General features: G+C 43.7%; 3 protein-coding genes and 1 pseudogene across 8 annotated transcripts in view; 2 read left to right on the forward strand and 2 right to left on the reverse strand.

Annotated features, from left to right (window-relative positions):
- Window positions 1–4,455: 4,455 nt before the first annotated feature.
- On the reverse strand, window positions 4,456–22,071 carry TMEM39B (transmembrane protein 39B). 4 transcript variants are annotated; one of them, XM_037061585.1, is made up of 9 exons: window positions 21,952–22,071; window positions 20,259–20,385; window positions 19,539–19,758; window positions 18,880–18,963; window positions 18,431–18,585; window positions 10,296–10,632; window positions 9,178–9,365; window positions 6,171–6,291; window positions 4,456–4,769 (listed from the first exon to the last, which is right to left on the reverse strand). In XM_037061585.1, exons 1-9 carry the CDS (start codon window positions 21,953–21,955, stop codon window positions 4,527–4,529), a joined length of 1,479 nt encoding a protein of 492 aa, XP_036917480.1. In that variant the 5' UTR covers window positions 21,956–22,071; the 3' UTR covers window positions 4,456–4,526. The 4 variants fall into 4 exon arrangements, with proteins under 4 accessions (XP_036917480.1, XP_036917482.1, XP_036917481.1 ...); XM_037061587.1 differs by lacking the exons at window positions 20,259–20,385; window positions 21,952–22,071 and adding an exon at window positions 19,116–19,160 and having other exon boundaries at window positions 19,539–19,613; XM_037061586.1 differs by lacking the exons at window positions 20,259–20,385; window positions 21,952–22,071 and adding an exon at window positions 19,078–19,160 and having other exon boundaries at window positions 19,539–19,613.
- Window positions 22,072–28,645: 6,574 nt separating this feature from the next.
- LOC118997666 (60S ribosomal protein L36-like) lies at window positions 28,646–29,174 on the forward strand (annotated as a pseudogene).
- Window positions 29,175–32,754: 3,580 nt separating this feature from the next.
- KHDRBS1 (KH RNA binding domain containing, signal transduction associated 1) lies at window positions 32,755–69,731 on the reverse strand. Of its 2 annotated transcripts, XR_005068713.1 has the most exons (11): window positions 69,098–69,731; window positions 56,518–56,642; window positions 55,084–55,200; window positions 52,359–52,505; window positions 48,943–49,076; window positions 48,170–48,371; window positions 47,547–47,614; window positions 46,728–46,786; window positions 43,276–43,468; window positions 40,631–40,688; window positions 32,755–33,062 (listed from the first exon to the last, which is right to left on the reverse strand). XR_005068713.1 is itself a non-coding variant. In XM_037061589.1 (9 exons), exons 1-9 carry the CDS (start codon window positions 69,477–69,479, stop codon window positions 43,371–43,373), a joined length of 1,332 nt encoding a protein of 443 aa, XP_036917484.1. In that variant the 5' UTR covers window positions 69,480–69,731; the 3' UTR covers window positions 42,130–43,370. The 2 variants fall into 2 exon arrangements, 1 of the variants encoding a protein (XP_036917484.1); XM_037061589.1 differs by lacking the exons at window positions 32,755–33,062; window positions 40,631–40,688 and having other exon boundaries at window positions 42,130–43,468.
- A 49,373-nt stretch (window positions 69,732–119,104) lies between these two features.
- The window catches only part of PTP4A2 (protein tyrosine phosphatase 4A2), a 31,286-nt gene continuing 15,329 nt past the window's right edge, over window positions 119,105–135,061 (forward strand). The window contains exon 1 of one of the 2 annotated variants that reach the window (XM_037061590.1): window positions 119,105–119,469. The gene's annotated coding sequence lies outside the window, so the exon portion shown is untranslated. Of the gene's footprint in view, window positions 119,470–126,052; window positions 126,095–135,061 lie in introns of those variants that run through there. The other variant, XM_037061591.1, reaches the window with a different exon arrangement.

Consider the following 135,061-nt stretch of genomic DNA (forward strand, 5'->3'; position numbering starts at 1 on the left):
TGAAGGAATAGTGAAGGCCAAGGCCTTGCTGTCAGGAACCTCTGCTCAGAAAGCTGAACTGATCGCATCAATGAGGGTACTGGAATTGTCACAGGAAAAGAGAGTGAATGTGTATACCCACTCAAGGTACACTTTCCTAATTTCACAGGCACATGGTTCAATCTGGAATGAGAGATGACTATTAACTTCCAAACGAAAAGGAGATTAAGCATGCAGCAGAAATTTAAAAATGATTAGAGGAAGTTCAGGTACCTTTCCAGGTGGGAGTCATGTACTGCCGGGGCATCAGAAAGAGGACACTGGCCCTGGCTGGTGTAGCTCAGTGGATTGAGCTGTGGGCCTTCAAACCAGAGGACTGCGGTTCCGTTCCCAGTCAGGGCACATGCCTGGGTTGCACGCCAGTTCCCAGCGGGGGACTCATGAGAGGCAACCATACATTGATATTTCTCTCCCTCTCTCCTTCCCTTTCCCTCTAAAGATAGAGAAATAAATAAATAAATAAATAAATAAATAAATAAAGGACACTGAAGTGGCTAGAGGAGGCAATCTGGCTGGTCAAGCAGTGAAAGAAGCTTCTGAAGGAATGTTTATAATGCCTTTGGTACTTGTTCTAGACTTGTCACAATTTTGACCCTGCTTATTTGACTACAGACTTAGGGAAAGCTGAGGGATGGAGTTTTGATGAATAAGGTGCTGCTAGTGGATGGAGAAAGAATAAGAAAGGAGTTATATTGCTTCCTGAACATTTAGAAGAGCCAGTCATGAAGCATTTGCATGAGGCCACTCACCATGTAAGTGACTCATTAACCACGTGTTTTAAAACCTTGGCTCACAGGTGCTGGAATTGCTAAAGCCATACGAAAAGTAATTGCTCTTTTGTGCCAGAAGAGCAACCCCAAGACAGATCCCCATCAAAAGAAAGAAGGGAGACAATACCAAGGACAGAGCCCATTTGAGGATTGGCAAATAGATTATACCCAGATGGCGAGGGTCTGATGGTGACACCTTTTGCTAGTCTTTGTTGACACCTTTTCAGGATGGGTAGAAGCCTCTCCACTAGAATGGAGAAATCCTTGAAAGTAGTGAAAGACATACAGAAGGAAATAATCCCTCGCTTTGGCCTACCCAGTAGCATCCAGAGCGAGAGTGGACCTGCTTTTGTGTCAGAAATTACACAGAGGCCTGGCTGGTGTAGCTCAGTGGATTGAGTGCGGGCCTGAGAACCACACCATCGCGGTTCCATTCCCAGTCAGGGCACATGCCTGGGTTGCAGGCCAGTTCCCGGCAGGGGACTCAGAAGAAGCAACCATACATTGATATTTCTTTCCTCCTCTCCTTCCCTTCCTCTCTAAAGACAAATAAATAAAATCTTAAAAAAAAAAAGAAATTACACAGAAAGTTAGTGAATTTTTGGGAATCAAGCGGAGCCTCCACACAGCATGGAGACCTCAGGCCTCTGGGAAGGCAGAGAAGATGAATCACACTTTGAAGAAAAACATAGCCAAGCTGTGTCCAGAAACTCATCTCCATTGGGATTAAGCTTTACCTAGTGCCCTGCTCAGGATGAGGGTGGCTCCTTCAAGTGGGACCTGATTGAGTCCTTGTGAAATTGTGTACGGGCGACCACTTCAGGCTATGAGTGGGGTGGGAGGTATGTATACAGATCAAGAAGTGGAGGAAAAGAAACATGTCTAACATTTAAGTCAGACCTTAGCTGTAATGAGTGACCTTGCTTGTATTAGAGACCCCTCCCCCACCGGTTCACTGCATTCCTGTGAACCTGGCGACAAAGTGCTACTGAAGATCTGGAAGACAGGATCTCCAGAGAGTCAACAAGAAAAAGAGTGGTCTGAACCTTGGGACGTGCTCCTCACTACCCCAGCAGTGACACTGGCAGAAAGAACAGTCACTGGATTCGTCACACCTGAGCAAGGAAAGCACCAGAGAATAATGAACCGCCGAACCTCAAGAAGACCTGAAAGTCATCTTTTGAAAACAACGACATATTCTTTTCATTACTTTTTGTTTAACCCCATGTTATGGAGCACTTCCTTTCAAATGAGATGAAAATATTTGGGTATTTTTAGCAAAAATGTTGTCAACATCTCTGAATTTTGTCTCGCAGGAAGAACCTAGGTTGAACACACTTTCACTTCATGTTTTATAGGTGCTTGTACCCCCCTGGAAAGCCTTCAAAACTATGCTTAGTTTAGCGTATCAATAAGAAAATAACCTACTCCGCCGATGTTTGTAATTGGGGACCTGTGGTAACTCTAAAGGACAGGGCAATGTTTTCCTTAAAAGCCACTAATGTAGCCACAGCTGGAGAGTGTGCAACTTTGGTCAGCTGTGCTAAAAACTGTTTCATGCTTCATCGCAGCTTGTTGTTGCATACAATGTGCCCCCTTATGTGGGTCTGCAATTAAATGTATTCCTAAGCCTCCTACCAGACGGTCTAATGGGTCTAATGCTAAGATATGTTCTTAACCACAAAATGAGCACTTCCATAGGAAACTGATTTCACAAAAATAAGACGGCTTAAACTAACAGTGGGGGAATGCCACCAAGGCCTGCTGGGGGACTCAAGAGTTGGAACATTTTAGTTTGGGTGATGGCTAAGAAGCTTGGTCATCAATGCATGTAAAAGCTATTGCTCCTGGAACTGAAGAGGAACTGAAGGTTTGGCCCACCCTGACCCCAGGAGACCAAAGCAGTTCTACCTTTTTGCCCCAGGACAGCAAGCCATTCAGATGGTATCTGAGCCATTCTGCTCCACTGCCCAGGACACAGATAGAAGAATGCCACACCTTTTATCGGATTAGATTTTTCTCTGAATTCCAAACCACTTACCTACACTTCTCTTTTCCTTATAAAAAGGGTCAGTTTAAAATGGAATTTAAGATAATCTGTTAGCCCTGGCTGGTGTGATTCAGTGGATTGAGCACCAGCCTGCTAACTAACTTGAGCGCCAGCCTGCTAAGTAACCTAAAGGTGGCTGGTTTGATTCCCCATCAAGGCACCTGCCTGGGTTGTGGCCAGGCCCCCGTTTGCGGGTGTGTGAGGCAACAGATCCACACTTCTCCCTCATACAAAGATGCTTCTCTCCCTGTCTCCCTCCCTTCCTCTCTAAAAATAAATAAAATCTTTAAAAAATCCTCGACCTTTACATAAACGAAATAAGCAAAGCAAATGCCACATATCTGAGGGTGTATGTGAGTCAAACTAACAACATATGTTGGGAAGCAAAATCTCAAATGCTCCGGCAAATGCTATGTATCTAAAAACAATTCTCTGTAAGAGTGGACATTCTTATGTTGTCAGAATCTTCCTCATCTTCGTATCTGCCCCAGTGCCTGCCATGACAGAGGCAAGAGAAGCGTTTGTTGCAGTGTCTGTCTCCCACACACCTCTGTGGGCTCATCTGCAGATCCTGTGGCCAAAAAGGGTTCGGGGAACACAGGCAGACCCGATGCGCAGGGGTGACTGTTTCCTCTCCTCCTGGCTGTGCCCCATAGGAACCTGCTGGCCCTCCAAGCAGCTTTCGTTTCACTCTGGCACTTGGCCTTGCTCACAAACCCTCTAGTCTAGAGCCATCCATCCTCCCCCATCCAGGCCCTGCAGACCATTCCAGCTCCATTCCACCCCACCCCTCCCACTCGCCTTATGAACCACACCCGGCTTACCCTCCCCAAATACACCAGGATCTGCCGTATCTGTGCTGTTGCCCACGCTCTTTTCTCTGCTTGAAGTGCCTTTCCCTTCTTGTCCGCCTAGGAAGTGGCTGATACAACTCATGCTATCCCCTCTTCCAAGAAGTCCAGAGAACATTTCATGTTCTTCCCCTGTGCTACTGTGTACCGTGTGACTCTCACACCCACCCGTGTAGTATGGCATGTTCGAGACTCGGCATCCTCACCATCTACCACACCTGGGACAGAGCGTGGTCGAGGTGACTCTGCACTGAATTGGAACATCACGTTCTGCTAGGATAGTCCAGTCGTCACCTTTGCTGGCCCGGCTGCATCCTAGCTGCGCCATCCTGGGCAAGTCACTGAACCTGTTTCCATCTAATGACTGGGAGTGACAGTACCCACCTCCTAGGGTTGTCATAAAAGCCGGAGGATGTCAAGGCCTGTGATACATACACATGAAGCACCATCTGGTAAACAGCACACATTTGGCTAGCAGCAGTTTTCACCGAGACCATGACTTCCTCCCCTCCACTGGAGAAGGCAGAGCCCCCAGCCCCAGAAGACACATGTTGGGCTTCGGGCCCAGAATCCCAAACCTCTGTACTCTGCCTGACAGGCAGGAAGTGAAAGAAAGAGGACACGGGCTCATTAGGAGTATAAAAATAGGACTTTTTTCCTCATAATCATATCAATTATCAAAAAAAGAAACAGCATGTAACAAAAATACAAAGCTCTGTGGACTTTTTTTGTATGTCAGTTTTTGTCCCCCCCCCCTCCCTCGCCAACAGCCCCTTCCCAGGTGTCCCCCAGCTGAAGCCTGGGTCGCCTTGGGGCTCAGGAGAACCGGTGGTCCAGGTCCCTCTGGGGGCTGGCGGGGTAGGAGTAGGCCTTGCCCAACACTAGGCGGTCCCGCAGCAGCTTGAAGAAGGCGTGGTAGTTGCTGAAGAGGATGAGGGCCAGTGAGACGGTCTGGTGCCACTTTTCTGAAGACATTAAGGAGTACAGCTGGTAGGCAATGACGGCACCCTCCAGCAGTAGAAGGATGTTGAGGATCCGCAGGGGTTTGCTGAAAAAGAACTGACCAGAAACAGTAGGCATGGACTGGGAAGGACGCTCCAGAAACCTGACTCTTTGATGGACTTGGTGGGCCAGTGAAAGGGACGAGCTCCTGGGGCCCCACGCAGCCTGGGGTGGGGAGACTTCGGAGGGTTGGGCACAGACTTTGCCACCTCTCTGCCTTCGCTTGTGGTATTCCTTCTGCCAAGACTACTTCCCACATAAGTTGTTTAAAATCCTGTTCAACTTCTGCCTCCCCCAGGAACCTTGTCCTGTTTGCTCTCTCAAACTTTTTCAGGTCTAAAATCAACACTTTTTTACATGTGATCCTCCTGGGTACTATAAGACCTGAATAAATTAGAATCTCAAGACACAAGTTATTAGAGACTCTACAGCCTGCACTACCCACTACTTCACATGTAGCCTCGCCAGCTAGGCCAGAAGTTCCCAGGGGATACGGCGACACCTCATGCTTGGCTGTTCAGCAGGCAGGCACTCAAGAGAAAGTTTCTGATCAGTTCAAAAGAGTGATCGATGTCCAGGGATCCAGATTCCACAGGAGCCGAGGTACCTAAACTTCAAGAGCTGCTTACAGGATGGGAGAAGTAGCAGGAAACTGGAGCCTAAGACACCAGCATGGCAGGCTCAGCTCTGCAACTGACAGGCTCTGGGACCTTGGACGAGACCCTTTCCTGTCTGCGCTTTAGGGTTCTCTACTGGGAAAGAAGAGATCACCCAGATCAAAGATTTATCAAACTGTGTTTCTTAGAGCACCAGGTTTCAAGGTTGTTATTTTAGGGACAATAGCAGTGGTGAGTGGGAAGGGAAAAGAGGTCCAAGCCTCCCAAACAGAGCAGTGCCACGAGGTCCCGTACCCCGGACGTGAGTCTATGACTGAATTGGGCAAAGGATTTGAGTGCAAAACAAGTAAACACAATGGAGACCACTAGCCTAGATGATTTTGAGCAGACTTCTTTCCGTAGCGTCACTGCCGTCAGTCCCCGAGTTTCCGGGGAAAGCACCCTTGGACAAGGTGGGCGCTCTATGATGGCTGCGGCATCTGAAAATGGGGGGAGCCCTGGCATTTCCCCCCTATACAAGCTTCCAGTACTGATGGATGGAAGGGCGCATGGCGAGTGCTTACCACGCTGCCCCGCACACAATAGGAATGATGACTGTTATTCACAATGGACCCCTCCTCTTACTGTATCATCTCTCCCGCCTCCACCCAGTGTTTCCAACGACCTGCAGTTACAAAGCGGCTGTGGGTGTGGCGGTCCTTGTTCTGCACTGTGCACTGTCTTCCTTTGGATTTGGGAAATACTGAAAATAGCTTTCTTGAATCACATCACCTTCCTGCCCCCTGATCCTCCTGCCCTCGAGGTCAGGCCCCACCTCTCCTTCCCAGGGGAGGAAACTCACGTGGAACCGGAAGTGGGAGACATCGGAGGGAATGGCCACATTGTAGTGACCCACTGCTTTGTAGACGTTCTTGCTGTGCTTCACCAGCACGCCCTGCGGCCACATGCACTCTTCAGTCCACCTGGAGGTACAGCCCAACAATGCCCTTTACTCCCAGCTCACCCACAAAAGCAGGTGCCAGAAGACTGGGCATGAGGAGAGACCACCAGGGCTCGACTCCCATTTCTATTAGACACAGTGACATTCCTCTTCTGGGTGTCAGCTGCCTCCTTTGTAAAATGGGGTAATAATTGGAGAAATTCACTGTACTGGGAGTCACAGGGTCCAGGGCTGACAGTAATGACTCAGGGACTGTCAGGAAAATGCTCTTCCCTTTCCAGGGGCATCTTCTTCATCTGATCTCACCTGTAGCCTCCAATTAGTCCATCATGCGGCTGCCTAAAAGGCCTTAGTATTTAAATACCAAACTGAGTCTGACCATTTTCTGCTCAAAACCTCCTGAAGGTCCTTGGAGTCAAGTCCCCAGTGTGGCCTGGCCTTCGGTGGCTCCCAGCATACAGTCCACATTCACGCCATTCAGAACTGTTTCTAGGCCTCCAGTATGTATGCCTTACTGCTTCGTGTTTCTGCACAACTTGCTCCCTCCAACTGGGCTGCCCTTCCTGATGCCTCATCCTTTTTGGCAAGCTCTTTGTCATCTTTTATAACTCAGAATCCTTCAGAAAGCCTTCCTCTAACTCCTCACAGAGTTCAGTAGCCTTTAATTCCCCCTTAATCACATTATTTATTTCCCTGTATCCATCACTAGGCTGGGAGCCCTTAGGAACAGGGATGGTGTCCAATTCATCTCTGTGTTCTTGAAACACGCCACAGGCCCAGCACACAGGGTCCCAGTGAGAGTGTGAGCGAAGTGGTGGAGCCAGTGAGCTTTCTTTCAGTGTTTCTGCGAGACCTTTCCAGGGGCTCTGAGAGCGCTAGGCCAGAGGACTGAGAGCCACTGTCTCCAAGAAGCTCAATCTCATGCTCCTGCCTTGTTGATTCGTTCATTTAAAAAACAGTTATGCTGCTCTATGCAATAACATGAGTGAACCTCGCACATAATATGCTGAATTAAAGAAGCTGGGCCCAAGATTTCATTTCTATGAAGCGGCAGAACAAAGAACTACGGTGAAAGAAAGTGGGAAGGTGGTTGGGGAGGTCACTGGGAAGGGCCATGAGGCCACTGTCTGAGGGGCTGGAAGATGTTCTGTATCTTGATGGGGGTGGTTACATGGATATATATACCTTTATCAAAACTCAAAGAATTATACACTTTAAGATTTATACACTTCGTTGTATACAAATTTTACCTTAAAAAAAGACTATACACAAAAATATAACAGATTTGCTGGGGACTTATAGTTTATGAGCCAGGTGCTCTGACAAGGGTGAGGACACGGCTGAGTGCTTGACAGGTAAGGGGCCTAATGTCCAGGACCTTTCGTCCTGGAGTGCCGGGCAAGTCACTAAGCAAACAGAGTAGAAAGCGTTAGTGTGAGGATCCTGGCAGTGTGGGACTGTAGGGGCATCGGGGAGGGGCACTTGGATGGTCAGCAAAATATTCCTGGAGGAAGTCAAGTGCTAAAGAATGAATAGGGATTAATCAGAAAAAGAAAGTTGGGAAGGGCACGGCAGGCAAAACACGCATCATGTGCAAAAGCCTGGATACAAAAATGCACACAGAATTTAGGGATCCGGAGAGGTCTGGCCTGGCTAGAGCAGAGTATGACTTGGGCATGGTGACGGATAAGGCAGAAAAGGCTGGCAGGCCCCAGGTCACCAGGGGGGAAGCCATGTGAAAGAGCCTGGACCTTACGTGCAGACCGTGGTGAGCTATGGACAGGTTTCCCCTCGTATTCATGTATATTCTATCTTTCTATTCCTTCCTCTCTTCAAAGCCCAGAGCTAAGCTGAGCCCCTTTTTGACCCATTTGGCAGTGCCCATCCCCTTTCCTGGACAACCTGGACAGAGGCTGAGAAGGACCCCGACTGGCACAGAGGAGGCTTGGCCTCTGTGGCCTCTCCTTGCATCTCTGCTTCCAGGTGGGCCTACCTCTCAAACCTGTCCCAGCAGCTGGCCTCTTCTTTGCCAGGCACTGTGCTGGGCCGAAGATTCAGATGTGATACAGAAGTGACCCCAGCCTTGAGAAGCTTCCAGGGTAATGGGGCAATACAGGCAGGAAAATTAGCATAACCTGGGTGAAGAGCACTGTGGTGAAGGGCTGCAGCAATGCTTCGCACCGTGAAAAATGAGCCACGCTGTGGGAATCCCAAGCAGGGTGACTGGTGCCTCTGCTCTGGGTGCAATACCATTTTGCAGCCGGGCCTCTTTCATGCCACTCATCCTAACTATTTGTGAACATAGCTGTCACCCCACCAGACTGTGAACTCAAGAGTCTCATCTCAGTCATTTCCTCCCTGTGTCTTTTCTTCCCTGGCTCATCATGTTACCAGACTGATGTTTCTTAGATACACCTTGGAACTGGTCCCTCTACTACTCAAAACCTTCATAACTTGCCTCAGCCTGTAGCTCAAAGCCAAACTTCTTTGTCCAATACAAAGGTATGGAATGGATTAGGGAGAAGTAAATGTCTACTGAAAATGCAGATGATCTAATGATTTGAACGGATGAGTAAGCAGTTGATAGTGGGGGTGAAGCAATAAATAAATGCATGAGCAAATCAGTCAATGAGTGAATGAGTAACAGTTAGTAAGTGAGAAAGTCAATGAGCCTATGAATTTACCGCTTGCCCCCGACTGCCCCCAGTACACTACAAGTTACCTAAGGACAGGGAGCATGCGCATCTTGGGCCCTGCCGTACCTGACTATGGCCACAAGGTGTGGCATACAAGATATGCTCATAACTGTTTGCTGACTGAAGGAAAGGGCTGCCGAATGAGGAGGTGAGTGACTCCAGACACTGACAAGGAGGGGTGGGGTTGGGCAGAGAAGGGGAGGGCAACTCACGGGTGCTGCAGCACATTGGAGCACAGCGCTGGGTCCACCTTCTGCCAGCAGCCCAGGTGGGCAGCAGCCTTGTGGAGGAGGTCGCAGTAGCTGGCAGGAAGCAGGTGCTGCATGAGGATCACTGAGGTGCTGATGGATACCAGAAGGAAGAGCTCACAGGACCAGCGCTTGTCATAGTAATGTGTGTTCTGGAGGCAGGAAGAGGTGGCTAAGGCCTGGGACGCCCATAATGGCCTCACTCCATCCCCCTTCTGTGATCCCATCTGGCTCGAAGACCAGGATCACCAAGGATCTAACACCTAACAAAAAAGGCTTCATCATGGGCCTTGACCCTTGTCCACTACTTAGTTTTCTACAAAGAGAAACTGCTCCCGCCGCCCTCCAATGAGCCAGGGCACAAGCTCCGGGGGACGAGCACAGACTCTGGAGTCCGACAGACAGGAGTTCAAATATTGGTTCTGCTACGTATCAACCATGTAACTGTGGGCAAGTCATTCCACTGCTCCATGGTCTAGTTTCCTCCTCTGTTAAATGAGGATCAGAGTGACCACCTGCCACTTCTGAGAGGCATCTGCAGGATCATGATACTCATGAAAGCTCTAGTGCCCTGTGGGTGCTCAAAAGACTAAGTCTTCTCAACTCAAATTATTCAGTGTTGTCCATCCTCGTAGAAATGTTTCAGGCCTACGGTCAGCTGGGCAGACTCCTTCCCAGAAGGCCTTATGAGCCAGAGAGACAACACTGGCCTTTGCAGTCACTCACATGTGGGTGAGTCCTGGCTTTTCTACTTAAGGACACTGTGGCATACCTGTGCCAAAACAGCCCCACTGAAGTACAAGTCACTGCTCTTTGTTATCAACTATTATGAATAACAATAATAGAACCAGCCACGCCCTCCTCACTGGCTGGGGACCCTGTGCAGGTCACTTCACTTCCTTTCAGTGAGCTCTGTTCTCCCCAATCTAAAATAGAGGCAGCAGGTCATTCCAGCCCTCAAAAGGACATACAGAATCTCATAAAAAATAGCCAAGTTATTTATGCAGCCAGGTCTCCTCAGAGGCAGACAGCAGGGTAAGGCCCCGGGCAGGACCCTTCCCACCTTAGGTTGAGCTACTCACTTTCACGAACCAGACAGGCACAAAGGCCACGTAATAGGCACTCAGCATGGAGCTGACCAGCACCTCCTTCATGCGCCAGTTAAAGTCCATCTTGAGGAACTCCACCTCGCTGCGGATGAGGCTGGGTGACAGGCAGCAGGCGTGCGTGGGCATGGTGTCGGGGCCACACAGCGGCCGCGTGTGCTGCTTCCACGTCTCCCTCAGAGTCAGCAGGTAGTCCCGGCTCCTTGCCAGGCCGCTGACAGCCTCCCGGGGACCCATGGCAGCTATGTGGCTGAAGAGATTTGTCTTGCGGATGTCACAGTTCAGCTGCAGGAACGGAATGTACATCCCAAACCTGCTGGGGAAGACAACAGTGAGGGCGGGCTGCCCGGAGGCCGGGGTCCCAACCGACCCTCAGCCACTGAGGCGATCCTCTTTCCTTCCGTGGGCCTGGGCTCTCCTGGCTGTTCTGAGGGAGCATTTACCTATCCTTCTATCTATCCACCCTCCCACCTGACAGTCAGCCGTTGGACACACGTACTAGCACTGTGTGTGTGCCGAGCATCAGGGACAGAGCCGGAAGCAGCAGACAAGTCCGGGCCCCCACAGTCTGCTGCTGACCAACAGCGACCACAGCGGCCCACAGTAATTGAGCACCACCTCAGCTCCAGACCTGGTACTAAGTCCTTTATGTGAGTTCTCTTTTTCTTCCTCCTAGGAACACTGAGCATTAGGTACTGTTATTTTGTGCCCTTTTCAGACGCAGAAGTTGTAGCTCAGAGGGGTGAAATGGATTCCCAAAGGTTACACAATTAGTAAGGAAGAAATAGAGCAGGGATTCAAACCCAGAATGGTCTGATACCAAAGATCAGGACAGAGGCTCAACAAATACTACAAGTAATTAATTAATTTAAAAGGCACCAGGCACCATGGAAGAGAGGTGTAAGTTGTTGAGAGTACATATGTCAGAGGCAGCTTAGTGTGCAGAGGAGGGCAATTCGGGAACAGTATCTGTGTGCCTGTTACGTGCCACGCACTGAAACGGCCCCTTGGACAGTACAAACCCCTTCCTCTGAGCGGTACCCTAAGGTTAGGGCTGGCACTAATTAGTCAAGGGATGTTTTGAGTGGCTGGCTGGTACTGTTTGGGAAGAAGGCTAGATGAACCCGTAGCCCAGAAGGGTAGGTAATGATAAAAAGTGGGTGAGTGCTGAGCATGGCACATGGGACAGTAGGTGGTCTTTACAAGCATCCCTTTATTTAGCTCGGGCCCCCTCCATTTTCCCAAACCCCCAGACCCAGACCCAGAAGGATCCCTGGGCCGCCTCCTAGAAGCTAGGGTCAGTGAGAATGCTACATTTTCTCATCAACGGTAATTTCCTCTTTTCCTGTTTCTGAGGTCCCAAAGAGGGAAATGCGAGTGTCCTTGGGCAATCTGCCTCTTTGGGTTTTTCCTTTCTGTTCTGTAAAACTGGACGTTGCCATTCTCCCTGGGGCAAGGTCAGTTAGACAATTGAGAGACTCTGGTTGAGAGAGTAACCTTAGGGGTCAATAGGCCAGGACTAAAATCCCAGCTCTGCGACTTACCGACTGCTGTGGTTCAGGGCAAGTTACTTAACTTGTGAAACTCAGTTTCCTTAACTTGCTTTAAGTTACATAGTGTGTATTAATTTCTATGCTCAGCCAGGCATATGTTAGTGTTTTCATAAACACTCTCTTAATCTTTGCAACAACCCCAAGCATGGTGCTATTTCTTTTTAAAAATTTTATTTATATATTTTTAGAGACAGGGGAAGGGAGGGAGAAGAGAGGGAGAGAAACATCGATAAGTGAGAGATACATTGATTGGCTACCTCTTGAATGTCCCCAACTGGTGACCTGGCCTGCAACCCAGGCATGTGACTTGAGTGGGAATCGAACTAGCAACCTTTTGGTTCACAGGCTGGCACTCAATCCACTAAGCCATACCAGCCACGGCTCCATACAATTTTGTTTAGAAAAGAAATAGGCCAGTGATTCTAAGGGACAGGAAAGAGGACAGAAATGGGATTCCCAAAACACTCTTCGGGATACCCTGTGGGAATGAGGGAGTGGGGCACCTACGTGAACACACAAGGGATTCAGAGGCAACTGAAGGGCACGGACTCAAAATCTCCCTGGCTCCGCCTCTAAGAACTGCAGATTCAGTTAAATTATGTGGTAACAACAACCGACTGCTCTGATAGGTCATGCGTTAGAAGCAGCTCCACATGCAAGATGGCAGATTCCCTCCCATCCTCTCCACCTAAGACGTGACAGTAGGAAATAAATCTTGTCAGCAAAAAGAATGGGGCGGGTTTGTCAGTGCACAAGTGACTGTGACAAATTTAGAGAGCAGACAGACGAGGCAGGCGAGGAGGGAAGCCTCGTGTGGAGCACCGCTGTCCGACAGAACTGCGAGAGTCACACATGTGATTTCAAGTCTTCTGACGGCCACATTAAGAGACAGATACAATTAATTTTAAAATATTCTATTTTACTTAACTCACTATATGTAAAACACTATCATTGCAACATATAATCATTGTTTATGAATAACATGTTGTACTTTCTTTTTTTTTGGTACTAAGTCTTCAGAATCTGGTGTGTACTTTATACTCACAGCACATCCCAACTCAGATTAGCCTGTTCCAAATGTTCAATAACAAGGTGGCTAGGAACTGCTAAACTGGATGGCACAGGTCTAGAACGTGCCACGAAGGGCTGTACTGGAGGTAGGAGCTTATCTGCTCAGAGTGACCCAAGAGAGACTGGCTTGAAGTGGGCACATGTGATAGACGGCAGAGTGAGAAGCAGGGCTGAACAAGTGGGATTAGACAAAGACCTGTATTTACATACAAGAATCGGTCCCTTTCTTCTCTTCTGTACCTCACACAATGCACCCTGAAGGACTAAAGAAACTGAACAAAGTGTCTAAGAACTGAGGTCTCTAGTCTGGGCACCCTAGAGTAACACTCACCCCCCTTTTTCTGGCCCACAGGGTCCACAGCCTGGCAACTAGTACCTTACTCAATCACCCTAAAGCAAGGTCTGCCAGTCAGTGTGCCCTGCCCATGCGCTCAGAGCCCCCGATCAAATCCCCCGTTCTCGTGTACAATGGCAGAGGGAGAGAAAAGGCACTGCAAGCTACTAGGTCCTTCATTCTTGAATGTAAGTAGACAACCAAAGAAACCAACTATATTTAGAAAACTAGCAGCGTGAAACAGAACAACTGAATCAGGCAGAAAGAAGAAATTGAGGGAACATCAGAGATTTTAAAAGCAAGAACAGAATGCTAGGAAAAAGAATAATCAGAAAACAAGAAAGAGGCCTTAGAGATGAAAAATATGATTGCTGAAAAAAAAATCTCAATAAAAAAGCTAGAAGATAAAGTTGAGGAAATCTCCCTAAGGCAAAGGAGAAAGAGAGAGAAAGAAAGAGTGAAGGGAGTGAGAGGGAGAAAGATGGGAATATGAGAGAAAATATAAATAAAACAGATGACCAATCTATGAGGTCTACCAAAGAAATGACAGAAGAACGCCCTGGATGGCGTAGCTCAGTGGATTGAGCACAGGCTGCCAACCAGAGTATCGCTGGTTAGATTCCCAGTGAGGGCACATGCCTGGGTTGCAGGCCAAGTCCCCACTTGGGGGCACACAAGAGGCAACCACACATTGATGTTTCTCTCCTTCCCTTCCTCTCTAAATATAAATAAAAATAAAATCTTTTAAAAAAAGAAATGACAGAAGAAAATTTCCTTGAGGTGAATACCGAAATCTCTCTTAAAAAAAAAAAGATGTTATTTATTTATTTTTAGAGAGAGGGGAAGGGCGAAAGAGAGGGAGAGAAACATTAATCTGTGGTTGCCTCTTAAACACCTCCAACTGGGGTCTGGCCCACAACCCAGGCATGTGCCTTGACTGGGAATCGAACCTGTGACCTCCTGGTTTGCAGGCTGGCACTCAACCCACTGCGCCACACCAGCCAGAGAGAATACCTCAATCTCTTGGTTCACAAAGTTCTAGAGTACTGGTAAGATGAATGAGAAAAACTCCATATCAAACAAATCCTTGTGAAATTTCAAATAATCAAAAGATAAATAGAACATCCTAAAAAGATTTCAGAAAGAAAAAATAAGTCATTTACAAAGTAACTGGAATCAAACTGGCATCAGTCTTTGGAAACTGGGGATGCTACAGATAATGGACCAATATCTTCAAAATTCTGAGAATATGAATTTGAATTTAGAAATCTACATTCAGCTGACTCATCAACTGAGCATGAGGGCAGAATAAAGACATTTTTACATATGCAAGGACTCAAAATGTATATGATTTCCACATAACCGCTGTTAAGAAAATTACCTGGTAATGCACTCCAGCAAAATAAAGGCGAAAATCAAGAAAGAGGAAGACATGGGATCCAGGAAACAGTGGATCCAACCCAGGAGGGCAGCGAAGGGGAGTCCCAAGCTGAGAGCTGTACAGCAGGCCTAGAGAGCAACCACTCCAGACTGGAGCAGGAGGACGGAGGGCTCCAGGAGGGATGACACGATTTTAAGCAATTGATGGAATATAAGAAAAGAGAAACCACTAAACCTTGACACTAGAACCTTCCTTTTTAAAGAGGCCCAAGATTATAACTCAGTAACTATAGAGAAGGTATGTCACGTATGCATACTACTTGGCCCTACACTGAATGGTATTTGCACATTCATAGCATCAAGGTAACATTTGTTTTTAATTTTTAGAATTAGCCTTAGACAAAGAATGAAGGACCTAAATGTGCTTATGTACAAGAGTGTGACTGTCAAGCTTGACCATGTAAAAGAAAGAATATCGTTGCCAGGAAGTGAGAGGAAGAAGAGGGGAGAAAAAGTGGATGGGCAGGGTTCCTAACATCTCCTCTTCCATAAAGGTGATGAAGATACTGGCTATTATTGACAGAATAAAATACATAGGTATACACACGACTCTAAAAAGATAACCAGTACATACTCTCGTATGTACGTGTGTACAAACGAGAGTGCATGGGCATGCTTGTATGCACAAAGAACATTTGCGCAAAGAACATTTATTTCAGGATATGTAAGAAACCAGAAACATTGGTGGCTACCTCTGGGAAGGAAAACTGGGTGGCTGGGAAACAGGAGTCATGGGGAGACTTTTGCATTCATATTTTTATACCTGTTGCATTTCAACTGCGTAAGCCTATTATCCCAACTATAAAATCAGTACACTTTTGGTCCACAGTCTGGCACTCAATCCACTGAGCCACACCACCTAGGATTTAGAACCTTTTTAAAAGGAACAGATAAAGGTATAAGGACACTAGAATTATGGAGGTAACCCCCAAAACACTTAAACCAGAAAGAGTGACAGAGACTGCTTTTGAGAAGCCAGACTAAAACTCTGGTGGGTTGGGTTGGAGGCTATTTTTAATTTAAACTTTAGTCTATGGGATTTGACTATTTATTTAAATATATATATATATATTTTAGATTTTATTTATTTACTTTTTGGAGAGGGGGAAGGGAGGGTGAAAGAGAGGGAGAGAAACATCAGTGTGTGAGAGAAGGTTGCTTCTTACACGCTCTCAATGCGGGGCCTGGCCTGCAACCCAGGCATGTGCCCTAACTGAAAATCAAACAGGTGACGTTTGGTTTGAAGGAGGGTACTCAATACACTGAGCCACACCAGCTGGGGCTGGTTTTGATTATTTAACAAGGTATGTGTATTATATTCATAAAATTAGAAAATTAAAAAATAAAGCAAGATAGGAACACTCCTTGGATGATGTCTGTATCCAAGGAGAATGGACTTATCAGAGAGTAACCAGAAAGGGTCAAATACAGGGGACTGTTTACAATTTTAATCAGTACAAACATTCTGGAGGGCCATTTGTTAATATCTATCAGAAATATATATGGAGCCCTGGCAGGTGTGGTTCAGTGAATTGAGCGCCAGCCTGCAAACAGGTTCGATTCCCAGCCAGGGCACATTCCTGGTTTGTGGGCCAGGTACCCAGAGGGGGCGCGATGTACATTTTGTACGTCAATGTTTCTCTCCTTCTTTCTCCCTCCCTTTCCCTCTCTAAAAATAAATAAAGTCTTTTAAAAAATGTAAATGGACATAACTTTTGGTGCAGAGATCCTACTTCTGGGAATCTGCTGCACAGAAACACTGGACCAGTGTGCAAAGGTGTATGCAGAAGAATGCTCCCTGCCCTCATTGTTTTACATAGGGAGAAGCTAGGAACAACTCAAAAACCTGCCAAGAGAAGACAAACAAATTGTGAAAAGTCTATACAATGGGATACTATGAGGCCATTAAAAAAAAGTGAGGCAGACCCTCATCGATTACCATGGAAACATAGCAAAGTTATCTGATATTGAAAAAAATGTAATAAACTGTACCATATTATGCACAGTATAATCCCACTTTTGTTTTTAGAATAATGTATCAGTATATTCTTTTTTTTTAAAATTTTTAATATTTTGCATTTATTTATCTTTAGAGGGGAAGAGAAGGAGAGAAGGAGAGAAATATCAATGTATGGTTGCCTCTCGTGAGTCCCCTGCTGAGAAGTGGCCTGCAACCCAGGCATGTGCCCCGACTGGGAATTGAACTGCAATCGTGTGGTTCGAAGGCCCGCGCTCAATCCACTGAGCTACACCAGCCAGGGCTGTATCAGTATATTCTTGCACAAAAAATACATGAAAGGGCCCTGGCAAGTGTGACTCGGTTGGAGCACCACCCCATATGCCAGAGGGCTGCGGGCGTGATCTCTGGTCAGGGCACATGCCTGGGTTGTGGGTTTTGTTCCCTGGTCAGGGCTTGTACAAGAGGCAACCAACTGAGCAACCAACTGACGTTTTTCTCCCTCTCTCCCTCCCTTCCTATCCCTCTCTCTCTCTTTTTTTTAAGATTTTATTTATCTTTAGAGAGGAAGGGAAGGAGAGAAAGAGAAATATCAATGTATGGTTGCCTCTAGTGAGTCCCCTGCTGGGAACTGGCCTGCAACCCAGGCATGTGCCCTGACTGGGAATTGAACCGCAATCGTGTGGTTCGCAGGCCTGTGCTCAATCCACTGAGCTACACCAGCCAGCCTATCCTTGTCTTTAAAATCAATAAGCATGTCCTCTGGTAAGGATTGAAGAAAAAATGATCCATTAAAAAAGAAAACATAGAAGATTATGGTGCAAGTTGTGGTTTTCTGGGGGACTGAGACTATGAGGACTTTTATTTTCCATGTTAGAAGCACCTATGAAGTTCAATGTTTATATATATATACATGTCATTCTTCTAATTAAAAACAAGATGTAACTGGAGCAACAGTGGTGGTGCTCCTTCCATGGCTGCCCTGTTGGCCAAGTGGGGTAGAGAGGGAGGAGTGTCCAGCTCTGAAGTTCCCAGGGAACAGGGCGGGTCCAACCTGGGGAAGCTCATAAACCAGAAAGCTCAGTGGTTGGAAAAGAACTGTTGATGCCCAAGCAGCCAGGAGGCCGCCTCAGGAACAGCTACAGTGGACACCTTGTCATCAAAGTCCTCCCCAGTTCCAGGTCAGAAAGGGACAGTTTTGGGCTCCCCTCAGACACGACCTCTCCATCCTCAACAACCTGGGTTCTGGCAAGATAGGGAGTGACGAAAACAGACACGAAGACAGACACAGACACATGCACGTGCAAATACACACGTGTGCTTCATGCAGAGACACCCACAGAAAACATGCACACAGGTGCCTGCATGCACACAGACCCATGGGAGGCACCAGGAGCTTCCATAAACACTGGCACACATGGAGACAGAGAGAGAACCAGAGAGAAGGGAGGGACGAGAGATGAAGCACGTGCACTCTCCCTCAGAGACCTTCCTTTGGGACGTATGCTCAGATCTGCACCCCATTCCAACCTCCCCATTGGTGGCACCTCAGGTAAGTTATGCCGTCTGTTTCTGCTCCTACAAAAGGCGACTAATCACTTGGATCTCAGGGGGATACTGTCGGACAATGTGAGGGGCATTGTGGTTGCCCTGCCTGTGAGTCTCCTAGGTGTAGGGGCCTGGTGACCCAGCTACACGCAGGACAAAGGTCAGAGCCAGGTACCAGGTGGTGAGGGGTGAAATGAGGGGTACTCACGGATAGCAGAGGAACAGGAGGTTCAGGAAGGAGTAGGTCCTGAAGAGGTGGATGAGGGAGCGGCACAGACTCCAGCCTGTTGCCGTGAGAACGGTGAAGCGGGTGAGGAACAGCAGGATGGAACGAAAGAGGGAGACCTTCCCCCTCTGAGAAGCCTGGGTCAGGGTGAGATAGGACGGGATGGAGCCTTGGATGAAGGCCATGGAGGCTCCCAGCATGACCTGTGACCCCACCCGGGGAAACACGGGGCAGCAGGCTAGGCAGAACCTGGCGAGGTGAGTCCTCGACACCCAGTGAGCTCCAACACCTGAAGGGATGAGTAGTGTTCTTCAACCAAGTTCGAAGGGAGCCCCAGGGGAATGCCTCAGGGTTGAAGGGCTCCATGTGTCCCCTTGGTACCCCCAGGGGAACGGGAGTCCCAAAGCCCCCAGCCTCTAGGACCCAATCACCTCCTTCACGATGGACCCAATGAAGCGGCGGCCCAGAACGATGGTGGTCACCATCAGCAAGTTGAAGTCGATCAGGTGGAAATTCTGTCGGGGGCAGAGGCTGGGGGTCACATGGGCCCTCTGCCCATATACAAGCTATTCTTATACCCACCTCCCCCTGCCCAGTCCTTTCCATAGGGACTGTCCCCACTCTCTGACCTTCACAGGCCTCCAGCTGAGTCAGGACAGGAAATTACCTAGAGGAGTAGAACAGGACCCAGAGGAGGGAAGTGGGAACGTCCCTGGAGATAAGAGAGCGTTGTGTGAGCCCTCTTGCTCTGATCACCCATGCCCCTGCCCCTGAGCCTCTCTTTCTGCACGGAGATCTTTCTACTCCTTGAAACACTCGTGTGTACCTGTGGTTCATCTCCCCCACAGAACTTTAAAAAAGGTACTCCTTTAGGCAAAATATGAGATTCATCTCTGTTACTCTTACAATGCCTAGTGTGCCGAGCACATCAGAGTTGAGTATTCAGGAGTCACCAGTTTCCTGTTCCTTCTATATCTCCCTTGCCCCGCATGAGGCATCATGTGTGTACAGGGTGCTAGGTGAGCTATGTTAAACTGAAACCACTCACTCACACACTCACACACACAGCTCGTCCTCGCTGGGCACCTACCAGGGAGGTGTGGGAGGGTGGGTGGGAGGGTGGGTACCACCACACTGTCTTGTAGATGTTGATGTAGTGAACGAAGAGGGCTACGAGCTGGCAGAAGAAGAGCTGCAACTCAAACAGAATGCTGGCTTGGACGGGCAGCTCGGGGATCTTGCAGTGTTGCAGGGGCACGACCGTCTGGGTGGCCAATGGGGGGCTGGAGAGACCGGGCCCAGAACTGCTCCTGGGGACAGAAAGGAAAAACATCAGGAGCTGACCTGACAACCCTACCAAGAAGGGCTCTGGGGCACAGGATTATGGAGTAGGATCAGAAAAGCAGTTCATGGCAAGAATGGAGTCCCTAACTGCCTGTCCCACAAAGGAGTCAACAGCCTTTTTCTATTCCTAATCTCTTTCAGGCTTCCCAACGTTCCCCAGGAAGGAAAGAATTTTTAGGTCCATTTTACAGATGAGGAAAAGGAGGTCCAAAGAGGGGAGACACCCAACCAGGGCACCAGCAAATCAGCAGCAAAACTATAACCAGAATCCAGGCCTTTGGGATTCACTGTGTCCTGCTGAAGCTGTCCAAATGACCACCCTCTGGGTTTTCTCTGCTGCTCACTGCCTTCTGAGCCCCTACCTGGAATCTGAGGTATCGCATCTTAGAGCCCAGTCAGGGACAGCTTAGTCCATACTGCCCCCGTGAGCCTGCGGTGAGAGACAAGAGACAGAAAGCTGATTTACCTGGTACGGGAACGGACACTAGTGACTGATGTGCTGGAAGTGTGGCCCCCACCAGAGCCCCCAGAGGATCCTGGCTCACAGAGTGGATTTCGACAGTAGGATGTCCTGTTGGGACCTCTTCGTCCTCCTGTGGGGCTCAACATAAGATACATGGTCAAGCGAGAGGGCATATGTCAAGGGTAACACCAATGATTCTGGCTACGTTACCTGGTGTCTCACTCTACCATTTAATCACAAAGACCAATGGTCTCTTCCCTGCCTACTTCTTCAATCTCATACACTATTTTCTGTCTCACCCCACGCTTCAGCCATGCTAGCCTCTCTCTCCTTAAGTAAACCAAGCTTGTTGCTACCTCTTGTACTTGCTGTACCCTCTGTCTGGAGAGCCCCTCCCTGATGGCCATGTTTGAAGTATCTGTTTCTCCCCGCAAAAAATCACTCTTAGAATTTACCTTATTTATTTGTTAACATCTTTATTGTCTGTCTTACCCACTAGTATGGATGGTCAGTGAGGTCACCACATTTATGTCTTTTTCTGTTGTATAGCCTACTCCTACCACAGTGCCCAGCATTAAGTCAAAGCCCAATAAGAATGTGTTGATGAGTGAATAAAACTGGCAGGGTAGGTTTTCCACAGAGAAGGAAACTGAGTTTATACTGTGTCTGGGTCCTGTGCTCTTAGGTGTGGTGTACGTTGCCCCATTCAGATACTACACAGTTTCTGCATGCTTACAATTCTGGGCACTCTTGAAGCTTTTTTCCCCGAGGACTGGAGATCCAGTCCAAGGGGCATCCTGGTGTCTTTTACAGTCAGGACTCAGGGCCCCAGCACAGAGTCAGGGATATGGACTTTGGGAGAACTGTGTGGTTGTGGACCCCAAATTTGGAACTACTATCTGTTTCTCTAGCTTTAGCAGTCTAGCCCAAGCTCCCAGGCACCATCCTGCTTATAAGCCCTAAGCCAGTTCTAGTAAAGGTTATAGCCTCCTCGTTCATACTCCTTCAGGGCAATACAGCAGCCTACACAACACATTCCCTTTGCCCTAGTTCCTCAGTTTGGAAGCTTTTCCCACAAGTTTCTACAAAGCAGTTGTCCACAAATTCTGCCCCCAACCAGCCCCCAGCCCAGATCTGTTCACACATACTATTATACTTGATTTAGAAAATCCCACCCAAGCACCCACAGCCCAAAAGCTCTGCCCGCATTTACTCTCCCCTCTTTAGAAGCTCTGCACCCTCAGCCCAGAAGTCCCGCCTACACACAATTGTCAGCCCCGAAAACCCGCCTACAAGCCAATAAAACCTCTGTCTGTCCAGAAGCCCCCACTCAGAACGGGATCCCTTAATCTGTAAGGTCCCTTTTCTGCCCCACCACTGACAGTTTAAAGCCCCTACAGCTAAGATCGCCCCCGCCCCTAGCGTTAAGGCCCCGCCCCCTCTAGGCCCCGCCCCCAAGCCTAGCCCAGTCCTCACCAAAGCCCAATCCCCCACAAGCCCCCTCAATTCAGAACTCCCGCCCATCACTTAAGTGTCCCGCCCCCAAAAAACGATAGGAGGGGGCGGGGTCCCTTTGCGCCAGCGTCCCCTCCCCCTCCCCTCCCCGGAGTCCCATCCGCGTGTGGGAGCAATTAGCAGTTTAGCCATCCCAATCCTCGCGCCCGCCCGTCCCGGGGCCAGAACCCGCTCTGCTCACCCATCTCCTCCCCCCAGCGCTCTCCGCTTCGCCGCCGCAGCTCCTGCGGGCAATATGTCGGAGGCGACGGCGGCCGGGAGAGGACCAACCGCCGCAACCCAGTCTCGGTGTATCTGCCGCGCGCTCCCGCCCTGCCGCTAAATTTGCATACAAGGCGGGCTAGAGCTCGGGAGCGCGCTTCTTAAAGAGGCCGTATGGACAAAGGCGGGGCCAGCGCGGTCTTTGTCTCACAGTCCCCACGCCCTTCCTGAAGCTGCTGCTGAAGAAACCCGAGAGGCTGGGAAACCCACGTCCTGCTCTTCCGCGCGTCCCTTCTCCCAGCATCTCCTCGGGTCCGAGGGAGAAGGCTGGAAGACGCCTCTCATCTCAGTTCCTACCTGAGATGGACTGTATCCTTGAGTGGCCCACAGGCTCTTCAAACTCAATACCTTCCAAATTGGCCTGTCACCTTTCTCTTTGGCTTTATTGCACTTTGGTCCATCCCAGTCAAAACCTGGGAGTTATCTCCCCATTTCCCTCGGGCCCCATCTCATCTTTTCCCTAGTCGTAACGACCCTAAGATCCAAATATTTCTCACATCTGACCCTACTCTACCACCACCTGTTCAAATCCTAACCCGGCCAGTTCCCAGCCTTGAAATACTGTTTCTTGCCCTTTACAGTGAGGCTGGTAATATTCACGGTATGTCTTGGGGAGGACTAAATGAGATCATGCATGTAGAACAGAGTCTATTTTATATATGTTAGCCATCATTATTATGAGGATATATGGCAAGCATTAACACAGAGAAAGAGCTCAATAAATGAGGTACTACTAATTGTTATGGTTTCTTCCTTCATAAGAATTATAAGCTGTGTTAATCACCTTAAATTAGTAAATTCTGTAGTATGATAGAACGAAATGATTGCTGTGGAGGAAATAGGAGAGGGGGGTTGGGTGGCAGGTCGTCGTTATATACAGAGAAATTAGAGTAGGCTTCACTGAGGTGACTTTTGAGCAAACAGTTGAAGGAAACAAGTGAGTCAGTCATGCAGATATTTGGAGAAAGGGGGACTTCCAGGCAGAGGAAATAAGTGGAAAGGCCCTAAGGCACAAGCTTGCATTCCAGGTGTATTGGAGAAACACCAAGGATCCCTGCCTGGTGTTTCTGGGCATGACCCTGCATGATCCCTGCCCAGTGGACTGGGCATGACCTGTGAACCTAAAGACCATGGGATCGATTCCTGGTCAGGGCACATGCCTGGGCTGCAGGACCTGGTCCCCGCTGCTGGCATGCAAGAGGCAACCACATATTGATGTTTCTTTCCTTCCCTTCCTTTTTCTCTTATTAAAAAAATAAATTAATTAAATCTTTAAAAAATTGAAAAACAAGTAATTTACTTAAAAAATAACTAAAATCAGCCCTGGCTGGAGTGGCTCAGGGGATTGAGCACTGGCCTTCGAACCAAAAGGTTGCTGGTTTGATTCCTGGTCAGGGCACATGCCTGGGTTGCAGGCCAGGGGCCATGAAAGGCAACCACACGTTGATGTTTCTCTCTCTCTCTTTCTCATTTCCTTCCCTCCTCTCTAAAAATAAATTAAAAGCTTTTAAAAAAGTAAATAAAATCTAAAAAATAAAAATAAAAAAGATGTTATTTAGTTAAACAAAGAACTCCCCAATCTAGCATAACGTCATGTCTTAAAAAAAAAGAAATAAAAGAAACAGCAAGAAGACCCATGTGGCTTGGGTGGAATGAGAAAGGATGGCCCATATAGGATTGTGCGGCTTTATTCTAAGTAAAATGGGAAGCAGTTGGAAGGCTTGAACTTCTATTTTTGAAGACTCACTGTGCTGTGGCTGGTGCGGCCCAGTGGATTGATTGAGTTTCAGCCTGTGAACTAAGAGATCGCTGGTTCAGTTCTCGGCAGGGGCACATGCCTGGGTTGCCTGGCTGGGTCCCCAGCTGAGGTGCACAAGAAGCAATCAATCAATCTATGTTTCTCTCACACATGACCATGATTCTCATCTCATCCTTTCTTTCTCCCTCCATTCCCCTCTCTATAAATAAATAAATAAAATATTTAAAAAACAAATAAAAAATAAAGACTCACTGTGGCCTGCTCTGTGAGATAAGAATGTAGGGGCACAAGGTTGGAAACAAAACCAGATGTGAGGCCCTGGCTTGTGTAGCTCAGTGGATTGAGCGTGGGCCTGTGAACCAAAGGATCGAGGTTTGATTCCCAATCAGGGCACATGCCTGGGTTGTAGGCCAGTTCCCAGCAGGGGACGCACAAGAGGCAACCATACATTGATACTTCTCTCTCTCTCTCCTTCCCTTTTCCCCTAAAGATAAATAAAATCTTAAACAAACAAACAAACAAACAAAAAAACAGACTTGACCCTATGGCAATGACCTTAGGAAGAGATGTTAATGAGTGGTACCAGATTGAGTGAGGTGATAAGACATGATTGGATTTTGGATTTGACGAGAAAGTTAACAGAATTTGTTGACAGATATGTGGAAGAGAAGATCAAGGATTACTCCAAGGTTTTTAGTTTAGGCAAACGGAAATACAGAGTTTAATTCCACACATACACGTCTGTTATAGATTTTACACCAGGTCAGGGCTCCCCTTCTAGAAGAAAAAAAAAGGCCTGGAAGTGGTGGGGGCTGGGGAGAGGGAGGAGAATGACCAGGTAACAAAGCAGAGTAGAAACCAGGGCAGAGATTTTTGTTCTCAGCCAAAGAAATTCTGGTAGAAGAACTGGTTCTGGCCCCTTTAGAGTTTGAAATGTAGCTCATTAATTTCTGAATCCGCAAAGCATAATATTACCTGGCATATGATAGGCATTCAAAGTAAGTTTTAATTCAGTTGAATTGAGATAATGGCAAACTGACTCTTGAATGGAAGGCCAATTGGGGAGGGAAGCTAAATGGTTTTAGGAATATTCTGTAGAAGCCTGAGGACAAGCCATACCTGGGAACTCATTTTAACTCAGGCCAATGAACTTTATTGAACATCTAATATATCATGGACACTAGGGATGCAGAGATGCCCCTTATTACTGGAGGAGACAAAGAGAAGAATCAATTTATGGTACGGTGTGATATTGTATGTATCAAATTCAGGGGTTGATGGAAGGTGACTAACTCTGACAGCAGTGGTAGGCAAGAGGTGACTTTGTGGGAGATGAAATCAGAGCTGGTTTCTAAGAGATGAAGAGGAGTCTGCCTGTTACACCCCTATGGGAGGAAGCAATAGCTGTCTGGTAACTGTCTTACTGGAGGTGGTGTCAGAGGAATGCCTTGCTCTGCATTTATTATATGGAAGGTGCTGGACGTTGTACATAGAGAATACTCAGGAAATATTTGCCAAATTGATTTTAGGGCATTTATACCACCCAGGGTAAGAGTTCCCTCAAATGAACTGTTATGCATGTGACCCATTACCTGTTGCTTTTGCCCACCTTGTACAGGTTGACTATTGGTTTTGCCTGCCCAGCATCTGTTCATTCCTTCTTCTTCTGGTAAGAACGCTGATTTTCCCTTGGGGACTACTCCTCCTTCCACTCAGTTCCTGTGGTTTTGTGCAGATGCCTCACTGTGCAGTTCCAGTGTGGGTAGATGGCCCCGGCCTGGTGAATTAAAATGTTTTCCATCTCTGCTGCCTACCTGTGACAGTGACTGGTTGCAGGAGGTGGGGAGGGCGTGGCAGTGACCTGCTGTAGGCCAAATGAGATGCAATTCTAGGATCTTTGCTAGAATTATTGGGAAATAATTTTAACTTCTGGAATGGCTAAGCAATTAGGATGTAGGTGTGGAACTCTTGGTGGGTAAATTGCTACTTTTAGGGAGAACTTAACAGACAACGAAGGAAACACAACCATATCTGAAGCCTTTGTGGACTTTTCTATTACAAAAAGCCAGTCTGTTTGATGTCTGACAACTGCATCTGAAACAATCCAGAATATACACTTCTATCAGTCTCTAGCAGAAATATCAGGGTCTAGTCTTTTCGTACAGGCCCTCTGGGGAAAATAATTGTAAGATAGCAGGATGTTGGTTAGGTTCTGTTCTCCAGATCTGAGGCCACTCACCTCAGCTGTTTCGTGACCTCGAAGCCCTCATTTCCCTTCTCTGTGTCTTTGTTTCCTGATAACTTGCTCTCTATTGGCTCTTCCAGGAGACTGAAATTTTGAGGAAATGCTGTTGGCTCTAGGGCAGTTCTGTGTCATTGGGTGTCAAGAGTTAGAATCTCTTCCTTGGTCATGTTATTCTGGGGCCAAGGCTGGCATGTCTGTCCTCTAGATCAGTAGTTTTCAACCTGGAATATGCAGGCCTTTGGTGGTACACAGTGGGAGTGCTGAAACCACAGGGCAAAACACAATACTGCTTTCTGGGGTGCAGTTTAATTCATGGAAATGTAAGGCAATATTTTCAATATCAAAGTGTGGTTATCCAGAGCACCTTCTCTGAGCCAGACTTAGATGAATTCAAATCCTGGCTCTACCACTTCCTAGTTGCATGACCTTAGGATTACTTAACCTCTCTGTGCCTCAGTTTCCTCAAACTATGAAGGTAGTACCAGTACCTATCTTATGAGATTGCGGTAAAAATTAAGTTAGTCTGTGTAAAGGACTTAGAACAGTGTCTGATGCATAATAAGTACCATTTAAGCATTAACTATTACTGTGAAAACATGGATATATTATGAAGTGCAAAGAAAACTAGTGTAATTTTAAGGTCCAAGACTTTGAAGAAATGTCACCTGCAGCTCTGACCCAGCTGTGCAGAGATTTGCTCTCACTTTCTTCTGTCAGCAGGAGTAGTTACATCCATGGGGAAAAGGGAACCCTGTGCACTGCTGGTGGGAATGTAAATTAGAGCAACCACTGTGCGAAACAGTTTGGAGGCTCTTCAAAAAAATTAAAAATAGAATGATCCTACAATTCATCCTTGTGTATTTATTCAAACGTGAAAACAGTCATTTGAAAAGATATAGGCACCCTTATGTTCACTGCAGCATTGTTTACAATAGCCAAGGTATGGAACAACCTTGAGTTGTCTATTGATACAGGAATGGTCAGAGATGGTGTGATATACAGTGGCATATTACTCTGCCATTAAAAAGAACAAAATCTTGCCATTTGCAACATGGATGGGCCTAGAGGGTAATGTACTAAATGAAATCAGAGAAAAAGACAAATACTGTAGGATTTCATTTATAAGTGGAATCTAAATAGCAAGAGAAATTAACAAAATAGAAGCAGACTTGCCCTGGCTGGTGTGGCTCAGTGGATTGAGCACTGGTCTGCGAACCAAAGGGTCACTTGTTCGACCCCCAGTCAGGGGACATGCCTGGGTTGTGGCCACGTCCCCAGTGGGGGAGGGTGGCATGAGGCAACCACACATTGTTTCTTTCCCTTCCCTTCCCTAAATAAATAAATAAATAAATAAAAATAGAAGCAGACTCCTAGAGAACAAAATGATGGTTGCCAGAGGGGGGTGGGGGGAATGGTGAAGGGGAATGACATACAAATTCCAATTACAAATTAAGTCACAGGGATGTGATGTGCAGCATAAACACTATAGTCAATAACAATAAGTGTATCGTGATACATTATAACAACTGTATCATGATAGATGGTTACTAAGCTCAATGTAATCATTTTGAGGTATTTAAATGTTGACTCACTCACTATGCTGTACACCTGAAGCTAATATTGTATGTCAACTATATTCTTTTTTAATCCCCACCTGAGGACATGCTTATTGATTCCAGAGACAAGAGAAGGGAGAGGGAAACATCAATGGGAGGAAGAAACATCGACTGGCTGCCTCCAGTTCACGTGCTCTGACCAGGGATCGTACCTGCAACCTTCGGGTGCACAGCACGATGCTCCCATCGACTGAGCCACCTAGCCAGGGCTATCAACTACATTCTTTAAAGAATACTTACATCGGAGTTTTACTATGAGAGCCTGCAAGAGACAATCAAGGTGAATTCGTGTTCTCCTAATTTCCGGGACCATGCTCACTTCATGTATACTTCAGTCTCCCCTCCCAAATCCTAGGCCCCACCCACCCCTTGTCATCCAGACATTTGTCTTCCATGTCTTATACTTGCTTATTACAAAGATAATATATGCAAGCTTTAAAAAATAATAATTTTGCCCTGGCTGGTGTAGCTCAGTGGATTGGGTGTGGGCCTGCGAGCCACGAGATCGCGGTTCGGTTCCCTGTTGGGGCCGTGGGGGCGTATGCCTGGGTTGCGGGCGGGTTCCCGGCAGGGAACTCACAGGAGGCAGCCATGCATTGTTGTTTCTCTCCTTCTCTCCTTCCCTTCCTTTTTAAAGATAAATAAATAAATAAAATCTTAAAAAAATTTTAAAATAACAATTTCTTCAGTGTTTCAAATAGGGGGTTTTGTTAGGTAATGTACTTGGTGGGCAGAAGCAGTGAAGACGGAAGGAACAGCATGAGAAAGGTCCCGAGGTTGTGTTCTAGAAGAGCAAGTCTATTTTGGCTTGAGAGTAACTGAAGACGAAGCTGGAGAAATAGGTTAAGTTTATATCACTTGAGGATCTTGACTGTTATGTACATTAAAGAGTTTGAAGTTGGTTTCAACCACCTAAGCTTGTTTCATCTGTAAAATGAGGGTAATTCCTATCTCACTGAATTGTTGTGAGGATTAATGACAGAGAAGCAAAGAGATGGTTGGAACATCCTATATAAGAAATGGGAGAGTTCTGAGTGATGTCAACCCTTCCCCCACAGCAGTCAGGGCTCTCTGCTACCCCATGGCTGTGGGTATCAACAAGGACCACAAAGTGACAAAGAATGTGTACAAGTCGCGGTACAGCCGCCATGAGCCGCCACTGCGGGCACCTCACCCAGCACACCATATTTGTGCGGGACATGATCTCAGAGGCATGTGGCTTTGTCCCCTATGAGTGGCTTGCCATGGAGCTGCTCGAGGTCTCTGACAAGAGGGTCCTGAAATTCACCAAGAAAAGGGTGGGGACACACATCCATGCCAAGAGGAAAAGAGAGGAGCTGAGCAATGTCCTTGCAGTCATGAGGAAGGCAGCAACCAAGGACTGAACCCCATGTGTAACAAAACCTGTTCAGGGGAAAAAAAAGAAATGGTCCCGACTGGCGTGGCTGAGTGGGTTGAGCGTCATCCCACAAACTGAGGTCACCAATTCAATTCCCAGTTAGGACACGTGCCTGAGTTGTGGGCCAGGTCTCCAGTTAGGGCATTCGAGTTAGGGCATGCGAGAGGTAAACGACTGATGTTTCTCTCCCTTTCTTTCTCTTTCCTTTCCCTCTCTAAAGATAAATAAACAGATCGCAGTTCGATTCCCAGTCAGGGCACATGCCTGGGTTGCAGGCCAGTTCCCTGCAGGTCAACTCCCAGCGGGGAATGCACGAAAGGCAACCATACATTGATGTTTCTCTCCCTCTCTCCCCTCTAAATATAAATAAATAAATTCTTTAAAAAAAAAGATAAATAAACATCTTTTAAAAAAAGAGAGAAATGTAATGAGTCTCTTAAGAGACCAAAACCCTTCTCCTCTCAGTATAGAGTAAACCCTCCCAACCTATCTCATTTTTGAGATTTTATATTCCTGCAAGGTACATATCAACCACCACCAGAGGGAGCTCAATACAAAGAAATCAGAGCTCCCAGCTGGACATGAAAATTGTGGTGGGCAAATCTGAGTAGGGATGTGGGATCCTGGAGCCACCTAGAGCTCCTCAATGGTACCGTTGGGGCCTGGGTACAGGTGCCCCCCTTTCTTTCTTAGACCCAGGGGTGGGGCATACTGTTACAACCTAGAGGCTGGCCGCTAGCCAGGTGTAAGATCCCCCCAGGATAGGGGGCTGGAGGAGGAGAGCCAGATCTAGTTTGGGGGCCTGAATTTCTTTCTGCATCTCAAGCCACTGAGCTCAACTCCTTAAAATATCTGATGCCAGGTCAGGTAATCTGGCTAGACTTGGGAACCTTAGGAGAGGGGCAGGGCCACAGTGTGAGGAACGGGGGAGAAAGGGAGGCAGGGCCGTATCTGGCACTGCCCTGGGACTCCAGCCTTCAGGACTACACGAAAGGGTTACAGGGTATAGCTTCTCCAATCAGGACTACTTACTAACCTCGCATTTCATGATGTTCTACAGAACCTTTGTCTTCTCCGCTTACTCGCACTGAGCAAAGCAGGTTTTTTTTTTCTACAGATATTAAAATGAAAACCTAGAGACATTTAGCAATTTACCCAAGGTCAAATAGCACTCAAGGGCAGAGGTGGGCCTGGAAACATGTAGGAGTGGCTCTGAGGGGCCCAGGAAAGGGAGGGCAGGCCAACAGAGCAACAGCCTTTAGAACTGCCACAGCAAGCACGGGCTCTATGCCAGGCTTCCTACCGCCCTTCCAGGGCCAGCTCTGCTGCTGGGCCTCAGGCTGCCAGCCCAGCCCCCACACTCTCAGCCCAGTCCCCTGAGAGCCCATCAACCCGGCAACAGTCAGAGAAAAGCCCAGCTAAAATATTTATGACTCAAAAGAGTCCAGAGACTTCCGATGGGAGGGGGGGAGCGGAAGTTTGATGTCATCCCTTCTCTGCTTGCAGGGGAGGTGACTGACATGCAGGGTGGCTGGGTGTGTGAGCCAAGCCTGATAGGGGCTCTCCAAGGAAAGTTCCCTAAGGCTGTAAGTGTTAATGAGAGGAGGCAGGAGTCTGTATGTGATAGATGTGACAGGTGACAGGACGGGGTAAGGAAAACAAGTCAGAAAAAAGGAGGAAGGAAACTTAAGTGTTGAGCGGTATTACATAGACCCTGTGCTGGGAATTTCACACACATTCCATTTGCTTCTCAGATCCCATTCAGTGCAGAATTATGCTACTTCTATGGTGTCAAGAGCCCCAGAAAAATACACAGCAAGTGATGGGCTAGGATTTGAATCCAGATCTGTGTTTTCGGTAAAATCCCTTGGCTCCCAAGTAGATACCCTGCATCTGGAGCATATAGCTGCCTAAGATCTTAGTGCTGGCCTCTCAGATGGTGACCCCAAAGCAAGCTCTGTGGCTCCATTTGTGACCAGGATGCTACCTCAGCCCAAACTCCTCCCCTGCCTGCTGAACTGAAGCAGGTCCTCAAATGCTAGAGAACTCGGGTCAAAAGGGAAGGCCTAGGAGACCGAGAAACCAAGGGAACTGCCGCCTCAGTGGGTGATCCTGGGCTGTCTCTGTGCAAACTGTTTGGCAAACCCGCATCAGTCTGCCTGGGACATTTCTGGTTTCAGCACCCCCAGTTCTACGTCCCAGGAAACATCTCAGATCTGGGTAAACCTGACAGTTGGTCATCCTTAACAAATCTCTTATACCAACACAATGCTTTACTGACTCAGAATAGTTGTGGCTAGAAGAGGACTATGAAAATCTAATAGCTCCTTTTTTTCAACCTTAGGTTATGTTTATTTATATTTCTGAACCTGTTTTTTTTAAAGATTTTATTCATTTATCTTTAGAGGGGAAGGGAAGGAGAGAGGGAGAGAAATATCAATGTATGGATGCCTATTATGTGTCCCCAGCTGGGAACTGGCCTGCAACCCAGGCATGTGCCCTGACTGGGAATTGAACCACGATCCCTTAGTTCACAGGCCCGCGCTCAATCCACTGAGCTACACCATCCAGGGCCGAACCTGTTTTCTTATATGTGAAATGAGTATAATGGGTTGGAGGATTAAGTGAAATAGTAAATATAAATGCTTGATATTAGCATCCGGTACATACTAAGCATTCAATAAATTATTAGGTATTATTCATAGTAATCAGTAGTGAAGACAAGAATGTGTTCAGGGGCTAAATAACTTGCCCAAAGTAAATCAACTGATTTCAATATCCCTTTCCTGCTAAAAATAAATCTAAGATTAGAACGCCCCAGGCTCAGTTAAAAGGCAGACACGCTCACCCTGGCCAGGTAGCTCAGTTGATGAGAGTGTTGTCCTGATATACATCAAGGTTGTGGGTTCGATCCCCAGTCAGAGCACATATAAGAATCAACCAATTAATGCATAAATTAAGTGGAACAGCAAATCAATGTTTCTCTCTTCCTCCCTAAAATCAATTAAAAAAAAAAGACAGGCTTTCTCCCCAGACTTAGCCCTTCCCCTTGATCCCTTGTTAGGGTGAATAGCCAAAGGCATTAAGGGAAGAGTGCAGTAGACTAGGTCCCTAACCTCTCAGGAAGCTCAGTGTAAAACCAGCCTAGAACATTAGGTCATAAAAAACCAGAAGTCTGTATCAAATGGCTGACCTTCCAGTCCTTCAAGAAGAAACAGGGTAAACAGCTGGTAGCCTAATATAACTGGAAGAAAGTGGGGGCTACACAGGGGTGGCTTTGGCTCTCTCCCGAAGTTGATAGGAGCTACCAGAGTGGGACCACTCATCGTCACTTGACCAAACTTTTATCGAGCCCCTCAGTGCTGGGTATTTCCTGGGGAAGTGATACAGTACAGAGAAAGCCCTACCCTTGAAGAGCTTTTTGAACAAGTTTAGTAATCAACAATGAAGAGAAAAACAGGTGCAGAGTTTAAATAACTTGTCCAAAATAAATGAACCTTCCCACTTGACTTTCCTCAGCCTATTAGAGGTGGCGATCAGTCTCTTTCCAGGAGCCCTCTGGAAGTGTCCAAGGGCTCCTGGGCTGGCACCCACAACACAGGTGTCGCAGAGGGAAATAGGAGGTGGGGGGTGGGTATTGGTAGGTTGTTTTAGCCAGATCTGCTGGAGGCTACTGGGAAGCAGGCAAATTGGGAATGACACAATAGGAGTTGCCAGTTTATTCAGATTTAGGATGCCATGCTGAGGATACTGTTAGTCCCCTTCAACTCTTTCAAGTTATGAGCATGTTTAACTATGAGTATCACAGTCCCCTGCAGCCCTGAGCACTCCATTCTGGGCCTAGAAACTCTTAGGGGATCCTGGCTGGCTTTCTGTGGGTAATCAGACAGATCAAAGAGGTGGGTGAGAAAAGACTGTTGATCTCTCTTGGGTTTCTCTGTGCTCAGCAAATGCCCTCAGGCCAGCCTTGACACAGCAGGCAGCTCTCCTGGTTTCCAGAGTCCTCGGATAGCTGCAAAGACACAGGCAGAAAATTAAGAAACATGAAGCTGTCACATCAGGGGCCTTCCCAGCCTCCCACATGGCCAGGCTGCCTCCTTTATAATCTCCCCACCCTGGCAGAGTAACTGCAGTTCTTTCATTCAGTACAAGGTTCCTAGGTGCAGAAGAGTGGAAAAGAGAAGCCCACAGCCTATGAGCTCTCTTTTCATGTAAGTCAGGCAACAAGACCCTCACACCTCCCATCTCCCGGGCTTGACCATGCCTGAGCTAAGTGATCCAGGGCAGAATCAAGCGAACCTTTGGGGTTTTTACTTATACAAACTTTGGGACCTCTGGCTATACAAAGGGTAAAATGCTTTCTGCTCTTCCAGAGATGTGAAAAAGAGAACAAAGAGCTTTTAAAAGCCCTTGAAAGAAAGGAAATGGGGAAATAGGCATCTTCTAGTACCTCAGTGCTAGGTTTAGTGGGTCCCTCTCCTCTGGCCTTATGAGGTGTTCATCCCAGTCCCAAACAGTCAGGGTTAGAGAGAAGAGAAGAGATACACCCTCAGCCTGTGACCCAGGATGGGGCCCTGACCCCTCCAACTCTTAAAAAACGGCACCCCCACTCTCCCAGTTGTTCAAACCAGTAACCTGGGAGCCCTCTTCTCCCACATCTAACCAACCTCCAAATGATATTCATTCTCTCTCCCAAAAGTTCCTGAATTCATTTATTTCTCCACACTTTCACTTCTATCACCCTACTAGAGGTCTTTTTCATTTCTTGCCTGGACTATATATAACCCATTCTCTATTCAGAAACAAATTAAATTTATAATGCAGATGTCTAATCATGTCATTCCCCATCCCTCACTCTGTGATTCAGTGGTGTTCAGCGATGACCACAGAATAAGGTCCTGGTTCTTTTTTTTTTTTAAATATTTTATTTATTTATTTTTAGAGGGGAAGGGAAGGAGAGAGGAAGAGAAACATCAATGTATGGTTGCCTCTCGTGCATCCCGTGCTGGGAACTGGCCCCTGCCAGGAATTGTCCTGCAACCCAGGCATGTGCCCCGACTGGGAATCGAACCACGATCATCCGGTTCACAGGCCCGCGCTCAATCCACTGAGCCACACCAGCCAGAGCTTAGGTCCTGATTCTTACTTCACCTTCGACCTGCCTCAGTCCTACCCTTTGCCTAGAATGTGCTCCATGCCCTTTCCCCAGACCCTGTCCCAAGTGCCCTCTACCTGGCTAACTCTTCCTTTCACATGTCAGCTAAAACATCACTTCCTCAAGGAAGCCCCGCATCAGGTCCGCTCCCTGCTTTGCGCCCTCACAGCACCCCGTTCCTTCTCTTTCCCAGCACTGATGGTCACAGCTGATGTCATTTGGGAGAGTACTACCTATTTAGTGCCTGTCTCCCAAACATACTGTAACCTCCATGAGGCCAGGGACCAATTTTAGCTTGTTCACTTGCCACTGACTCTCTAGTGTCTATGGAGCACATAGTAGGTGTTCTGATTTATGAGTGATTAAGAAAAATGAATAAAAGGAGCTGTGTGTACTGATACTTGGAGAGAAGCTTCTGAAGAGTCATATTAGAGCGTAGGTATTTCTCCTTCTCAAAGGCAAATGCAATTTGTTTCCTACCTTTTAACCCTAAAGAGCCTGAGATGGGTAGCAACCATTTTGTATCTGAAGTTGGGACATGAACAGGAAGCATGAACCTGCAGGAGTCAGAAGACCCCAGAAAAGAATTAACCCTGTATCTGAACCCAAATGCTCTTTATCTCAAGTTCTCATACATGGTGCTTAGCGAGGCCTGGGAGATGGGGCTGCGGAGAAGAAACTGGCTATCCTGAGGTGGGCCAAGGTGGGCTTTAGAGGTCGGCAAGTGAACAGCTAATCCAGGGATCTTAACAGAGTGTGAACAGTGCCTGAGTTTCTGTCAATGTGCTCTATCCAGCTGATTAATCTGGGGCAGCAGCCTGGCCATGGCTCACACTCTTGCTAGAAACACCTTGAACAGGCTGTCTTTATCCAGGAGTCCCCATGACCTCCCCAGGTTTGCCCTGGAATGGTAAGGCCCCCTTGTAGCAGAAAGCTCCCTAGGTCTAGGTGAGGGATGCATAAGGATAGCTTTCGTACCTGCCCAAGAACTCCCCTGCCTAATGCTAGCTGGGAACGCAGCCAATGAGCGGGACACCTACTGCTGACAGGCTACTGCATTTGTCATCAAGGAATGTCAAGAGGCTAAGCCCCAGCAGCAGCATCGTTATGAAATTCAGGTCCCTCCCCGATCGATATAAGTCTCCTTCCTTTTGGAAAGGAAAGCTGCAGTTGGCAGAACAGGCCACAGAGCAGAACAACTTCAGCCCAGGGGTTGGAAGACTGATTCTAGATGTCAGGGAACATAAACTTTACCAAAGTGAAAAAAGGGGTTTGGTCTGCTGCTTGAATGTAACATCTGGGGAGCCCAGGGCAGCAACCAGGCCACACCAGGACTAGAGTGCAGTGCCCACCATAGGTCTTCGCACTGAAAGAAAGGGCTAGGCCAGGGAACAAAAGAAGTAGTTAGGCAGTGCGGTGCACTTCCTCCCCTCCCCCCAACAGCTGCTGTCTCAAGACAGCTGTATCCAGACTGTCTGCTCAAGACTATTAAATATTCATCAGATGCTTGCTAGCTTCAAACATGCAACGACTATTAATATGGAGAGCGAGAGGTAGATAAGGGTCTGGAAGGGATGGGGGTAGCGGGGGGAGAGGAGGGAGGGAGGAAGAATATGAGTATGTGCTCAGAAGGATACAATTTTTCATGTCCAGGAATATGGAAACCAAGCCAGGGGCACATATCCTGTACACCAAAGCTGGGAACCACTTTCGGTGTAAACTGATCTTCTTGTTGCCACTCTAAACACAGAGGTGGCAGTTCAGTGGGAACAGAAAGACTTGGGTCTATGACCCAGCTTTTGGACCCTGGGGTCACCCTAACCTGTACACATCAGTTTTCATTTCCCAGTATAATCCTCGTTTCACGGGATTGTTTGTGAGAATTAAATGGGATGCTGTATATGATACTCCCAGCATAGAACACAGAANTTCGGTGTAAACTGATCTTCTTGTTGCCACTCTAAACACAGAGGCGGCAGCTCAGTGGGAACAGAAAGACTTGGGTCTATGACCCAGCTTTTGGACCCTGGGGTCACCCTAACCTGTACACATCAGTTTTCATTTCCCAGTATAATCCTCGTTTCACAGGATTGTTTGTGAGAATTAAATGGGATGCTGTATATGATACTCCCAGCATAGAACACAGAACTGGGAGCTTGGCAGAGACACTTCATTCATTTAGGACAGAGTGGTGAGAGCAGTTTGTATCAGTGGAGACTCAAGAGAGTTTTGGCCTTCAATTCACAGGGTGGGTCAAAGGGACAGGATGTCAGAAGACTATTAACACCTGGTGAAGGCTAAACATCCCACCCTCATGTAGCCCAGTGCTATCTGAGAGGAGAGACGATTTTCCTTTCTGAGTGAGAAGCAAAAGGCCTTCAAACAAGAGGGAGACAGGAAGAAATGCTAGTTGAGGGGAGACTGTCCCCTTCATGCTCCCATGAGGGAGTGGTGCCATTTAGAGATAGCTTTTTCTTCCGGTTCCCTTACTTAGCTAACTGGCCAGCACAATGGCTAACTCAAGTGGGTTCTTGTTCTTAAGCCTCCAATAGCTCTCTAAACTTTAGAATAAAGTCCAAATTTTTTGCCTAATATTTACCTTTTCAAAACTGGTACTAACCTACTCTTCCAGCCTCTATTTATGGTTAAACATATTGGGTGCTTACTACATACCATTTTGAATGTTTTACACATATTAGTTCACTCAGTTTTTACAATAATGTTGTAAAATGATTATTACCCCATTCTACAGATGATGAAATTGAGACTTAAGAGAAGATAACTCATCTAAGATTCCAAAGCTGGTGGCTTTGGAGGAGGCAGAATTTGAAATCTGTCTCTTTAAAGCCACAGTAAAGTGCTATGCTAACCTATGTCTTTCCGGTAAATTCTTTGTTATACTTTAAGACTCAAAATTGAAGACTTAAATTTTGTTACTCCCCTTCTCCAGCACTCCCTATGCCTCTCAGCAGCTCCTGCAGGCTCCTTGATACTGGGTTCAGCAATAGAAACGATCACATACTACCATAACTTATGTAAGACTTACTCGTTCCCCTTAGACGTTTTTGAAGGCAGAGTCTGAACTGCTGTAGACTGAGCACAGCCAGCACAAGAGCCTAAATGACCTCAGCAAATGTTCACTGCATTAGTAATTAATATTCTTGCAGAATAAGCCTCCTTCCAGGATACAGAATGATTTTACAAGCCTCCTGGGACGATCCTGGCTGATGGGTAAAACTTCTCAATTCCAACATAATCTAGTAGTTAAGACTGATCACAGACTCTAAAATGAGGCTGCCTGAACTTGAGTCTCAACTCTGCTACTTAACAGCTGCATGACCTTGGATAAATGATTTATTTTTTCTAGGCCTGTTTCATCACTGCATAAAAATGGGATAATAACAGCTACTCTACGTGTGGAGAAGACAGGGCACGATACACAGTGAAGAATGTTAGAAATGACAAAATGCCATAGCAGCTAAGACATTGTTCCCCAGATTTTAACATGTCTGAAATCAGGATGCATCTTATATTCAATACAAAAAGAAACCATTGTGTTGGTTTAATTGGTAGTCTTCCTTCTTCGCAGTACTTAATAATACATCTTATAATGGCCTCAATGTCAACACAGTATTGTATAGAAGCAGCATACTTACAGTGTAGAAAATGGACTTGGATCCATTTAATGTACAAAAATGGTTGTATACTTTAAATGGGTGAGTAGTATAGTATATGGATTATATCTCAATAACCCTAATATGTCTTTGATTTACATTCATAGAAGCTAATCAAAGCCGTAAATTGGTAGGCTACAGGTAGCACTGGGCTAGTAGTGGATGTTTAACAGGGTCTGACACAGATCTGAGCAAACATTAAACAACTGGCATAGAAAATCCAAATTTTAGTTTTGCTTCAAATCAGATCTAAGCAAGTCTTAACTGGAGCTGGGAAAAAAACATGAATGAAAATGATCTCCAAATACTTAAAAGGATATTCAGCAGTCCAAAGAAGAGCCAGTATAAGTTTCTGGAGTGACTCAGTTAACATAAGGGAAAATTTCCATTACTCGGAACTGTCCAAAACAAAAGGGGCTGCTTCTGGAAGCAGTGTTTCTCGCTAGTATGGAGTACTGACACACTGTAACATGGATCAACCATGAAAACATTATGCAAAGTCAAAGCCACCAACCACAAAGGGCATATGTTATACAATTCTATTTATTTATTTATTTATTTAAGATTTTATTTATTTTTAGAGGGGAAGGGAAGGAGAGAGAGAAATACCAATGTATGGTTGCCTCTCATGCGTCCCCTGCTGGGAACTGGCCTGCAACCCAGGCATGTGCCCTGACTGGGAATCGAACCACAATCCTTTGGTTCGCAGGCCCCTGCTCAATCCACTGAGCTACACTAGCCAAGGCAAAATGGCATATTTTATGTTATGTGAATTTTACCTAATTAAAAAGAAAAAGGTAGAAAGGATCAAATGAGATAATCCTTATTAACTGCTTAGGATATCATGATGCATATAGTGATAAATGTTAATTATTGTTACCAATTCTGATTGATGATAAATGACAAGGGTTAAGGGTTTTCTTTCTGCCAAAACAAAGTCAAAGGCTATGGTGAAGCAGAGCCAGGACATGTCCCAGTCTTGCCTGGCTCTAATTAGCATACGGAACTGTAGTAAGTTCACAGGTAGAAGCCCTGGCTGGTGTAGCTCAGTGGATTGAGCATGGGCCTGCAAACCAGAAGCTCACAGGTAGTGACAAAGTTACAGAAATCACTGGGACCAACTGACTAAACTACACATTCAGAACAGGCAGATCACAAACAGACCCTGGTCTGCCAACAATGGAACCCACTTTTCTAAGCACGAACTACAGGCCCAATGACGAAAGATGTTTCCCGAAAATGCTGTTCCTTCTGACCATCCTAGGCAGACTTGAGACTAACTCCTCTGCATTCACGGACTTCCCCCTAAATTTTCCTACAATTCATGTGACCGATACCATATTCAGGACTTTCTGGGTGCTCTTACACCATGCTCAAGACAAATGGCCCTCCTTAAAGTCTCCAAATCTCAGAGACTCCTGGCTCAGAGGAGGGGCTTGGAAGAAATGGTGTCCAAGAACGCAAATCTCTGTCAAAGGCTTTAAGTGCCTTTGTCTTACCTAGGTAGCTCTTGTATCCTCAGTGCTATCACAACCCTAATAAATTGCTCAGGGGCAGAGGGAAAAATCATCCAGTTAGTTCCTTAACGGCTTCAGGCAACAGGAAGGCCTACTGAGTTGTCAGCATGAGCCCAACTACCCAAACGACCGGGTTAAACTTTCTTAGGGAAAGAACACTGATATGTACTATGTATAAAGCAGGGAACTGGCTGGCCTATACACAGAAAGCCTTCAGTTTGCCAGCCATGAGAGGTGCACCTTATCACTATCTTCCTTCCTAGGCATGGAAATACGGAAAGTGGTTTGTTTTAGATCACTAAGCAAAAGACAGCTCATAGATTATAGATTCAACTCTGGGTTTTTGCCATAGCAGAAAGGTCTATGTCCTTTCTACTATAAAATAATATCCCTACTAGGGGTTTCTCTGAAGTGAGAGAAATACCGCTCTCCTGAGATGAGAAGCAGTCCAGTACTGTATATGTGTCAAAGTGTTAGGTTCTGGCAACACATAAACGTGGGCTTGACTACTGATAACACTAATTCTGTGACCCAGGGAAGTCACTTCACGTAACTGATTCTCAGTTATTTCTGTAAAATACATATATTACCAGACAACTGTTTTTTCGCTGCCTGGAATCCATTTCCCCTTCCTAACAACACCCTGACTTTTGAGGAATGACCTTTTTCCTACTGCATACTGTGTAGCATACTGCTAGAGCTTGGGCATGTGACTCAAGCTAAGCCAGTCTGGCCTTCCCTTCCTAGAACTTGAATCTTGAGGGAGAAAGAAAGCAAACATGGCTTAAAGTTTACAAAGCAGCTACTGCTACTTCAGGACCACTCCTGTGGCCTAACAGTGCTGCCTCAGTTCTCTGCAGCCACTACGGTTCCTAAGCCAGATTTTCTAGTCTTTACACTAAATCTGTGAGCACCTAACATCCTTCTAATAAACTCCCTTTTGTTTACAGTAGCCATTTTGTTGCTTACAACCAATGAACTCCAAATGAAACACTGCCTTATTAGGTTACTGACAAGATGAGAGTGCGATTCAATAGCCATGCTAGTCATTACAAGTAAATTCCATATGCACTGTAAACAAACATATAAACACAGTTGTGTTGTAAATATGATACAAGCGACGTACCAAAAAAAGAGTCACCCAATGGTCACCTCCCAGGCCATCTCTTGGCAGAACTGTTTTATAGTTAGGGTAAAAGTCCCACATCCTTAATAGAAAGCCACCTTAACATACCTGACAGGGGTCTTCACTACCCATTCTACGCCAGGAAATGTCTCCAGTTTTCGATGACCTGAAAATGGAGAATTAAGAGATCACTCTTTTGATGAGGAAGTTTTAAAGACATACAAAATAAAAGATAGAGATCCTGCATGCAGTTACACATTACAGGAGAGAAACATGCAACTTTAAGGAAACTTTAAGCAACATTTCATTGTGAATATCAATATGGGGACCTATAGGGGCTCATCCTTGTACATTTTAAAATAGCTGAGCAGAAAGCTTTACTTTGGGGAGCAGATCTAATCTAGTCATTGAAATTTTACATTGTGTCATTTAAGATGTCAGACTTTGTGCCCAGGTTACATTACAGTTCACTCGTGATGGGCAGGATTATTAAGAGTTATGGCTAATTTATGCGGCAGCATATGGTTTTTCTTTTTACAGCTATTTTTATTAAACAAATTTTGCAAAGTTTTAACATTAAAATTAACAGCTAAAGAATTGTTTATGCAAGTTGCTGTCACAGTTTATGTAAAAGAGAAATATGTGCTATTAAAATCAGACATTTAGGTTACCTTTGGTTTTTTGCGATGCATGTTAGCTTTACACATCCTGATTCTCTTGCGATAATTTTCCTTTAAAAAGGGGGGTATAGAGTGATCTCTTTTCATCAAAACAAGACATAATGCCCTGAAAGCTGACTTCAAACCATGGTTGAAAATTCAGTTATTTACACTTTATCACAATCTACAAATACATTTTTTGTTGGTGTGTTTTAAAAAGAAAAAAAAAAGTCCATCATGCACTGCTGCAGGCAGCTTGGCACTTCATACAAGAGGATTTTTCACCCCCGAGCAGTTTTAGGTGGCTCACTTAGAGAAGGCATTCCAACCCTGAGAATTGACAGTGCAGGGCAAACAGGGCCAACCAATTCCATCATTTCCTCCTGATCTCAGGAGGGAGTGCAGGGCCAGCCTATCACACCAGACCCTGCCCCAACCCAGCTGATTTATTAACAGTGTTCCTGGGATTAGAAGGGAAACCCTTAAGGGCACCCAGGGTTTGCTGAATTGTCATCTCTAAAAGCAGGTGCTATCCCTTTCCAAACTCACAGAGATCATTTGGTGTCACTCTTAGGACCACCTAGGTGCTCTACAGGAGATGCAAACATGGGTGGCTGGCACTTGAAATACTGACGCCTCTGTATGAAAACCAATCCAAGTTTTGGTTTAGTTGGGTTTCTCTCTCCAGAAATTAGATCTTGTGATAGGATTAGATAAAACTGTTTTCAACAACTTCCAGGGGGTGAAAAAGCTTTGGTTATTTTTAAACTAAAACTTAACAACTCGATAAACTTTTTTTGGTAAACTTAAAATAAAATCCCCACCACCACTTTTAAGAATGTCTCCAACTTTTAACAAGCCCATTAACTTTAGAATTAATTTAAGTTTATTTGAAAGAGAACACTATTTTATTGTCCACCCACAAAAATGACAATTCATCACATTTACTTTGATTAAAAAAGGACTAAACTTTATTGACAAACTGCTGCAGACATTTTGACATAGGTTTAAGCTACCTATTTAGGCAGACTTACACATGTAGCATTTAATTTTCCAAGAACAAAATGGGAGGATGGTACAAATCCAATTAGGACTTTAACTTATGTACAAAGTGGATTTTGATTCCTTTTTCATTCAGCTGCAGTGTCCCTTTTTATATCATGCTAGTGTTGAGACATACTCGACTACCTTGGGAACAGTTCAATATTGACAACCGTCAACTAAAGAAAATCATCAGCTTTTGGCCTCAGTGTCCAAGTGAGCTTTTCATGGAGCGCAGAATCTCAGATGGACAAAATACTCTGTCTTTTTAAATACTGAAATTTTAATTATTAGTACTATTATTGAAAGATAGTTTGTGGCTAAAAAGCTCTGCATCAAATTCAATTTAGGTAGCCAGCCCCTCTCCCCCAGTCCACCTCTTCAAAACCTATTCTTCACTAAGTATCTCTCAACACTGTATGTCTGGGGCTAGATTTCAAAACCCACATAATGAAAAAGTCATTTTTACAAACCTAATCTTGTTGTTGTTTTTAAGTCAATTAATGTTAAAAATTGCATCAACTATTTAATTCATGAGGATCTTTCATATTAAAATTTAACCTTAAGATTCAACCGCCATGTGCTTTTAAAGGAAACGTTTTTAGAGACGTCTGAGCTCACTTTTACATGGTGGCACCTACTGCCGTTAACGTTTGTGATTTTAAATCTTGAACAGCCCTGAATTTTGAAATGTAGCCTAGTTTGGGATTCTGCAACTACAACTATGCGGGATGCCTCAAATCAAAACTAAGATAAAGTTAACAAGCCTTAACTTCAGAACCTTTAAGCAAGCAATGTCACTTTTGAAACTAACAGGTTTGTGGCCTTTTTTTTTTAACTCAACTTCTTTTTTTATTATAAAAGGTACATTTCTGTTTATATTTAAACAACAAAGAAAAAAGCATCTACACACTTAAAAAAATTAATTCGATATTCCTAAATCTATTTTAACTCATTTTAAAATACTACATACAGAAGCCAGAATGCAGAGTTAAGAATGGAGTAAGGTGGGGAGAAGAAGGGGACCACGAAGAAAAACACTTAGACAATTACTTGTCTGTTGTGGGTAAAGCAACAGGAATCCTGGGAGATACAAGAAATCAGTAACAACTTTGCTCATAACTGATATTTTCCCCTCATGTTTGTTTTTAATAACGTCCATATGGGTGCTCTCTGTATGCTCCCTTCACCGGCCTAGCTGGAGGGGCCTTCAGTGATGGCCTGGTCCCATTCCAGTCGTCTTGGCCTACAGGGAAAGCAAGAACAGTTTATAAATCATATGCTAATAGCATTTGAGGACGAGCAGGGGGGTAAGTCACCTGGTAAAGAAACACTGCTTGGGGCCCTGGCTGGTGTGGCTCAGTGGGCTGAAAGCTGGACTGCGAACCAAAAGGTCGCCAGTTTGATTCCTTGTCAGGGCACATGCCTGGGTTGCAGGCTGGGTCCACAGTAAGGGGTGTGTGAGGGGCAACCAACTGACGTTTCTCTCACTCTCTTTCTCCCTACCCTTCCCCCACTCTGAAAGTAAATACATGTAATCTAAAAAAAAACCAAAAACTTTTTAAAAAGTAAATAAACCCCCCCAAAAAAGAGAGAGAGAGAAAAAACCAAAAAACAAAAGACCACTGCTTTGCATGGTCCATGCTTTTCCTTTGACTTTGCTTTCTTGAGCAGCTTTTAAGCAATTTCCCAAATGGAGGGCAGTTCTGAGTTGACAGACAGAACAGAAACAGCTCAGAAAGGGCTTGGCGTTATCTCCAACATAGAGGCTCTTCACAGGCAACGTAATCTATACTCCAGCCCCCAAACCTCAATAAACCCAACACTTGCTGAGACAGTGAGGAAATCGGTCTCAGTGGGTCTGCAATGCCTTTCCCTGTTCCAAAACAATCAGACAGTCTCAGGTTAAGGTGAACTAGTGGAAGTCTTCAAGACTGGAAGCTGCTAGCTGCCTTTCCCTGTAATAGCAAATCAGGTTTCCCTATAGAGAAGTGCCCTCTGGCCCTCCGGGAAAAGCAAGCAAGGACCATTTCTCACGAGGCCTCCAACAGCAGAGCTGAGGTCCACTGCTCTGGCAGAGGGAAGTGCAATCAATGTGTTTAGAGCTGATCAGGAGATTTCATTATTCCCTTTATTATGCCAATAGTCCAGAGAAGGCAGACAACATGGGTGAGATCCTCAAATAGTTTTCCTTCTTGATAGGGGGCTGAGGGAGAGAATCACTTACTTCTAGAGCTGACCTCCCATAACAATGAGCTGTGTTTATAAGCGTACTCTTCCCTCTCACTGCTACCCCTGACCCATGCCAGTTCATTCCTTAAGTATTCCTCTAGCTGTCTGCATTCACAAACATTTGCCTCTATCACCATAGGTCTAAAATTGCCCATATGGATCTAGGGTCACACAGAATCCTATCTAAACCTATTTCTATGCATTGTGTAATAGACATATCCATCACTTTTCAAGTTGCTTCTGGGTACCAACAAGGTAGTTTATTTTTCTAATTCTGTTTATAAAGGCAGAAATCCGAACAGATTAACCATGGCAACATCATACCAGGAGCACAAGGAGCAGTCTGCCTCTTTCCTTCCAATCTTTTATCCAGTGAAACAGAAATGCAATTTAGTCAACACATACAGAGGGCCCATTGTGCTGTCTCACTGATGGAGGGAAACACTCCAGAGCAACCATACCACCCTTCTGAATAGTGGCATATGAGCAGGGCAGTGCAGTGTTACTGATGGCAACTGACCAGTGCCATTTAGCTAGAACTAGTAAGCAGCTAGTGTGCTTGGGCAAGCAGCTGATTGGCTACTATATAGTATGCTGAGGAGTTAAGTTCACCTTGTCTGTCTGTGGGAGGCCCTAACAGTTTCCCCCTTTTCAGCTAGGGGTAGGAGGAGACCGTCAACTAGTATCTTAAGAAGAACTGTCGCCCTGGCTAGTATGGCTCAGTGGGTTGAGTGCTGGCCTGTGAACCAAAGGGTCACTGTTTTGATTCCCAGTCAGGGCACGTGCCTGGGTTGCAGCTCAGGTCCCCAGAAGGGGCATTCGAGAGGCAAGCACACACTGACATTTCTCTCCCTCTCTTTATCCTTCCCTCCCCCTCTCTCTCTAAAAAAAAATAAATAAAATCTTAAAAAAAAAAAAAAAGAACTGTCAACTGCTGAATCCCTTGGCAAAGGTTCTGAAATTCCTTCAGGTATGTTTAAAATACATCACATGTAAAAGGCTGTTAGTGCACTCTCTCTCTCTGCATCCACTACTACATGGCACTCCCTCTGAGGCCAATTTAACACGAGGCCATTAATTGGCTCTTGAGCAATGTGTTTTTAACCAAACCTCGGGGAAGGTAGTTTGGTCATACAGCCATTCCAGCCCCAATAGCTCTCCTGGGATCAAGGACTGAGTTGAGGTATCTTTTAAAAAAATATTTTATTTATTTACTTTTGCAGAGGGGAAGGGAGGGAGAAAGGGGGAGAGAAACATCAATTTGTGCTTACCTCTTACGCACCCCCTACTGGGGACCTGGCCTGCAACCCAGGCATGTGCCCTAGACTGGGAATCCAACTGGTGACCCTGTGGTTCACAGGCTGGCACTCAATCCACTGAGCCATACCAGCCAGGGCCTGAGTTGCGATATCTTTAAGACAGTGAGGATCTTAGACCAGTACTACCCTGAACTGGCTTCCAGTCCCTACAACCTCTAACCTGAGTCTAATAGGTGCTATTCTTGCCCCAAACTGCTGCTCTGGCTAGGTACTTATAACCTAAGTCCCTTTCAGCTATCATCTCCTCCACACTGGGACTCTTTTTGATGAGATCCAAAATTGTTTTTAAAAGTGAGGTAGAGCCCTGGCCAGTGTTGTGTCAGCCAGTGGATTGAACGCTGGCCTGCAAACTGAAGGGTTTCAGGTTGATTTCCAGCCAGGGCACGTGCCTGGGTTGTGGGCCAGGTCCCCAGTTGGGGGCATGAGGGAGGCAACCAACTGGTATTTCTCTCACACACCTATGTTTCTCTCCCTCTCTTTCCCCCTCCCTTCCCCTCTCTCTGAAAATAATAAAATCTTAAAAATCATTTAAAAAAATGAGGTAGAGAGGAAGATTAGAGTTGGATATAATTAAGTTTTTACTATCCATCAGTGTGGCCTAAGTATCAGCAACAAGGGCCCAACCCAGTAACATAACCCAGGTCTAGCCATCTCCTAGCTTAAAGTAGGAAAAAAAAATCAACATAGGCTTAAATGTCTGCTGTTCCACCCAGACCAAGGTGAACCTGAGCCCTGGTTCAGGACATACACTTAGCCTTTCAAAAGGAACAGTACCCTCATCTCTACTGCATACCACAAAATTTAAGTAAGGGTAGGATTCCCATTATTACACCTACCAACATCTCAGCCTTTAAAGGGTTCTCCCAAGTATGTGACTGCCTGATTCCCAATAATCCAGCATTCTCTCAGGCACTTACTTGCCCATTCTGCCCCACCACAGAAATAAAGACATACCATATGCTTCGTAAGAATCTTGAACCTCCCCATGTCCATAGTCATAATATTCTGAGTCCCTAAAAGCCAAAGACAGAGTGTTAGAGAGCCATACAGGAATTATATTTCAATTTTACCTTTCTCCCAAATATTTCCATAGTTCAGTCATTTTACTATGTGTATCATACAGGAAGATATTCATTCACCTCTTCAAACTGCACATACAACAATGTACTTATTTAAAAAAAGGTTGAAAACTAGAGCAAAGAAAAATGGATATCACATAATTTAAGGTGGAAAAGCACAACCACAAATGGGCCATAACATATATATACATATATATAGAGGGCTCACTGCAAGAGAATAAACAAACATGAAAAAGACTTGTTCTGTCCCCCACTGTAGAATTATGAGACACCTTTTCAGTCTATCACAGGTAAGAGGCATATAAATAAAAAACGTTTTTAAAGTAAAGTGCAGAAAAGAAGCTAAATTATTGTGATGGTATTATAGTTTCCTCTTCAACTTTTACACAACTTCAGTGTGACAATGATATTTTAAAATAATAAGTCAAATTAATTTAAAGGCATTTTCCCTTTGTTTCTATGTAGTCACAGCTCAGGAATTTTTTATCTGCTATTCTAAGATTCTACAATATAATTTAAAATTCACAATTATCCAAATTTGTAGATTCAAGTATGTGCCTTACAGATATCCCAAGCTAGAAGATATACCCCCCAAAAGTAAGCCATACTGCTCCGTAGATTTGTGTTGTCCAAATCTCTCAGTTCCTCCATCCATCCCTAGGGCAAGAAACAGAACCTCTACTGCCCGACTCACCCTTGGCTCTGGCTGTAATAGCCTTCGTAGCCTTCATAACTCTGTTCTGCATATGTATCATCATATCCCTAGAACAAATACAATGAAATATAAAGTCAGAATCACAGAGAGTAGGGAAGATAAGGTATGCTTACCCCATGGGAGGATGGCAGGTTTCTATATTAACAGAACATAAAATTTTCTCCCAAAATATTAACACCCAATGTGGGAAAGTCAAGAAAGGATTATTTTTAAAAAATGAAATCAAATCAAACCAAACCAACCAAACAAACAAATAAACAACCCCCCACCCCCAACAAAAACAACACCACCCTTCAAGTGTGGACAGGAAATAAGGCACAAAGTTGAACTTCAGTAGCAGGAGTAGTGGGAGACCTCTTAGTAAAACACTGTACACCAAGGCACAGCTTATTTCCTGTTTAATCAACATACATATAGTAGTAAAACATGCTTAAAATGGAGAACTCTTCCCACAGGTTAACATTCACTGCAAGAGAAAAGAGCAGAATCTAATTCTTACAGGCAGTCTCTGCCACCCACATCAGGGGCTGAGGCCCTGTCATTCAACTTCCTTTGGCAACTTTCTAGGTAGGGGGAAACAGCACATTGTTCAAACTTCTTACATAGTCTTCATATGTCTCTGGCGCAGGGGGTGGAGGCAAAGGTATTCTCTGGATGCCTGCTGTCCGTGCTCTTGGTGCTGGAGCACCCCTCACAGTAGGTGGGGGTGGCACTCCTCGAGTCACAGTGGCACCTCTGGTGATAGCTCCTCTCACTGGTGTACCACGCACCAAAGCTCCTCGAGGTGGTACAACACCACGGCCCCTGCAAAAAGAAAGTTTTCCCTCCTTCTTATTGAATTTATTGGGGTGACACTGGTTAACAAAATTATACAGGTTTCAGGTGCATAATTCCACAATATACCATCTAAAAAAGTTTATTTTAAATAAAGCTTTTTATAAAAAGGCTACATTCATGGTTAGATTTGTTTACAAATTCTGGAGTTGGCTAGTTTCATGATGTCTTAAAAAGATGATTATTAAACCACAGAGGAATGTATGGGTAGATAAAAGACCCATAATAGAAGATTCCCCAGGTCCCACAGTGGACTACCTCAAAGAATCTTAACACTCCCTAAAGAAACAGCAACAAAAGGTGCAATTCTGAAGTTGGAGATCATTCAATAAAATGCTGGAACTGTTCAAAATTGAAAGACCCAACGTTTCAGAAGGACTTCTGTTCTTGACTACAGTCAAAGTGCCCCAAAACTAGAATTCTACTCGGTGAAGGATACAACTTCTGATACTACAAGCTGGAGATGAGAGCACCACTGAGAGAGAGATGGTACTAGCAGCCAAATTTACATTCTCTTTCTGGAAGTCTACATTATTTTTACCTGGGAACAGGTGGAGGAGGAGGGGCAGCTCCCCGGCCTCTCACTGGCACCCCCCGCCCTCGAGAGGGCTCTGGTACTCCATTCAAGTAGGAGAGCTCTAGAAATTGCTCCTGGCAGATATCATCCATCATGTCCTGCGAATGAAAGATAATGAGAGGGAGCGTTGTGCACCATCTCTACCTTTTGCTGGGAAGTCATCTAGCCCACATGAGCCTGAATACTAAGAACAGATTTGAAAGTCCAGATGAAGTCTCAGAGGTCATTTATTCTCTCAAGTCAAATGGTGCCCTACCTGTCACATCTTTGAGGCAAGCACCTCATCTTCATTAAAATGTCACAGTTCTTCATGATGTCATCCCTGCCTAGCTCTCCAGATCATCACTTCATCCTCCCTCCAAGTGTAACCTCCTTTGAAGCCATACTGAACAACCTGTAGTTCAGAACCTGGCATAATCTTACACATCTATTCTTGCAAATAGTTTCCTCTTCCTAGAATAAAAAAGCCACTGCCATCAATTAAGCTGTATGCATTGGGCATTATATAATAAGCTTTATATAGATTTTTCAGTTTAATCTTAAAAATAACCCTGAAGTAAGTAAGCAGATCTTCTTTTTTAACAGTTGGGAAAACAGATTCACAGAGTATAATGAAACCAGCCTAGGGACACAGTGCTAGTAAGTAGCAGACTCCAGATGTGAATTCGGAATCAAGGCTTTGAATCATTAGACTATGATGCCTTTTTTTGGGGGGGGAGGGGGGGTTCTACCTGAAGGACTCTAACCCACTCTTATAAGACTTATCTAAAATACTCCCTCTTTTGAAAAACTTTCACTCGATGCCATCCCCAGTCCCATGGCATCATGTTAATTTTCTCTACCCAAGCACTTATCACATAGTTTTGGAATTATCTTTCTCATGAGACTGTGAGCTGCCAGGAGCCATTTTTGTAACTGCAGATCCAAGGCACCTACCAGATATTTAACACATGTTTGAGATGAACAAAGCTCAGAAAAGTGAAAATAATTTGTCCAAGACCTGGCTGGTGTGGCTCAGTGGACTGGGTGCAGGCCTGCAAACCAAAGGGTTGCTGGTTGAATTTCCAGTCAGGGCACGTGCCTGGGTTGCAGGCCATGTCCCCAGTAGGGGGCAATCGAGAGGCAAGCACACACTGACATTTCTTTCCCACTCTTTTTCCCTCCCTTCCCTCTAAAAACCAACCAACCAACCAACCAACAAAAAACCAAACAAATTAATAAATAAATCTTTAAAAAATTATTTGTCCAACATGATACAGATAAAGCTCCCAGTCCAATGCCCTTCCTACTGCAGCAGGAAGTTTCTCTGATTAATGGTTCCAAGGGGGAAATGAACTACTCTGGTCACAGATGCAAAAATAGGCTTATTCTTTTCTTCACAAGAGGAAGAATTGAGTCAAGTGTCATCTGCAAATCTTTTCACATTATTTCCTGATGAGAGAGCTATTCAGTCTTTTTTTTAAATTTTACTGATTTTTTAGAGAGAGAGGAAGTAGGGGGCGGTGATGGAGAAAAATATCAATTTGTTGTTTCACTAAGTTATACATTTGTTGGCTGATTCTTCTATGTGCCCTGACTGGGAAATGAATCCACAACCCTTGGCATATGGGGATGACACTCTAAGTGACTGAACTACCTAGTTAGGGCCAGAAGCCATTGAGTCTTAATACTTTTTAAATATTAAGTTTTTATACAAAATGCATTTTGTATACATTCTTAATACTTAAAATGCATTTTTCTACATTCTAGCTGAATACAGCTTCAAGAATAGAAAATTCTTGTCTCCACAGAAATGTCCCTTCATAGCTCTTCACCTTTTCCTCCTACCTTTCACATTACTGCTGCTTGAGACTCATACTGGAGAATCAAGTGACCGAGGACAGCCAATTTGCTTAGAATCTCCCAACCACTACATCAACACGGAGGAAACCCAAATATCCCTGGCAGGCATCTTTTTTGAAAGTCCATTTATATAGAAGCCTTATAAATCAATTCCCTTTGAGAAAAAAGCTGAGAGTAATGATAAACAAAAGACGGGCATTTCCCTGTCATCCTTCAAAAACTGGATGGCTCAGTATGTTTCAATATAACGCCTCACACAGAATTTCCTTAAGGGAAAATTTACCAGCTCTGGGTTTTTCTCCAGCATATTTAAAATTGGCTGTTTCATGTTCAACATTGTAATGAAAAAAAGGTACTTGGAAGCAAAGCAGCTGCCGAGACATTTGCGACAGGGCTGGAATCCCTGGGGCTCAGCATTATAGGTACATATTGCTTATAAACTTTTGCTCTACCAATTCTCACGATCTCTAATGCCACATTTAGTTCCAACTCCCTCATTTTACATATTCAAGAAAACCAAGAATTGTAGCTCATTTCCTCTTAGATTCAGTGACAAAAATATGATGCTCTTACTCAGTTCTAGTTGAATAATATTCCAAATACTTTTTAAGGTTCCAGATTCAACCTTGGTTATTAAATATTCAATAGTAGCATGTTAATTCTAACAACTACCAACCCTTGCTAAAAGGCAAAAAATTATTCAAAGAATAGACCTTAACCTTGCCTATTCTAACTCTTCCTGGGCCTCAGTTACATTCTCAAAGGATCTGTACACCAGCCCTGGCTACACACCTCAGTTGGAGCATCATCCTAATAAGCCAAGGTTGTGGGTTTGATCCCCGGTCAGGACACATACAGGAAGCAACCAACAAATGCACAACTAAGTGGCAAAACAAATGGATGTTTCTCTCCCTCCCTCTAAAATTAGTAAATAGAAAAACTTTAAAAAGGAACTGCATACCAATCTATTTAATACCATCAACAGTCAAGCCTGTAATAATCACATCTCTTTCAAATCAAACTCTGCCTGAACAAACTCCTCTAGGCAAAAAAGCCCTGAATGCACACAGGTCAAATTTAATCCATTAAGACTGGATATTAGAAACTTCCTGCTGTTATTGTCCAGATCCTCTTGAACACAAACCCTTGGGCAAAAGGGGTTTATGATCCTCTTAGCCACGTTCCTTCCTATCATAACCTCCTGGTTCCACACTAGTACCAAAATACTTAGCTCAGTGAAGATCCTGATAATCTTTGTTAACCAGGTATTAGAATGCCAGACACACTGTGGGTTTAAGATACTGATATATAACCAAAACCGTATTAGACAAAGACGGGTGGAGTGGCCTTGGGGCAGGGTGCTTTGAAAACTTGGAACAAGTGACAGAAAACAAACTTCATGAAAACAAACATTAAGTGCATGATTCGGTATGCAATTTCAGGTTACGAAGTGACACTGGTTAAGAACCCCTGCCTTTGCAACAGCACAAGATCCAGTTCCCTCTTGCTCAAAAGATACAGGATATGAATTTCCTTACTGGTACTAGAAACTTCTTGACTTCCTCCATAGCATGGGCCATAAGAGCATAGGCCTCACATGGGGGTCCAAAGACTTCAATGAAGACATGCAAATCCATATTCAAATGGGCATATTTGGGGTCTCCGCCTTTGCGCAGCTCTTCCTCCTGTAGAAAAATAAAAACAAAACATCATATCACGCCAGTTAGGGAGTTAATGACACTTTTACCTCAAGGCCAAAGGGACACCAAGAAATAACTGTAACATTTACGGAACACAGTAAAGCATAAGAAGAAAGTAAAACAAGCTCTGGAGAACAGTAATTTACATAACCTGCTATGCCTGCAACTGGTCTACTGCTGCTGAAAGTTACCTACTGTGTTGAATCCCTGCTGTAGTCACAACTCCATCTCCATTCAGGTAATAGCTGTTTGCCAATTATTTTTTTATTTACTAATTTTTAGAGAGAGAGAGAAAGGGAGAAAAGAGCAAGAGAGAGAAACATCAATTGGTTGCCTCTCATATGCACCTCTGACCAGGGACCAACCCACAGACTAGGCTTGTGGCCTGCCTGGGAACAAACCGGCAGCAACCTTTCGCTTTGTGGGATGATGCCCAACCAACTAAGCAACATGGATCAGGCTGTTTGCCAATCATTGATTCACTGCCAAGCATTTACTTTTATTTAGTTTTCTTTCCTTAATTGTTTTCTGCCCCTGAATCCTCTCCTAGAACTACAATTGCATATATGCTAGATAGCACGATAATGTTGCACAGGCAACTAAGTCTCATTTTCTTTCGGTCTTTTTTATCTTCATACTTTGGCTTGAAAAGTCCTGCCTTTAAATATTTTTATTTATTTATTTTTAGAGAGAAGGGAAGTGAAGGAGATAGAGAGGGAGAGAAACATCAATGTGTGGTTGCCTCTCATGCATCCCTCACTGGGGACCTGGCCTGCAACCCAGGCATGTGCCCTGACTGGGAATCAAACCAGTGACTCTTTGGTTTGCAGGTCGGCACTTAATCCATGAGCCGCACCAGCCAGGGAGAAAATCCTACCTTTAGGTTCTCTGATTTCTACTCTCTCCTAGTTTTTTTTTCTTTCAGTCTTACATTATCTTATGCTCATCAAGTGAATTTGTATTTAAGCTATTACATTTTCATTTTCTATAATTCCATCTAATTATTTTTCCTCTATATCCTGGAACAAATTTATTATATTTATAATTATTTTAGAATCTTTTCTGCGAATCCCAAAATTTCTATCATTTCCAGGTCTTTTTCTATCAACTGATTTTCTTCCTTTGTCCTATCTCATATTTGATAATTTTCTGACAGAAATAAAAGTGAAAATAATAAATTAAATTTTAATTAATTTTATTCCCATCCCCTCACCCTTTCCCTTTGGCAACCATCAGCTTCTTCTCTATATGAGTGTTTCTGTTTTGTCTGTTCATTTACTTTGTGTTTTTAGAGTCCACATATAAATGAGCTCATACAGTAGTTGTCTTTTTGACTTATTTCACTTAGGATAATATGCTCTACGTCCATCCATGTTGTTGAAAATGGTAAATTTCATTCTTTTTTATTGCTGAAAAGTATCTCAGTGTATGCACATGCATCCCACCATTCCACATCTTTTTTTTTTACCTATTTATCTACTGATGGACATCTAGGTTGCTTCCTTATCCTGGCTATAACTAGCAGAGCTGCAATGAACATAGGGATACGTATATCTTTTCAAATTAGTGTTTTTGTTTTCTTCAGATAAATACCCAGAAATTATTGTATCGTATGGCAGCTCTATTTTTAATTTTTTGAGGAATTTCTACACTGTTCACTAATCTTTGAGTCATTCATTCACTGCCAAGCATTTGCTTTTAAATCCCAGGCAAAGCTAACAATCACCTGCCCTTCTTATCTGCTGACATGGCCTGGGAAGTTCTAGAGGAAAGAAATCAGGATAGAAGAAAACCTCATGTAAATCTCATTAGCTAGAATAACATACTTTAGTCCTAACTGTATTCTTCTAGTGAAAACTGGGAGTGGACAAAGAGGGTATGAGAAAACAATGTTCATCAATTAGGCTGCATAAAAGGAGGCCTGAAAGAGAAAGTTTTAAGGCTGGAGCAAATATGTCTCATCTAAAACCTGACTCTAGAAGGCTAAGACCATTCGTTTTGGTGTGACGTTTCTCCCTACTTATAGAGAGTATAAACACATATGGGGCTATGGCATGAAAAGAAATAAGCATCAGGTTCTGCTGTCAGGATTACTCATGCCTTCTTTCAGCAGGCCTCCCATTCCAGCTGGCTATAAAACAAACCAGACAACTAATCCTCAGACTTACCTGCACTTACAACACTATTGCTCTCACTTATTCATGTTACTAGAAAGGGAACGTGCTATTCACATTTTAGTGTTTTCAGTCTGGGTAAGTTTTAGTACACAGCTCCCCTTCCAAGTTTTTACAGATAAGCTTCCTAATGCCATAGCTGCCACTGATGTTTCCATTACTAATGTAGTTGTAAGTCAGAAAGAAAACATTCACCAGGGTGCACACAAGCTCTTTCAGGGTTACCAAGCAAGTAAACCAATTTGGTCTATAATCTCTTACATCTACTACATATTTAAAGGAGTCACTTTCTGTACACATACAAGTGCTAGCTACATAAGGCATTCGTACTGAATCCTGAGCTACAAGAAGACATTACAGTGTCTTCTTGCTTTACTCTGTGAGCTTACCTTGGCTTTGTCTCTCATTGAGCCCTTTCCCAACACGGAGATCTTTGCACCAGTCTCTTCTTGCAGTCTTTTGATAGTATTCCCTTGTGGTCCAAGGATCTTCCCCACAAAATTGAACTGAGAGAAAATAAAAACAGATTTCTAAATACACAAACTCCTATAAAACATTTCCACATCTAATGTCTCATTTGATCTTCAACCCTGTAAAATAGGTAGAGTTCCATCCCCATTTTATTGGAGGATATACTGATGTTATACTGATAAAGTGACCAGCCTAAGGTTATAAAGTGGCAGTTCCTAGGCTTAGTTTTGGAATTCCCTATGTAGTCTGATGCTCCTTCTGTATCACACTACAACCCCTAGTACTTTAACATATACACAGACATTTTTAAGGAAGTCACCTCAGAACAGACATATGGTATCCTTTTTTAGTAAATTTTTTTTTGTAAACTAAATATAATGAATTGCTTTCCTGAAAAAAAGGAAAAAGGAGAAGAGGAGAAAGCATTTATTTAAAAGTGAAAATTGGAGCCCTGGCTGGTAGGAACGCCAGCCTGCAAACTGAAAGGTCTCGGGTTTGGTTACCTGTCAGGGCACAGGCCTGGACCGCCTGGAAACACGGGGCGTGCACCCATGTTTCCCTTACACATTGATTTTTCTCTCCCTCTTGTCCTCCTCCCACCCTCTCTAAAAATAAATAAATCAAATTTTAAAAATTTAATTATTTTTTAAAAATTATTTTGTTGTTCAATTACAGTTGTCTGCATTTTCCCCTCACCCCAGCTAAACCCACCTCCCTCCCTTCCTTCCACCCTTCCCCTTGGTTTTGTCCATGAGTCCTTATGGTAGTTCCTGAACCGCCCCCCCTGTCCCTTTCCCTCTCCCCTCTGGCTATTGTTCGATTGTTCTTAATTTCAATGTCTCTGGTTATATTTTGTTTGCTTTTTTCTTTTGTTGATTATGTTCCAGTTAAATGTGAGATCATATGGGTATTTGTCCCTCATCACCTGGTATTTAAAAATAAAAAATAAATAAAATATTAAAAGAAGTTTAAAATAAAACTTTGAGTAAGAAATAAAATTAACTCCATCTCCTCAAGGATTTATGTTATAATTTCCTTTATCTAGATTTCATGTTAATCTTTTGACAGAACAGCCCTTTAGGGTTCAGTTTTTTACTCTGACCTTAGAAATGGAACAAACATCTGAGGATAAAACTTTTTGATAAATAAAAAGATGATCACATTTTTCTCTTGGGTATAGCTATGCAATTAGTTATGGACTTATTTGTTTCAACTGCCAGAAACAAGTACATAAGTATGGAAGAGAAGCTTCACAGGCTTACGTTTCTGATGCATCATGATCTCTTAAGTCATTATCATAGCCCTTAACTCACACATGCAAAGACAGAGAAGTGATGGACTTTTTACCTTACCTTGGGATACTGCTTGACAGGTATCAGTACCCGCTCCTTCAGCTTCATGTTCTTATGAGAAAATAAGTCCAAGTAATTTTCCTCATCATCCTTTTTTGAAAGCCCCTTCTGAATCTTTTCAATTTCTGAATAAACAAAACAGAATTTAATTAAGTTTTGTTCTGGTGAATAAAGGCAAATTTCCAAGTCTGTATAAAGCAAAAACATGGAGTACCATGTAATGACACCAAATGGTTCAGATGAATATACTAATTTCAGATAGTGACTAAAAGCACCAATGCGAAACGAAGTTGACTAGGGAAGCCAAGCCTGCTTCTAGTAAGAGCAGCCTGCTCTGTCACCCCACCCGCACGTGAATGTCTCTACATAATAAACTAATTTAACAAAACTAATAGGGAGAGATGGGGGAAGGGGATAAATGACCTAAAAAAATAAAAGTAATCTGCACTAAGGAAAAGTACAAAGTCATATCTTAATGAAGAAATAAGTCAATAATTTATTTATTTTTAAATTTTTATTTGTTTTTTTAGAGAGAGGGCAAGGGAGGGAGAAAGAGAGGGAGAGAAACATCGATTGGTTGCCTCTCTCACATGCCCCTAACCAGAAACTTGGCCCTCAACCCAGACATGTGCCCCGACTGGGAATCAAACCAGTAACCTTTTGATTCTCAGGCCGGCACTCAACCCACTGAGCCGCACCACACAGGGCAAAATAAATCAATAATTTAAATATACAACAAAGCCCTTGCTGGATGGTTCAGTTGGTTAGAGCTCATCCTGTACACTGAAGGGTTGCAGGCGCGTACTGGAGGCAACAGATCAATCTCTCTCTCTCCCTCTTCCTCTCTAAAAATCAATAAATATCCTCAGGTGATTAAAATAACAAAAACAACAACATCAATAAAAATATACGATAGAGTCCCATTAAAATTCCACTGTGACAGTAGCACTTTAAAAAAATTTTTTAAGTTATTGATTTGAGAGAGAGAGGAGGGTAGAGAAACAGATTTGTTGCTTCACTTATGCATTCATTGGCTGATTATTTTATGTGCCCTAACTGGGGATGGAACCCATAAACTTGGTGTGTTGGGATGACGCTCTAACTAACTGAACTAGCTACCCAGCCAGGGCAACAGTAGTATTTTGGATAATAGCAGTCAGTAAGAGTCTGAAAGACCTAGTCTTTGCCACTCACTAGTTGTGTGAGCTTGGAAAAGGTATTGGGAAATGGCTCTGATTTTTAGTTTCCTCATTTTTAATATAAAATGAAGGTGATATCTATTTCACGAGGTTGCTATAGAAACAGAATAAAATAACATACATACACATGTTAATTAAAGCCCATTCCTTATGAAGATGTCTATAAGTAGCTAGCCCAAATTAAATGTCCTAAAGGAAAAAAATGCACCAAGGTACTTTAATTCACAGATTAAGATAGTTTTATCAGATACAACATCTTAGCGTCCAAAAATACTTCTTATCATTAGGGAATTTCATCTATCCATCCACCTGTTGGAAGTGTTTGAGTGCTTTCTAAAAAGAGGCAGAAGAAAGAAGAGATACAGGTATAATCAATTATTAATCACTATTCGAGACTTACTTAGAGCCAGGCACCTATCCTAAGTGTGGGCGACACACCATAACAAGTCAGATATGGTCCCTATCTTCACTATGTTTATGTAGCAAGGTCCCTAGTTAATGAAGTCAGCAATGAAGTAGAGTCAACTGCTATGGCTAGCATACTAACAGAGATGGGGGCAAAGTGTGTAGATAATGAACAGCAACTAAAGGTTTTATAGTCCACTGAGAACAGTCAATAAATTGATATTCCTAAAATCAGTGGAACATCCTAAGTAACAGAGTGTTCTCATATGAATGCATTCCCACAGTGTTTCCACCTTCCATAATTTTAAGGCAAGGGGGAATCTCAAACTTTAGTACACATCAGAATCACCTGGAAATCACACTGGATTGCTGGGTCCAAACCCCAGTCTGGTGTTTGTGTTAGAAATTTGCAGTTCTAACAAGTGACCAGGTAATGTCGATGAGATTGCTGGTCTAGGGACCACACTTTGAAAACCACTGGTTTAGGATAAAAATATACTACTTCGAAGACATTCTGCAAATGTATAATTTTAAGTTGTAAAAATGTTTAGACTAAGTCCAGCTATAAAGTACACAGATAAAGGAAAGTTACTTTGACTTTAACAGACTTTGTTAAGAGTTCAGAATTTCAAACGGAAAGCTTTCCGTTTATTAAAAAGCCTAATTTTAGATGTTATAGTATACAGTAAGCTAAGTGACCTACTTCTGCCTGAGAGTACATACTCCCTTGCTTTATGACAAAACTGCCAATCATATTCTAAGCATTCTTAACTAAACATCTACTCCTATAAGAACTGTAAATGGCAGTGCTTTTCATATGCTTATATTTCATTGCTTGGAATAGAGAAAGAATCTGACTTTTTAACTAACAGACTAAATGCTTCACTGAACATCTATTTGTTTGCTGTTTTGCTAGTGGTGTATCCTAACCTCCATCCTTTCCCACCTACTGCTAATATTAACTTCTTGTAGTTACTGGTTTTGAGCCTCCCATCTCTGAATATATTCTTTGAATTTTCAGGCTGGAAAAGTGGATACTCAGTTCTTAAAAGTTCTAATGCCACATTTTTGATATAAAAACATCATCGAGGAGCTTCTACAAACATGGAACAAATTACATACTTCATTTTATCTCTGTCCCTCAGTGTTTCTTAGTTGCTATCATTTTAATTGCTATCGTTTAGTTAGGGCCTTCAGCTGTATTTTATACCACTTTCCAGAAGCTTTACTTGATTACTGCAAGATAAGATTGAAAGTCTACTAATCAGTTGTACTCTATCAGAACTGGGAGTACAAAAACTGAACCCAGTAGCTTTGTTTATGTACACTGTAATACGTGTACACTGTAAAAGCCCTGTGAATTTAGGGCTTTTCTACAGCATGCATCCATCTATATTTTGAATTAGTCAGATCTTAATCAGAATTGCTCTGTCCATAATTGCTCTATCTCACAATTTTTAAAAGAATAATAAAGCATTTCTAGAGAACAGAAAAGAACAATGATTTAAATAAAACAGAACTGAAAAGAAAAGAATCAGAGCAGATCAGCCTGGAAAGCTAAAGACAAAAGGGCAACCTGAGTCTCAAGAAGGGTCACCTTCCATGTTTGGAAGGGGAAGGACTGAACACTTACTGCTTACTTTGTATAAAATATAGTATAAATATCACCTCACTTGCCCTAAAAAATAACTCAGTTAAGTAGCTGGCACAATCCCCATTTTCAAATGGACAAAACTGAAACTCAGAGAAATTGATAAATCACAAAAGCTACTGAAGTACTAAAAACAGGGATTAAAACACAGGTTATTTTAAACTCCAAAACTCATGCTTTTATTATTGCCTCTCAATGGTAGATGTGTGTGTGTGTGGCGGGGCGGGGGTGGGGGAGCGGTGGTTCTTTAAACAAGAAAAGCTTATTTTGTATAATTTGGGAGGTAACAGTTTATAATCTCAAATACTGTCATGCAGCTAAGGCAATAAAAGAGCTCTGCAGGTGCCTCAGACGTTCAGTTTAGTTGCCTTATCTTTTTTTTCTTTCTCAATTCTGTATTTCTCTCCTTAGCCTCATTTCTCTCGGAGAGCTAGGAGCAGGATATAATTTGGGGGGGGGGGGGTGTTCAAGAACCTTCCTAAAAATGGCTTACCCTCAGGCAAAAGTTCTTTCTAGACCTTTTTGAAACTAACTCCTTTAAATGATCTGGGCCTCTGGAGACCTTAAATGTCCCAAGAGTCAAAGAAAAGAAAAGCTAAGGTGTAAACAACAGAAAGGCGACCCATCTGTTTCCTTGCCAGACACTTTCAATAATCATATCCAATGCCTGCTATGTGTCAGGAATTTTGTGTTGTTTCATTTTGTCTTTTTAACCAGGATTATCTCCATTTAACAACTGGACAAACCTGGGCTCAGAAGTTATATGTAACTTGTCCAAGATCACAAAACTAGTGACAGAGCAGGTACTCAAACCCATGTCACTCCTTGTATCAGTCAGAGCAAATTCAACTAACCTTGTGGTGTTTCCTTTATTCTTTTACTATAACTTAATCTTTCCATTTTTGGTAGCTCTTGAGGATGAGAATTTTTTAAAAGTATGTTTCAAAAGAAAGCAGAGTTTTGAAGCCAGACATAACTGGGTTTGATTCCCATCTCTGCTACAAGCCTGGTATGTGACCTTCTTAGTCTTCCCTTCTTACTTTTAAAGAGGATTACAGCTTACCGCCCATGTCCTCCTGGATCATTTATGGCACAATTTAGAGGTTAGGGTTATTTTCTAGAAAAAATTTTCAAGGTAATTGTCAATTTATGTGTAGTTGTAACACATGAGATCTCGTATACACTTCACCCAGCTTTCTCTATAACATTTTGTCTATCTATAATACAATATCATAAGAAAATTAACGTTAATACTACCCGTTGATTTTATTGTTTTTACATGTCACTTTTTTACAGTTCTATGCGCAATGATTTGGGTGTGGCTTTAGTTTTATGCAATTTAACCACCACCACCATCAAGGTACAGTTCAGTTCCACCATAAGGATTCTCCAAGCTACACTTTCATAGCTATCGTCCCCTCCTTCCATTTCTTCCTCACCACTGGCAACCACTAATCTGTTCTCCATCTTATCGTCTTTTCAAGAATGTTCAATTAGTGGAATTACAGAGTATGTAACCTTTTGTTATTGTTTTTCACTCAGCATAATTCTCTTGAGATATACACAAATTTCTGCATGCATCAATAGTTCATTTCTTTTTATTGCTGGGTAGTATTCCACAGTATGGCTGTATCATGGTTTAACTATTCACGTATTGGAGACATGTGGTTTGTTTTCAGTTTTTGCACAATGTGAATAAAGCTGCTATGAACATTCATGAACAAGTATTATGTGAACCTAAGTTTTAATAGCTTTGGAATAAATGCCCAAGAGTACAATTGCTGAGTGGTATGCATGTTTAATTTTGTAAAAAACTGCTTTATCAGATATATATGAGGTCTGTCCAGAAAGTATCCAGCCCATGTACTGTGAAAAAATAGAGACATTTATTAAAGGAACCATTGTACACAGGACAATGACGCCTCAGTCCCCTTCAGAGTACCTTGGGACCTTATACAGTTCTCCCAATCACCATCAGCTGCTCTGTTGTATTTTCCTGATTCTCATCAATGGTCTGAAATCTCTTCCCTTTCAAAAGTAATTTTAGTTTGGGGAAAAGCCAGAAGTCACGGGGCACCAAATCTTAAGTGTAGGGGGTCTGAGTCACCTGGGTGATTTGAGGTTTCGCCAAAAAACTGCGTGAGATGTGATGCATGAGTGGTCTGCTGTTATGATGAAGCCTCCTATCTCCAGTTGCCCATAGCTGGGCCTTCTGAATCATCCAAATAGTTTCGGTGGAGGAATGTTCAAGCTTCACAGAAAATCTGATGCAGATTTGTTGCTCTACTCAACCATTTTGAATTCAATGGCCACACAGTACACAGGCTCAGTCAATTGAATCTACCGCCCCCACTGACTAGTACAGTGAAGTCATCAAGTGTGCATTCCAGTCCACTCTCCTTGGTTGCCAGGTTACCTCAATGTCACGCAGACCATTTCCATTTTACTAACAATGGTTGGACTTTTTCGGGACAGGTGTTGTATACTAACGTTTTGCTTAATCTTATCACTACATGCTCTACAAAAATAGTATTGTACTGTATGTAGCCTTACGGGATTTACTTTTTCACCTAATATGAGATCTCCAAGATTTCTCCACGTTGTTGCATGTGGCTGTTCTTTTCATTTTCATTGCTATATAACTACCTCATTTTGAAAATCTCATTATCCAATCAACGGTGAAATAAATGGTACCATTTTGTGAAGAAGGTGCACTATTTTATGAATGAAGCATTCACGGGCAAGTTTCTTTTTTAAAAAATATATTTTATTGATTTTACCATTACACTTGTTGTTCTATTTCGCTCCTTCATTCTCCTCCACCCTGCACACCTCCTCCCCCACGATTCCCCCCCTTTAGTTTATGACCCATGTCTCAAGTTCATTAGATTCTATATTTCCCCTACTATTCTTGCCCTCCCCCCATCTATTTTCTACCTAATGTTTATGCTATTTTCTGTACCTTCTCCCCCCTTCTCCTTCCACTCCCCTGTTGCTAACCCTCCATGTGTTCTTCATTTCTATGGTTCCACTCCTGATCTAGTTGTCCTCTTGGTTTGCTTTTGTTTTAGGTGTGGTTGTTGATAATTATGAGTTTGCTGTCCTTTCACTGTTCGTATTTTTCATCTTCTTTTTCTTATACAAGTCCCTTTAACATTTCATATAATAAGGACTTGGTGATGATGAACTCCTTGAATTTGATTTTATCTGAGAAGTACTTTATCTGTCCTTCCATTCGGAATGAAAGCTTTGCTGGATAGAGCAATCTTGGATGCAGGTCTCTGGATTTCATGACTTGGAATACTTCTTTCCAGCCCCTTCTTGCCTGTAAGGTCTCTTTTGAGAAATCAGCTGACAGTTTGATGGGAACTCCTTTGTAGTTCCCTAACTGTCCCCTTATCTCTTGCTGCTTCTAGGATTCTCTCCTTCATTTTCATCTTGGCTAATGTAATTCTGATGTGCCTTGGTGTGTTCCTTCTTGGGTCCAACTTCTTTGGGACTCTCTGAGCTTCCTGGATTTCCTGGAAGTCTATTTCCTTTGTCAGACTGGGGAAGTTCTCCTTTATTATTTGTTTAACTATGTTTCCACTCATGGCTGTTTCTTTTCCCTTTCTGGTACCCCTATAATTTGGATGTTGGAACGTTTAAAGATGTCCTGGAGGTTCTTAAGCCTCTCCTCATTTTTTTTTGAATTCTTGTTTCTTTATTCTTTTCTGGTTGGATGTTTTGTTCTTCCTTCTGGTCCACTCCATTGATTTGAGTTTCACTTACCTTTCCACCACTACTGGTTTCCTGTGCATTTCCCTTCATTTCAATTAGTTTCGCCTTCATATGTTCCTCTAATTTGTGACTATAATCAACCAGTTCTGTGAGCATCCTGATCACCAGTATTTTGAACTGTGCATCTGAGAGGCTGGCAATCTCTTGGTCGCTTAGAGTTATTGGCTCTGGGGCTTTGAGTTCTTCTTGAGCTATATTTTGGGCTGTTCATGCCTGTTACATATGAGGAGCGGAGCCCTAGGTGTTCACCAGGGCGGGGCAACTCAGTTGCTGGGTTGTGACACTGTATGTGGGGGCGGGGTCAAAGGAAATCAATGACGGTCCCCTATGCCTCCTCCCACCTCGGGGGCCGAGTGGTCAGTCTCACTGCTCACTCCTTTGCTCGGTTTATCTGCGCGCTTGTGAAGGTGCAACCGTGCTCAGTCTGTTCCGCACCCTCACTGGGTCCTTGATGCTACCCTGGCTGCCTACATGCCTGGGTGGCCTGGGTCGAGGGCTCCTTCCTGCCTGACCCTGCTCCGCTGCTGGCTCCGCCCGTCTTACTGGTCCCAGTTGAACGGTTCATTGTTGTCAGACTTGTCGGACTTCCATATAGTTCAGTTTTCTGTTCTTTGGCTGCGTCTGTTTACTAAACCTTTGTTGTATTCAAACTTGGTTGTGGGAGAAGGCACAGTGTTTCCACCTATGCCTCCATCTTGGTGGAAGTCCCACGTGCAAGTGCAAGTCCCACGTTTCTTTGGGCATATTCTTAGGAATGAAGTTGCTAATTTTAAGGAATCTGAATGCTCGACTTTCAAATAAAATGCCAAACTGTTATCCAAAATGGGTGTACCAATTCACACTTCCACCAACAATGTTTCAGTTCCTTCTAATCTCACATCCTCCCAAACCCTTAGTCTCGTTTGACTTAATTTTTGTCAATGTAGCAGGTTTTCATCATTTTCCTGTCTTCAAAATTTTTCTCATTTATCATTATGTACTCTTTAAAAGCTACTTTATATTTCATGTCAAGTTGAAAACATAAATTTAGTTAGAATTAGTTTGGAAAATGCAAAAAATAAACACATTAATTTAAAAATTCTGTTATCTTGGCTGGTTGGTGTGGCTCAGTGGATTGTTGGCCTGTGAATCACCAAGTTGCAGGTTCGATTCCAAGTCCGTTCACATGCCTGGGTTGTGGACTAGGTCCCTCCACCCCAGGGAGGGGGGGAGGCTAATGAGAGGCAATCACATGTTGATGTTTCTCTCCCTTCCTTCCCTGTGCTCTAGAAAAATTAAAATTCTGTCATCTTTTAACACTATTTCTTCTTCCTTTCCTCCACACTCCCCCTTCAGGACATATTTCTCTTTTTATTCAGATCTTTATCACCTTCAATAAAATTTTAAGTTGGCAATGTGATCACAATGTTCCTCATCTGTAATACTAAGAAAAAAATTCTTTCTGCCTCACAGAATGGCCAAGAGAGTGAAATTATGAGTAGCACACCTCATGGCACATGTTAAATGCTCCATAAAGGTTAAATATTGTTTGTTATGATCATTCACATACGTTTTGAACTGATTTTTATTGCTTATCTCATGACATTTGATATTATTCTAAAAATGAGGCCATTTTGCCCTGGCTGGTGTGGCTCAGAGGACTGAGTGCTGGCCTGGGAATCCAGGAGTCACTAGTTGGATTCCCAGTCAGGGCACATGCTCGGTGGCAGGCCAGATCCCCTGCTGGAGGCACGCAAGAGGCAGCCACACACTGAAGTTTCTCTCCCTCTCTTTCTCCCCCATTTCCCCTCTCTCTAAAAATAAATCTAAAAAGTAAAAATGAGACCACTTTGTCAATTCAAATTGGCCAGTGCTGATAGATCAGAAACCTACTTATTTGTGTATATTTATCTTATAAATTAGTCATATCACAGACCACTTTTCTACGTAAAACAATCATGATGTTGTGAATAGTAATAACTTCTGCCTTTCTTTCCTAAAATTTATACTTATACCTGTGTTTGATCTATAATTTCTTTGCAATTCCACTTGCTGGTTTAAATAGGTCTTCCAGCCCTGTATAATGCAATGGGTACATCTAGATATGTTTCTATAGCATAATGTAAGTGAAACAAAGGAGTTAACTATTTTGAAGTTCCAACAGACTGTGCATGTCCCCTACTGACTGCTTTTGGAAGATAGATTTCTAAGTATTCTTTCAAGATCTTCTGGGGATTGTTCATCTATCTAAATGTTTACTTATTCCTGAGTTATTTATACTAACATATTTATCTAATTGTAGAAAGTAGAAAAATAGTGATATACTTAAAAGTACTGTATGTCTATTATGTAAATATTTAACACCAATGATAAGTTATTTTTATTTCAGAAAATAAGTATGGGTACAGAGTCCTTGCATCTCTAAATGTATTTGTCATCACAGTTAAATATCAATTTTGCTAATATAGAAGTCTATACTCAAAACCTAAATCCCTTAGAATTGTGTTGATATTTTTCTGTCATGTAATGAATTATCCATCCATCAAATATTTATTAAGAGGCCACTCTGTGTGACGCTCTTCAAGGAACAGGAGACACAGTGGTAAACAAAGCAGACAAAAGATCCCTATGGTGGTAGAGCTGACATTCTAGCTATGAAGGAGAAGGGGTGATCAACACACACATAACTATAATATTAGATACATCAGCTGCTGCTAAGTGCAAAATAAAGTAAAAGGACAGGGAGAGCTATGTGAATGAAAAGGGAGGAGCAGTCTGGCTCTTGTGGCAACTCTTCGGAAATGGGCAGAGGTGCCTCCAACTAAGTAAGTGCTAGGCGCTGACCTGTGGGGCTTCCTTTTTCTGTACCTTGGCCTTGTCATCTTCACTGCCCTGTTAGCTAGCACTGTGATGCATTCAAATGGGTTTTATAGTATATTGCCCAAGAGTACAAAATATTTTTTCAAGTACAATTTGTTGAAGGTAATATAAGAGAGATAGAGAGGCCTAGGTGTGTGGATCCAGACTCCGACTGACTTCAAATCCCAGTTATGCTGTTTACTAATTTTGTTAGCTTGGGCAATTTAATCTCTGTATGCACGGCTCCCTCTTCTGCAAAAGTGAGGATAATAAGAGTACCTTCCTCATAAAATTGTTCTGAACATTAAATATTTGATGTTACATGCTCAGACCAGTACCTGGCACAGTGTTAGCTATATTTTTCTCACACATAATCAGAGCTTAAATACTGCTGTTTTGTCTTTTCAGTCTCATACTTCCTTGTAGCTGCTGATTACCTTCACTACAACCCTTTCCCCAGATCATTCAAAAATAACTTAAAAGCTGAGTCCAACATACATCAAGATTTACTCATGCTAAGAAATATATTGGGTTGGCCAGAAAGTCCATTTAGTTTTTTCCACATTTTTCATTTATACCAATAACTTTATTGATTTGGATATTTTGAGTATGTCGGCTATCTCCCGTATAGTACACTTATTGTTCTCAATTAATGTCTTGATTTGATTACTATCAATTTTAACTAGTCCACCCAACAGTGAAGCATCATCTAGCAAATCTCCAGCATGAACTTCGCAAACCACTTTTAGCGCATTCAATCGGTCACAGCACCTTCTCCACACACTGCAAAAAACCTTTTGTTTCAGTTGCTTTTTTATCTTTCTTGAAATAATAAAGCATATTTTCTTCCATCTTCAATATTAAAATGGCTACACAAAAATTCACCAATTTTGGTTATATTTTTAATGTATGCTGATATGACAGCTGTCACAATACAATCTAACAAAACCATTTAGAATACAGTTAAAGACAACTAAGTGCTACTAGAGCCACCTTAAGGGAAAAAACAGAATTAACTTTTTGGCCAACTCAATATTGTCTAATGATTACAGGTCAAGGACACTGCTCATATTTAATCCTTGCAATTCACCATCCTACTTTACAGTTGAGGTTACTGAGGTTCAGAATGTCTCCCAAGAATATGTAACTAAGGATCAGAATTTTGAGCCCAAACCGATGACTTCAAGTTTGTTAAAGTTTGTTATTTTAGTCTGACAAATTTTACTTGGATTAAGTAAAGATTTGAGGAAATAAAAATGAAGACTACCAAGTAAACCTTTACCACTTAGTTTGACATTCATTCCTAAATCCGGATGTAGCTGCTTTTAATCCAAACACCTGGTGTTTGCTATATGCAAGACAATATGAGAAATAGAAAGATAAAAGACATTCCTTACTCTCTTTTTGAGAACTTGCCTGAAGAACACAACAGTATGTTCTTCAAACACTCCAACTGTGTTACAGACCAGCAAAGCACTGAATTGAAAATGTAAGCACTTTAAATGTTTTTATTCTTGACCACCTCGTATTTTATTCTTTTTAAAGACCCCTTACCAGTTAATGATGGGAGATAGAGAACAATGCAACGAAAATATTTTTATAACGATCTGTCCATTTATATCAACGAATCCAACTACTGAATGCAGTATTGAAGGCTGAAAATTTTTACTTAATAAAATTTCGGTATCATAAGAAATACTTATTAAAACAATGTTTCAATTAGAAGTGATGACAAAAGAGAGGGTTTTAAGGAGAAATCAGAGCGACTAGGTAATTGGCTAGTAGGGAGCAGGAAAGGAGCGCTAGTTTACCGACTACAGAGAACAAAGACGACTATTTCTAATCTATTCCACTTCTGAAGCAAAAAGACAAAAATCAGAAAGACCAAGCCTTTCAGGTACAAGCATCGTACAACTTCCTCAATTTCTGTCCATCTCGTTGGAGAACGTCATGCAACCAACCACCGTTTACCGCTCTCTACCCAATTTCACTGTCTCTAGGGTCATCTTTCCCTTTCTTGAACCATGCTGAACACACTCTGTAAAATAAAGGGGCCCAACCTTCCGACTCTGTAACTATTTTACACGTGTCAAAGTCAGAAATCTGATTTGAAAAATTTAAGTGTCGATTCCCACAGGTTGCTCCTGCCTCGAAGGAACTTAAGCTCCAGTTACCGCCGAAGTCCGACTCGGCAGCAGCGCCGCGGCGCGCTGGACAGGGCACTCCGGCCTCACCCCACCTCACCTCCGCCCCCTCCCGGAGTCCCTCCCCGCTCGGAGTGTCTTCACCTCCCACACTCTCCCTTGAGGCGCCTACCGCTACCAGCAGTCAAAGGAGCTTTCCCTCTGGGGGAAGGGGGAGATAAAGGTTCATTTCTCGAAGACTCTCGGAGCGCGGGGCAGCTGCAGGAGGTGTGAGAGGAAGGGTCGGCAAGGGGGCGGGGAGCTTCGCACTATCCATCACCATCTTTGCGCTAAGAGATCGCCCAGTCCGCTCCGGGCCTCCACGGCAGCCTAGACACACTCCTTCGCACCCCGGGCCACGACGGAACTCTGAAACCCAAGCTCCCGAAGATGAGGACGAGAAAAGAAGGGGAGATCACGACTGCCTCGGTCCCCGACGGCCGGGAAGCGAGAGAAACAAAGCCGCTGCCACCCAGGCTCCCGGGTGGCGAGGCGACCCAGAAGGACCCAGGAGGCCGGCTTACCTGCCGTCAGCAGCTGCATGGCATGAGTGAAGGACGGGTCGAGCGAGTCCTTCTCGGCCATGAGTTCGGGCAGGTACTTGTTTTCCGGCTCCATCTTGACGGAGGCAGTGGCTGAGGGGGGCAGCAGTGGGGTCGGCGCCGGACCGCCCACTGTCGCGTCGGGACCCGTGGCCGAGGGCGGCAGCAGTGGTGGCGGCTGCGTGGCGGGCGAAGCCCGGGCCGCCCCCCGGGACCCTCCTCCGCCTCCCCGGGACCGGTGAGGCAGCGGTGGCTGGCGAGACGGGGCCTGACGCACTGAGGGGTGGGCACCTGAGGGGTCCATGGAGCCGCTGCGGCCCGAGGACCGACTCATGCGCGCGGCGGGGTCGTCCCGGCGCTGCATCGGAGAGGATGTGCGATCGACGAATAGAGAAAGCGACGCGGCAGCGGCGGAGGCCCGAGCGGCGGTTAGCGGAGGTGGAAGAGCCGGAGCGACGGCCACCGAAGCCGACCCGAGCGACCCAGCGAAAGAGAGCACCGGAAATGAGGCAGCGCGCGTGCGCAACCAGTCACCGGCGCCGCCCTTGGGTCTCTCCGCGGAGAACAAAGTCCCCAGTCGTACCACGGCGCTTGCGCACTGCCGTGGAGGCCGAAGCAGTCGTTTCTCCGTTCTTCTCTTTCCTCGGGGCCGAGCCGGTTAGAGCTTTCTGCGCGTGCGCGGATGGCCGCGGGCTTCGTTCGTTTTCTATTCCACGTGACTCAGCCCTAGCGGGACACGTGTCTCCTCCCACAGTGCGCGGAGGGGGCGGGGGCTGTGGAATGTCTTTGTCTGCGAGCGGGCCCGCGGAGTATGGGGTGGGAGACCTGTTACTTGCGGGGCCACGCCCCCTCCAACGGCCGAGCGGGAGAGTGGGGTTTTGCTCAACGCGGAGGTGGGGGGTGGTCATTGAAGTATGGAAATATTAGGAGATTGGCGTCGGGGACGCGGAGGCGGGGGTAAGAAGGAAGAAGTGAGGTTGTCTGGGCTGGAAGACAGGACGGACAGAGACTGCTTGAGCCGGCAGAGGGGAAGAGACAGGGCACTGGGGAGGGGTGGAGAAGGGACCACTGAAGGAGGGTCTGACGCAGGGATGAGGGGTGCAGGGGAAGGGAAGCTTGGAGGAAGAAATTGAGGAAGGACGCGGCAGTGGAAAGACTGAAGGCTATTGGATGATTTGAACTAAGATTCTTCCGCCAAAAAAGTAGGGTATAGGCAGGTCCTTAATTCATGATGGCTGCAAGGTTAGGGTGACTCCTACTGATGTGAGTGCTAATCCTCCTGTTTCTGTTGGCTTCACAATGGATTATATTAAACAAACTTGCTCAGAGAGACCCTTGCCTCTGCTCTCGAGGCCAAGGTGTATAGTGGGCAGACTCCCACATTTCCTCATTCTTGGGTGCTGTTATGCACAAATTCACAAACGCGGTGCGTTCTCTAACCTTTCCTAACACAGATTTTTGCCTCCCCCATTCAAAGTATTCCCTTCTGAATCAGTTTCTCAAAACGCCTACGCTTTTCAAAAATGTTTCTGAAAATTGTCTTCTGAGTGCCTGGAAAGTTGATTTTTGAACCTGAAACTTAGGCACCTTCAACTAGGAAATAATTAAGGTCTGGCTACCTTCTTGTGGGTGGAGGAGAGAAATCACTCACAGAAATCAGAAGAAAATAGAAATAACTCTGTAATTTACCTCATGTATATTATACAGATACCTATCCAGTGGCTGGTGCAGTACTCTGAGGTCACAAAAGTAGTTTATAATGAAGTAGGAGAATAAAAATGTTTTAAGTAATTGTTATGAAAAATGTAATGTGACAAGCACCAAAAGATAAGCGAATATTAGATGAGATTGGAGTTCAAAGTACAAGATGGATTTCAGACGGGGGGGCAGGAATGAGTTTGAGGCAAAGGAAAGTGTGAATAAATGAGCAGAAGTAAGACTGTCAGAGATGCGTTTAAGAATGGGAATAATCTAGTTGCAGCTGTGAAGTAATAGGTGGTTTGGGACAGCAAATGCAGGGGGGGAAAGGGGGCAAGGAGATTTATAGCTCTCTTCCAATTCATCTCCGTTGCTGGCCTCGAAAATTCTGTCTGGGTGGTGGTGTGACAAATGGCTGAAGTGTCCTTGCTCTGTAATGAGATGCCTAGATGGAAGTACCTCGAGCTGGGCCTAATAAAACTTTGATAAAGAAGTGTCTGAGAAGGAGATGGGTAGTGGTATCGGTGTGTTTCTGGACTAGAATCAACAGTCTTACAGGATGGCTGCCAAATCTTTATTACTTTCACTGAAGGTTGTTGCGTGGAGGGGAGGTTTGAGCTCTCTTTCTACTGAGACACGAACGGTGGGCAACCCCTGGAGCAGTGGTTGTGCAGCAGCTACATGGTGCCCCAGCCTTGCACTGGGGAGGGAGGTTGGAGGGGGTTGGGGTGGGGAACCCTTCGGTTCCCTCGGTGGAGGTAGGGAAGAGTAATTAATTCCTGTCTGGAGTTCACTTTGTGTTGACCACAGCATGCTGCTTCAGGCTCTCCTGAAGGTGTCAACGGTATGGCCTTGTGAAAACACTGACTTTGGAGTGAGGTGGACAAATTCCAGTCCAGCGATGCCTTGTCTGTGCTATGTGTCATTGGGAAAACCACAACCTGTCTGAGCCTCAGTTTCCTCCTCCATAAAGTGGAGATAATAATACCTACGTTGCACTATTGTTGTGTACATTAACGAATACCAGTGTAAACCTCCTGACAGTGAGGCTTGTAAGCAGAAGTGATAATCATTGTTATGCCATTCAGAGCTGAATAAAAGAGTTTTGGGTGCTCATGTGACCTTGCTCTCTAATCTCTCTTGCTTTCACTGATGCTGGCTAGACTTTATTTTGGAGCACGGAGTTTCCATAAAGACTAAGTTTCTTGTACCCTATTTCCTTCCATAACCCAGTTACTACGGTAAAGGGTGCAGGAGTTAGGGCCGAAGCTGGCTTGCTCAGCTTCTGCTTCCTCCTCCTAGATAAAACAGGACTCATAACAATAGCTACCTCAGGGCTGAGAGGATTAAAAGAGGAAGTGTCTGTGAAGCACTCAGCACAAGTGCTGGCCATTAGTGGATGCTTGGTAAGTAATAGAGGCCATTGTTATTATTACTATACACCCATTGAGGACCTTATTTTAGACTTTCACTTTCAAGTGAGTCCCTAACGAGTAGGCTGGGAAGGATGGAAGTTTGCCTGACCTGTGCGATCACCACAGATCCACCTCTCCTGCTTTGCAGCCAGTTCCCAGGAGAAGGGCTCTGGGCCTGGGCAGGAGAATTTCTCTTGCAAGAGTGTAGTTCATCTGTCCAATCTTGAACACCTACTTGGTGCCAAATATGTGAAGGCTGGAGAAGGACACAGGGAGACCGAGATACAACATTTTAAAGTGTTTTTCTTAGATTTTTAATTACAAAAATATATACTTTTAGCTCTAAGAAAAATCCAACGATAATAGAGGTATAAAGTGAAAAGTAGAATTTCCCCCCAAACCTTGCCCATTCACTTCACTGCCATTCTTTAAAGATGCTGTTTAGTGGTTGCTTGTGTAGGCTTCCAGATATTTTAACACATCTTTATGCAAGTCTATCCTTTTTGTTTTAAACACAAACTGTAGCATTCTATACAAACAGTTTTTGGCTTATTTTTAAATGAAATATTCTGGTCACCTTTCCTTGTCAGTATGTACGAGTATAAACCTACTTAATTTTTTTTCATGGTCTCATAGTATTACATTGAATTCTCTTAACCAGTTCACTTTTTTAAAAAAGTGATCTAAAGTGATTTTACTTTTATTTCCTTCACTTTAAGCCAATCATGAAATTTTGTGATGATTCACTCGTGGGCCCAGAAGGAAGGTGATGTTAAGAATCCTCAGGCTGCAGTCTACATGGTCTGAGGAGGTGCAGGCGGAGCAGGCCTCACTGGGGCACCTGGAGGAGCACCGGCCGCCTGGCCAGCAGGCAGGTGATGTTCCAAAAGCATGAGAGCTGGTATGTGATGTCCTCTATGGCTTCCAGCTTGTGCAGCCCAATTAGGCCATCAACCGCAGTAGCAAGTGAGTTGGCCGTCACCTACTTCCATTCCGACCTCTGCATGAATTCCCCAGCCACACATTCTTAACTTCCTCACTTCTGATAGAAATATAGGTTGATTTTAGCTTTTCAGTATTGCAAACCATACTGCAAATGGACATCACCATACAGAACATCTCTATGCATAGTATCAATATATTAATAGGCTAATTCCGAGAAATGGCATAAAGGCTGCGCCAAGCAGCAGGGTGGGCAGCATCCTCTTCTCCCACCTCCTCATCAATTCTAGGCACTATTTTCTCATCTGTTTAGTCTTCAACAATGTGGTAGCTGAAATGGCATGAGATTCAACATGCAGTAAGAGAGTCCATGCCTCCAAGGAGCTTACTGTTTGGTGAAGGGGACAAATATGTAAACTGAGAGTTACCAGGTAGCAGTGTGAAAAGTGTTATAATAGAACACTGTGCAAATTGTTGTGAAAATGCACAAGAAGAAGTGACTGACCAATTGCTGACATAAATTAGGGATCTCTCAAAGTTGGATCTTTGAGAAGTTGCCAGGTGGTGTGCAGGGATGGAAGAGGGGCACATTTAAATGTTGGAAGTTCAGCAGAGCTTGGTCCTGAGCTCTCCAGCTCAGGGCTCTGGAATATATTTATTGATTGATTGATTTTTAAGATTTTATTTATTTTCAGAGAGAGGAGAAGGGAGGGAGAAAAAGAAGGAGAGAAACACTGATATGTGAAAGAAACATCAATTGGTTGCCTCTTGCTCACCCCCAGCTGGTGAGCTGGGGGCCCGCCACCGGGCATGCACCCTGACAGGGAATCAAATCGGTGACCTTTTTGTTTGCAGGCGGGTGCTCAATCCACTGAGCCACACCAGCCAGGGAAGGGCTCTGGAATTTAGGTCTCCAGCTCAAACTTCCCAGTCCCAAATCCAGATAACCAAGTGCATCCCTGGCTATCCCCATTTAGGTGTCTCAGAGGCCCTTCAAATTCAACATGTACCAACAGAACTCAATTTACAGCCACTCGCAGTGCTCCTTCAGGGCACAGATGACTTAATGTAGCTCATGGCTTGGGAGAAGCTTCTTTTTCAGGACCCAGGCCTGTTCAGCTTCTTGAGAGCACCCAGTCCAGCAAAACTTAAGGAGGTATTCACGTTCAAGGCCATTCTCCTTGCTTGCCTCAGTCTCGTCATGGGCTGCTCTTAGCAGTCCCACAGAAGACACCTTTGGTGGTAGTGGTGGGGAGGGACGGAGAGAATCCGAGCTGGGCTGGTATGCCCCAGTGCTTTGTCCTATAGCCTCACGGAAAATTCCCCAGTACTGTCCCAAAAATACTGGAAGGGGAATTTGCAGGGGCAGTAACAGGATCTCAGGGTGATTAGTGTTCATGTGGTTTTTTGACTCCCCAGGCTGGCAATCCTGCGTGATACTTGGATTATGGTAACCCCTTTTCCGTCTCTCCTCCCAACCAGAAGGTGAATAGCTATAGGAAGGAAACATTTCTGTCTTTGTATATACAGAGACTGGAAAGGAGCAAGCATTGTAAATATAGCAAAATAATTAAACCCTTATTCTCCCTGTTGTCTTTACCTCTGACCTGCTACTTGTTCAGTGTCCCTCATTCTAGGAACAGCACCCCCAATTCATCGCATAGTTGGAAATCTGGGATTCAGCCTCCTTTCTACTGCCTCACCACTCTACCCCTGCCACATATAACCCGTGACTAAATCCTGTTGTTGTTCACTTCATAAATACTGTAAATTCCATCTGTATCTCTCTGTTTCCACTACCTCTGAGTCCCATCTGAGCTGCCATAATGCTCACCTGAACCTCTGAATTTCTGCAGCCTCTGAAATGGCCCCCTGCTTCTACTTCTGCTTCCATACCTTTTCTCTGTTTTCCACCCTGCAGCCAGCGTAATATTTTCAAAATGCAAGTCTGATCATGTCTGCCCACCTGTTTGTTTCTCCTGCACACACGCGGGCACACACCCCCCCCTCCTTGTTAAACCTTTTCAGTGACTTCCCATTATCCTTAGGATAAAGACCAGACCCTTGTCATGTCTGACTGAACCGTGCCTGCCTGGCTAGCCCTGCCCGCTTTCCTGCCTCATCTTCATGTCATTCTCCTTAGTTCCTGTCTTGGCAACCCTGGACTTCTTCAGTTCCTCAAACAAGCCAGACTCCTGCCTCCCCCAGACCACACACTTTCTAGTTCCTTTGCCTAAAACTCCAATCACTGCTCCCCTCTCCCTGCCTGCCCTAGTGGCTCTTTTCCTTACACTGTAATTCCTACACATCCTTCAGATACAGTATATGAAAACGTCTCTTTTTCAGGGGAGCCTTCCCAGATCCCCAGGGCAGGTCAGCAGGTCAGCTTAGCTCTCATCATGTGCTCTCATGGCTCATTCTTAGCTCCTGTCACATTTTATTTATTTATTTTTTTAGTACTTTTTAAAAAAAAAGATTTTATTTATCTTTAGAGAGGAAGGGAAGGAGAGAAGGAGAGAAATGTTAATGTATGGTTGCCTCTCGTGAGTCCCTTTTTGGGAACTGGCCTGCAACCCAGGCATGTGCCCTGACTGGGAATTGAACCATGATCTTGTGGTTCACAGGCCTGTGCTCAATCCACTGAGCTACACCAGCCAGGGCCTTCCTGTCACATTTTAAATTTGCTTCTTTGTGTCATTAGTTGAGATGACATAGTCACTAGAGTAGAGAAGGAAACCAGGGGCTCACAGGCCATATTTGGCCTGTGTATATGTTTTAATTGGCCTGGCTAATTAAAAAAATTGAAATAGTTGCTAGTACTTAAATACTGGGAAATGTAATATTTTAAACAAATTCTGTTTTTGTTGAAACATCAGTTGTTCTAGGAACCCTGGCTTCGTATTTGTCCAAGTAATTAGCTTCTGCCTTCGGAGGGTACTGCCTCTAACTCCCCAGGCATCTCTGCTATCAGCCTACTCTCTACTCTAAGTCAAGTTGGTGACTCAGTTCTAGGGGGGTCATTCTGGTGGTGGAATGGAAGAAGAGATTAGAGTGGGTGGGGAAGGGCAGTGGCAGCTGGAGGAACCCAGGGAGAGAAGGGAGTTCACATTCAAGTTGGGAGACACCTAGACCCAAGAGATGCTGCATCTGGACTTAGGCCCAGGCTTGAGGTGGGGGAGGGGAAAACGTTTCAGTATCTATGCCCCTCTTCCACCATTAGAAGCTTGGATTGGCCTAAAGAGAAGTAAAAACAAAAATGGGAAATGTGCTGCAATTCTGACTGATCTAACAGTAAATGATTGGAAACTTTGGAAATTTAGTAAGATAAATGTTGTTCTTCCAGGCTCACCCTTGCCCTCCCCATGTCTCAGATTAAAGATGAAAAAGATCATGGTCCTTATTGTAGAGGAAATTGACAGTCTTGTGGGAGAAGAAGACATTTAATAACTAAATACATAATATGTGGTAGATAATAGAATTGAATCTGTTCATTCAACAAATATATTTTGAACACCTACCCCGATCAACAGATATACCTTGAACACCTATGATATAGTCATGAAGGAGACAGAGGTGGCCTCTGTCCTCATAGAATTTATTCGTAGGTGGTTTTGGAGATCAGAGGATGATGGAATTAATTCTGAAGGAGGTTTACATCAATGGGAATTCTGGAAGGCAAACATTTGAGCTGCACCTGGAAGGAAGAAAAAATTTTTTTAGGGCTTGGGTTGGAACATAGAAGAGTTGTTTTTTTAAAAGAATTTTATTTATTGATTCTGAGAGAAGGAGAGACAGACAGACACTGTGATTTGTTGTTGCACTTATTTACACATTCATTGGTTGATTCTTGTGTGTTTCCTTACCAGAGATGGAACCTGCAACCTTAGCGTATTGGGGCGACACTCTAACGAATGGCAATACCTGGCCAAGGAAAGGTTTATTCTAAACAGAAGAAAGAGCCCTGGCTGGTGTAGCTCAGTGGATTGAGCGTGGGCCTGTGAAGCAAAGGGTTGCCGGTTCGATTCCCAGTCAGGGCACATGCCTGGGTTGTGGACCAGGTCCCCAGTAGGGGACACATGAGAGGCAACCACACATTGATGTTTAAAATAAAATAAAATAAAATAAACAGAAGAAAGAACAGAATGCATGAGATGTTTAAGGAATAGTGAAGTATTGGGTTGGAGTGATTATTTTTAGAAAAGTAGGGAGCAAATTGTTTAGACTCTAAGTTGCCTTTTAACCTAAATACCATTGGATTTTTTAGATAGAAATTGAAGTCTCTAAAATAGAACTATTTCAAAAATAACTAAACTGAGAAACCAGTTCACAGGTGAAACACCGTTGCCCCAGTGTATAAAGTTTCATCATAAAATAAGGCAGTGCTTTTAAATCCACACAACGCTCCAGAATTTACATATTCAAATGAGAGATTTTTGGATTCCCTTTTTCAAATTATCCTCAGAGCCTAAAGTCCATTGTTCAGACTATTATTAAAGGTGACAAACTTTTTATTCTTGAGGGTGAATTTAATTTTAGAAAACAAATAATTCAGAGCCAAAGTTAGTGAATAAGGTAGAAATCGAGTGGGGGGGGGGAAAGAATTAGGCATGACTACTGACCAGTAAATCTGATTTTCTTGTATAACTTTTAAAGTGATCCCAAAGTCAATTCTCAAAGATGAGGTCCCCAAATAGTGATGAGCAATGGTGGCCCTGTCAGAATAAGGGTAGACACAGTCACCCAAATCCACTGCTTCAAGGACAGCATTTGTTTCAGCCATGTGTGCCTTCCTTAATTCATTCACTCAGTAAATATTTATGAAGTTCCTAATTGATGCCAGGTATTGTTTTGGGTATTGAGGTGAGTGGTGAACAAAAGAGGGTCCCTGCTTTTGTGCTGCTTTCTAAATAGAGGAGACAGGTAATCACCAAGTCAGCTAACGGGGCTGAAATACGTTTTAGCAAGACCTGTGATAGAGTGAGTGGGGAGGGGTGGGGTGGGATTGGGTAGGGTAGTCCAGGAAAGTCTCTCTGAGGGAGAAAGGGCCAGCCACGGCAGGGGCTGGAGGAAGAGCTCCCTGGGGGAAAAGGAAGCTCTGAGGGCAGGACCCTGAGGTCAGGAACTGGTTGAATGAATTCCAGGAACAAAGGCCATGTGGCTGGAGGATGCAGTGAGCACAGGGGGTGGTTATAGAAGCGAGATGGGTGAGGTAGGTGGGGTCAGAATCCAGGGTGGCCACGCAGGCTGCTGCAGCTTTTCTCTGGCTGTTGTATAGAAACTGGGGGAAGAACAGAAGCACAAAGACTAATTAGGAGACTATTACAGTAAATATTCAATAAGTACTTCTTGAACATCTATGCGCCAGGAAGTGTGCTAGATGTTAGGGACATAATGGTGAACAAGATGTGGGTTCCTGTTCTCAGGTTGCTGATGACAGTGGGAGGGATACAGGCAAGTCAAGTGGCCCCTGCACATCAGTGGGGTAAATGGTAGAGTAAGCCTGAGTACAAGGTGTTGCAAGTGTACAGAGGAGCCCTGGCTGGGTAGGTCAGTTGGTTGGAGCGTTGTCCTGATGTGCAAAGGTGTGGGTTTGATTCCTGGTCAGGGCACATACAAGAAGCAACTAATAAATGCATAAGTAAGTGGGACAACAGCCCTGACAGGTGTGGCTTGGTTGGTTGGGCATCGTCCTGCAAAGTGAAAGGTGGCTTGTTCAATTCCTGGCAGGGCATGTGCCTGGGCCTTTCTCTCTTCCTACCCCTCCCTCCTTCCTTTCCTGTCTCTCTCTCTAATAAATAAATAAAATAAAATAGTACAGAGGAGGGTCACCAGTCTGGGGGGGGTTAAGCTTGCTTCTTGGAGGAGGTGTCTTTTAAGCCGAACTTGAAGGACCTCAGAAATTAGCCAGGTGAAGGGCTATAAAAGGACATCCAGGCACTGAGAGGACCTAGAGAGGAGCAAGAATTTGGTGAGTTTGAGGACCCGCTAGTAGTTCAGCATGGCTGGATCTTAGGTATATATATCCTATAAAGAAGAATTAGCCTTAAGTTAAAAAAAAAGTCTCAGCTCTGGGGGTAGCTCGGTGGATTGAGTGCCAGCCTGAAAATCAAAGGGTCACTGGTTCGATTCCCAGTTAGGGCGCATGCCTGAGTTTCAGGCTGGATCTCCAGTGAGGGCAACCACACATTGATGTCTCTCTGCCTCTCTTTCTTCCTCCCTTCCCCTCTCTTTAAAAAGAAATAAATAAACTCTTTAAAAAAAGTAAGTCTCAAGTTTGCATAGGAAAGGCATTCAAAGGTTTTTCAGCAGCTGAATGACATGGTTCAGGGGCCTCTACAACTCTCAAATGCCTCTCTCCCTAATCTCCTCAAACCAGTCTTAATAATAATCTGTTGAGCGGTAGCTTTGAACCTGGTATTATGCCTAGTATTTAAAAAGAACATGCTGTTGAACACCTCTATTCTCCCCTAACTAGATGAAAAGAAACGGAGGAGGGAAGAAAAATCACTGCTCTCTGAGTAAGAGAAAACACCTCCCTACCCAGGAAACTACCTGAGACTACTTAGTAGATCTCACCATCTGTGAAGCTACAGCCATGGGTACAGTGTAGAGAATAGACTTGGGGCCTGTTTTAATCTTTCTTATGGACTCTGGAAGAATCCCATTTATCAAAGAAAGGGACCAGTCAGTCCATTCTATGTTCTACTAAGCTGACTCATTAGTTTTGTTCCTAACCTCTAGGGTAGCTGTGTATAAAGCAGATTCCATATTAACACAGTTGGTCTGCATAGTGGTTCACTGCCTGTGCAATCAGCCTTTTTCCTGAAACAAGCTTACTGAGCCACTTAAGACTCTCAGATACCTTTTTATTTTTTTAAAAAAGATTTTATTTATTTATCTTTAGAGGGGAAGGAGAGGGAGAGAAACATCAATGTATGGTTGCCTTTCGTGCATCCCCTGCTGGGAGTTGGCCTGCAGGGAACCAGCCTGCAACCCAGGCATGTGCCCTGACTGGGAATCGAACCGTGATCCTCTGGTTCGCAGGCCCGCGCTCAATCCACTGAGCTACACCAGCCAGGGCTTCAGATACCTTTTTAAAAAGATTTTATTTATTTTATTTTTAGAGGGAGGGGAAGGGAGGGAGAAAGAGAGGGAGAGAAACATCAAATGGTTGCTTATCACATGCACCCAACTGGGGACCTGGCCCATAACTCAGGCATGTGCCCTGACCTGGAATTGAACCAGTGACCTATTGGCAAGTCCACGCTTCAGTCTACTGAGCCACACCAGCCAGGGCTCAGATACCTTTTTTGATAGGATAGGCCACTCCTGCTTCTTTCCACAATGCATTCCTTGCTAGGGATTTGGAGCCACAGTAATAATAAATAATAATAGCCAACACCAACATGTGTTCAGTTTGTTTAATTTTCAAACAGTCCTATGAGGCTATTACTGTTATCCTTATTGTATAGTTGAAAAAATAAAAGCACAGGGAGGCTAAGTCCATTGCTCGAGTTTACCAGGTATTAAACCCAGGTCTGACTCAATAGCCCCAATTTTTAAATTCTATGCCGTAAGTACGAATGATTTCAGGCTATAAAGACAAAGAAACAACCACAAACCCCTAAAATTATATAAATTGGTAAATTTTGGAATCTAGTTCTTTAAAATTGGGCATCATTATACTGAATTCAGTGATTATACAATGATATTAATACAATGGCTACAAAAAAAACAACCCATAAAAACAGGATTTCATTGTACCGTGAGGTTGACCTAAATGCATTAATTTGTTCTCAAACTGTTACAATACTAAAGTGCTATGAAAAAGCTCATGTTAAGCAATTGTGCTGCTTTCTTAATGTTTATCGAGTATTTTTTTATTTTCTTTTGTTGAGAGGAGGAGATGGGAACATCGGAGGATAATCCAACATCCTCAAAAAAACAATCTAAAGGAGATTAGAGTTGGGGTCTTTTTCTCTTGGTAAATTTCCCTATTACAAACAGAAACTTTCATTCAATTTAGAGCCCAATGTCTATAATCCCTAGTACATAATAACTACTGCAAGTCATAATTATTAACATTTTAAAGAATTCAGCATATACTAGGCTCTGTGTAAGCCTTTCAGTCCAGGAGAAAGGACTTTAGTTATGCCCACTTTACAAAGAGGAAGAAACCAAGGCTCAGAGAGTTTAGGTTGTTTTCCCAGATCATCTAAGTGTTTAATGAAGGTTTGGAACTCAGTGTTTTTGATTTCAAAATCTAAGCTCTAAAAGCACCAATAGTTGTAGAGATTCGTTGTAAGGCACACTTATTTAAATGTATGAGAATGGTTATTATGATGAGGGTGTTTCTCCTACAGTTTTGAACAAGTCAGACTCTTCATTGCAAAACATGCCTCCGTTTAAGTTATCAGATCGAAATATGAACTAGGAAGCATTAGAAGCTTTTATCTTTCGTTCTTGACTTCAACACAGGGCCTACTTGACACTTTGTGGATGTGTTACAGAGCATATTACACTTTGTGAATGCCACAGAAGTACCAGGTTGTTATTAGCAATGGTTCTTAGTAGAAGATCTAAAACATTTCTGTGAAAATGGCTGATAAGTGGACACACTCTCCACTAGATGGGGTAAGGCAACGAGAGCTGAGATATGAGTGATAATTAAACATCAAATAGCATGGCAAAAGCCAAGTATCTCAGGTGGGGTCTGCTTGCAGAACCTAAAAAGATCATTATAGAACAAGAGTGGTTTTTATTTCTTTGATTTTTGTCTGTTTTAGTGATGAAAAATGCAAGGTGTTCTCAAATAACCAAAATATCTTTTTCATGGACAGATGGTAAAGCCATCAGTAAAGACTTCCAATTCAGCTCTCACACCTTGAGACAGGTTCTGGAGGATGGCATAGAACTAGCTTAGTATAGCACAGCCAGGTGATTCCTGGGAATGTCATCTAGGAGACAACCACCTGCAAAGTTGGGGTGATGTCAAAGAATGGGTATATACCTTTAAAAAACAGCTAATATATGGTGCCATCTTCTCCATGGCCAGAATACAAGGGTCCTGGGTGGGAGTGGGAGTGATCCTTCTAGCATTTTTGTTGAATAATTCACTTATAGAATTTTTGCTTTTTTCCCTGTAATTTTGAGTTCAGTGGGTTTAGAGTTCTTATTTCTCAAGGAATGCTTCCTCCAGGGAACACAGACATTAAATTAATTTCTTTAAATTGGAAGCTGAGAGTTCCTCCTAGTCATTCTGTTTTCCTTAGGTAATTGAACCAACGGCAGAAAAAGGGTTTTCAATATTGGCTGGGGTGATTGATTGATCCTGATTATCAAGTGGAAATTAGCATGCTGCTACCAAAATGGGCAAGAAGAATTATGTCTGTTCCTAGTGGGTTCACCAGCATGTCATCTAGTACTCCCATACCCAATAACCATCGATGTAAAACTGTAGCAAAGCAATAAAAAAGACAGGACCACCTAGAGGTGAATCCTGTGAACCCTATGGAAACAAAGATTTGGGTCATCCCACCAAGCAAAGACTCCCCCCAAGCCGACATGCTGGGAGAAGGCAAGGGGAATAAGGAATAGAGGGTGGAAAAAGGCAGCTACGAGGACTCATGATCACCTGCTGAGGCAAGATCTGTAGCTACTGTGGATATCTTATATTCATTGATTATTTCTCCCTCTCCACTTCCCCACTTCTCCCAGGCCCTACTATCTGGCATGAAAAACACTAGTGGTGTCTAACTTCACAATTCAGGTTTCAGGTGGAAGAATAACTGAGCTGTCATCACTCAGCTACAACGTGGTTGGTAACTGATGGATTTTGTGCCTCCCTCTGTTGCCCGCCCCCAGCCATTCTCTTTCTGTGTTTGCCCTGTGCCCCAGGAAACTAAGTTCCATGGGCTGTATCACCTGGGCTTGTTGCTCACTTGGGTTCCACCAATGGGAGGCACTGGCAAGAGATGGGCATGCAGGAGAGTGAGTTTAGGGTTTTTCCCTGCTCTGGGCCACATTTTCTCATTTTCTGGCAATGGCTGCTTCCTTCCAAGACAACGGCTTCTGTCAGCAACCCCTCTTCCATGGCTCAGGGTCTCTCTAGGTTCAGGAAACTCCATTTCCTTCCTTTTGCCTTTCTCGCAAGCACGGTCATAACTTCCTGCTGTTGTAGCCTCTGGCCCCCTCACCCTCCCGTTTTGGTTCCCTTGACTGTGCCCATACCTCTTGAATGGTTCCTTCATTAAAGTTTCTTGAGTCATATGAATTTAGTACCATTTCCTGCTGAGACTCTGACTGATAGATCAATCATTTAGAGGTGAGATGCAAAATTCTCAAAGTAAATCTGTTTCTTATTAGAAAACAAATGTGGCCGTAAAATCATATTAAGAAGGATGGGAGATGAAAGTTAAGTCATTCTTTACAAAAACATTTACTGAGCGTTTCCTATGTGTAAGTTTAGTGTTGGGAATATCAAAATTAATGCCAGTGGAAGGCAGAGGTGTACACAAACTGCACGGGGAGATGGGTGCTCTGTAGTAGCAGAGCACTATAAATCTCTGTAGTAGATTTATTGATGTGCTATGGGACAGATTTGAAGTTTCCTCATTCATTTTATAACTTGGATTTATTTTAATTCTTTGTCCCCTGGCCCAGAAAATGGCATGTAAAATCTAAGAGAAACATTGTTATTTTAAAAAGATTATTTTCAGCCCTGGCTGGTGTAGCTCAGTGGATTGTGGGTGAGCCTGCAACCTGTGGGTCACAGGTTCAATTCCCAGTCAGGGCATATGCCTGGGTTGTGGGCCAGATCCCCAGTAGGGGACGTGTGAGAGGCCACCACACGATGTTTCTCTTCCTCTTTTTCTCCCTCCCTCCCTCTCCTCTCTCTAAAAATAAATAAATAAATAAAATCTTAAAAAAGGGATTATTTTCAAATTCTGTCTTAGTATAAGATATTCATTCCCAGTGTGACTTAAAAGATCTGGAGGGATGTGCACCCAAATGCTCCCAGCTATTATCTTTGTGAAGTGGGAATGAGAGAAAAATTTCATCACCATTTTACTTTTTTCAATTTTTAATTTTAAAAATTGGTAAAAGCTCTTTGTAATTAAATATCAGTATAAAGGAAAGAGAGAAAGGAGACAATGCTCATGGCAGGTCTCACAGAGGAGGACATTGATTTGGGCCTTAGAGTGTGAGCAGGAGTGGAGAAGGGGAGAGGGTAAAGCAGAATCCCAGAGTATCTTACTCTCGCTTCCTATTGTTGGGGTACCTCCTTCACACCTGCCCTGGTGCATTCATTTGTTGACAGCACCTCATCAGAAAACAAGTATGTATTGTAGACCCTGCTCTACGCCAGTGCATCAGGTACCAAGGCTGTATAAGTCAGTTCCTGCTGTCAGAGCATTTACAGTCCCAATGGGGAGTTAAGACATTCTTAGAACAGAGACAGCCCAGGGTTAAGTGCCAATGGGTTTGGCCCATGAACGAGCAGGAAAAGCTGAGTACGCTGCCAATGTTTGAGCCTCAGAGCCTTGGAACAGCAGTGCCATTTATAAAAATGGAAAGTTGGAAAAAGAGAGCTGTTTTGAAAGCAGATATACCTATAGTAAAATATCACAGTCTATGTAAATCACTCTTTGGCTATGCAAATGAGCAGGGTTGCAGAAGTGTTGTTTAGACTACAAGTTGCCAGGAACTATAATAATCTCTACCTTTTATTGACTGTAGACTGGGTGCCAGGCACTGTGCAAAGTCATTTGCATACATTATCATTTAGTCTTCACAACAACTCTATGAGGTCGTTATGACCCCTATTTAAAAAAATTTATTGATTGATTTTTGGAGAGAAAAAAACATCGATTTGTTGTTCCAATGCATTCATTGGTTGATTTTTGCATGTGCCCTGACTGGTGATCGAACCTGTAACCTTGACATATTGTGACAAAATGCCCTAACCAACTGAGCTACTCGGCCAGGGCATGGCCCCTATTTTTCAGAGGAGAAAAGTAAGACTTGGAAAGGTTAGGTCACTTGCTAGGCCTTGCAACCAGTGGGAAAGTGACAGATTAGGAGTTGAACACAAGTCTGTCCAACTCCAAACCACTATGACGCTATGCTTTGTCATCCAGGAGTATTGTTACTGGAACCCCAGTTTTTTTCCTTGAGTCTGCCTGCATGCACTGGCTCAAAGAAAAAGCAGGAATTTGCAGTATAGAAAGAAAAAAAGTTTAATGTTGAATTGGTCATTAAGGAGATGGGGGGCTTATACTATAAAAACGTAGCTCCCTGATGGCGTGTAGGTTACAGATTATACAGGGGAAAATCACAAGACACCATGGGTTAGGGAGTTCAGGATTGTGCTGGGAGCTGATTGGTTGGAGGTAAGGTAAAGGTAATAAATCATTTCTTCAGGTCTTGAGGACAGTTTTGAAGTCTTTTCCTTTGTCTGGTCTTGCGAGAAACAGCCAGGGTATTGTTTCACCTTTAGGGATCAGGAGCTGAACGTAATTATGTCAAGATGTTATCTTTAGCCTGCCAGAGGTCTGGGCCAGGTGACAGTCAGGGTACTGTCTTCTGCTGCCTCACGGGTTGCTGATTATCTGGGGGAAAGTCTAGGTTTCTGAGAGGTATAACATAGAGAGATAGATGTGATTTCTAGAGCTAGGATTTAAAACTAAATTTAATCAAAGTCATAGGGACCCTCAGTGTCAATATGTAGGGGATATCAACTCTGCTTTCAACTATAAGTCAAAGGCATGTGCAGGTATGCCAGAGGCACTGACCACCCTCTCAGACAGGCAGCTCCATCACCACCACCACACCTACATCCTCAAAGGAAGCTCAGAGAAAGTGATAACTGTGGGCAGAGAAGGCTTTAGGAAGAAGTTGAGTTTTGAGCTGTGTCTTAAGAGACAAGTTGAATTTGAATAGAGGTAGAAATGGAGGGAAGACACTCCAAGCAGAGGAGGCTAGAGATGCAAAGAAGAGAAAATGGATATGGAAAAGGCATGCATAGACTGCAAAGTCTGGACTGGGACCTGACAGAAAGTCGGATATAGCCCTGACCGGCGTGGCTCAGTTGGTTGAGCATTGTCCTGCAAAGCAAATGTCTGCCAGTTCAATTCCTGATTGGGGCACAAGCCTGGGGTGCAGCCTGGTCCCTTGTTGTGGCGTGTGAGAGAGGCAGCTGATTGATGTCTCTCTCACACATCAATGTTTCTCTTCTTCTCTTTCTCCCTCCCTCTCCCTCTCTCTAAAAATAAAGAAATCAAATATTTTTAAAAAAGAGTCAGATCTAGCTGGCTGGTGTAGCTCAGTGGATTGAGCACGGGCCTGTGAACCAAAGGACTGCAGTTCGATTACCAGTCAGGGCACATGCCTGGATTGCAGGCCAGTTCCTAGCAGGGGATGCACAAGAGGCAACCATACATTGATATTTCTCTCCTTCTCTCCTTTCCTTGCCCTCTAAAGATAAATAAAATCTTAAAAAAAAAAAGAATCAGATTTAGATGATCAGATATGGAAGGCTTGAAATTCTCGTGAATCTGCCAAAGGAAGGAAAAGGACTTAATAGGATTTTTTAAAAAGATTCTATTTATTTGCCCTGGCTGGTGTTGCTCAGTGGATTGAGTGCTGGCCTACAAACCAAAGTTGCTGGTTTGATTCCCAGTCAGGGCACATGACTGAGTTGCAATGTGGGCTGGGTCTCCAGTATGGGGTGTACAGGGTCAACCACACACTGATGTTTCTCTCCTTCTCTTTCTCCCTCCCTTCCTCTTTCTCTAAAAATAATAAATAAATTAAATAATTAAAAAAAAAACCACCCAGGCACATGCCTTGATTGGGAATTGAAGCAGTGACCCTTTGGTTTGCAGGCCCTCATTCAATCCACTGAGCCACACCAGCCAGGGCCTTAACAGGATTTTGAATAAAAATGGGAAGGTGGTAAAAGGCATGCTTCAAGAAATCTTTAGAAAGGATGCAATATTCAGGGTGGATTGGAATTAGCTATTCAAACTAGATCAGATTTAGGTTGATATTGGTCTAGAGTAGCAAGAAGAAAAATTGAATAGAAGGAGGTGTGAGACTGTTTTGAAAAAACAGAAAGATGGAGGTAGTATCTGAGCCATTGTGTTCTAGGGAGGGAACGCCTATGATGCAGATAAAGAATTGCCATTGATCAACAGGTAAAGAAGTACTAGGAAAATCACCGGACTGCGACTCTTATCCAATTAACCTTTTCCCCAAACCACTTACCTACCCTTTCTTCTCCTTATAAAAAGGTCAACTGGAAATGAGATGTTAAGATGGTTTTTGAGGGTACATAACTGGCTGTCTTCTCAGCTAACCATCTGAATAAAGCGCGCATAAAGAATTTTTAAAATTTATTTATCTTTAGAGGGGAAGGGAAGGAGAGAAGGAGAGAAATATCAATGTATGGTTGCTTCTCATGAGTTCCCTGCTGGGAACTGGCCTGCAACCCAGGCATGTGCCCTGACTGGGAATCGAACCTTGATCATCTGGTTTGCAGGCCTGCGCTCAATCCACTGAGCTACAGCAGCCAGGGCGCATAAAGATTTTTTAATAGAGATGATTGGCAATTAATTGTATTCAGAAAGGTAAGGAAAAAGACAGGAATCTGGGATTTGTGGGTGGCCAGGAGAATAATGATGCCTTTGAAGTCAGACTGAACTTGCTTTTGATGACTGTGTGTGGCCTTTCTCTGAGGGAGAGCAGGTAGAATGTGGAGCAAAGGACAGAAAAGTAAGTGAAGGAGGATAAAGAGAAGAGGCTAGAGAGAATGAGAGAGAGGGAGAGAGGAGGAGGAGGAGGGAGAGAGAGAGCTGGGCAACACAGAGTCAGAAAAGCGAGGAAGAGGGGAAGGTCTCAAAAAAGATGTAGATGACCAAGGTCAGATAGTGTAGAGATGGCAAGACAAATCACAACAGGGAAGAGGCCACTGACTTTGAGAAAATCAATATGCTATCCCTAAGTAAATTATTTTTTAAATGTATTAATTTTTGAGATAGAGAAACATTGGTTTGTTATTCCACTATTTATGCATTCATTGGCTGCTTCTTGTATGTACCTCAACCAGGAATCGAACCTACAACATTGGTATATCAGAATGATGCTCTAACCAACTAAGCTACCTGACCAGGGTCCTTAAAGTAAATCACTCTGGCAGGCTTTTGTCTTTCAGTAAAAATTGCCAAGAAACCAAGGTGAAGGATACTGGAAAGGGGGTGATGATTCTGAAGCAATGCAGCTAATATTTCCTGAGCACTTGCTATGCATTCAGGCTCCGGTGATGGCTGGACTCTATCCTCTTGAGCAGACAGGTATCATCAATGTCTCCTCAGAGAGGGAAACTGAAGCTCAAAGAAATCAATGAACTCTCCCATGGCCACATCATGGAAGTGATGGGACTAGGATTTCAAACCGGGTCTGCATGACAGTCAAGGCCCCAGTGTTTTCCACCTTACTGCAATGTCTGTGCTGCGCACCAATGGCTCCACAGTAACAATATCAAAATCTACCATTTCACGAGCTCTTCCTGGGCACTGAGGACTGTACTAAACAGTTTATGTATATTAATTTTGTTTTATGATACCCTTTGAAGTAGGTATTATGAATCTTGTACTACAGATGGGGAACTTAAAAAGCTCAGAGAGGTTAAGAGATGTGATTAAAGTCACACAGCCAGAAAGTGGTTGAAGTAAGCTATGTGTAAAGCTGTGGGCTTCTGCCCTGGGGAGTGTGGCTCATTGGTCAGGTGTCATCCTGCAGATCAAAAGGTTGCTTGTTCAGTTCCTGGCAGGGCACATGCTTGGGCCCGGTTGGCAGCACGCAAGAGGCAATGTATCAATGTTTCTCTCTCACATTGATGAGAGAGAAACCTCTCCCTCTCTTTCTCCTTCCCTCCCTCTTTCTCCTTCCTTCCCACTCTCTCTAGAATCAATAAAAGAAAAACAATAATAAAGCTGTGGGCTTCTATTGCCTCAAGAATTTCTTTTAAAATATTTTATTTTTTTATTTATTTTTAGGGAGAGGGGAAGGGAGGAAGAGAGGGAGAGAAATATGGATGTGGGTTGCCTCTCACACGCCCCCTACTGGGGACCTGGCCTGCAACTCAGGCGTGAGCCATGACTGGGAATCAAAGTGGTGATGCTTTGGTTTGCAGGTCAGCACTCAATCCACTGAGCCACACCAGCCAGGGCAACCTCCAGAATTTCTTAAAGGAAATCTATTTGGGATCAGGTAGATGACTGGCTAGTGTGCTGAAGCGTTTATAAATTAGTAATTGTATAGAGCCAGTATCACATGCTTTTTGGGTGATTTTTGGTGCTTCGAATACTGAGCTGCTGGTGGCAGACTCCCTGGCTAGCAGCAGCGTCACTCAGGACTGCTCTGGTGAGTTGCAGAGCTTTCTCTGTATCACATTCCTTGCTTTACCCCAGGGATTGAGGCCAGTCTGTGGTTTTTGAACTTGCTCTTTCATCAGGGATGGAGAAAACCTGAGAGTTCATCTACTGCCTCAATTGTTAGAAGTATTTGGGCAGAATCAGGCACTTGTGGCTGGCCGGGGAAAGTCCCAATGGCCGGCATCACTTTTCCTGACTGAACTCAGCGGGAAGATGGTGGCTGAGTGGACAGCTGTATCTGCCTGGCAGCTGGAGGCCTGTGAGACAGAGCTCGAATTCCTTCCCAGCAACCTTAACTGTGGCCTAGGCACAAGTGAAGGCACTCTTGGTGACAGCAGCTTGGCCGGAGAGGAGGCAGACATGGAGATTTCCCTGCTGGGTTCTGGGCAGAAATAAGCAGGAGCTCAGTTGACGCTGTGATTGGTAGGCCAGAGCAAGGAGGGGGGCCATTCGGCCAAGTGCCTCTCTTCCCCTTGGTCGTTAGTCAGAGGGCCTCAGGGAAAATGTCAGCTTGCCTGATCTAATTTCCAGCCCCCTGCTGTATAACTGAGTGACTCTCTCCATAACTGAGTGATTCTCTCCGCACATGGTCAGTAGCAGATTTTTCTCAAGGTGAAAGCAATTAGGCCTCCATCTCCTCCATCTCCTCCTCCCCTACTGCTAAAAAACAAAGGAAGATGGAAGGGAAGCTGTCCCCGCTTCTTCCAAGGTCAGCCAGGGTGCCCTGGCCTGTTCCGGTAATTGGCTCCCTGACCTGCTCTTACCTCTCACAGGTTGTTGCAGTCTCAGGCATTTGGGTGTCCCTCGGGGAAAGGAGGAGGGCAGGAGCTGCTGCTTTACACTTCCCTCCGAACCAGAGAGAAGCCATCTGACCCTGCCCTGGGCAGGGAACTAACAGGAACACTGTGAGGCCAGCTTGGCCAGCAGCACACACGCGAAGCTGAGCTGCTCCCTCCTCCCTCTGGAAGATTCAAAACCAGGCAGGAGAAAACTCTTTGGAAGTTGCAAGAATGCGTTTGTTTGGTTAACAGCTATGGCAAACACTCTGCTGGGAGTTCCTGGTCCCTGTCTTCTTGGAGCTGAGGAGAGCATGGTGGGTGTAGGAGGTGGAGAGGCAGGAGAGGTAATGAGCAGAAAATCTCCAGGGTGCTGAATGTCACAACAAAGGAGGGAAGATAAGATACCATGGGAACCTGATCTACAATAGGAGTCAGGGAAGGCTGCTTGGAAGAAGAGACTTTTGAAAAGGGGTAAAATCTCATGGTAAAATGTTTAAAGGTAAAAAGGGCAAACATTGAAAATAGAAGCTTGTGATTATCCCCTACCACCCTCCCTTGTGGTAACAGCTGTAAATACAGCATTCTGTACTTTTCTAGAAATTTTCCATTTGTAGATGGGTGTAAATACATATATATGGCACTCCCTTAAAAACAAACAAACAACGCATTGTATTGTTTACCCATTTTGCTGGTGACATTTTTTCACCTCACAAGATGTCCAGTGCATTTTTCCATGTCACTAGAGAGAAATTTGCCTCATTCTTTTTGAAGGCTGTGTGTGGTATGAAGAAGTGAAGAAGTGATTTTTAAAAGGCAAAACCTGAAGAATGAGTGAGATTAGGAAGGCAAAGGGGTGGTTCTTTAGGGAAGAGTCTAGCAAAAGGAAAACTACGTAGCTCTCTATACCTGTACCTCCTGATCTTGGCCCTCCTCCTGTCTCCAGACCCCTCCCTTTCTGTGCTGACACCTTTTCCCCACTCTGATTTGCAAAGCCGTCAGTTCCCTTTGTCTTACCCTATTCCCGGGAGCTTCATTCTTCTTGCCAGAGCAACTTATTAAATATTTTCCTAAACAAAGAACCATCTACCCAGAGAAAAATTATACCACTCCCGTAACAGACAAAAGTAGCTGCAGGCAGTTGTGGTTTTAGATAGCAATTAAGAAAAAAAAATCTGCTACACACATAAAGCACCTGGCAGTTCACAAATGGTGGTTGGTTGTTACTATTATTATTTACATGTGCCGATGGATGACTTGGCTGCTGAGAGAACCCATCCCTCGTCCCGGAGCACCCGCCTTTTGATTGGTAGCTTTTAAATGCAGAAATTGTGTTTTATTTTTCTTCATACTCCCAGCTCTCAGCCGAGGGCCTGACACAGAATAGACAGGCAGGAAATGAGTGTTGAGTTGAACACTCAAGAACTCTGAGTGTGCTGCTCTGAGCAGATACTGAGCCATGGATATTGTGGGTCTGCTGTGAGCTGAACCCCAACATAGATGCTTTGGAACAGCAGAGATAAAAAATTTTACTTATTTATCTATTTTTAGAGAGAAGGGGAGGGAAGGAGAAAGCGAGGGAGAGAAGCATCCATATGTGATTGCCTCTCACACACCCTCACTGGAGACCTGGCCCGCAAACCAGCCACATGCCCTAGACTGGAAATCCAACACTTTGCTTTGCAGTTCAGTGCTCAACCCACTGAGCCACACCAGCCAGGTGAGGTGAAAGTTTTTAAAGACGTCTGGCTCTGGGGGACTTCACTATCAGCCCGGGCCTTGTGAAATGTAGTATCATTTCACAAACAGTAAAATACCCCTATAGTCCTTGCTATTTTTGGTTGTTTGCTTTTGGGGACGGGATAAGCTCTCCCCCAACTTAGGCATACAATAGATACAGTACTGTGCACAAATCTGAAATGAATAACTGAGTGGATTTTTCTACGTGTATGTACCTTTGTAAAAACTCCCCTCCAAATCAACACATGTGACATTTCCAGCACCTAGAAGGCTCCGGTGGCCTATTTACAGGTACAGCTCCTGCCCAAACCACTATTTCTGACCTCTATCACCATCAACTTTTTAAAAATTCTTTTTTATTGCCCTGGCTGGTTGTAGCTCAGTGGATTGAGCACAGGCCTGCGAACCACACGATCGGGGTTCGATTCCCAGTCAGGGCACATGCCTGGGTTGCGGGCCAGTTCCCAGCATGGGATGCATGAGAGGCAACCATACATTGATATTTCTCTCCTTCTCTCCTTCCCTTCCCCTCTAAAGATAAATAAATAAAATTAATAAAAAATTCTTTTTTATTTATTGCTTGCTTTTTTTTAGAGTGAGAGGAAAGGAGAGAGAGAAAGAGAGAAAAACATTGATTTGTTTTTCCACTTATTTATGTATTCATTGCTTGATTCTCATATGTGCTCTGACCGGGGATTAAACCTGAAACCTTGGCATATCAGCACAATGCTCTAAACAACTGAGGCACCCAACCAGGCCACCATCAACTGTTTTTAAGCTTTTTATTGCTAAATGTAGAAACCTTTAACTTCCACAATTAAAGTCTTTGCTAAAGTGAGGTTTTATTGAGCTGAAAATGCTACCCAAAAGACCAGTATTGGGGCCTGGAGTCTAAACCACCAGCAGCATGTCTGGGTAGAAAAGATGGCACGTGCATCATTACAGAGTTCTTCCAAGCATTTTGATACATTGAGCAGGGATAAAGGGGAAGAAAGAGGTAGTCTGAAAGAATTTACATGAGCTTTAGGCAAAGGGGTGGGAGAAGGTGAAGTGAGCCAGCTCTGAGCTTGCAGAGTCCCAATAAAAAAATGTTTGCTCCTGTAGTAGGGCTGTGGGCAGCAGTCTGGAATGCTCACCAGCAGACAAAAGGAGGCTCCTGGAGCTGGATGGTGCCTGGCTGAAATAATCTGCAGCAATAATCACCTGGAAATCAATCCAAAGTTCCAACAGGCAAAACAGGAATGTGAGAAGTCCTTTGTTACCTCGCCCACGGCCATTAGCAGACTGACAGTTCTCTTTCTCTCACTCTGGCCACTGTAATTTAATTTAGAGCACCTCAGATTTTTTTCTGTATCATTATAAATGGAACCACACAGTATGTGTCCTTTAGGTTTGGCTTCTTGGACTTAAGTTATAAGATTCAACCATGCCAGCTCTTAGTTCTTTGAGTGTATGTGTGTGTGATATAGTGTCTTGTTGAATGAACATATAACAATAGGCATTTGGTTTGTTTCCAGCTCTTCTGAATAATGCTGTTATGAATGTTCTCTTACACATTTATATAGCCAAGAGAAATAAGTGTTTATTTCTCCTGGCTAAAAAAGTATATATGTGATATGTACATGAGTAGGATTGCAAAGTCATTACAGGATGCATATATTTCACTTTATGTACTGCCAGTTTTCAAAAGCGGTTGTGCCAATTTACACTCCTCTCAGTGATGTGTGGGAGTTCCGGTTTTTCTGCCTCCTTGTCAATAGCTGGTATTATTGATCCTTTTAATCTCAGCCATTCTGGTGGATGTGTAAACGGTCTTTTACTGTTTTCATGTGTTTATACTAATACGTAATGATGTTTTCACATGTTTATTTCGTGGGCTGGTTGGCCTTTTCATATGTTCATTGGCCATTTGGACATCCTCTTCAAAGAGTCTGTTCAACCTTGATCTTCTCACCCAGAGATGTCCCACCCACAGTCGTGTCTGTCCTTGTGCTGAGCCCACCCTTGTGCTGCCTCTGGAGATCCTGCTCCCAAACTCGGCATCCATGCATCCAACTGGCTTTTGTTAACTCTGATGGGGTGATCCACAGACCCCTCAAGGTCAATGTGCCAGCTGAAGTCTTCAGCTCCTCTTCAGCTTCAAACCCATTTTCCTTCCTTTCCTCTCAGGCCTACTCCACCATCTGGCCCATTGTGTTCATTCTCACTGCCCTGTCTGCAACCTCACATTTCTCACGAAATTTGCACAACCAGTTTCGTTTTCCCACCTGACGCCCCTCCATGCCCTGAGACGTCCTTTTTAAGTCTCACCTCACATATCACTTCCGCTCAGTTAGGTGTTTCCTATGCATTTCTCTAGCACCAGTTCCTTCTCATCATGTTGCTTATCACGCTGTGTTGTAATTACCAGTATCGTTGCCTGAATCCCCAAGTCAGACATCTGCTGCCTTTGTCTACTCAGCATTCATTCCCTGCTCCTTAGTTAGTACTCTCATTTTCCCTGGGAACCATCACTCCATTTTCAATCCACGTGGTCTGGATGGGGCTGTACAGAAGGGTGTGCATGTCACCCAGGCTTTGTTCAATCAGCGTATTCCATCCTCAGCCCCATAACTGGGTCCACATTAAGCACAGCATCAAGGCAGTTGATCAGGCAGTTGCCCAGAGCCACTTCTGACAATCATATCGTAACAGGAGAGCGCAGAGTCAGGCGAGTTGATGGGGAAGGCTTTTTGAGGAGATTCGAAGTTTTAAACTGGTTTTGAAAGGTGGGAAGGAAACTATTTTGGCAAAGATGATCAGGGTCTTTCGAGAGAGAAGAACGAACAGGTGTCTATGTGACCAAAATGAGCTACTTGGATGCAGCTCAGCCCTGTCCTTGGGGCACTGCTGGGCCCCTGCCAATAATGGGGAATCCCAGAAGCTTCTCTGGCTTGGCTGCAGAAGGAAGCAGACATCTCCCACAGAGAGAAAGGAAGTCACGGAGATGTGGTCTGGTGGTGCCTGAGATTGGGGCCAAAGCCGCCAGGGGACAGATTTCTGTGTGTGCAAGGGAGCTGGCAGGGTGTGGGCCTGAGGGTTGGCCCAGGATTCCTTGGTCACATGGGCAGCTGGGCTGGAGGCTTCTTTCTCTCTGCAGAGATAGCAGGGCTGTGTTCAGGGGCTTCTTCCCAGATGTTCAGAATCCCTGTCCTCCTATGTATCTCCTTATGGGGCCTTTCCTAGGGAAAGAAAGAGAGTAGTATACAGGGAAGACCAAAGGGAACTCTGAGAGTTTTAAAATTCTGGTCTGAGCTTCTAAGAGGTCACCGAAGGACTGTGAGAGAGACAGCCAGACCAGCCTCTGCTGCTTTCTTGTTGGGCTGAGTATGTCCTGTCTGTCCCTCCAGATCCACCCTTTACCCTGTTCTGGGTCTGGCTTGTTTCAACACATCAGCAGACTCCTTTGCCTTCTGGTTTCAGGCGTGGCTCAGCCAACGGGAGTTTTCGGGTGAGGGGCAAGAGGAGAAGAAGGTCTGGATATTTTTCCCTTGGCTTCCCCCAAAGACTGGCAGTATGCCTTGACTGACACTCTCTGATCTTCTTAAGGAGGCCGCTTCTCCAAAACTCCCTCCAGGTTCAGGTAACCATCTTTCCTCTGTCCCTTCAGGCCTAGGGGTGGTGACAGCTCCTTGATTGTTACTAGCCCTGGGTTACCATGCTGTCCCATGTGGTTCTCCTACAATACCTATACTGTCACAGATGAACCCTCCTCAAATTATTCTAATTTGAGTGCCATCTATTTTCAGTTGAGACCCTGACTGATACATTTGCCAAATAAGGATTCTTTTAGTTGTCTCAAGGGATGGGGGGAGAGAAAGAGAGAGAAAGAAAGAGAGAGAGAGTGAATATGAACATAAATTATTGCCTCATTATTGCCTCATATATCTGACACTTAAGGTACAGACTTTAGATTTGTCTATTCAAGTGCTTAGGCAAGAGCTCAAAGTTTGCAGGCTTCAGTTTCTTTCTATCCTTTAGCTGTTTCCTGTGGATTTGCTCTATACTCAGGCACTCCTTCCACCTAGGAATCCACAGTAGCTCCAAGTTTATATCCTCTCAATGTCAAATCCAAAACATGTTCATCTCTCTCTTTCATGGATTCAACAAAGTTCCAGCATTCTCATTGACTCGTCATGGGTCACAAGTCGACCCTCAAACCAATTCCTGTGATTCAAGGGACGGTGTAAGCACTTGGCCAGACCTGGGTCACATTCTCTCCCCTGGAGCTTGAAATAGAGGTACCAATCCCACTCATATCAAATGGCCTGAGAACAGGAGAGGGTGGTTCCTGAAAGAGGGTGGAGGTACTCTAACCAAAAGAGGAGGCTTGGATGCCAAGTAGGGCAAAACCATGAGTCTACTCTACTCAGCTGTGTGAGTTTGGCTAAGTGACATAACCTCTGAAACCTAAGAATATCGAGTGATTATTGAGCAGTGGTTATGTGTCAGGTGTTCCACTAAGGGTTTTACGCAAACCTTTGGTAGGTACCATTAGTTTTCCTAGTTTCCAGATGAGCCAACCAAGACTCAGTCAGATGATCTGGAGCCCAGCTTGCAGGTTGTTGTGAGGATTAAACGAGATGTAAGAAAAATCATAAGCCAACATTTTTTGTACTCTTACAGTGTGCCAGGCCCTGAGCCAAACATTCTACATGAGATTCATATTTAATCCTGGCAACAACTCTCTCAGGCCTGGAAACACCTAGCACAGGCCCTGGTTCAGTTCGAACTCATTGGCAGCTTCTCTTCCCTTATGCTCCCCACTGTTCTCTTCCTGTTGGTTCAAGTTTCTCCCCAGTGTTGGCCATCCTAGGTCCTTCAAGGTTGCACAGGATCTCTGAGCTGTTTCCCCTGCTACTTAGAAGCTGGGAAGAACCAGGCCCAGGGCCTGCAAGAAACTGGAGTCCTGATGGGGAACCAGGGTCAATCAGAGGAGGGCCAGTGGGAAAATAGGCATGGCAAAGTGATTGATTAGTGTCACTCAATCAGTGGTTTTTCCTGTGCTACTCTGGGAACTTCTGTACATCCCTGGGGGATTGGGGTTTACCCTACTGGAGAAGTGAGAGGTAGAGGGTGGATGAGTCCAAGGCTTCCAGAAAGCTGGTACAAAGACCAGACACACATTCTGGCTTGTGCTACAATCCCCTGGACGGCTTTCATCCCGAGGCTGGTGATCTATCATCTTTGTCCAGTCAGGTACCAGGACCTGATGATTCTTCCAAAGGTCTTGCTACCTAAGAGGTTCTTTGCTGAAAGCTTTGACCAAGTTTTCTTCATTGGGATTGAGGGTAGGGATTGTATGTTTCCTTATTTGTGTTTCCAGCAACTAAATGCATGTTTAATTGAATTTAATAATAGTGATGATTTATTTAGAGCCTCCTGTGAACCAGTTACTTTACTGATCATCAAATTTAATCCTCACAACAACCTTGTGTTATAGCTACATTTTTTATCCCTATTTTACAGAAGAGTAAAAAGTGTGACTCTGAAAAGTTAGGTGACTTGTCTAAGGTCACAAGGCCAGCAAATAACTAAAGGGTAAGCTAGTAAGTAGCTTGGAACTCTCTTTTGAATTCCAGATGGGCACCTCTAGTTGCCTATTTGACATACTGGAATGTCCAATGACATGTGAAAATTAACACATCCAAGGCAGTTTCTGATGTCCACTCCCCCAACCTGTTCAGTTAATTGCAACTGCACCTGTCAATTGCTCAGGACAAAAATCTTGAATTATCTTTCTTTCTTTCTCACAGGCTCTACCTCTAATCCATCAACACTCTGGTTAGCTCTACCTCCAAAATAGCCTCTAGAATTGATCACTTCTCACTCTCTCTACTGCTCCCTGTCTGGTCCAAGCCATCATTGTTATTCACCTGGATTATTGTGGTAGCCTGCCTCCTCACTGGTTTCCCTGTGCTGGAAACCCTTGAGTGGATAAACTGACGAGAACAAGCCAAAGTCCTTATTTTGAGCTACAAGTGGTGTTCGGAGCTTCCTGAGTCTTCTCTCACCTCACTTGCGGTCTCCACGCTTCCTGCCCCCCAACCCCCTTCACTCTGCTGCACTTGATTTTCCTCAGACCACACACTCACTTCAGAGACTTTGCATATGCTGTTTACTCTGCCTGGAAATCTCTTCCCCCAAATACCTGCACGACTTGCTTCTGGATCTCTTTCAGGTCTTTATTCCAAAGCCATCTTCTTGATGAAGCTTTTCCTGGATATGCTATGCAAAATTTCACACCCTCCACTGATAGTTCCTATTCTTCCCCCCCATTTTTTAAAAGGATTTATCACCGTCTAAGATAATATATCTACTCTGGTTCATTGTCAGTTTTCTTGTTCAAATGCATGTTCCATTATAGCAGATTTCTGGTCAGTTTTGTTCACTGTCCAATCTCCAGCTTCTTTAACAATGCCTAACACATGCTAGGTGCTTAATAAATATTTGTTGAGTACATGTTTGTTTATCTTTCTGGTGACTAAATGAATAAATGAGTGTAGAAGGAGAAATGAAGTCTGTTGATTCGTTCTATCGCTCCATGCTCCCTCTCTAAACTCACTGTGTCTGTGATACTCAACTGACTATTTGGTGGTGCTCACCCTAGGCCCCCAGTGCTGCTGGGGCTCTTGGGGATTAGTCAGCACCCTCCTTGCTTAAAAAGGTTCCGGGCCCTGACTGGTGTAGCTCAGTGGATTGAGCGCAGGCCTGCGAACCACACAATCACAGTTCGATTCCCAGTCAGGGCACATGCCTGGGTTGCAGGCCAGTTCCCAGCAGAGGCAACCATACATCGATATTTCTCTCCTTCTCTCCTTCCCTTCCCCTCTAAAAGATAAATAAATAAAATATTTTTTAAAAAAGTTCCGAATCATTTGAGAAATAAGACAAAGGAATAAGGCATATGGAAATCATTATGCCTGATGATAAAACTAATATCGAGGGTAAGTGGCTTGTGTCTGTGAGTAGTTGTGCTTCCTAACACTATTGATCTCTGAATTGGACCAGTCTTACCACCCCCATTCATTGGCAGTGCTTGATAGTGGTTAGACCTTGAGGCACAGAGAGTTAGGAACAATGCCTTTTCCAGGAGGAGATGGTGTATGTTGAGCAGCGAATACCTATTCTTTCTCCCAAACTCACAGATCCTTCAAGTCACTTCTCTCCTTTAGGGGAGGAGTGAGTTGGAGGAAGAAGTAAGCCAATGGATGCTTTCCCATGGAGGAAACAGTGAGGATGAGTGTTTCTTATTTAATAACCCCCAACTCTCTTTTAAAAAGATTTTATTTATTTATTTTTAGAGAGAGGAAGGGAAAGAGAGAGGGAGAGAAACATCAATGTGTGGCTGTCTCTCGCAGGCCCCCTACTGGGGACCTGGCCCACAACCCAGGCATATGCCTCCACTGGGAATGCAACCCACCTTATTACTTTTTTAAAAAGAGTTGGGGATTAGCCCTGGCCAGTGTAGCTCAGTGGTTTGAGCATCAGCCTGTAAGCTGAGGGGTCGCTGGTTCCGTTCCCAGTCAGGGCACATGCCTGGGTTGAGGGGCGAGGTCCCCAGTAGGGGGCGCATAGGAAGTGGCCACACATTGATGTTCCTCCCTCTCTTCCTCCCTTCCTCTCTCCCTAAAAATAAAATCTTAACAAAACAAAACAGCTTTATTGGTATATAATTCACATACCATAAAATTCACAGTTTAAATATACAAGTCAGTGCTTTTTAGTATATTCACAGAGTTGTGCAACCAGCATCATACTTTAATTCCAGGATATTTTATTGTCCCAATGTCCTTTGAAACCCAAAAGTTTTTAATGTTTATAAAGTCCAATTGATCTATTTTTTCTCCAACTGATCTATTTTTTTCTATTGTTGCTTTTTCTTTTGGTGTCATATCCAAGAAACTATTGCCCAATACAATGTCGTGAAGATTTATTCCAATGTTTTCCTTTAAGTTTTATGGTTTTAGATTTTATATTTAGGTCTATGATACATTTTGCATTAAGTTGGTTATATGATGTGAGTAGGAGTCCAGTTTCATTCTTTCGCATGTGGATGTCCACAACCTTGGCGTATTGGGGACCAAGGCTGCAACCTTGGTGGAATGACACTCTAACCGACTGAGTTACCTGGCCAGGGCTGGATTTTTTTTTCAAGATTATTTTGGTTCTTCTGTGTCCCTTGCATTTCCACATGAATTTTAAGATTAGCTTGTCAATTTCTGCAAAAAAAAGCCAGTTGAGGTTCTGATAGGCATTGCATTGAAGCAGTAGATTGGTTTGGGGACCATTGCCATTTTACTCCCCAGAATGCTCTCTGTTCATTCCAATCCATGAACATGAGGTTTCTTTTCATTGAGGTCTATGATATGTTTTAGGTCTTCTATTATTTCTTTCAACCATGTTTTGTAGCTTTCAATGTATATTAAGTCTTGTACTTCTTTTGTTAAATTTATTCCTAAGTATATTCTTTTTTAAGATATTATATTTATAAGCCCTGGCTGGTGTAGCTCAGTGGATTGAGCGCGGGCCTGCGAACCAGAATATCGTGGTTCGATTCCCAGTCAGGGCACATGCCTGGGTTGCAGGCCAGTTCCCAGCAGGGGACTCACGAGAGGCAACCATACATCGATATTTCTCTCCCTCTCCCCTTCCCTTCCCCTCCCCTCTAAAGATAAATAAATACAATTAAAAATATTTTTAAAAGATATTGTATTTATAAAAAAGATATTGTATTTGAACTGGCAACCCTTTGATTCACAGACAGGCGCTCAATCCGTGGAGCTGCATCAGCCAGGGTATATATTATTCTTCTTGATGTTATTGTAAATGAAATTATTTTCTCAATTTCATTTTTAGATTGTTCATTGCTAGTTATTATGGAGTGAATGTTTGAGTCCTCACAAAATCCATATGTTAGAATCCTAACCTCGAATGTGATAGTGTTAGGAGGTTGGGCCTTCGGGAGGTGTTTAGGTCACCAAGGTGGAGCCCTCATGAATGGGATTAGGGCCCTTATAAAAAGGACCTCAGAGAAAACAGCCGTCTGTAACCTCGCCAGAACCTGACTGTGCCTACACCCTGATCTAGACTTCTAGGCTCCAGAACTGCAAGGAATAAATTTCCGTTATTAAAAATCTATGGTATCCTATTATAACAGCTCAAATGGACTAGTGTATGGAAATTCAGCTGTTATTTGTGTATTGATCTTATATCTGCAGCCTTGCTGAACTCATTTATTATTTCTAATAGTTTTCTTTTTGTGGATTCCTTAGGATGTTCTACGATATTTCTTAGGATATAAATAAGAGCATGTCATCTACAAATAGAGATAGTGTTATTTCCTACTTTCCAATCTAGATGCCACGATCCCCAACTCTCATCCCGTCTGTCATTCTTCTCACACACAAACTTTAGATCAAGCTCTCTAGTGTTTTGCTTTCAAGTTGGAGTAGGATTTGGAGACCCACGTTGGAAGCCACATTTGGCTGCTGATCCATTCCTGTTTTTTGGGGTACAAAATTCTTTGAAGAAATGACACATTAAAATGAGATAATATGTAAGTAAATTGTCATTTTTCCTGTATCTACTAGGTACCAGGCCCTGTGTTCAACAAGGCCATCACAGTGTCCCTCTCCAGAGAGCACCAGGCACAGAGAAGACAATATGGATGATGCCCCTGAAGGCAACACGACTGTCCTGATACCAAATGCTTATCTTCAGTTCTCACAATGCCTTGAGACTGATGTTACTAATCTCATTTTAGACATGAGAAAACCGGAGTTCTAAGTAGTTAGACAATTTTAAGGTAAGTCTCAGAGTCTAGAGTTGAACCCAAGTCTTTATGATTCCATTATGTCAAACTGCCTTTAAAAAAATAGTATTTAAAATTTTAAATTTTAGCTTGAAAAATAATACATGCACAAGGCAAAAAATTTAACAGCACAAAAAGATGTATAGTGAAAGTAGTTCTTTCTTATAGCTGTGCCCTCAGTACCGCCATCCCCAGGGGTAGTTATTATTAGTAGTTTCTGGCATTTCCTTCCAATATATTCCATACGTTACTACACACATATGTCTATAGTTATACAGCTCCTTACTTAAGACACATACACACACACCCAGACTTACTGAATGTTACACATCTTGCTTAAAAAAAACTTAACAATGAATCTTGAAGACCATTATACAGCAGCACATACGGATCTCCCTCATTCTTTTTAGCAGTTGCATCCTGTTTCATTTTGTCCAAATGCTCCCACACTGAGGGATATTTAGAACGTTTCCAGTTTTTTGCTGTTACCAACAATTCTGCAGCAAACATTCTTGTATGAATTTACTTGTACATATTAAGCTGCTTTGGGAAATACTCTAAAAAAGTAAAAAAAAAAAACCGTACAAGGACAGGGCTTCTATGATTAAGAGGATTGCTGACCATCAGTGCTATGCAGCACACAAGGAAAACTCTCCATCACTTGCTCTAGCTGTTGGAATTGAGTGTCTCCTGGGAGTCTGGCTTGGAGTGAACAGCATTGTCCAGCTGGGTTTGCACTTGTTAGGCTCAGCCTGGCTGAGCCCAGGTCATGGCCTGTTTTAGGCTGAAGTGCTGAACTGCTGATACTGGTGTACAGCACTCTGATGACTGCAGGAGTAGCCAAAAGCCACGTCTCTGGGATGACCTTGGATGTCAAAGTGACCTGGGTGCTGTTGTTTAGCTAGATCAGGCTCTGACCTCTTCTAACCAGGAGAGGGCAGTAGTAAGCTGCCTAGCACTTTTGCCTGGCTCATAGAAAGCTCTCTCCCTGTACCAATGGTTTCTGTCTGGAACAGCGCCAGGGAGAACCGGGTAGCCAGGTAAATCTCTTTACTCTTGAAGAAAGATGATGTGATAGAGGAAATTATTGAGGATAATTTAGGAGAAAATAAAATCAGGGTAGCATCTCTCACCATGAAAATAGCTTTATTTTTTTTCTTATAAGTATTATGCGCACACACTGTAAAAACTTCAAACAATGCATAGAAGTACAAAGAACAAGAGAAAAACTGCCTGAAATCTCATGGCATGAAATAACCACTGTTCACATTTTTGGCAATATTTTTGAAACCTGCATTTTTTTTTAACCTGGAAGAAGTGGACATCTATCTATGTCAATACCTTTAATGTCTGAGGCCTCAGGACATGCACGTACATAAATGGTTCTTAAATTTTCCCACCTGTGTTACCCCAAAGGCAGAGAAGATGAATGAATGTATTGCTGGGCCAGTGGTGTGTGAGACAGTGTGTAGGGCTGAAATGTAAGAGGGAGGGAAAAGCTTCTTTGACATTATTGGGTTTTTACCTGAAAAATTCAGACAAGCTTTGCTTTATACCTCATTACATTTTGCACTCTATGCCATGCTTATTTTTATTTTAATATGTTGTCTTTTCTCCTTCAAATCTTCATAATATTCTCTACATTCTATTAGAGCAAAACACAATATTGGACATTTAAGTCATTCCAGTTTTTCTCTACTATAAACACTACTGTGATGAGCGTCCTTATGCATATGTATCTTCTCTGGTCTGAGTACATATATCATTGGAATAGAGTTCTAAACTGGGAAATTTAAAATACATTAAAAAAATTTTTTTAGAGAAAGACGGGGGAGAGAGAGAGAGAGTACATGTGAGAGAGACATCAATTTGTTGTTCCACTTATTTATGCATACATTGGTTGATTCTTGTATGTGCCCTGACCAGGAATTGAACCCTCAACATTGGTGTATCAGGACCATGCTCCAATCAACTGAACTACCCAACCAGGGCTAAAATGGACACTTTTAAAAATAAAGATATTCCTTTTCTCCTCAATGCTTTTGAGAAATGGACACAAATGAGATGAGAAAGGGAGCTGGTGAAAAAGGGTTGTATCTTTGAGTTTCCTTTTTTCGTCCTGGCTGGGATCTCATGGTGGACTGGCTCTAGGGTTGGACCCAGCCCCTCTTTGGCATTCATCACATACTAAGTACACGGCTTCTTGGTGCCCAGTGCTGTGCTAAGTTCTTTCCACTTTATCTTGTTCACTCGCCACAACAGCCTGGGAGGGTAAGCACTTTTATTCCATTTTACTGGGTGGGAGCCAATACAGTGAATCCGGGTGTTTTGGCCAAGGTTGCACAGTTAGTAATTAGATGGGGGGGGGGGTGCGTCTTGATTCAGGAAGCCAGGGTCTTTGCCAGCCTAATGAGTAGGACACCTTGGCTATAGACTTGTTTCTAGGACAGTTGTCTAAAAACCTTTTAGTTATAAGTCAAAACCAAACCAAACCACCACAAACACTAAAGCTATTTTGTTTTTGTTTTTAAAGGGAGGATGATGGTGGGAGAGAGAATTCTAGGCACATGGAGAATCTCAGGGAACCCAAGAGGAGAAGTAATTAGCCTCATGAGGGATGAGGAAGCAGCTCTCTCTCTCTCTTTTCTGTATTGTTTTTCTCTTTCCTCTCTTTCTGGGAAACCATAGCCTCCGGCCTCTGCTTCAGTGTGTGCGTCAGCCTCATTCTTCTCCTGCAGCAGGTCAGCTTCTCTGCCACTCCGTCAACGTGACCTTCTCCTGGCTCCCAATCTGACATCTGCTCAGTTTAAGCCAGCAGCTCAGACTGCACTGGGATCTCTCAGTCCTAAACCTGAAACCCCAGGAGAGAGGATCTGATCTGATTATGCCTCAATGCGTGTCCACTTCTGGTCCAACCAGTTGTGGCCTTGGGGCACAGGGTGCAGAAGCATAAACATGGCTGCTAGTCCAATCTGGGTGAAGTAGGCCTCCAAAAAAAGGGGATCACTGGGGGCTGGGAAAATTCCTACAAAAGTGTATTTCTCTGTCTACTATGAATTCATACCTGTAAATTCCAAATGTTAATCAGCACTGTTTTGGATATATGTGACAGAAACTCTAGATGACTTAAACAAACAAAAAAAGGGTGGGGGAATTTATTGTCTCTAACAAAATAGTCAAGGGCTTGGCTTCAGGCACAGCTAGATCCACTTGCTAAAAAAATACTATTAGAAACCTGTTTCCATTTCTTAGTTAGACCTTTGTGTTTGCTTCATTTCCTAGGTAGTCTTTCTCCTTGTGGTGATAATATGGCCACTAAAACCTCTAGGCTTATCATCTCAGGACTTAGCTTCCTCTATAGAAAGCCCTTTCTATGGATTTTAGGTCTGATTTTTTTTTTTAAGAGAGACGAGAAGGGAGGAAGAGGGAGAGAAACATCAATGTGTGGTTGTCTTTCATGCGTCCCCCCACGGGTGACCTGGTCCGCAACCCAGGCATGTGCCCTGACTGGGAATTGAACCAGTGACCTTTTTGGTTTGCAGACTGTGCTCAATCCATTGAGCTGCACCGGCCAGGGCAGCTCTAATTGGTTTTGATTGAGTTATAAGTCCATTCTGAACCAATCACTGTGGCCAGGGGATAGTTTCCTCTGATTGGCTATCCCTGGGTCACATGACCATTTCTAGAGCTGCCTTGGTTCAACCATATTGAGTGGAGTCAGGGAAAGACAGTTTCCCAAAGGAAAAATGGGATGCTATTACCAGAGATTCCAGAAACTACTATTTTAAAACCGTGAATTGAAGTTTGCACCAATAACCTCTTAGGACATGTTAAATAATCCTGGAGGGCAAAGAGACGCCTTTCATTCTTTTATTCAATATACATTTATTGAGGGTTCTCTATATGCTCAGCACTGTGCTAAGCTCAGGGAATGCAGCAGTGAATCAGGGAGACAAGATTGCTGTTTCCAAGAAGCTTAAATCCTAGTGGTGTGCCAACAAATAAATGTTTCTTGAACACCTACTGTGTACAAAACACTGTTCCTCCCCACCTCCATATAAAGAGAGCTAACATGTGCCTTTCTCTTTAGAAGCTTACAATATACCAAAGCAAATAAAATCATGACAAGTAAGAGCAAGTGACAAATGCTCTGAAAGTTATACAAGAAGGTGCTTAGAGAAAGAGGACTGGGCTGAGGAACAATACTGTTAGCACTACTAATGGCACAAATAAAAATAACTAACATTCATTCAACGCTTATTGGCTGCCAGGCACTGTGCTAGGAAGTTTCTGAGCAACATCTCCTTTAATGCCACTAACAACATTATGAAGAAAGTACCCTATTTGAAAGAGGAATGAACTAAGGCTCTGAGAGGTGAAGTGACTTGCTCAAGAGCTCACAGCTGGGGGTTGCAGAGTCAGCACTTGACCCCAGGTCTGTCTGACTGCAGAGCCCATAACTTCAACCCTTATATAGTCCTGAGCCTATGTAACAAAAGGGCAGGAGGTGTTGGGTCAGGAAACATGGGCATGTGATGTACCTGAGGGGCAAGGAGCCTGCAAGAACAGTCTTTGTTCTTCCCTCTACACAGGGGGCTTTCTCTGCTTCTTCATACAAATGGCAGAAAGTGGCTGTCCCCAGCTTTGGGTCCAGTGCCTAAACTTGACTCTCTGGTTCTGATTACAAACTGACAGCCCTGGAGGCCAAATATGATGCACAAGATATTCTTAGTCCATGGCAGTTAAAAGAATGAATTTATTGTGCCCAATATTCAAAAATTGGGAAATATCACATAAAAAATCTAAAAAGTTAGAATATCTGTCAAGTCTGGACCTATATTCCCATGGCAACCATCGGCTAGAGCCGAGTAGCAGCTGCTACTTTTAGACAAGACACAGTCTCTCCATTTGCCACACTGCCCATTCCCCATTGTCTCTCTTTGGGCTGTTTCACTCACTTCCGTTACTGATGACCCTTAGGGGCAATTTGAATTAGAGTCACTACGCCCCAGTTTCAGAGTTCCAGGAGACAGAATTCAGGCCAGCTTTGGTCAAATGTGCACCTGTGGTTCAAACCACCATGGCGGTAGCAGGGCGGGCTTCAGGTAGGTCCACGTGGACTTTCCGAGCACCTCCACTTCAGCAAGGGGTGTGGGCAACAGTGGGCTCTCAGGAAAAGGACCGCAACTGGGACATACTCCAAGACAAGCCTAATAGAAAGGGGGAAGAAGTTCAGGTTATTATTCACTTTTATGGTGTGTAATAATGAAGTTGTAATGAAGGCCTGAACTGAAGCAGAAACAGAGGGGATGGAGGAGTATGGCGGAGATTTATAAGATGTTAAGAGCATGGTGATTTGTGGGCAGGGCAAGGAGAGGGCAGGGGTGGCGTCTGAACCTCTGGCTTGGGTAACAGGGTAAAGGTAGTGTTATTCATCAAGATCAGGAACACAGGAGGAAGAGCAGGTTTGCAAGGACAGATTAAACCTGGGCATGTTGTGCTTGTCGTGCTTGGGGTCATGCAGCTAGAGTTGCGTAGTCGGCAGGTAGCACTTGGGGAAGATCTTGCCTGGAGATACAATTTGGAAAGTCACCGGCAAAGTGGTGACTATTTAACACTGGTAGGTGTTAAAAGACTTGGCACCGATTAAACCCGGGAGGGGGCATTCAGAATAGGAAGAGAAGAGGAATAAGAGCAGAATCACCAAGGGACAATATTTAAGGGATGAAGAGCAGCCAGTAATGTACCAAAAAGTGCTGGTCACAGAGGGAGAAGGAGAACCAGTGGGTGTGCCTTCAGAATTCCAGGAAGGAGAGTTTAAAGAAGAGAGTGGTCAACATCTGATTACTTCTTTTTTTTTTTAAGATTTATTTATTTTTAGAGAGGGGAAGGGAAGGAGAAAGAGAGGGAGAGAAACATCAATTGATCAGTTGCCTCTCACCCCCCACCCCCAACATGGGATAAACTCACAACCCAGCCATGTGCCCTGCATGGGAATCTAACCTGTGACCTTTCGCTTTGCAGGACAATGCACAACCAACTGAGCCACACTGGCCAGGGCTCAACGGGTATTTAGAGAGAAGAAAGAAAGGCCTGGAGACAGTCTTTTGCATTTGGCAATTCAGAGATCATCAGTGAGTGTGATGGGAGTGGGGTGGTTGGGCAGAAGTTACAGGGGTTGAGAAATGAGTGGGCAGAGAGGATGGGAGACAGGGTGTCAACTCTCCCTAGGGTTGGGGTGTGGAGGGAGGGAGAGAGCTTGTCCAAGGGCAGAGTTTGTGTCAAACAAGATTCCATGGGAAGGCCTAGCTGCAGGTAGAGCCCCAGGTAGAGCTAGTGTCTTGTTCTGTGTTCATGTACAGGAGAGCCTGGGAAGGACTCAGCTGCCAGGTGCTGTCTTGTTTGTGGAACAGGAATGGAAGCTCATCCTAGGGGCCAGCAAAAGGGAATCGCCCTAAGAGGAGGCCCAGGCTTTGTGGCTGGGTTTTCCCCGCTCTGCATCTAGTTTCCTTGATCCACTGATTATCTTGGGCCGGTTTTGCTGAATGACTCAGGAGCTTGAGCAACCTTTGCGTACTGGGTTTCAAAGCTCTGGGGGAGGGGAAGTCTGATTCTTTCCTGATAACTGAGAAACAGTCATTAGATATTGAAAGAAGGACAATTAGCCCCAGCTTTAGAAAAAAAGGGTCTCTAAGCACTAGAGAATTCTAGTGCTTGGGTCTAGGAGCAAACAGCAGGTGCTGGAGTGCTTTTCTTCTCTGCCTCTCCCTACGTCTTAATAAAAATAACAATACCTAACAGTTACTGAGTGCTTTTATGATTATCAGGCATTGTTCTGTGAGCCTACAGGCTTTACCTCTGACATCGAGTACTCTTATTATCCCATTTCACATGACAAAGTTGAGAGTTAGAGAGGTGACATGACTTTCAGGAACTGGAAGAGCTGAAAATCGACTTCCAAAAGCCTATGTTCTTTACCACTGCACAACATCACACATCTCAGGATGTCTCTGTGGGACCCAGCAAGGCTGAGGGGTTGATGAAGATCCCTGGAAAATGGCTGGAAAACAAGGTTCTTAAAAGAACCTTCTCTCAGCTAGGATTTCTACTGGGAAGGAAGGGACAGGATCCTCTGAGCTTGTTCTGAGGCTCCTGGTCACCTGAGACCCCTTCTGTGGCTGCCCCCCCGCCCCCCCCTAAGCTCGGTGATAAAGGGCCTATTCATTGGGCCTCCCAGAGTTAGGTCTACAATCTAGTTCCTCCCTCCTCCAGTCTGCCTTCCCTGCCCCTCCTTTTGGACTTGACACCTGGTATCTTTTTCTCGTGTCCCTGAGCTCAGGGCATGTGAGGCCCAGACAGGCACAGTATCACTTTCTTCCTAAACTGTCCCTGAAGCAGGGACAATTTTGTGTGCTGCCCGCCCCCACCGTTCGTGCATACTTCCAAGGGTTCCTGTGGAGTCCAGTCTCTGGTAAACACCCCAAGGGGAGGAAGTGGGCCAAGCAATGAGCCTGCGATTGCATCAGGGCTGACGTACTCCCTCCGCCTTTTCTCCGATCTCAGTCTCCAGAGGAGCCCCACAGGGTCAGGCCCAGGCCCTCTCCCCTTCATCCAGCCCAGGAGAGAGGCTAAGGTGAAGGTGGAAAAGTAATGTTTACAGAGTGACAACCAGGCACCAGGTAACGATAATAATAATACCTGATTTAGGACCCGTCAGGCTCTGGCCCAGCAGCTCTAGTTCTGTAATAAGAAGCAATTAGGATTTTATTGCATGCTGCTGCTATGTGGTTTACATATATTATCTAATTCTAGCAACAGTTTTTAAAAAGATTTTATTTTTTTAAAGAGAGGGGCAGGGAGGGAGAAAGAGAGGGAGAGGAACATTGATGTGAGAGAGAAACATCAATTGGTTGCCTTTCCCACACCCCCAGCCGGGACCCTACAGAAACTCAGGCTTGCGCCCTGACCGGGAATTGAACCATTGATCTTTCACCTTTGCGGGATGATGCCCAACCAACTGAGCCCACCTGCCTGGTCAGTGCTAATTTAGCAACACTGTTAAGAGTTAGTGTGATTATGATGATCCTTTTACAGGTGAGGAAACTCAGACTCAGAGGTTCAAGTTCAGAATTATCCAAGGTCACTCAGTTGGTCATTGGAGAATTGGGTCTTGGATTTGGATGTTTTTATATGTTACTTCCTTAATTAATGTAATTTTTCTCAACAAGGGTAGTATTATTAACTTTGATTTATAAATGAGGAAACTGAGGCTCAGAAAAGTGAATTGATTTGCTTGAGGTCAAAGTGCAAGTCTCAATTCTTGTCACCCTTAATGTGATGCATTCATGCTGAACTATAGTGGGCCCAAGAGGACGGAAGCCTTGCCGGAGTGTTCCTAAGACTGTCCTCAGTGCAGTGTGGATTTTGTATTATTTCTCCCCTCCCCTATCTTTAGGCAGTGGTAGAATCAGCAGCTGCCTCTGTGAAGTTACTTTCCATATTGGCTTCTGGTCATCTGCTGACCCAGCCTTCCCTCTGGACTGCCAGCTCTCTGAGGGCCAACTCTGGCTATTCAGTCACCTGTCTGTAGTCAATAGTGCCTGACCCATAGGAGAACTTGTTTGAATGAATAAATGGATTCATTAGGAGCTGGGATTGGAACCTGGGTCTTTTGGGCTCTGCCACAGCCATTTCCACTCCATTGCCTGAGTCAGGGCCCTCTCACCCAGGAAGGCCAAGCCACACAAGCTGAGAAGCAAATGGCCAGGCAGCAGGCAAGCTGAGTTAGAATCCTTCCCCTCTTCTTCCCTTTTCTTTTTTCAGAAGCCAAAGAGAAATATGAAAACTCAAATGTGCCGTGAACCAGTCTCAGCTCCCAAGTCAAGGAATGCAAAAGGTGAGAGTCGCCATGGTAACAGCAGTGCCAGGTGTGTTGCTGAATACCTACCTAGTTCCTGCAGCAGCGGCAGCAGGGAAAGCCTGCCCAGTGCCTGGTTGAAGGCTTGCATTTTCGCTACAGAGGAACTGCATTTCATTTGTTTCTCTTAATGGGACATTACTGGAGACTGTGCTTTTCATTGCGTCCACCTTCTAATTAGTGAAAGGAAAAAACCCATTTTCCTTCCCCTCCCACCCACTCAGAGAAATGCCAGAAAAACACCCGCATTCCCATCAGAGGCTCTGCTGCTGCCAGTCATGAAACCCATCATCACTGAAATCACTTGCTCTGCTTTAAAGGTTTGTGAAAACTGCACCAAATCGATTTTTTCCGTATCACTTCTATCTGTGATTTCTGTGGTTTCTCTTCTTCACTGCTGCATTTCCCAGGGGCAGGAGAGAACGTATATATGGAAACTGAAGGTACTCTTTGTGGTTTGGGAACCAAAAAAATAAAAGGATTTGGGAGGGTACCAAATTGTTTTTCTTCTACTTACTCATGTACATACATATTTATTTTTACCCTGGGTCTGTTGAAAAGGATTCGGTTCACAGATTCCAAACTCAATTTAGCTTCAGGCCTTAATCACGTTTGAGCGGAGAATCTTGTGGCCACAGGGATGGAAAGAACTTTGGAAGTCACCTAGCTCAGAGAGGCCTTCTGGCTTTTAAACATTATTAGTGGTTAAAACTTCAAAAAATGAGAAAGGGGCACCAAGATACGGTTGCCAGCTTTTAGTTTGGCCAAACAAGAATGTTAAAGAAAGATGACTTATCATGTTACAACCACTGCTTCATAAAAGGAAGGACATTTTAATGCCAAAAAAAAGTAGGGAGGGTGTACTCTCAGAATGAAAGACTGTCCCTTAAACTGAATAAATTTAGCCAGAGCCACCTCCGTACCTTTATTTTTCTCCTTTTCCCTTACACTAGCACCAGTCTGAGGGTGAACATTGGAGAATCACTAATTTGGCTTAATGTTCCTACCAGTATTTCTGACAGATGCTGTCTTGTCCTCTGTCTGTGTATCTCTGGTGGCTGGGGTGCTCACGACCTAAGCTCTTTGGATAATCCGAGTTGTTGCTTCTTTTTCATTGCCCCTCTCTTGCTTTTGCCTGCTCTACTTCAGACTGGTTAGTGTCCCTTTCCTGTGCTTCCTTATGTTCTCCCAGGCGACCACTTTTGTAGTTCTTATCTCACAGTATTGTAATTGCCAGCTAACCCATGGGCAGCAATGAGAGTTTCAGTTTCTTGAGGGCGGGTCTACAGCTTTGCCCTGTTGGATCCTCAGGCCCATCACATGGCAGAGGCTTGTCAATAATTGTTGATTGAAGGAATGAAATTCTATCCACCAGTCTAATGATGTTGTGAAGTAACCATCATGATAATCGTGAAAATAACTAACATATACTTAATGTATACTATAGCCTAAGTACTTTATGTGATTTTGATCAGGAATGGGCTTTTACATCAGGTCGTTTGGAATAAGATGCAAAAGATAATTTATGAAGCATATTATTTTAAAAGGGACAGTTCACCTGGGAATTCAACCTGCAGATATCCCCTAGAAGGGTTTCCCAGTTGTATATGCAAAAATGTCCATTGCAGTACTGCTTGTAATAACAAAATATTGGAAGTGATCCAGATATCACTAGAGACCCTGTTAAATAAATTGTAGTTCAGCTATAGTATGTAGGCAGTCTTTAGAAGAATGAGGTAGATATAAATGTGCTGATATAGGAAACTGCCCAAGACATATTAAGAGAAACCCATTTCTTTTAAACACACATGTGTGAGTGCATAGGAAAAGTGTGAGGGTACAGAGAAAAATTTGGAGGAGCAATATAATACAAATTGTTAATAGTGGTTCTTTCTCTGGGTATGATCATTGGGGACTTTTACTTTAATAAGCATTCATCTCTGTAATTAAAAATTGTGTAAGAAGCTTGTCTTATTCTTAACAGTTTTATTAAACTATAATTTATGTATCATAAAATGCATGTACCATTTTTAAGGCTGGGGAGCAGGGAACATTTTTTAAAACACAACTAGAAGGAAAGTCTTCTGCATTGAAGCTAATCAATCTTTCGCCCTTTTGCCTGTTTTCTGTTCCCTTCCTCACAATGGGTTCCCCCACCCCTTCTCAATAGCTCTCCTTGGCCTGGAAAACTCCTTTTCTTTAGCTAGGCCTGTAAAAGGGGGGTTTGCACTGACTGACTTCTGAGGTTCTTTTAGACATGAATTTGGTTAAGTTCATGTTCCTTCTGCTGTCTCTCACACCAAAACTCATTTTCAGGAACAAGAGTAATAGCATAAATAATGAAAAAAAAAACCCCTGAAAACAAACAAACAAACCCCTAAAACTCATTTTTAGGGAGGATCTGATAATTTTGTTCTCATTACATGAAAATGTCTGGTGACGCCCAGTTTAATTTTTCTCCCTTGTGATGTTTGCATCTGAACAAAAGATGAAATATTACTTGGCTTTAGACAAACAAAAAAATTAACCATCAATTGTGCAGTTTATATGTACACTACCTGAAGATGGGGTAGGGGATCTGTTTCGGGGGCCAGGGCACCTTTTCAGTATCCTTGAAAAACAAGTTAGAATCACTTGTGTGGAGATGGGTACTCAAGGTTACTACCAGGTAAACTGGGACCCACGGTGGAGGGGATGTCAGCGTTCTGGCCATACCACCTGACAGAATTAAGACAACTGTGCGCCTGCGGGTAAAGGAGTGCTCTCAGTTTCACAGTGTGACCTTGACTGCCCCATTTAACCTGGTGCTTTGATGTCTCAGTGTGTAGAAACATTATCACAGGCGGAGAGCATATATTAAACATTTATACACAAACGGATCATGTAAGTCACTCTGAAACAAGTTGCTATAATGAAGAGCTTGTACCCTTAAACCAACATCCGGAATGTAGGGAGACTGCCACCACGTTCTCATTTCAGAAGCAGAGGGCACAGTGGCTGATGGGGCGTGGGGGGTCCTGGACAAATATTCCCTGGGTTCAAACCCTGCCTCTATCCTATCCTATCTCGGTGGCTGTGGTCAAATTTGCTTAGCTGGCTCCGCTGTTATTCATCTGTTTTCCCATTTGTAAAATGAGGATAATAATAATTTCCAACTCCTAGGACTGTTGTCAAATGGTTTTAGTTAATACACATAAAGTACTTAAACCAGTGCTTGGCACATAGCAAATGCTCAGTAATCCTTTCGTGGTGTAGAGAGATTTGCTGCTTCCCTTCCAGCAGCTCATTTCAGTTGTTAATACATTTTTTGATATTTTCCAGCTTCCAAAAGGGGAAACTGAGTCTGGAAGCATCGCACAACTGAACTGAACCCTGCTGTGAACTGAACCCAGCAGGCAGGGCAGGGCAGCCCAGCGCCAGAGGTTAACGTTCTGGCCTGGAGTTAGCTTCTGATTCTCAATACTGCCCAGAGCAGATCCCCACCTCTCCCGGCCTCAGTTGCCCTGTCGTTATTAAGATAAAACAGGAAGTTAAGCCATGTTTATATATATATGTATGTATATACATACACATACATGTTTTTTAACCTTTCCCTTTCCGTCACTCCGAGTTCCGGAGGTCGTTTCTTTTCTGGATTTCTGGGTGAAATCCACTTACACCGGACTGAGGTGGAGATGGGATCCTGATAGCTGATTGGCCACGGTAAGGATCTCCAAAGAGGTCTTGGGCTTCCAAGTTCACTCAGGCCCAAGCAGAGATTCAGCCGCAGCTTCCCAGTTCCTACCCACTCGAGGAGAGGGAACTCCCTGCCCTAGGCCCCACCCCGCGGAGCAAGCAAGAAGTCTCCCGGGAATGCACAGCTCCTCTCCCTCCCTGCCAGGCTCCCCCAACTCCAGGCAGGGAGGCAGCTAAGAGCAAACTGCCCTGATGTGTGCAAGACTCCCAGGGGTTTCTCGCTGCAGCTGATTGGCAAGAGGGGCTTCCTGCAGCCCACAGTAACCGGAGCCCTACCCGCTCTGCCTGCAACCCAGTAAAAGAGGGCTGTAAAATTCCGGAAGAGAGATTAGAGGCAGGGGATGGGTGGGGCGGTGAATCAGTACATTCCTTCCCCTGCCCTGCTCCGACTATCACTTTGAGAAGGTTGGGTCTTCTCATGGCCTTCTCCTGACCAGTCAGTCCACTAGCAGGGTCTAGAAAAGCTAAGCAGCGCTGGGCAGGACCCTCGCAGAACCCTCGCAGAACCCTCCCAAGCTCAGTGGAACTTTGTAAAGCCTGGATTGCTCATTTTGTAGCTCATGACCCTATTTGGTTTCTGGTTGGGGAATTTTGGTGGTTGCTTCCAACAGTCCTTTCCATGAGAGTGGTTTCTGCTTATTGGCTTACTGTGCGGTGAAGTCTGAGCTACGTCAGTCTTATCGTCCTCAAACTCTGCAATGCCGGCATACCTTATCTAAAGTCAGAGGCAAGGAATCTGAAAGCTGAGGGATGTTAGGTAACTTGCTCAAGGTCACACAGTGGAAGAGCCAGAACTAAGCCCCCGCCCCACCCCTTACTTCCATTAATTTCCCACCACACCCTGTGGCTTCCTTTGCTTTAGGACATAGATAAACACTTACTAGGATGTAGGGAAGTAACATGTATGGACCACCTCCCACTGTGCTAGGTACTTTAAATATATTGTCTTGAATGTTTTAATTTTTTACAACACCCCCTGAGATAGATGTGATCACTATGCCCATATTACACGTGAGGAAACTTTAGAGGTTAGGAATTTAAGGGGCAGACCTGGGGTTCCTGTGCAGTCACAGTACAAAACCACGGGTAATGTTTGTGTGGTGCTTGACAGTTTATAAAGCACTTCGAAAGTACTCATTTTGGAGCAGTCCTATTTCACAGATGAAGATAGAGGTTCATTCATGAAGTTAAGCCACCTGTCCAAGGTCACAGAACTGAGTAGTGAGTAGCAGAGCCTGCAATTTTTAAATAAACTCTGTGGGACCAGTAGTAGCAAAGCTCATTCCATTTATTCAGCCCACAGTGCCAAGTACCATTCTAATAATTGTCTTAATAGTTCACATTTATCGAACACTTCCTGTGTCCAGTATGGTGCTACCTGAGTTATATACACTAACTCCTGTAATACTCAGAACTACCTTATGAGCTGAGTACTGATGCTTTTCCATTTTACAGGTGGGAACACTGAGGCTGGATAAAGTAACTCCACAAAGTTACATAGCAACTACATGGCAATGTGAGGATGCCTGATGTAACAGTCTGGAATCCCCTGGTGTGAACTAGGCACCTGGGTAGTGTCCCCACTTCTGTCTCAAACCACTTCTCCCGGGATTTTGGTTTCTTTGTCACACTGCTGTTACTTCTTTCTCTAGTCCCTCTGTGTGGCAGGCCCGCACAGCTTCTGCTCTCAAGAAGCTAATGCTCCGCTCTAGAAAACCAGTCAGGGATACTGCCAGCTCTTCTTCACACAGGCACTGGGAGGATTAATAAGCTAATGGCACTTGGAATGCTTCAACAAAGGAGGTGGATAAACTCGGCCATTATTGTGTGTAAAACTCACTACCAAGGGTGTTCACGCTGTAATTAGGTGCCTGCAGCCTAGTTCCTGATCTGTTTGAGATGTTCAGGCTTCCATGAGAAACCGTTTGGATGAGGTCATTCATGCCAGGGGTTAGAGCATTTCCCTGCTGTTGTAGGGTGTGGGGGATTGGTGGTGCCATGGTATTTTGTTCTCAGCGGTGGGTATTTTAGCATCTCAGAAGGGATTCCAGGTGAATCTGAGGGACATCAGTTATTGGCTGGAGTCAGAGACTAACATCATGCTTTTTTGGGCTTTAGTGACAGATACCTGGGCTGGATGAATCCTGCTTCTCTGGCTTCATTTCTCTGAGTCTCCAATCCCTTTTAAAATGAGAATAAATAATACCTTCTTCATAGGGTTATTCTGAAGCATAAACTTGATAATATATTTTAAAACACCTTGCCCACGGCTTAGAATAGAGTGGATGCTTCGTAAATGATAGCCATTATCGTAGCCATTATTGTTACCCTTATGTTGTCATTACATCATTTACTGACATTTTAGGGCCAGACCTAGAGGTAGGTGGAGGGAAGATTCAGTCATTTGTTCAACAGTCTACTGCCCCCAGTAGGTCAGTTTGAGTAGGGGAGAATCATGAAAACGGGAATTTAAAAAACAATGTGATAAATTCTATGATAGGGGATCGCATAAGGTGTTTTGAAACTTTAGTGGAAGAATGAATAACCAGGAGACTCCGCAAAAGTTTGGCAGAGGAGATAGTTGTCTGATTCAAGTCTCTGCTCAGAGGAAGTAGAAAATGCTGCTGGCTGGAGGCGGCTAAGCCTGTGTTTTTCACCCAAGGGCGACGAATCTGATCTTCAGTCTCTCTTGCTTCAAGGCCTCTCAACTCCTACACAGCCCTGCCAACCAGCTTTGCCCTGGAGTACCCTCTTCTGGGCCACCTGCCGGTGGTGAACATCCAGGGTCCTGTGCTGTGGCTTGACATGGCTGAGTCATAAGACCTTTCTTTTTCCTGCTAAGCATTAATGGCAGCCTTCTGGTCAGGAGCAATGCCCCCACCTCATATGGAAGGCCTCATGATGACTGCTGGCCACTGTTTCCCCCTTCAGGACCAGATGAATAGGTGTGTGGTGATGAGCGGGTTGGAGGAGAGGCGATCCAAGGAACAGTAATCCCTTCTATTGTAGACTTTCCAGGATGGATAGGGAAGACAGAGAACCCGCTCCCCTCAAGGCTTGTGGGTAAGCCTCCAGTCTTTTGTCCCAAGNCCCCCACCTCATATGGAAGGCCTCATGATGACTGCTGGCCACTGTTTCCCCCTTCAGGACCAGATGAATAGGTGTGTGGTGGTGAGCGGGTTGGAGGAGAGGCGATCCAAGGAACAGTAATCCCTTCTATTGTAGACTTTCCAGGATGGATAGGGAAGACAGAGAACCCGCTCCCCTCAAGGCTTGTGGGTAAGCCTCCAGTCTTTTGTCCCAAGCCAGCCTCCAGTGCCTCTTTCTGGCTGCCATCTGGCAGTAGCCCAGATCAGTCTTCCAACTCACTGGTGACCACATTTTCCATAGTCTGACAAAGAATTAAAGAATTTCTGGCCCTGGCTGGTGTGGCTCAGTTGGTTGGAGCATTGTTCCGTGATCCTAAGGCTCTGGGGTTCAATTCCCAACCCCGGCACTTGCCTAGGTTGCAGGTTATTTCCTATTGGGCACACAGGAAAGGCAACCAATCTGTTTCTCACATGTTTCTCTCTCCCTTTCCTCCCCTCTCTCTAAAATCATGAAGCATGTCTTCAGGTGAGGATAAAAAAACCTTCTCTGGCCACCTTTAAAATTTTGAGGATAATCAATCCCTATCATTAAAGGGGACATTAGGTTGGAAACCTTGAAATTCAGGGTAGCCTCTTTATCAGGCATTTTTTTCATAGTTTTATTATTGCTGTATGAAAAAAGCCCCATGAGGTAACTAATAACTATTTCCACCTTAATATTTGAGAATACTCAGAGAAAATAACTTGCCTAGGATGCTACATCCCGGAAGTTTGAATTTTGGTCCGTTGCAGAGGGTTCATAGGTCTAGGTAAGTGTGGCGGCGGGGATGTGAAGAGAGGCGATGTGAAGGGAGGCGCAGAAACATCCTTTGCAATTGCAGACGCTCACGCCATTTATTTAGGGCCTCAAGGAAGGGCAGCCAAAGAACTGAGCTGACTGGTTCTCACTTCCGAGTTGGAAATCCCCAAGCGAAGGGCTCGGTCACCGCCCCGTCCCAACAGGATCTGGTCCCAGGCCCCACTGCCTTGGATGCCGGAGGGGGTTAAAACCCCTCTGACATTGCACCTCACCCTGCGGCCTCTGGCCCTCGCCCCAAGCCAGGTGCGGATGGGTGGGCCACAGCGTGGGCGAACGACTCGCTTGGTCTTGTTCTACCCACTCCCCGGTCACATGGACACGCTTCCGCAGCCAGGAGTGTAGAGCAGAACGAAGGGCAAGGGGAACCAGGCAAGGTGCCGAGGGCAGTGGGTCAGCACCCCGCGGGACAGTGGGCGGCCCAATTGCCCCATGAGCCTGCCAGGCTAGCCAGTCAGCGCGTGAGGTGGGCGGGCCTATGGGCTCGCGCCGCGCCCTGTAGCGCCCCCTGAGGGGCGGCGGCGGGAGCTGGTTCCGGCTGCGCGCGCAGCGGTGGTGGTGAGGCGCGATCAGCGGGGCTGTAACCGTCGTCCGTCCGGTAGCGGCTGGAGCGGCAGCGGCGGCCGGGCACGGCGCTAGGCGACGCCACAGGGCAGTGGCGGCAGCGGCAGCAGCAGGAGATACAGCGGCGGCCGCAGCAGCAGCAAGACGGACTCGTGGACACGCGCCGCCGCCGCCGGGCCGGGCCGGGTGTCGCGCGCCGAGGCTGGGGGGGAGTCGTCGCCGCTGCCGCCACCGCTACCGCCGCCGCCGCCGCCGCCGAGGTGACTGAGGAGAGAGGCGCCTCCTCGCTCCCGCAGCCGCTGGACGTCAATGCCCAGTCCCCAGCTCGACAGCGTAAGTGCGCTGCTCCCGGGCGGCCCCCGCGCTGGCTCCCGGGGCCTCGGGGAAGGGGAGGGCGGGAGGCGCCGCAGCCATTAGTGCAGGCCCGAGACACGTCCCCGGAAGGAGGGCCGGGCCGGGACCCGGGGAGGGGGGAGCGTGGCCGGGAAGCGTGGAGAAGCAGGGTGGGTGAAGAAGGTGGGATCGAGTGTGTGTAAGAATATTGAGTGTGGGTGGGTGAAATGTACGTGCGTGACGGGGGTGAAGAGTGTGCGTGGGGGAGGTCTGAGTGTATGCGGGGGTGAGAAGGGGGAGTGTGAGAGGAAGAAAGTGGATGGGGGTAGTTGGGGGCAGCATGGAGGGGAGTGTGTGTAAGAGTGTGGGGTGAGTGTATAGGAGAGTGTGGACGGGGGATAGTGGGAGTGTGTGTGGGGGGAGAGTGAGCGTGGGGGCAGCGTGGGGGCAGCGCGTGGGCGTGAGTGCGGAGAGAATTAGGAGTGCGGTGTGAGAGAGGGGGTGAAGGTGAGGGGCAGGGGAGGGAGTGTGGAAGGATGTGCCTGCGTCTGTCCAGAGTGTGAACAGACAGACATTCTGGAGGCTGTCCCTGATCGTGGTGTCTGGCGATAGTGACTCCTGCGTCCTCGGTTAGGGAGTTCTTTCCAGGAGCGTCTTGTCCCTGGGTTCTTGGGTTCAAGTGTGAGGAAAGGGTGTAGGAGTATAATCCCGTGGCATTGTCATCTTTTGGTTTTGGGATTTTTTTTAATGTGCTTTTTTTTTGTAACCCCCCCCCCCCCTTTTCATGCCATAGACATAAATTCCTAAACTTGTCAAGGGTATGGTTGTCATCCCATTTTAGTCTGGGATGTGAGAGCTAATAAAACTTGTCTGTTGCTCAGGATCCTCTGCTCTTGCCTTGGAGTATTCAGAAGCATGGACTGTTTTGTAAAGTACTGTTAGCTTCTCAGGTGAGGTGAAAGGTATTTTATTTTTAGGTAAACCGAAGTCATATTTTTTAGGTTATGGCTCTTTCCTAATCTTCTTCTTCTTCTGGTGGTATGATATGATGATGATGGAGGAGAACCATAGGCTAGTTTATTATTTTCTGGAACTTGACAAGAGGTATGTAAAGTGTCTAGCAGTTCTCGTGTCACTGTAGCCTGTCTCTGTGGAGTCACTAGATGACAGCCACTGCTGGATTAGAATGAAGTAGTTATCTGCTGGCATGCTCTATATTACGGAGTAGTTTCAGACAGGAAGTGAGTGAAGTTATGGTTTGTTCAATGTGCAAGAAGAAGTTAGGGTCACAGAATGACATTTTAGTAAGGCTTCGGAGTCATTTGCCAGCAGACCATCGTGGTAGTGAAGGTGATGAGAAGTTGTTTGCCAGTATTCTGATCTTGATTTTAAAAGTTGCTTCATATTGGATAGTAGATGGACTGATCACTGTCGTGGACTTTTCCCAGATTATTGTGTTGTAGAGTAGGGTTTTTTTTAAGATTTTATTTATCTTTTAGAGAGAGGGGGAGAAAGAGAGGGAGAGAAACATCTGTTGGTTGCCTCTTGCATGCCTCCAGTTGGGGGCCTGGCCTGTATCTTCCCCAGGTGCCCTGACTGGGAATTGAACTGATGACCTTTTGGTTCATAGGCCTGTGCTCCAGCCACTGAGCCACACCAGCAGAAGTAGGGGTACTTGGTGAAAAGTACCTTGATACAGATTTTATACCGTAATGATAGGACTTTTCTTACAAGTTGGGAGTTTTTCAATATGATAAAAAAAGAGTAGGGCGGTTCTTTTGATAGTAGACATAATAGAATCACAGGCAAAAGCAATGAAATAAGAAATTATATTTTTTTGAGCGCATTCTTTTTCTTAATACTAGCATGCCCTGTTTTTGAAAATAGTAACTAATAATGTTACTATTCAGTGGGGAACTGGATTAAGTAGTATTAAGTGCTTACTATGTACCAGGAGCTTTTTATACTCATTTAGTTCTCACAGCTACTAAAGGGTGGTAAGTGTCCTTATTTGTATTTATTTGGCACATATTGAGGGTTTTCTATTTGCAAGGCACTAGGGATATAGTGATGAGCCCTCATTGACTTAAGGTGATGAAGAGACTCAAAGAGGTTAGTTAAGTAACTTGTCCCAAGTTACAAGTAATAAGAACTGGAGATGGATTAAAAACCTAGGTCTATCTGACTCCAAAGTTCTTGGCTTTTTCACTTCATAATTACTATCTTCACATTAGATTGTCGTCTCACTTTGGGCTACTTTACCACACAGGGACCTATCAGCTTGTACAGGTGAGAAGAATAAGTTAAAGCAGAAGACTGAATGGCTGGAGGCAAGGGGATCATTAGGAGATGCTGACTTGAGGCTCTTTGGGACCTAAGCAAGGGTTTTATGTGGGTGGGGATTCTGCCTTAAAACTCTCTTGGGGCCCCAGGGTGTGTGCTTTGAGACAGAGTTTTTTATGACGCACCTGGGATATGTCTGGGAGAGAGAGGTCTGATTAAAGAAACTCAGCAACCTTTTATGCTTTTTATTTTGGAGGGAGAGGAGTGTATTTATTGGGGCTAAGAGTCAGCCAGAAGTTGTCACTTCTTTGTGAAAGTCTTTCTGTTCAGCTGTGCAGGATATTTTCCTCAGGAGATTGTGAATGTCAACTGAGAAATATAGGAAAGCACTTAGTTAATTACAAATTGAAATACAGGTTCAAAGTATTAAGACTTTTCTACTAACACAACAGTTTAATTGTTATATTTAGTAGCTGGAAAGGACTAGCATTTTACAACACCTATACACATGAGAACTTGTTTAGAACTGCTGAACCCTGCGTATTCTGACTCAGAACAGCAAAAGTCAAACCACTCCCTCCCTGAGTCAGTCAAGTAATATTTAATTTAAATGAACCAAATTTATAGGCAGAAACTATTTACAACCTCATTGAACTTTGGTGGCACTAGGGAAGAGTAAGTGTTTGAATGCTTTTTGCACGTAACTTTCTTAAAAAGCCCGAAAACCCATATTATATTTTACTTGAAAATACATTTGTGTGTATAAGGTAAAAAAGATGTTTCTATTTTTAAAATTTATTGATTTTTCGAGAGCGAGGAAGGGAGAAAGAGAGAAACATCAGATTTGTTGTTCCATTCATTGGTTGATTCGTGTGTGTGCCCTTGGTGTATTGGGACAATGCTGTAAGCAACTGAGCTACCTGGCCAGGACAAGATTTATGGGTCTTAAGATTTAACTTTTTACTCATTTTCTCTTTCAGAGGTAGCAGTTTTGTATTCAGTACACTGTGATACTGTGATTTGGGGGCACAAAATTGAAATTTAGTAGATTTATTTTATGCAGTTCGACTGTACTTTTTTGTTGTTGGAATGTGGGATTGGTAGCCAGTGAAGCCTCTAGAAAAAGCATTTACAAATACGATACAGAGGAGCAGTACATAGATTTTTAGCTCTTGCTCTTGGAAGAGTGAAACCTAAGTTAGGTTGATTTCTTTAAGTGCTGTATCATTAGCTGTACTCATAGAAGCTAGGGATTTACAGCATTTTGAGCAGCTGGAAATCAGGACCCATAGTTTAACTTGGTAGACTTACTTATGTTTATTGAGAAAGGGTAGTGGTAGCGTTCTTGGAGTCTTAAAATACTTGTGAAGTCCAATGTGAGGTTTCAGTATTTCCTTCTGGAGATCATGTTCTTTGTGCTGAATCACAAATTACCTCATTTACAATAATCCTTTAAGTGGCATTCTTTCACTTTTGTGGATATGGAAATTGATTTATAAGCTAATTGTTGAATCCCAGGTTTTGGAATCCAATTTAAACAGTACCAGTAAAAAATGGTGGCAGATAAAAAATATTCCCCTTGGGGTTTTAAGTACTTAAATCTCTGGTTAAGCCTTTTTCTTTCAGTTAACTCTAGTCAGTTTACTTGGAGCTATGTAGCAGTTAAGTAGATGCTAAGGAAGTTGGCCTTTTTTGCTTGAATTTTAATTTTTTTAAAAGAATACTTCAGGTACTTGCATACTCTCTTTGCTCTTTTGGGGATGTTGCTGCTTTGAGATTTTTCTCAAGACACTAGTTGGGTTATAAAGAAACTGCTGATTCTCAAAGTTTAAAAAGTAAAGAGTCCTTAATGTTACAGTTCAGATAATTTTGTACATTGGATTTGTTAAGTGGACAGTGGATGCCACCAGTTATAATTACTCGGACAAGTGTGATTTGAGTCCATTGATCTGGAATATCAGAAGAGCGTTTTATTCATTTCCAGCTTCAGAACTAGTGTATGTATTAGAGGTGTCTACTAGCTTTCTTCAGTTATCCTTTGTTTTATTGACTGAACCACATTCTCTAGTTCCTTTGACTTCCTGGCTACCGTTGGGATTTGAAGTCTTCTTAGATTGCCTGGTGTAGAGTTCAGGTGGCTATTGTATGTAAATCTGTTGCTCCTTAGAGTTGTAGAGCTCTAGGCTGTACCAGAAACTGTCAGTCCTCTTAACACCTAGACAAAAGAAACTTCCCAGTGCCGCAGGCTTTGTCTACTTTCCACAGTTACCCTGTGGAATTTCCAGGGCCTAGGTGAGAAAATGACTCTTCTCCTGCATGTCTTGGGTGGTTTTCCCTGCACTGTCTGTCCAGTCAGTATAGATTTATGGGGCACAACATCTTCCACAGAGGAATGACTGTGAGGAGTTGACAGATTATACCAAATTTTTGTTGTGACTTTGATACAAATGGTTTTTGTTTGCCTGAATGGATTTCTGTCCCGTAGGTTCTGTAACACAGCACCCACTGTATTTTAAGTGGCCTAGAAACGAAATTTCATAATTTGAATATAAATTTATATTGCACAACATTGCCATTTTAAACTGTAGAGAATTTTAAGATCAAGTTTTTCTATGACCCTTTTTTTGCTAGTTGAGCCTGCTTTGAAAAAATATTTTTGACTATTAGAACAGTCTTTACCTTTAGAGAATTGGTGTATTTAATTCCTTTCATAGTATTTTTGGGTTGAAATTTCATTCTTCTCAGAAAATGTTAATTCTTTTGGCATAAAATGCACACATGATATATTTGCTTTAGCAGATCAGATAAATTACTTTGTATTTTTATTTCTGCAGTGGTCAGAAATGTTGGCTCTATACTAATGTATCATTTGACAAGAATTCAATTCACTATCAGGTTTGCTTTCTTCTGGTCCTTTTAGTTTTAGTCGAGATTAAAACATAACTTTGTTTTGCATTCTTTTGTAGGAAATATTCACTATGTTGTGTCACCACAGTATTTGTAATTTGTACTTATATACATACATCATTTACTGTCTTAGTAGCAAAGCAAATGGAAGTCTTTTCTACTTTCCATTATTGGTGAAAAGTGTGTCATGAGGGAACAGAGTGACTGGTTAGTGCAGAAGGATATGAGTCATCCTCAGGATTCGTCAGCAAATTGGGAAGGATATGATGGAGAAACAATGGATTCTAGTGACATTATTCTTCTTTCCACATGTGTAGTTACAAACAAGTTTCCTTTTGGTGATTGGTTTAAATTTAAATAGTTTAGGTCTTTCTGGATAAAAACTACTTCTAGTTTTAAGTCACAGACTGTGCTTTGAATTGTTTTTCTAGTGAGATGAGATCTTTTTTGGAGGTCATCAACAAGTAGAATTTAGTTAAACTTGCCTGTTTACTAGGAAAAATAATTTATCAGGTAGGATTTAGTAAATTGAGAGACTATTTTTGTGAAGCTTGTTGGTAGTTATGGAGTTGCTCAGTAGATAAGAAGTCCCTACCAACGTGGTAATACAGTTGACCCTTGAATGGCATGGGTTTGAACTGCATGGATCCACTTATGTGTGGACTTTTAAAAATAAATGCCTCCACTGTTTTTGATCCATGGTTGGGAGTCACAGATGCAGAGGGCTAATGTATTCATTGATCTATACCATGTTATATAGGGGACCTGACCATTTGAGAATTTTGGTATCTGTGGCAGGGGATAAGGGGTTAGATACTGGAACTAATTCCCCTTCGATACTGAGGGACAATTTAAGTATTTGGGGATCCAGAAGTTACACACTGGTTTTCAACTTGTGTGTGTAAGTGTGTGTGTGGTAGGGAGTGGGGGAGTTTGGTGCCCCTGACTTCTTTGTTGCTCAAGGTCAACTGTATTTGTTTTCTCACAGGGAGCAAAGAATTGCTTCTGAACTACTATTCTACTTTTAAATTCCTAAGAGGTTTTATTGCATTTCAATTCGTCTGAAATGCTGAGCATGATTAGGCCTCACCAGCAATATCTAACCAGAGACTCAGGTCCTTTCCCAGGTCATGCTGTCATGGCTCTTTGCTGTTTCTGCTGGCCTTGTCATAAAAGTTTTACCTTTCCTCAGAAGTCTTAATTAGTCCTACTTTATTCTACTCATGCTTATTTTGTATCTTCAGAGTATATAGTATTAATATGAAATTTTAATGCCCATCATCAAATATATATATTTTTAAATTCTTAACTGAGGATATGTTTTATTGATTTTAGAGAGAGAGGAAGGGAGAGAGAAAAACATTGATGTGAGAGAGAAACATTGATTGATTACCTCCTGTATGCGCCCCAACCCGAGATTGAACCTGCAACCTAGGTATGTGATCTGACCAGGGATTAAACCTGCAATTTTTGGTGTATGGGATGATGCTCCAACCAACCAAGTTACCTGGCTAGGGCTTCATCATCAAATATTTTTCACTCACATTGATTATTTTAAGATCTTGATTCTAGATAATGTTTGTATGGTGTGTTCATAGAACTCCATAGATACTTGTAAGACTGGATGTGCTGCATTTTAGTATCATTCAGAGGTGGTATGTTGTCCTTAAGTAAGTGTTTGGAGGAAGAGAACAGAAAAGAAAATTTTGCATTTTTAAAAAACTTAACATTCTTTAAGTGCGAAGAGGAGGAAGGGGAATTCATCTTGAACTAAGCTAGTGAGCAAAGAATAATAATAGCCCCTTGACATGTACTGTAGAGTATTGTAATAGGAAACAACTGTATCGTTTTTAAAGATTGTGAATGTTGTGTTTTATGAAAATAAACATCAAGCCATTATCAGACAAACTGGATAGATGACATATTTTAGAAGGCCAGCAGCAGTTCCAAATAGAATGATTTGGGTTCTTGTCTGTTTTGTACTAAGTATGCAGAGAGATGGCTGTGAAGTATATCATGATTTATGAAAAGCAAGCTTAGGAGAGGAAGTGAAGTGTAATTTACCCAATTTTAGGGGAAACTTGGACCAAAATGCCCTAACAGCAGGAAAATTTCTGGGGCTCAAACAAAAGAATTTGTGCTGACAAGGTGTTATTTGGAATGTTTTTATTCTGTATCCTGACATAGAAATCTTCCTTCCCCCGCTTTTTGGTGGTAGATACTTGGACAGGACCAATACATTTGACAAAATAGGGAAATGAAAGAGTTAAGTTGACCCAGCAGAGTTAAACGGCTAAACTCTGAAACATATATTTTAAATAATGCTAACAATAGCCTGGAAGTTTTTGCTTTGCATTCTGCTCCTGTGCTGTAGGTTATTTTGAAAGGTGATTCAAATAACCTTTTCCCAAGTATCTATTTTGCAACCTCAGGGAACTTGCAGCTGTTGTAGTCATTCAACTGTCCTGATGTAGGTCAGAAAACATTTCAGAGTGGTGTTGGCAGGGCGAATCCAGGTGTCCTTTTGGATGTTTCCTACTGAAATTATTTTATTACAATTGAAGTTTTAAATCTCAAATACATACCTTTATTAAAGAAATAATTGATTTAGTGGTTCTTGGGTTAATGTATGTATAGTGATGTTGGAAACTAAGGTGATTAAGATTAATTTTTTTAAAAGATTTTATTTATTTTTAGAGAAAGGGGAAAGGAGGGAGAAAGAGGGAAATATCAATGTGTGATTGCCTTGACCCAGGCATGTGCCCTAACTGGGAATCAAACCAGTGACCCTTCCATTCACAGGCCGGCACTCAAGCCGCTAAGCCACAGCAGTCAAGCAGATGATTAAGATTTAAATTGTTCCCCAGGGCAATTGCTTAGCCTTTTGAGATTGCAGAAGGTAAAATGAAAGGAAAGAAGAAAACAAACATTAGGATTTAATTTTATGGAAACACAGCTGAGTTTGAGATAGTTCTTATTGTATAGAGGAGATCCACAGTTCCTTAGAAAAAGAATGGGCTTAAACCTAATATTAAAAAGGCTTGGGAGTCTTAAAATGCACGTAAACTAAAATCTATGTAGAGAATAGTCATGATACCTTTGCCTGGAAATGAAAGTATGGATGAACATAACCAATAATAGGGTTAATGAACTTAATTTTAGAAGATTTACTGAAAATGACAAGATTAATGCCCAGTATTAGAGTTGTGCTGTTGGGGTTTTTAATGTTATTGCTGGTATTCAAATGATTTTTTAGAAAAAGTGAAAATTGGCTATATAGTATTGTTATCTCCATTTAAATTTATTAATGAAAGGACAGATTAGAAAAATTGGACAACGGATTTAGCTGGAGAATTGCTCATCTTTAAAAGAACAGTGAGGTACAAAATGAAAAGTAAATATTTTCAAGTGTGGCATGAAAATATTTAATGCAGTTTTAGTCTTAGTTATTCGTAGAAATAGGAATTACTAGAAAAGGACAACTACTTCTAATCACTAGGGTACATACAAGCTCGGAAACCACTCCCTTTCATTTGAGTGGGAACAGGGCCACAGGACTTCAGTAAGTAACTGTCACTGTCCTCAGAAGCAGGTGTGGTTGTTGGTTAATTGCTTTCCTTTCCTTTCTGAGTGGCAGGCCATGTATCTCCTGCTGGTTCTGAAATGTTAAAGGTATTTTCCCACTATCAAGGTCATAATTTTTTTATAGAACTTAGTGTTGATTTCTGTACTAGAACTTGATTCTTAAGTTCCCTCCTTAAATGAGGAAGTAGAAAAGTGGGAATAACCAAGGGAGTAACTATGAAACTTTTTTTTTAAGCAGTAAAGAAGGGTGTGGCTATTTTTAGCTTGTTTACAGATGTTTTGGATCCTAATTTGTGTAGAATTTAATGGATACCTCTTTCATTATTATAAATTCTTGAGGACTGTAGTTAGTAGGGCAGGAGAACTAATAATAATTAGAATTGTCTATGTTTAAGGATCCAGATATATTCAATTTTAGTTTGATAAATGCAACAGTAGCAGGATAAAGAAAAGTAGCACAGAGAGTAGAGCTGTTGTTTCTGTAGGGCTCTGATGAGTTGGGAGTAGGTTATGAAAAATGAGTGAAATTTCAGTTTGAGCCCAGTTAACCAGAAGATGAGTGTTTAATTAGCAAAGTTGAGTTCTCTTTAGTTTACTAATCTTAAGGTGCTCCCTCCTCGATGGTCAAAATGCAGTAGATAAAGTAGTACTTTACAGAGGAATTTCTCTACTTCCTTGATGGTGGTGAAGATTTTTTTCACATTCAGATGGGAAGTTTATTAAAGCTGGGGACAGTGAAACAGTGAATGGCTTAGGACAGAAGCAGCAACAGGAGAGCCCTAGGCTGGGCTGCTTTGGCTCATGGAGGTCAGAGAAAGAGGGTCTTGGAGACAGGTTCAGGGGGTTAGCCCAAGAGAGCTGCTGCTGCTGCTTGCTGCTCCCTTGGTTGCAAGTATCATGGGCTTCCAGCTGTGAAGATTTTATGCTCTGTTGTCTGAATAGTTCCTGAACGTTAAGTGAGGTTTTTACAAGTTCTTAGAGTTACTGAGAGCCTTGACATTTTTTCAGATCTCATATCCAGCCTGTGGACAAATCCTTTTGGGTTCCACCTCAAAGTATACTTCAAAACTGATCCCTTCTTACATTCTGTATTTCTACTACCCTGGTTCAAGCCATCATTGGTTCTTTCCTGGATTATAGCAACAGGATCTCTCTGCTTCCACCCTTACTACTCATATAATGTTTCCACATAGCAGCTAGAGTGAGCAAGCATAAATTGTCACTTTTGCTTGAAATCTCATTTTTCTCCAAATAAAGGCCAGATATTGGCCTATAGGCATCCACTTATTTCTCTGATCCTATTTATTCCCTTGTCTTCTCTGCGCTAGTAGCACAAGCCCCCCTTGAGGTTCCTAGAACACTCCAAGCTTGGCCCCACCTCATAACCTTTGCAACAGCTAATCCCTCTGCCTAGAATGCTCCCTCAAATATCTATTTGGCTCACACCTCCAGGTCTTGGATAAAATGTCACTTTTTTCAGTGAGGCCTTTCCTGATAGCCTTATTTAGAATTGGAGGTACTGCAGATTCCCTCGCTTTGCATTTTGCTCCATAGCAGTGGCATATTTTCTTTTTCTTTTTCTGCCTACTAAAGTATAAGATCTGTCCTGACAGGAGTTTTTCTTTTTGTTTTTACTGCTATTGCTGCAACTATAAGAGCATGTGACACATAGTATATGTCCAGTAATGTTTGAATTAATAAATTCTTAACCAGCCAAATTGCAAGGGAAAACTAACTTCAGAGAACGATTTTTTTAACTGTTAGCAGATTATTCATACTTTAAGGGAAGTGCAGGTGTCTTCATTGAAGTGAAATAAATTTGTTCTAGGAAAAATTGTTCCAAGGTTTTAGTCTTATATACAGTATTATGCTTTCATGTTGCCTGTTTGTAGAAACCAAGCTAACTCAAATTTGCATGACTTCCTGTAGAATTTCTGGTTAAGAAAAGTAGCAGTAAATGTGCTTACTTGTCAGACCTTTGCTTTTAGATTTTTGTTTTCTTAGATCTAGAGTACTTTATTGTGCAATGTACTGTTTTAATTTGGTGAATACTGGCATAACCCATCAAATTAGAGGGTTTACTCTATCATTTACTTTAATTTGGAAATAGAAAGCGGTGTTTTCTCAGTGGAAAGCTTGATGTGAGTGGATTGACAGAATTTTCAAAAGGATGCCCAGTAAGTTTGGGTTACACTAAATGGGACTGATTTTGTAAAGTTCCTTCAGCCTTTAAATTCCCTATATTTGTATTCAGAATTAGATTTGCAATTGTTTGCCAAAGTAGTACTTGAGTTTTTACTCAGTAGTTTAGTCTCTTTAACAAAGAACATTGTCTTCCCAGAACAGAGGGGCTAGCCTTCTTGAGGCTCTTTGTGATCCTATGGTTTTAGCACTGTTAAGAAAGTAATTAAATTGTAAATTTTATCACCCTAGAATTATATACATGAAAAAAAAAATCAAACAGTTCAGAAGGCAAAGTAAATCATGCTCCTGGCCTTAAGTTCCCAGGCAACTCCCAGGCAACCACTGTTACTTAATTTTCAGGATAGTTCATGGGTAAGGAAGCATGTATGGTACTCACAAGCATTTCTAGATATACTGTTAACATGCCTTGCTCTTTTCACTTATTAGTGTCTCTTAGCCATCTTTACATAACAGTTCGTATAAATCTGTTTTATTCTTTTTAACCTCTGCATGGTTTTCCATTTTAAGATTGTGCCATGATTAAATGATGGATATTGTGTTATTTCATGCATTTTGGTTTTTGATTCTCATCTAGGTTGATGTTAGCTGTAGAGTATTGACACTAGACATTTAAACTCTACCATAGTGTTCAAAGTTTTAAGTATTCTGTTGTGTTACTGACTTTGTCTTAGCTTGGTAGGCCTCTACTTACTTGCCATTCTTTCAGCCCATTTTTTCATTCTTTTTCCCTTTTCTTCCTCTTTTCCCTCAATTTAAAATGATTTTTCTGTTATAGACCATACTGTCTAATTCTCCTGTAAAGTTATATTCTTTTGTTAAAATTGGAAATGTCCCAAATTCAACATTTTATTTTATTTTTTTAAAAGCTTTTAAAGAGGGGGGTGGGCTGGGATGGGAGTAAAAGACAGAAAGCTGTATTTGAACAATAATTAAATTTTAAAAAAGCTTTTAAAGATTTTATTTATTTTTAGAGAGAGGGAGCAAGAGAGGGAGAACAACATCAGTGTGTGGTTGCCTCTCATGTGCCCACCAGTCTGCAACCCAGGCATGTCCCCTGACTGGGAATTACACTGTTGACCTTTTGGTTTCTAAGTGGGCTCAGTCCATTGAGCCACACCAGCCAGGGCTTAAAGATTTCATTTATTTACTTTTAGAGAGAGGGGAAGGGAGGGAGAAAGAAAGGGAGAGAAACATCAATGTGTGAGAGATACATTGATTGGTTGCCTCTTACATGCCCCCAACTGGGGACCTGGCCCCAACCCAACCATGTGCCCCGACTGGGGATCAAATTGGTGACCTTTTGGTTTGCAGGCCAGTGCTTGATGAACTGAGCCACACCAGCCAGGGCTAAATTCAAAATTTTTAAAGGTAGGTTCCATAAAGATAAAAGTGAAGGGTGGCTCTGCCTGTGTGGCTAGCTCAGTTGGGAGTCATCCCGTAAAACAAAAAAGGTTGCAATTTGATTCCTCATCAGGGCACATGCCTAGGTTGTGGGTTTGGTTCCAGTCCAGACAAGTGCAAGAGGCAACCAATTGATGTTTCTTTCTCTCTTTGTCTCCCCCTCCCCTTCCTCCTTCTCTAAAATCAATAAGCATGTCCTTGAGTGAGGATTAAAAAGAAAACAGTTAGGGGTGGAGAGAATATTTGGATGGATATTTGAATTAGGTGGCTATTACATGTCAGGTAAACAAAACAACCCCAAAAGCCTCTTCCAACATCTGGTAAATTAAGGCAAGAATCAATTTTTACTTAAGTAGATAGAGCAGAACTAATGCTAGAGAGAGAACTTTAGAAGAAGGTTTTTCTGTAAGGGGTACAGGTGCTGAGTTTATGCTAAAATACAGGGCTTTGTAACTCTTGTACTTTCCAGCTGCGATATGTTGTTTATGATTCTTTTACAGATGGTTTGCTTTGCATTCTTATGGGTTTCACAGGAATGAACATTAGTTATCTGAATTGACAGGTGCAAGAACATTTAACTGTTGATGTGTAGTTGAACCCTTGGGGGAGGGGAAGGAGCTGAAGCTTGCTTTTATCATGTATCTGTTAACATTGATAGAACCATACTGTTTCATTTGGAAGAAATTCTTTTGTTGGGGATCTCAGTATAGTGTTAAGAATTGAAAATCGAAGCCCTGGTCAAGTGGCTTAGTTGGTTGGAGCATTGTCCCCTGTACCAAAAGGTTGCGGGTTCGATCCCCTGTGATCTCCTTGGGGACATTTACAGGAGGCAGCCAATTGATGTATCTTTCTCACATTGATGTTTCTCTCCCTCTCTCTCTCTCAGCAATAAACATATCCTTGCGTGAGGATTAAAAAAAAAGGAATTGAAAATCTAGTAATGAATTGTCCTTATCCCTGGAAGTGGTCCTTCCAAAATGACTTAGAAGAATAAGATGGGCTAAAGATTGCTGTGTTTGCTGAGCAGGCAAACACTGGAGACTGGGTAGAAAACTTAACTCTAGAACCGCAACTTTTAAAACCTGGCCATCACTACAATGTAGGTCTTTCAGTGCCTTTACTCAGCTGACACAAAAATTATCTGCGATAACATCATTAAACCAAAGGGATTCAAGCAGGTTAGAATTTCCTTGTGTTTTGCTCAACACTGTATGCAAACCATTGTTCTCTGAGTAGTTACCTTATTTATCTTTTCTCCCCTTATTACAAGGTCACAGAGTTGCAGATGAATATCCAAGTAAATATTTGAAGAGTTACACTTACATGAAGAAGATTATGACTTAAGTATGTAGGTATGTCCATTAGTCAAAATTGAAGGAGAAATCAGTAGGGATTTAGGAGACCTGGGCTCTTGTGCTTGATCTGCTACTAATTAGGAGTGTGGTCATAGTTAAGTCATTTTAACCTTTCTGGATCCCAAACATCATCTTTTTTCTTTTTAAAGGTCAGCGTAGTTTGATTTCTAAGTTTTTTCTAGCTCTACAATTCCTTGATTGTTCATGGAGTACTCTATGAAATGTGCAGTCTAAGGTGGCTGTGTTTTGGAGGTACAGTTAGAGTTATGAGGCAGGAAGAGTGATGGTGTATGCATTTTTATTTTTCTTAGTTGAGTATAGAAGTTTTACATTTTTGCTGTACTGGGTAATTCATTTTGCTGAGATACTGAAGTTCTTAGAATGCCATTTTTAATTTTTTATCTTTCATATTTTAGGAATGTTTTAGTTTTGTGTTTGTGTCCATAATGATAATGTCACAAGTATGTAACTTACATAATAAAATGCCATAAGAATAGCTGTAAAAAGAAGACTTAAGGATAGATGAGTAGGCTTAAAAGAGTGTTAGACCAGGTTCTTTTAAATTTATATTTCACTTTTTTCTGCAAACTATTCTATAGTCATCATCTTTCATGTCTTTTTCTGTTCAATCACGATTACCTTCTTTAGAGACTTCTAAGTAAGCATTCATTGGAAGCTTAAGAAAGAGGCAAGTGAAAGAACTTGACTTTGTCCCTTTTTCCAGAGGAAATCATGGTTATGCTGACAGTCTGACTGAGCCAGTGATAACTGTGTTTCAAAAATTACTGTGTTTCAAAGCAGGCTTAAAATGTTAAAATTTTAGCACTTTTCTTTCTTATTTTTGGTAGGGATTAATATTTGGGCAGGCAAATGCTGAATGAATCATTGACCTTTAAATGCTTTTGTACTTCTGAGGTACTGATGTGAGAAATAGTAAAAAGGTAAATTGGACTAGAAAATGAGAGGATGGGATTCATACATTGGTTGAGTCAGCTGATGTGGTACATTGGAAAAAATACAGAACTAACAGAAGACGGGTTAGAATTTGGACTCAGTTAAGTCATTCACATTCACCTTAGACAAGTCACTTCACTTTTCTGATCCTCTTTCCTCATAGGTAGTAACAAATTACTCAGAGTTGTGAGGAAAAGGTAGTTTTTTGAAAGAAGTGCTTTTTGAACTAGTATCCTAATTGGGGGCCAATGCATATACTTTGGATAGAAAGAATTAAATCCTCTATCCCTAGCTGTTGTGGCTCAATGGATTGAGTGCTGGCCTGTGAACCAAAAGGTCTCTGGTTTAATTCCTAGTCAGGGCACATGCCTGAGTTGCCAGCCAGGTCCCCAGCAGAGGGTATGCAAGAGGCAAATACATTGATGTTTCTCTCCCTCTCTCTTTTCCTTCCCTCTCTCTAAAAATAAATAAACAGAATTCTTTTCTTTTTAAATATAGTTTATTGATTATACTATTACAGTTGTTCTATTCCCCCCTTCATTCCCCTCCACCCGCACACTCCTTCCCCCACCCTTTTCCCCCCTTAGTTCATAACCACGTGTCTCAACTTCTTTAGATTCTATATTTCCCCCGCTATTCTCGCCCTCCCCCCTATCTATTTTCTACCTACCATCTATGCTATTTTCTGTGCCTTCTCCCCCCTTCTCCTCCTCCCACCCCCCTGTTTCTAACCCTCCATGTGTTCTTCATTTCTATGGTTCCACTCCTGATCTAGCTGTCCTCTTGGTTTGCTTTTGTTTTAGGTGTGGTTGTTAATAACTGTGTGTTTGCTGTCCTTTCACTGTTGATATTTTTCATCATCTCTTTCTTATATAAGTCCCTTTAGCATTTCATATAATAAG

This window comes from Sturnira hondurensis, unplaced genomic scaffold (genome assembly GCF_014824575.4).
Source record: "Sturnira hondurensis isolate 20B ecotype Veracruz unplaced genomic scaffold, ASM1482457v3 Scaffold0013381, whole genome shotgun sequence".
Taxonomy (NCBI): Eukaryota; Metazoa; Chordata; class Mammalia; order Chiroptera; family Phyllostomidae; genus Sturnira; species Sturnira hondurensis.

Coding starts and splice junctions, on each gene's coding strand:
- TMEM39B (XM_037061585.1), bottom strand. Junction 18,586..18,879: donor TTGGGTCCATCGTGAAGGAG/GTGATTGGGTCC, acceptor ACCCTGACCCAG/GCTTCTCAGAGGGGGAAGGT. Junction 6,292..9,177: donor TCCAATGTGCTGCAGCACCC/GTGAGTTGCCCT, acceptor CTGTACCTCCAG/GTGGACTGAAGAGTGCATGT.
- KHDRBS1 (XM_037061589.1), bottom strand. CDS start 69,479: ATGCAGCGCCGGGACGACCCCGCCGCGCGCATGAGTCGGTCCTCGGGC. Junction 49,077..52,358: donor TCAAGAAGTTTCTAGTACCA/GTAAGGAAATTC, acceptor TTTCATTCGCAG/GACATGATGGATGATATCTG. Junction 43,469..46,727: donor AGATTCTTACGAAGCATATG/GTATGTCTTTAT, acceptor CTTTCCCTGTAG/GCCAAGACGACTGGAATGGG.